This window comes from Hoplias malabaricus, chromosome 8 (genome assembly GCF_029633855.1).
Source record: "Hoplias malabaricus isolate fHopMal1 chromosome 8, fHopMal1.hap1, whole genome shotgun sequence".
Lineage (NCBI taxonomy): Eukaryota > Metazoa > Chordata > Actinopteri > Characiformes > Erythrinidae > Hoplias > Hoplias malabaricus.
In genome coordinates, this window is record NC_089807.1 from 26,157,568 (window position 1) to 26,279,463 (window position 121,896).

Below are 121,896 nucleotides of genomic sequence, written 5' to 3' on the forward strand. Positions count from 1 at the left end.
TTGACTTGTAAGTGTCCGTAGGTGTGAGGTGAGTGAGTGTGTGTGTTTGTGTGTGTGTGTGTGTGTGTGTGTATGTGTGTATGTATGTATGTATGTCTGTATGTCGCCCTGTAAAGGGCTGGCGCCCTCTCCAGGGTGTGTTCCTGCCTTGCGCCCAATGATTCCGGGTAGGCTCCGGCCCCACCAGAATATGGTATTTTATAACCATCAAACCCACAAAGGGCGAGCTTCTCATCAATGTGATCCAGCAAGAGGCAAAAAACCCTTATATATATATATATATATACACATTTTTTTTTATCTCACCCAACATGAATAATCACCATCAAGGTAATGAAGAGGAACGCTCTGGCACAAGCACAAAAGCACAAAAAACATTTTATACACTCAATCAGGACAGCTTTTAGTACTGAGGTCCAGCTAAATGGACTACCTCCAATCTAGCAAATGAATCTGAAAGGGGCCATATCCATTATAAAGAGCCACTGCTGGACCTCTATGATCTGTAAACGCCACCCACACGAGGTGGAGATGGAGGTGGTGGACAGAAACAGGTCAGATAGCATCTGTCTTCTAGGTAGGTGTGAGGTGAGTGATTTCTGTGCACTCAAGAGAGCCAGAAAGTTATTCATTAGTGAGTGCAATCGGTCACTTGGGCTGCCAAGAGAGGGAGAAGGAGAGATACACCATATCATTTATGCAATTTACTGTATAAAATCAAAGTTGTGACCCAGATATTTGCCATGTTGTAAGCAGAAACTTAACAAAGCTTGTATATGATACCCTTGCTTGCCACAAATACTCCTGAAGTTAGTCAGGTGATCAGACAAACACACCAACCATGGTTTCCTATTGACCGTGCTGCTCTGGCTTTGCTGAATGATGAAATTAGTGTGAGCTATAAACTGCAAATTTAGATGCTGATTAGAATGTAAAATTCTTCTTAAACTCCATTTGTCATTCTGTTAAATAAATCAAGTGAAAAGAATCAACTTTCTTTAATATAGCCCCCCCAGAAAATGGTGTTTTATTCTGCTGAGGTCAGACATTGTTTGGTTCTTTGTGTTCCTATTTTTCTTTAAAGGTTGAAATGGACCACTGGTTGAGAGAGGGTTAAAAATACAGCACCTTCAAATGGTAAACAAAACACCCTTAAACAGGAAGTGGGAGGCTAATATCTGTGTACCAGCTAAGAACAGCTCAGACAAAATACAAATTGTTTTAACAAAGTGCATGAGGTCACTGCATGTGCCCCCAAAAAGTGGCCTGCTCAATTGGCAAACAGCACTTTAGTACAAACATATATACTAAATATTAACCAAGAGGTTCTGACTTATATATGAACTATATATAAATATATTTATGCCTGATTTAAACAATTCAGTGTCACATATTAAAACAAATCCTGGCATTTAAAATTTTTACTATTATTATTATATATTTCTTTACATAATCGGAAGACAGCTATATAACATTGCATTCTGGATAACATTCAAATTTATATTAAACATGCAGGCATATATTTCAATTCATGTCTATATATTGAATACAAATATTCAATATATAGACATATAGACATATATAAAACAATAATTTACTCATTATATCTGACTAAATTACATTTTTAAATGTAGGTCTAAATACTGCTACTATTGATAAAATTGGAACAGAATAAAAAAAAGTAAAAACAAAGCACATCACAAACATACCACACTCAGACTCCACTCCCGCTAAAAAGAACAACTTTTAACAATTTCAAGCCTTATTAAAACCACTTAATCATCCGTTAATATCTTGGAAACTTCACAAATTGATCCTCCTACCCTAATATTAAACTCTATCAGACCTGGGAATGACATCACAGAAATATAAAATATGTCACTACACTGGGTGTAAAATAATCCTTTGTTTCTGAAAAAAAAAGAGTCATAAAGTTGAGGACAATTTTACTTGTGTGTTTAGTTTTTTCCTGCTCAAAAAAAGAACACAAAAATAAGGCTGGTTTGAAAGAGAGAGAGAGAAAAAACAGTGCTCAGAGTGTGTGTGTGTGTCTGTCTCACTTTGATGGGCATTTGTTGTAGCTGAAAAGGTTAAAGATTTTTCCTATGAAACTGAGTGGGTTGTGAGAGAACATGTTTGAGAGTCAAATTTCCCCTGGGTGTCTGTAATATCATCTAAACCATCAGTTTCAAAATGACTTAAGGATTATTTATATAAAAACAACTACAGGACATGTACATTTACCAACAAACTATCTAACACTAAGTTTGAAATTATTATTCCAAATACTCATATAGGTTCCTCCAGAAGAGTGTTATTGTGACAGAATAACTTCTGTATTTTCACATTTCAGTTGTCAATTACAAAGTTAATTTGATTAATGAAGTGGACATAATTTATTTGTGGTTGAAACAAATAATATTATCAGATGTGTTACATATGGAAATGGGTGACATCTTTGGAAACTTGTTTTTACAGTTTTTATCCAAAACAACTAAATAATTTTTGACCAAACAGAAATAGAAACTTTTTTTTGTGTTGATATGAAAATCAGACAAGAAATTACACATAAAATAAAAGTCATCTCACACACAAGCAAATCATTTTTATCTGAATTAGTCATTTGTAGGCGAGAGAAAAGTAGAGACACTGTTTGATGGCTCCGTGGTTAGGCACACTCACACAAAGAGAGAGAGAGAGAGAGAGAGAGAGAGAGAGAAGCAGGCAAAGGGCTGTGGCCAGCCTGCCGATTCCTCTCCTCTTTCCTTTCTTGCCTGCTCAGAAAAAGAGAGAGAATGTGAGTGGAGGCGAGAGGAGAAAACGCAGTAGTTTTACAACTACAATTAAGCCTTGAGTAGAAAGACAGACAAGAACGTGCTGCCATCCCCACCAGTCTAAGCTGATCTAACTGTGCCTCCTCTATCACACTGCAGCAGAGAGGAAACACACACAACCACACTCAAGTTTTTAATTCCCTTCTCTTCAGGTTTTCATATCTACTAATATTTTTCACTCTAGTTGTGTCATATAATTTTCCTTAGATTATTTATTAACATATAAAAATAGAAAGAACTTGTAAGACATTGTTCTTCTTTTTAAATTGTCTTTCTGTCTAGCCAAAAAAGAACAAAAACTTTATAGAGATCACTAATATATAACACAATTTAAATATGCCCCGGCGTTCGGCACAATATAAGCGACTTTAACGATAAGTGGAGTGAAATTGTCAGTTCTGTTTTTGACTGGCTGCTGATAAGTTACACCTACACACGAGTTGCACTGGCAATTAATATTGAAACTTTCACAGACAACAAAGATCAAACCTTCGAGTCTGCCAGCTAATCTTACTAATAAAGCAATAAAGCGTACAATTTAATCAGATAATATTTTGTTAATGACCATCACCATACTCAGCCCAGGTCAAATAGAAAAAGCCATCACAAGTACATCAAATACAAAATATGAAAATTGCATGTGGTGAATAGATCATGACTATCAATTTCTATCTGAGGCTATGGTCACAAATTATATCATTTATAAGAATGTAACTGGGTGGACTGTGAGTATTAAAATAGCTGTTTAATTTAAAGTTGGAACTGCAATGACTGAAATAGTTTTGCCTTTTTCATTGGTCAGCTGGTAACAGGCTGAGCATTAGACAATTTGAGTCACTGAAATAATCAACAAACAAAACAAAAAGAAACACACATCTAGCAAAACTAAGTGTCCATTTTGTGTGCAGGTTCTTTCTCTTTTTCTTTTTTTCATGAGTGTTTTTGTTACTGCCATTAACCTCCTACTTTTGTCTGAGAGCAAAGCAGCAAGCAGCACACACAACCACAGGTGGGAGTACTGACACACTCAGAGAGATACAAAACATATACATGCACACACATTCACAATTAGATATATGCAGACATACAATAATAGGCACAAAGGTGAATCTTGAAAGCTCTCTTGACAATTAAAATAGGCAGCATGAAATGCTTCTTGTTTTTTTGGGATTTTATAATTTATTTTGCTTTTTTTCTTTAAACCTCATCCAACACAAACATTTCTTAAAGTTGTCATAGTAAATCTTTTTTTTTCTAAAATAACATAATAAATAAATAAGGAGAATGTAATATTTTCATTATTATGTTGTTTAATTAATGATATTCATCATAAGGCAGTTCAGATTCAGTTTGCATTTAAACTGCTTAGGAAAAATACACCCACCTTGTGGGTTTAATGAGTCAACTAATGTGTGGCCAGGATGGTCCAAACACAAAGTGCAAAAAAAAGTGTGTGATAAGCCAGAAAGCTCTAAAGAAAATCTAAAAAACTGTGTGTAATTACACTCATGTTAGTTGCATTTGCAAGTTCCCTGTGGAACAAAGAGTGAGTCAGACAAAAAAGACATTTGTGGCTGATGTGTGCTGTGAGTTGTTTGAGTAGCACTGGGTAATTCCTATAATAATATTCACATCATTTTTTCAAGCCATTGATGAAGGTGTCATGATATGGTGTGTGTCTGTATTCAGTAAAAACTACATTATCAACAACAACAACATCAGCAACCAGAATATTAACCACAAAACTGCCCCAAATACAGCATTACTAATAGAAAAGGTATACAAATACAAAAATAAATATTCTCAGAACGAAGATCTAAAAACATCTATATAAATCAACCTAACCACCTTATTTTAATAAAGACAAATATATGCCAGGAATATAGTATGTTCTAATGGATAAACTGATCATTATCCGTATCAACGTAATACGATAGATCAAAAACAGAAAATGGTGTTTGTGTGTGTGTCTAAATATGCTGTCAACCTGCAGCAGAGGTTCCAAGAATGTTTGTCTTAACACAAAGACGATGAACTTACAGATAAACCAAATTACGCCCGAAAAACAAAACTGAGAAGGTTTGTGGTTTTCATGAAAAAAAGAAAAAGAAAAAAGGTCATACATATTATTCAGGGCCCTGTAATATTTTTGAAGTATTCGATATTTCAGGCTGACATTTACACATCCTATGCTTTTGGTTGGCATCTCTGCATTCAAAATCAACCCACTCTATCTCTTTCTCTCTCTCTCTCTCTCTCTCTCTCTCTTTCTCTCTCTTGTTTTTTTCTGTATCTATCTATATATCTATCTCCTTACTTACTCACAAACGTTGCTCATTCATTTCGTATTGCTCTTCCTGAAACAATCCAGAAACATCCTCCATTTTTAGAACAAATGGTGGAAAAAAGGAAGAGGCGACACCTTTCTGGGTGCGGTGTCAAAAGAAGCCCCCACAGCGGCCGGCGGAGCTCCTGCAGCTGCAGATGGAAGCGAGACAAGCAAAAGGTTAAAGGTCACACATCTTGAATAGGCCTTGCTGCTCTAATGGTCTGCCAGCCACAAAAAAGAAACAAATAGGCATTTAAAACAGAAACATCTACATAAACATATGAGTTCCATTTTGAAACGGATTTCAAGCAGAATGTCATGTAGATTTGTGGTAGACATGGGCAAGATGGCAATATGTTATTGTAATTAATAATGTCACAATATGGTTTCCTGAACATTACAAATGTACCATTTACACTTGTAGAAACTAAATGTATAGTAAAACCTTATTAAACTAAATAATACAGACCCTGTAAACTACAGTAACCAACATACACCACACATAAACAAGCATCTGATTGTAGGTCAGGCCACAATGCCATTTTTAAAAGTGTAAGCATTTGTTTAAAGCCAATAGTTTGTTTTCATAAGGGTTAAATAGGTTTCCCTACTTTTTCTTCCTGGATGACAATACATTAAGTTGAAAATTACTTATTTATTTATAGTTTAATGTGGCACTGCTTGTTTGTTCTTGTGCTCAATCCAACCTATTAGATACATCAGATAAACAAATTAGTATACATATTTGGGCAATATTTCATGATCCTTATTGTCCACAATGTGTTTTTCTGTGGATAATGTCAATATATAAGAAATACCCCTGAAGCACTGCATGTTTCATTGGTAATTGGAGTCATTTGAAGTGTATTTAGAACAAGGTTTTATAGAAATGCTAAACCAAATAAATCATCATACTCAAAATATTAGATAGATTTTTTTAATGTAGCAATAGTGAGGTTTATGATTGTACCAACTTTTAAAACCTCAGAAAAATTGTGTACCTTCATATATTATGATAAAATATTTTTGCTGTACTATCCTATAGTAAATATATTTTCAAATATTACTACATCGCCCACTATTAATTTCTGAAAAGGAATTTAAAAAGTACTGATAAGTGTAAGCAGGTAAGTGGTTGAAAAATACTGACAGTTTGACCCTAGCATTTAGTCAGTTGGTGTAAGTGTACATTACTATAACACACACTTCATTATTAACACTAGTCTCCCTTTAATGTTTGTGTACTGTTTGCAAGATAGGGAATTAAACAAATGCCTCCCCTGTCAAATCACCCACACATCACTACTGTCACAATGTACGGGTTCTAACACGCTCTTTAAACTCAAGGACATTTTTTTCATAAGAGCAGGATTGGTGTTTCCGTGTCACAACTTATATAGGGCCCCTTGCTCAATTTCCTTGTTCAAAGCAGAACAACAGTGACGGCCTCTTTTAAATACCCACTGACTCGAAGTCCTCTACTTAGCACACCACCCTCCTTTTAGCTGGAACTAAGCTTGCAGAGAAACTGACATCTTCATTCATGCCCAAGTGTTTTCACTCTCAGCAACAGCTGAAGCTGCTGGTAAATAAACACGTTGTTATTACCCAAACCTGCCTTAAAAGCCAAAAATGAAAACTTTTATTATTAAATTATTAAAGGCTTCTAAAATGTGGCTGAATAATTAAAGCTTAAATGAATTATAAAAGGCAAGGGTGTTGAAAAGGAATTACAGGTGTAGCTGCTGCTATTAAAAAGACCAATAAATCTATCAAGAATAAAGCGGTTTATAATTACACCAGAATTTCAACAAGTGCTTATTTTATTTGGTGAATCATACACCATATATTTCACTAAAGTAATCTTCTCTATACTGTCACATTTTATATATATATATATATAAATTGCTACAATTGCAGTAATATGTTTTCAAAATGTGTTGTTTCCCTAATGCAATTAATGCTGAAGGAAGTCCTTCTTCAAAGAGCACAGTGTGCCTTTGACAGTTATAATGCTCTAGGAGAGGTTCCAAATAATTAATACATTTTCTGCCATTAGCAAATTTAAAGGAATTTAAAAATAAAAACATAAAACTATCTAGAATACACTCCTCAAAAAATACTGAAAATAGTGCTACACCACATTCAAACTGTAACAAGATTAGTGTCTGTCATCAATACTCATTTTTTATTTCATCAGTGTTGATAAATATCTAAACTAAATGTAGTTATTTACAGATAGTTTTGAAAACAACTTTAAATAAAAAACAACTGAAATATTAGGAATGCTTTCTGGAAATGTGGTTTCTGTCTAGATAACATATACAATATTGTTTAAGGTTCCCTTTGATGTAATTCATATCAATACTTAAGATGCAGGGGCCTATTGGGTTTAACAATGCAAACATAAACATCAGCTAACATAGTACAGTTATTGTGCTATTTAATTATAATTATTTGTTTCTCATTACTGTTTCTTAATTATAAACTGATTTTTCTCTACTATATTGTGCTAGACTATAAGATTTTGAAGGCAACAATTTTTTAACAGTTGTTGCCTTCAGCAACATTACACTGCCCCCACACGACTCCACACACACACACACACACGCACACACACACATTCTCATGAATGCAAACGGGCAAACAAGACAACAGCTTAGAGATGGTCTACATATTCCATCACACAACTACACGCGCAAAGACACGCCTACTTGTTCCTCATGAGATTCAATGCAAGTCCATATCATGTCCCATAGTAGTCAGTTCAAATAATTGTAACACTCTCAAGGTTAAAGTTAGGATAGAGCAATTTTTTTTTATTGTCACACAACCTCAAATTCAAATACCAAGCAACTCATCCCTGGCAATTTCATTCACAGACATGAAAGTAACACTCACCGCAAGAGAGTGAAAGGCTAGTTACCATGGCAGACTGGTGCTAGTCTCTGAATCTTGCATTATGGACAGAGAGATGGAGACAGAAAAAAGAGATGGAGACAGACAAAAGGGACAAACAGAGAGTGATACAGAGAACCATGTCTGAAACAGATATTCATGTTCTTTGAGCCTCCTCATCCAGCCTGTAACCGTTTCCATTGACTAAGATCACTATCTCTTGAAACCGCAGGAAGAGGACAGTTCTAATTTAAACAAGCGAAAACAATCCAGTCATCATCAGAAAGGTCAACCTGTGCTGCAAACAAGGGCAATATTACATGAAACATCAAAGCACAAAGATCAGCAGCTAGCAAACCCTGCACATAGATGTGTTTTCTTTTCAAATATCCTCATTTCTGAACAACCGTGGAAACGTCTGAAAAATGAGAATATAGCAAAAATAGCACCGAAATGTCAGAAATTCACACACACCAAAATTCAAACTACAACATGTCACCTAAACATTGCTTGATTAAAAAATTCAATAACATATGAAAATACAAAATATTTCAGGGAGATTTGCCATAGGTCTAAATACTTTATTTTAGTCAGCATGTCAAACTACATTTATATTCATTATGTTAGCAATGTTGAGAGACTATTTTCTATATATTTTGTATTTTTATTGTGCAGAATTTATTTTAATTGATTGAAAATAGGTCTATTAATTCACAGTAATCTGAATAACCAGCAAAAATAGGCATGAAATTGACAGCTATTACCTCACTTACAGCAAACTTTTACTATGATATTATCCAAGTTGGATTTGCCTTGTAAAAGAAATGGCATGTATTTCATTGCCAGATTTGTGTGAAAACGGCTCCAGTGAAGTACTTCGATGGGAGCAGCAAGGAAGCGTGATCGTTATCACAGAGGAAACTAGCGCAAGGGTGGCTAACACCACACTATAAAAAAAGAATCTGTTTTCACTTAAAAAAGCAAGCCACCAGAGTGTCTTAATTTCTGGGATTCTTGAGGCTAAAATGGTTAGTTAACAAATACTAAAACACAGATTTCTATGTGAGAACACAGGTAATTCTAAGCTGGCATAACGACAGTTATGCTATAACAAAAGCTTTGTTTAAACTGGTTAAAGTCTCCAGAAAAGACAACCCTCCCTTCAGATTATTTGATTAATTTAATAAAGCAGATCTTCAGATGTATTTACAATATGAAAATAAAATTTCATAAAATGAAAAACTGAGGCTCCATATGTCACTCTATAACCAAATGAGGAGAAACTTTATGAATATGTGTACAAAACCTCATATTGATTTTCAGAATAAAGTGCTAAAATCTGGTAAAGATATTTGGTTAAAAGCCTATATTTCTGTAAGTAAAATACCATCTAGCATACAAAGTTCATTAGCTTTCGAAAGTGGAATTGCAATACAAAAGTAAGATAGTCATCATATTGCTCATGCAAACACATATAGTGTGATTCACTAAATTTTCACTGGGTTTCTGTGACTTAAACAGTAATTAAAAGGTACTTGTTAAAAAGGTACTTACTTTAAAAAATTACTTTCATTTTACTATTTAAATATGGCTGGTTTAAAACAGTACACATATTGTTTTCCAATGTTACTATGCTGTTTAAAAAGAAACTTTATATAAAGTAGATTAACAATAAATGTATTCAATTGTGCAATCAAAATGCTGTAAATTGTATACATGTAGTATGCACATTAACATTAAATCCGCAGTGGAGGTAAACTTAATGTAAGCTTGGTGTTCACCTGTTCAGGCAGTAAGACCAGTTAATTCCACTGAAAACATAAATGAATATATAAACCGAAAAATGTTCCCTATGTAAAACTACTGGATTTATGCAACTCTGTGTTTAATACAAAAAAATGTTTGTAGAATTTAGCCATCAGCTATAGTGTACTGTGGGTGGGTGGGTGTTGAAAAATATGCAAACTATATTGGAAGGAAATGTTTAAAATTTCAAACATTTTCTCCTTTTCAATATAGCGAGCTAAATTTGCAGGCCTTGCTTTATTATATCTAAAACAGCAAGGTAACTAGGCATATTGTGTCCAGCTCGTCTATTACAAAGTAAGACGATTTTGGTTATTAAATAAAGTGCGAGTTATATGTGTAGGAACGAACATTTAAAGCAACTTTAATCGAATATGGGCTTCAAAATAACACTTTCATCATCTTAAGTAATCTGTGCAGTTTTTTCAAATTTGGGGACTACACAAAGAAGACTCTAATTGTGGTTTAAAAAGCTACTGTTCATAATTAATACAATAAGGGGATTATTGGTCTCCATAAAAAAGACATGAAAGCCTAACATAAGATATTTATTTCTCTTTGTTTCAAAACGACGTGACTTTGTGAATAGAAAAATGCCGTCACAGAGCAAAACAATGAGGGTTCATTTCTGTAAGCGCGGTGCCGCCTACTGGACACTTGCGGTAATGCAGGGCTTAATGATGATGTGTGGGAAGAAGCTCTGTACACTGCAAACAACATCAGCTTGAACCAGGAAGCTTCAGAATGATTAAAAAACAAGGCAGACACGCCCAGAAGTCGGTTGAGAAGCAAAAAAAAAAAAAAACAATATCAAATAAAAGTATTTACTTCAATGTAATTATGACTGTAGTAGAAGGAGATTTAGAAAGCAACAATTTATAGAGGAGTAAAAACAAACATTAATGACTTACTGAAACTGTACTGGAACCTGAAATGTTTTATGTATTATTCTTTTTCCCCCCCAAGGACCCTGTTGTTCTAAAAGAAAAAAAAACATATCTAAAAGTCAGGTGTGATGCACTGTTGCTTTCATTATCAAACCAAAATTAAGTACAATAAATAAATTAAGAGCTGAAAGTGAATTGGTGGAATGAACTTGAGTAAAATTTACAGTTTTTTTTTCAGAGAATCGTTGCTAGTAAAAGCTCCATTTATCAATTCCTTTAAAATTTAACTTAAATATATGTGACTGAGTGAATATAAACTGTTCCATTCTACCTCTGGAGATGTGAATTTTCTGGATACATATGAATATATTTAAACAACCTTATCTGTCATGAAAAATGTATTTTCACTCTATGATTCAGGTAGATCTTTAAATATATGAATACCCACTGTGCTCTAAACATTTATAAATATCTACACAAGGCTCTACTTTATATATAAATTACTATCAGCTCAATACTACAATATCAAACATACTCAGCAGTTTTTAAATTCTGTTTTATTGTAGTAAAGACAAATAAATATTATGTAAAAACAAACAGTTAAAGCACTACTATCCAGTAACATTGCTCCCTTCTTTGCTGACACTATTGTATAATCCCTGATAACAATGACAGTGAGTTTAATTCCAATGATTTGAGCATTAAAATCAAATACTTACTTGAAAAATACACACCAGATTCTATCAATTTACACACACACAAAAAAAAAATCATCCAAGCACCAAACGTAATGTGTGTGTGTGTCTGTGTGTGTGTGTGTGTGTGGGGGGGGTTAGTGTAAATGCCAGGGTTCAAGGTGGATTACTGCATTTTGAACAGAAAAAACTGAAAAATAATTTAGGTTTTATTTAGTTTTACAGGTATACAAAGACAAGTCTTCAAAAAGCAAAGATAAAGACAAAACCAAAAAAAATTTGTAGTATGTTTGCGTTTTTAAAAACTGTGTCACAATTATGTGATAGTTTCATCTCTTCTTACATGTCTCCTGAGTTTAGTCAGATGTGGTCAAATCTAAAGCAACAGGTTTTTCAGAGCCAAGAGCAGGATGGCGGTAAATGCTTTTACAAATGACGAAGCATAACAATGTACCACAACAGTCTTCAAACAGGAACCAATGTCTGAAATAGATACTGATTTTTTTTTTTTTTTTTACAGATGAACAAATAAGCGGCAATGTAAATAATCTGTTTACTAGCTTAATCACTTGTCAAAGTGTTAAACTGAACAAGAGTATACAGAGTTATGAGAAAGAAAACAATGAAAGCTGCCAAGCTAATCATCCATAACATACATAAATACATACATATTATATATATATTTTATATATATATAAAGAGGTAAATTAATTGATTGTGTATTTGTTAATATGTTCTTAAACATGTTAATGTTCTTATCTGTTAATCTGTTCTTAAAAATTAAAAATTTCAAAATCAAATTCAGACATCCATATCAAAATATTAAATAGGCATCAAAACTGTCAAAAGCCAAAGAAGGCATATATCTATATTAAGAGTGCCGTTATTATCTGTACATTTATACAGACTACATAACAAACCTCAAACCCTATCGAAAATTTGAAATAAAGATTACATTTGAATACAACTTAAATAATTAAATAATAGAAAAGTATTTGATATTTATAAATAATATTTCTAATTAATAACAGAACATTATTAGGCAGTAATTTCTATAAATGATTCAATATCTGTGTTTCTAGTTATGAAGTTAATACTATGAGAAACTATAGCATTGTCTCATATATGAGCACCTAGATTTTAAATGATTAACATACAACACTGAATCCCTGAAAGAGTGGCTGGCACTCAAGTGCTCATCTCTATGCCTCTCTTATTCTGTCTGACTACTGTCTTATCTGAACAGTCCAAGCCTGGAGAAGATTGTTCCACACCAGTGGACCCCACCTATCTTGATCAGCACACATCAGCACTTTCCTTTTGTCTTATTATCTCTCACAACTGCACACCAACACAGCCACTAAGGCAATGTATTAGCAATATTGGTGTGTTCAAGTCATCACAGGCAAGACTGATACTCGTAACATTATATATTGGGCTAATCACTTTTTACACACAAAAATAATATACTTCAGTTTTTAGTATTTGCAGTTCCCAGTTGGGCTGACTCAAACCAGAACATCCCTTTGGGCCTAGACCACCCACACCCCTGCAATGCATCTGACTTATGCATCAGCAACCTTCTTTGAACCCAGTGACACTTCGAGAAAATTTGCTGATTCGTACCACTACAACATTGAGAAATCCTGCAGAAATGACTAACGACTTCACAAACAATAATTTGTTTAGTTCACTATGACGGTAAATAAAACTGAAACTTGACTTAGATGATCAAACAGGCAATTTCTCAGTCATTTTACACCACATTCAAATCAAACAACCGATACCGATCTTTTACCTATGACATTAACATGACATTTCAAAATCTTTGCCAACCTGACATCATATTTACCAGAAATTTTAACGTACAAAAACAATCAGTAAATTTTGTTTTGGCCTACTTCCACAAATTCTATTTTAAAAATCCCTACAAGAAGAATATTACATGTCAATTGATTATGAACTGTACTACTAACACACACACACACACACACACACACGCCATGATTTACAATTACAGGCTGTAGTCCAACTGTTTCTCTGCATACTTCCTTTGCCCCTTTCACCCTGTTCTTCTGTTGTCAGGAACCACACAGGACCACCACAGAGAAGATATGATTTGCAAGGTGAATCATTCTCAGTGCTGCATTGACAGACTTGATGGTGTGTTAGTGTGTGTTCTGCTGGCATGAGTGGATCAGACACAGCATGACTGCTAGAGTTTCTAAAGCCCTCAGTGTCAATGCTGGACTGAATATAGTCCACTGATATATCCAGTCAACAGTGTCTTGTGTCCACTGAAGTAGGACTAGACGACCACCAACACAAACTAACACAAAGTAAGATGAGCTAACGTCTCTGACTTTACATCTAAAAGGTGGACCAACAATGTAGATGTGTCTAACAGCATGAACAGTGAGTGGACACAGTGTTTGCAAACCCCACTTCCAGAATGGTTGGTATATTTTTGTTAAATGAAATAAACACCTTGTATAACTGATAAAACTACAAAGGCAGCTATTCAGAATTTGCTACAATAACCACACTAAAAAAACTCTAAAAAACACTGATTTCAAAACCCGCAAAAAGAAGTTGAAAATAAAAGATATAAACAATGAGTGTTGAAAGAATAAATTTTAAGGGTTTCTTTCTAAGTGTGGATCCAATGCTCCCATACACCCACCCCACCCCCTGGGTAGTCCTCTCCATACATCCTATGAAAAATGCTGCAGAGAAAAAGAGATGTCTTGATCTCTGTGTTAAAAAAATAATAATAATCCTGACTGTTATCAGTGAAAATTGCTTAATCATCTGCCATAGGTGCCTTGCATATGTGTGAAGTTAGCATTCATTTGGTGGTGTATATTTGAATTTTTAGGCATGCATGTCCTGTAAAAGTTCTGGTTTATCCCAGCAAGCCCCTTTCACACCTGCACTTTACCTGGTGGAGCTGTATTTGTGCCGGACATTACTCATTATCCTGCCAGTGCCCTAGTAAAATCTAGGTAATGTGTGAGTGAGTCCATGTGTGAATAAAGCCAGTAGAATGTTCCAGAGCATCACTGTGAATTCATACCGTGCCTCCTGCATGCATCACACAGAAACAGCCCCATGTTTAAAGCACATTTCCAGGTCTGAGAACGTTTCCAACTGTGCACTACATATGTAAAATGTCAACTCCAGAAAATGCACTGACCTGATTTCCAGACCTTTTCCAGAGTTCATATGTTAAAATTGCTCTATTGAAAATGTGTGGCACACCATGAAAAAAGAATCATGGGAAAGGAGGCGAGAGTGGAACAGTTTAAAACTTCAGCAGTTTGAATCCTCAGTTCCCAAACAAATAAGAAGTGTTATTAAAAGGAAACCTGATGTAAAACTGTGATAAATCTGTCTCTGCCCCTACAATTTTTCAGTGTTGCAGGCAATAATATTGGAAATTAAATTGTTCGTAATTTTAAAATATAATTCTTGTAAATGGCAGAATTTTACATATCTATGTATAACATTAAATCAATAATATATTACTAAAAGCCAGTTGTATATGTTTATAATTAGAAATATACACAAACATAAAATTTATTTTTAGTTTTTTCAAATATTCAGATATATTTAGATTTTGCTGAACCATAAAAGAATATAAATTGCTTATAACTGGAATCATCACTAAACCTTCAAGTTGCAGTAAAATGAGCCAGCAGAAAGAGAAGAGACTTTGCTATTAAAAATATAACATATGATTTTTCTGTTAATATAAACAGTCCTAATCAAAGTTTGTACACACTATCACCTTTTTTGGTATCACAAAGGAATGTTATTTTGTGCATAATATAGCAATATTAGTGGTCAAATATGGTTGCCAAATGACGTGTTGTCTGTGCATCACAGCGGTCAAATATGCTCAATAAATGACTTGGTACGAACATAACATGTACAATTAGCAAAGAAGTCAACTTAAATAAGGGGAGCCTATAACTGAAGTCTTAAAGTAAAAAAAAAAAGAATTCAAATATAACTCCCAAATAAAGAAGTCAGGCTGGTCTTATATATGATGAGTAAAAAATTATGCTTAACCAAACCTTCGGAATTTGGACTCTTGCCTTAATAAGTATATAAGCAATGTTTGTATTCATGTTTTGTATTAATAACAAATACCTCTGCCACTGTTCTGTGATCAGTCAAACTTCTCTATTCAAGCATCTTTAATAAAGAGCTATATAGCAGTTGTCTGAATCAAATTTGTTCAGTGTTAAATTTGACAAGTTATTAATGGAGTTTTTTATTTAATGCTGGGTCGCACAGTGCTGAGTCATTTGTGTCATGGCTGCCCACGCATGCAGCCCCACGCAGCTCTGCTGACTGCACCATCAGCTCCAGAGCCAGTGGTTTACTTAAGTGTCTCAGATGTTCCTCATTTACAGTAAATGTACCACTGTTGGGTATTTGCCTCTATGGAAGGGTATTTGAACAACACCAGTCTCTCTGACATCATCAAGTTGCATTTATACACACAAAAATGCACAGACAGCAGTGTGACTCTAGAGTGGGGGAAAACTATATGTCTTCATATATTTAATTCTGTTGTATAATAAAATGTTAGCTCTAATACACAAGCTATGATAAAATAACCATAATGTAGGCTATAATCAATCAATCAAAATCAAAATACCTAGAGAACCTCTCAATGTCCATTTGGCATTATCAAAAGTCGAGAGATGTCAGTAAACATTTTGTTTTATCCAGGGACATTAAAATAAATATTAAAAATCCTATTCAGCAAATTCACCATGAACAGGAAAACCATATCACATAATTCTCAACATATCACAAAGCTCTGCTTGGTGTTGTTCATAGCCTATCCTGAACTAAAAATAACTTGGTTGGGAAGGATCTGACTTTTTCCATAATGGATAGAGGACAAATCCAGAGCCTTAGTGGGAAAGTCAAGAGGTAAGATGGGTTTCCTGTTCCACTGCAGCACTCACACAAGTCAAACAATGCTATATTATATATATAAAGAAAATCAGAAAGTCATAACTTTGTAAGTATTATATGCAATTGTGCATACAGCACATTTGCAATGACTATAGTTTGCTATTTCTTTATCATTTTTATAAATTTGTTCTGCAAGAGAACATTTCTTCAAACTGCATTTATGAGAGTCAAAGGCTTGGTGACTTGCAATGTTTTGTCTTTCCCCATGCCAATTTTTACCTCACATTGATTACCTAGAATATATAAATTTATGTTCTTCACTTCCAAAAGCAATGACATTTAGTGACACCTCGTCATCACTTATGTGTAACAACAGATGTGTGAGACTTTCGTAATGTATTTAAGCTCCTTAACTTGAGCTTAAATACATTTTCTCTTATCACAGCCATTCGGCAGCACATACATGAAAATGATTTAAACCAAAAATGTGTAGAGCCAGAGCTTCCCATATTAAACAAATGTAGTTTATAGTCAAAACTGTGCCAAATGTCAGTGATTCAAAACAACCCATTGTACGGTACTGCACTGAAATATTTTTAAATATTTAAAAAACACTCTCAAACAAAACGCGACGATTATACAACAATATAATCCTACTACCAACTACCAAACTACCAACAGTAGTCCTAAAATACAGACTCAACAGCAAAAGCTAAACACTGACTCTGTATAGAAACAGCTTCCATTCAAACAGTATTGATTAGTCAGTGACTTACCAATCACTCTTCTTTCTCCATGAAGCCATAAACAGAGTACTGAAAAATGAACAAATGGGCCAGAAACAGAAGAAACAGAACTTGCCTCCCCCACGTTTACAGACACACACCCCTCTCAAAGACTAGAGGGATTACAGATGAGTCAAAAGAGCTAAAGTGGAAGGCTAACGGAATGGAACGCTCATGAGGCGCTGACTCACCAAACCACCGCTTCCTCTCCCCCACATGCCTCTCATAACTCCACAGATGACTGGCCAAGTTCCCACAGCAACGCATGGGAGGTCGGTATGACCAAAGAGCAAAGGGCAACATTCTGACCTGACTGAGATGTGGGTGGACATGTATATGTTTGTATGTTTGTAATAGAGAATGATTTAGTTAATGTCCACAAAAGGACTTCCTATACATGTAATGTCTATGACAGCTTAGAACCATTTTGGGCAAACTGATGGAGGAAGAAAAAAAAGGCTCATTTGTTTCTAAGGAAAGCTCATGAAGAAGCTCAAGCACTAGACATGATGCAACATCGCTTCTGAAGTGAAAGTTCGTGAGAACATGTGGTCCATGGGGAAAATAATGTACCTCCCCCGCTGTGAAAGCTAAATTGTACACTCTCTAGTCTCATTCTCTAGTCTTTGACCTCTTTGAGTCAAAAGTTTTCCTACTGAAAAGCAGTAACATTTTTAGAGGCTTTTTTTTCTCCCAAAAGGGTTTTGACTTCTATATGTGAGTCAGTGGAGTTCACTATATCCAATAGCCATCCAGGAACCACCCAACAAGAGAAAGGACAACCCTTAACACAATAGACAGGATCCTGACGAAGCCAGCAAGTAAGATCCATCGTGTGTAGACAGGATATTGTGGAGGAACACTATCCATATAATTGTCAGTAGTCAGCACAAACTTGATGGCACTTAATAATAACCTATCTACAATAAACCAACAGTCCTTTTTCACAGCAAAATTTCTAATAGCTTATTGATGTCTCTGCAGTTTTACTTCCTACTAAATCTGTACATGAGTAAGAGAACAGATGCACTATCAGAGGATTTATCTCACATAACATCTTATTTTGTGTTAAGCACCAAATGCTGCAATATGACAAGCGCTAAAAACAAGGTATATACCTAAATATTAGGCCAATTTAATGGGCCATGATATCAAATAAAACTTGCATTTAAAACCTAACTGCACAGTCACCTACTGTAACTAATGACTCATTGTGATGCAGTTTGTACCCGTTCCTCTTTCTTTCACATGTGAATAATCGTCAGAAGTGATCCCTTCTCTTAACTTTCAGTTTTACTCCTAAATCATATTGCATACAACAGGTCAACTGGGGTGAATGACTGTAAAAGATACAAGTATAAAGCCACAATAAAGTTCCTTTTGAATGCTACAAAACCTTTTACAAACCTGCAGCTGGCTTGATTTTCACTGCCACTTCCTCAGCAAAGCAGAGTGTGTCTTTTTTCAAATGTTAAGTCATTCTCATTGCTTCTGATCATATTTCATGTGCTAAAACAGTTAACAAAGGTCCCAAGAAAAACAGAACCTAGCCGACATTAACTGTATTACTCGATGGAAAACAGTAAGTGCTTATAGAACATATTGTAATATACAAAGGCAGGTCCTATTAAAACTGCTATTTTTATCATTTTTGTTTACATATTGTGGAGGCAATCTGCAATTAAATTGTGTTATTTTGACTATAAAGGTTGGTTTTTCATTGTGTTACAGGCTTTGACTGAAAGGCAATCATACAACAGTTTTAAATCTATATTGCTTGTGCAGGATGGGGTTAATAAAAGGTTAATCATATGAGCACAGTTATTTTTAAACCTGATCATGTCCCAGAAAATGCACTGATGGCTTTCAAAAAGGTGACACAAACATTTGGCTTTGAGTAACATTATCTTGGAAAGTGAACAAGTTGCAAAGCTGATTATCTGAAACACCTACAATATCTTAAGTTAAGAAATGACACACCAGGCTAGGGAATCCTACAGATTTCAATCATAAATACAGACAGGAAATGTATGAAAAGTCAGAAGGAAATAATTAATAGCTGTCTGATGATCATAAGATCTCCATGATGTGGTCTGATCAGGAAATGGTCTTCCTGCAAAGGCAGAAGATACAAAAACAATAAAGAAGATGGATACAAAATTAGGAAACGAAACTTGTGTTCTAATTATTCTACTAAAATAGTTTAAGGTGTCATTTCCAAGTACTTGTTTATTCTAAACTTACAAAGCACAATTACACACTGATGAGATAAAATATTTTAAAATATATGAATATTTGAAAATTTGCACAGTACTGTATATTTTACATGATGCAACATTTGGTTTGCACTAAATAATGCACTACCAACACAGTAGACACATTAAAATCTTTTAGTAGTTTTGTGCCTCAATTCTGCGGGCGTTAGTGGATTTGTTGACAGAGAAACAACATTTCTGCACGCATAAATCCTTTTCTGTCTGTCTGTAGCACTATCTATTTATATTAGCTTACATTTATAAAAGAGTAAATGAGAATGAGTTAAAATAGCTTTGTAATCAAAGACTAATTACTTATGCATGGCTGTGAAAAGCTGATTTGTTGCAGTCGTTCAGAAGCCACCCTTTTCAAACTACCATGCTTCATGCTCTGATTGGTAGTCAAACCACCACTCTCACTTGTCGTTTCTGATTGGCTGAAACTGAGGCACTTTGTAATGACTGTAGAAGTGGAGCGAGTGCACAGGAGACTAAGATGTGTAGGTTGTAGCACACACACCTGTACATTTTCATCTGTGTACAACTTTTTAATTTTTATTTTATCAAAGTTAAGAATCCTGTGTGTGATAATTCATTTATATAAAAGATTACAGTTGTGTGTTAAAAAAAACCTTAGAGATCTTCGTGCACACGGGCAGATATCTTCTTGTTCGCTAAAAATATCTGCACGTGCGTGCACAGAATTAAGGCACAAGTATAATGACATACTTTAAACCTATATGTAACATACTTTGGTATTTGTGACAAAGAATGCAAAAACATCCTTACAACTTAGGTAGAAGAATTTTCTTATATTTATGGTAACACACCATGAGATTTCCACACACTATCACACACACACAAAAAACTAGGGGTTATAAACACAGAAAAGCAATTCATGGATGGTGGATTACCAAAACAGTGTCAAATCTACCATTTGGAATTCTAGGGTTTAGCAGGTTTTTGCCTTAAAGTATATTACCATTAAACAAACAATAGCAAAATGGCATATTTGTATTTAACAACATCGTTGCCCGAAGACACAGACAAGAGGCATTTGAACATAAACAGAAGTAGGGAAAACAGAGCAAAGCACCAAATGCCTGGCAGCATCACTCAAAACTAAGGGTGCTTCATTGTATTTGTTTGTAAAGAACATGTTTCCTTCTTTGTGTTTCCATATTTATATCTGAAATCCATTTTATTATCGAAGAATTCTGTGATTCTGTTCATGCTCTCTGCATTGTGGAAATCAAATGGCCCTATACCATCTTCATACACATAACAAAACTACGCAGCATCACCAAAAACAGACAAAAAATACAAAACACCATTTCTTTTCCTAGATGGTGATCAAGATCCTAGAGGATTGCTCCCTCTAAGAGCCAAATGGTGGCTCTAATATTTATCTAGAGCAAAGTCCTAAAGTATACCAGGGAAGATGATGGCGCCAACAGTCACCCTGACTGTTTATGTGCCAGGGATTCTCTTGGCTGAAGGTCTTACAGGGTTTTGCCACTTTCTTCATCTCACACTGCCTGCAGAACTCTCCTGCACCAGCACTACTGGTGACATTGCCCTGCTCCACTGCCTTTGCTATCTTTGTTGTTCGTGTCATTGACAATGATACCGATGTTGCCCACAGACAACAGGGGACACTTTCCTAAAGCTCCACTCACATCTATTGCCATGTCATTATCTATCAACAGAGAGAGAGGAACACCCACTTGATCTAGGATGTTGAGAAAAGCCTGTGCTAATCCTGGAAAATCCAGCTCCAGGATAGTAATTTTGCTATCAAACACTGAAGCTTGTCTCAGTTCGAGCAGGTAGTAGCAGTGAAACATGGTGCTTTTACACTGCATGAGATGGGATCGACTTTACTTTTTCACAAGCACAGCTTTTCCACAAAATGGAGCTTGTGACATCGCAAATCCACATCTCTAACAGGAACAGCTTTGAAAACCACCGTTTACTTGTTGTGTATTCAAGTGTTGCTTTTGATTTTGGACAGAACACAGCTCAGCGCCCCAGTTCTCACAGATCACAGTTTTCCTTGTGGCACATTTTTTTTTACCGGAGGTTTTTGTTGCCAACTGAACCAAAGAGTTTGAACGTCTTCAAAGCACCACATGGTAATGTTACAAGCTGTATGTGCTGGAGCTCTGCATTACATGGTGATTAACAGATCTCTTTGGCCAATCAGCATTTTGTAAAGTTTGCACGTCACATTTAGTACCTACAAGGATTGGTTCATACCAGGCGCAAGCAGGGACTAAAAAAGTACCCAGTTCCAGTGACCAGGTTGAAGATTTGGCTAGTGGAAGAGCAAAAGAGCTGAACCAAGTCGAGTCGTGTAGGTTACATGTAGTGAAAAAGTACCAATACTGAAACTATGTAATAACAGCAGGGCAAAGGACAGAATGCCACTGATGATGCAGGTGACCCACAGACCAGCAGAGATGGAAAGGTGCTGGCTGTTGACTGCTGGACAGACAGATTCTCTCTGGTGGCAGAAAATGGTAGTGCTTCCAAACAGTACTGAAGTAACAGAAAAAACAGACCTTACTGTTTTATGCCCATAGCGAAGCCATGAGTTCCTGGCCACTATCATCATCCTCAGTTCGCCTTTAATTCCTTGCTGGTGCTCATGGAGCTCTGTCAGTGTCCTCAACTTGCTGCCATGTGCACTCACTATCTCCAGTCGACAGTTCAGCACCATATTATGCCCATTTTCCATTCCTACATCCAGCGTTGATGACAGCTTGCCATTCAATGCAGTCATCTTGCAAACATTCACTGCTGTCATTTGCCAGCTTCCGTGGTTCCGTGTCCGTGGTTGGCTGGCTCAGTCAGGGATAAGACATTAGGCGTTAGGCTTGGTACAGCCATTTGCTTTTTGATCCATTTTGCCATTGGGCTTCACTTAGAGGGTCTTGTATATATCTGCAGCCACAAACTACTTCTGACACTATTGTGGCAACTGCACTGGAACATATGCATACCATTGTATGTGTGGCCCATTGTCAATAGCAATACAGTTACAGATTAGTTTTCATTTGATAAGTGAAATAACTGATTATATCAAATTTAATATGCTCAGGCAATATTTTGAATTTGATAAATAACCATAGATTTTTTCTAGGTGAGTATGACATGTATGAAATGTAGCACACTAAACCCAATTTCAATATTCATGAAAAATATATGATATTAACTAGAGAAACAAAATTAGATGAGCCTTTCTCAAATGGGGTACTGCTGCACCCAGGGGTGCCATCTGGTTTCATCTGGGGTTCCATCAAAATATATTCTTACGGTGCTGAAAACTGATAGTTACAAAATTAACTTCTGAAATTAAATATCAGACGATAAAGACAGGATATTTAGAGGATTAAAGTCAGAATATTCTGATTAGCATACAAAAAGTCTCCATGAGAAATTTTGTGAATATTCAAACTTAGCAGTTTTATCCCCTGCTGATCTTATAATTCTATTGTTTTAAGAACTAAATGAAACAAAATGCAAAAGCTGATTATGGCTGTTGACGCCTGTGTTTTGGCTATTGGATGGAATCAAAGAGTACATTTTAGATTTGGGTGACTTTAATTTTTCATACTTTTATAGGTTTTTGTGATCTAAAATGTGGTTGAGAAATGCTGAAATACATAAGCTAGAAATTCATTCATTCATTCATTGTCTGAAACCGCTTATCAAATTCAGGGTCGCAGTAAGTCCGGAGCCTACCATGGAGTCAATGGGCGCAAGATGGGAACACACCCTGGAGGGGGCACCAGGCCTTCACAGGGCAGCACACACACTCTTTTGGGTCACCAATCCACATGTGTTCTTGGACAGTGGGAGGAAACCCACACGGACACAGTGAGAACACAACAAACTCCTCACAGACAGTCACCCGGAGCAAGACTCGAACCCACAACCTCCAGGTGCCTGGAGCTATGTGACTGCGACACTACCTGCTGCACCACCATGCTGCCTCTAAGACAGAAGTAAAGACTAAAATATTAGAAAGTGTAGGTATAACAGATCTGGTATAAGAGGAAGCAAAATCATGCATGCAGTGTTTGAGAAGAAGCATAAAATAAAATATATGCCTGCTGTGTTCTCTGGGCCTGAGCTCATTTCAGGTCAAAGACAAAGTGGAATGTGTGGGGAAAATTAGCATTGAGTTCTCCATGCAAAACTATCCATCTTGTCTGTAACAAGCAAAAGACAACATCTGTCATGGAATCAGTGACTTGCATATGTGAAAAGTTACCATTAACGTTGACATTTGGGATTGTGGCCATTGAAGTGACATATATTCTCATAATGAAAAAAATATTAATAGCAACCAAAAATTTAAAAACTCTCTCTGAGAAACACTCTCCCTGTTGGCTTCAGGCAAGAGCATAAACTTTTCCAGTGCCCTCTGATGGAGTTAAGAATTCAAACATAACTCATTTACATATAAGTTTTCAAAAGACTATTTCGGAAACACTAAATAGTATTTTTACCTTAAATTGTAGCTTCAAAATCATTGTAATATTTCACTGACCTGTAATAAAGAGAAAAAAGCTTCTGTCATGGCTACTCTGTATCACTACGCCCTCCCGTCTCGCCCTTGATTTCAGGACCGTGCAGCTGTACGTGCTGTGCAGTATTCTGATTGGTTGAACAAACCTCGCGATCTGATTGGTCCAGCTAAAACTTTCCTATTGGTCCATCAATTGGCCGTCAAAACAGGGTGAAAAGTCGCAGCTGCAAAAAAGATTCACACAAGCAGCAGAGAAGGTGAATGTGTGGATTTTTTCCACCACATTGAAAAACTCCCACTGTCACATTTGGAACGTCAAAAATGTTTGTTCTGCCACATTTTAAGCCATTTGAGAGGTACTGATTCACACATTCACAACATTTGATTTACAAATGCAAATCTTTTCTACACATTTAAAAATTATTTCTATACATTACAAATATTTTTCCACATTTGTGAAATTAAATTATTATTATTGTTGTTGTTGTTTTAAATTGGGGCAATCTAATACATTTGTGAATTTGAATTTTAGATGTATGTAGTTGCTCAAATGCAGTTACAAATTCCGTTACATCTGTGAGTATTGTTTTAAAAGCTCAAAACATTTTTGACCCTTTTTTGACTCCATAATTAACTGTAAACCTCTCATTATAGGAAAGTGTGTCAGTGTGAACAAATATACAGACTGGTTTACAGTGGAGTATCTCTGTATCTTCTACCACTAAAAAAAAACCTGTGAGAAAGAAGCCCAGGTGCTTTCTCACTGGCTGCATCTGCTCTGAAGAATTACACACACACAAACACTAATCAATATTCTCCCATTACACTCATACTCTAGGGAGTGTGAAACTCTAGAGGGATCATCCTTTGTTTCACTCTCGTAGACAAAGGCCTGCTCTGCCACAGAAAGCCTCTAAGGACCATCAATATTCATTTAATGCAGCTACAATGACACTTTTACTCATGTAGAGGTCACAAGAAAATGTTAGCCTTATAGGGCACATTGATTGGTTACTCCAGGGTTGACTGGAGCAGCTGTTGAGGATGGAATGACTAAGCAGTTTACAGGAGCTTAACAGACATCCTTTGTGTGAATATGAGTGACTGCAGAATGAAAGTACAGATCAAATAAGAAATGTAATGTGATGGAATATGTATAGAATTCTACATCAGCATTTTAAAATTGAGGGCAGCATGGTGTTGAAACAATAGTGTTGCTGTCACACAACTCCAGTTTCGTAGGGTTGTGGATTCAAACCCTCCTTATGTATGATCTTTCTAAAAACATGTTTATGGGTGGACTGGCTATTTAAAATTGTCCATATGTGTGACTGAATTGAAGGTGTGATGGTGAGATGCCCTGTGATGGGCTGGCGCCACTCCCAGGGTGTGTTCCCACCTTGCGCTCAGTGATTCCTTGTAGGCTCCGGACTCACTGCAACCCTAAACAGGATGAAGCGTTTACTGAAAATGAATTAATAAATCCATTTAAAATTACATTTCCAAGTCTTTAATGTATGAACTATGACTAAGCAGCCATAAACTTTCTAAAATTTCTTAGGATTCACCCACTCTTACTTCAACTTACTAAAAGGCAAAAGAGTGTTTATTGGCTTAGACATAATTTGAAAATAAAAATTATGAGGTCTCATGCAGATTCAACTTACAGTTTATTTCACTATGATTAACTCCTTCACTTTCAAATCAATTTTAATGTTGTCATTGATACTTAATTGTTTTAAGTTGGCCTGTTAAATACCATAAATGTAGACTCTATCCACAGTAAAGTTATTTCAAAATGTTTTTAAATAAAAAGTTTTAAAAAATGAAGTGGAAGTAAACATAGGTAACTGACAAAAAAGAAGAAAGAAAAAAAAACCACAACAACAACAACTAACAACTCCTGGAATGCTGAGTTGCATAAAGATCATGTGGTGGTAAAATTTAGTAAATGCAACTATTACTAGAGGTACCAAAGGCTTTAAGACATTGTGCTATTTTTGATCCTTCAGATCTAACATGCTAAAGCTCAAAACTCACAAATTTAAATTAAATTCAACCCACCCAATTCATGTTGCATGTGAAAAAGTATAATTTTCCTCTTAAACATACTTGACTCTAAGTAGGCTACTCAACAAACTATAAATAAGTCAACGTGTTTTTTAAGCAAACTCAAGTGAATAATGTCTTTGCACGCTAGAGAAGCATTCGACCTGTTACTGTGAACACTGCCTCCCAGTGGATATATTTTAAAAAATCATTGTGTATCAGTCTCCAATTCTAATTTGCTTGAGGTTATTGCAAATCAGGTCTATTTACATTCCGTTTGGGTTTTTTTTAAATGATTTTACTACTTGTTTAGTGGATATGTCACAGGATTTTTTGTAGACTAAACACAATGTCCATTCTGCATTCTTAAGTATGTTGATAATAACAGCCCCCTTCTCCACTGAGTTGACTCAAAATCTATATACTACACACAACCCCTGGCTGACACAGACAAAAATTAAACTATTATTGATTTCTTCAAATTATTTTTCATTCAAAAGCATAAGTGGAGGCTAAAGCATCCAGTTGTTTTAACCACCTTTGCATGCTTGAATCAGACAAAGGTACATTATCTTCAGCTGGTTGTGGTGCTACTCACCAAGTTGTTAAGTGACTAAACTACATAAAAACATGTCTGTCAAAGACGACGAAACGAGAGGATATTTCCTGTTTAGAAACCAGTCAAAAAAAAAAAAGCATTTTCCCGCATCACTTGCATCCCAAAACATTGAATCAGATCACTTTACCTGTGCAGGTATTGGTTAAAAATTGACTAGCTCTGTTCAAGGTGGGCTTGGGTAGGAATCATATGGGCTGTCCATTTTGAATAAATGCAACAGCCCAGTTCCTTACTATATTTGGGACATACATGGCATGAACACCTGACATCCTGGTACTATCACTATCACCATAGAGGGCATCCATTTTCAATGTTGAGAAGTCAACATTTGACATGTGAACAAAACTTTCTTGAGCACAGCTGGGCCCGACATAAGTGTGCTGGCTGGGACTGGAATCCACATACCTTTACAAAGAAAAGATTTTTGGTTTTACTCTGTTATGGTTTTAAAAGTGACATGCGTCATTTTAAACATTAATATAGCAGCAAACAAGTCATTTCTATTTAAAGATACAGTGTAGTAAATATGTTCTGAGTCAAAAAAGAAGTTATGCACCATCTGTGTGTGCTGTACTCTGCTCTTAGTTTTCATAATCAGTCTGGCCACATATATATGTTAGTCCCGCCCTGTGGAAATGTTAGCCCTACCCAAGAGAAAAGACAGTGATGTACGTTCTGGAGACAGCAAATATTTCTTTACTGAAAAAAAGTTATTTGTTCATGTCTGAGATGCTGATGTTCTAGGGCGACATCTTTTGGTAGGATAACTGATAAAAAAATTATGTTTTTAGCACTTTAATGGCGATTATTCAGTTCGAATTATTAGAGTAATTAATCATTATAAATTGTTTTACCAAATTATTTGGGGAGAAAAAATAACTTGCCTGATGTCCATTCATTTGCCCTTCAGGCTTAAGAACAAATGTGAAACATTTTGAACTTTTCCTTTAATCATGAACAAGTTATTACAGAACAGGTATGTGACTGTAAATATTTGTGCATAATAATAATAATAATAATAATAATAATAATACATTATAATTATATAGTGCTTTTCAAGAATTCAAAGAAACTTACAATAGTCAATGCATAGCAAACATTGATAGACATACACAACCGTGCAAATGCAGTATACAGAACATTAACAATAGTATAGAACGAGCATGAATAGTTCAAATTTGAGGAATATTGTGGCATGGGAAAAATAAAGATATATTTTGAGGTTCGGTTAAAATATAGTGTTTGAGAAAGTTGAACCAGATAAGGGGAAGAGAGTTCCAGAATCACGTAGCACATCGAGAGAAAGCACGATCATTATAGCTGTGAAGGCTGGAGTACCATATGTATGATTTTTATAAAACTCTCTCCATCCCAGAATGTCTCCAAAGTTCCTCGTATTTCACAGAGACAAAATATACGAGAGATTGAATAGAGCTGTAGCTTCTGCAATTTCCCAAACTGTCCACCAGATAGCACCAATTGTTAAGAAATACATATTCAACTCTTGTGGGGCCTTGGTCCATCAGACGTGTGAGGTGCATTTAACCACTTTAATTCGAATCTGGTAAATATAACTTGTGACTAATTACTGTAGGTGGCTTTATTGTTTAATTGTGAAGGAAACTTCACACACAAATGTCAACAAGATTTGGTGCACACATTACAGTAGTTTCAATATTTCAACTCTTGCTGCACCAGGATATATTTAGTCAGTTCAAAACCAACTGAAAAAGAACATTTTTTTTCATGAAAGTAACTTTCAGTGCAACTACTTCTGCTTCTCTGAGGCCACAAATGGCAGATTTTACTGGAAATAAGAACATACACAGATGCAAATGTCAGAATGTCTTGGATGACTGTAATTACACCAGGAATGTGTACTGCTACCCTGAACCTCATCCACACAATCTCATTCCAAAATGCAAATGTAAAGAAGGCAACAGAATTTCATAATTTCACTGAACTGCAAAGACAGTGCTGTGCAGTTTGGTTTGGCTTTAGCAGTGTTTAAACAACTAACAAAACTAGTCACTTTTCGGCTTTAAGACAACATGATTATGGGACTATTTTACTGATGTCCCATTTGATTAACTGAGGAGGTGGCACTGGAAATCACCCACTTTGTAACATATTAAATAAATGTAGTGTGCACACTGCTCAACTAAAACCACATGAATGAAGATGAAAGGAAGCACATTAAAGCTATTATATGTGCATATACAAGCAGTAAGATTTTAAAAAAATGTTTGGAATACAAAGGCAGAATGTCAATGGCTTTTAGATTTTTTACTATTATAATTTTTTTGTTCTATTATTATTTTTTTATTATTTTTATTTTTGCCTTGAAAAATAATGTACAAAAGAACAAACTGACTGAGATACTCCACAATCCCAGGAGGCCAGGGCACCTCAAAGGGCACCTGTTTGCACTTTTGATTTGACTGGCTAAACTTTCCTCTTCCCCAAATTAGAGGGCATGTTTTTATTTATTATATTATATTTATATATTATATTTAATCTCAAAAGTCACTGTGCAAAGAAAGAAATGTATCTCCCAAACAGTAACTTTACATGAAAAGGGGGAAAGCATAACACAATAGTCAATATAAAAAGATATTACTCCAAGAAATTTTGGAGCACTCCTATTGGTCCATTCATTCATGTGACGGACATATGCTGTGTTCAAATTATGTAGTAAAAATCGACAAAAATAGAGATATGCTTTTCTTTGTATATATGTCTATATTATATATATATATATATATATATATAACTTTTTTGTCAAACCTAATAGCTAATTTTAACCCAAACCTAAAGCAAAGCGTCAATATTTTTAAAAGTAAAACTGAACTAAACTACATGAAAGCCAGGTCCCTCAGGGCGTCGGTGGCTGGTTGTCATGGAAACATACGTGCGCGGGCTCGCAGCTCCTTTTTCTACCCGGATACAGAGCCACTCGCGGATGCGACGCTTCTCTTTAGGTCACGCCCCCTTTTCGCTCTGAACACACCCCCTATCGCCTCGGTGACGTAGACAAACGAAAGTAGTGACTACGTGACAGAGCGCGGTATGCACGGAGAGAGCGCCGCCGCCGCCGCAGACCTCAGCCACAGAGCGAGAAACAGTGCAGAACGGAGGACAGAGGGTCCACCAGCCCAGGCTTTTGTAGAGCGGCTAGAAAATGCGCAGTTTTAATGTGGAATAAAAGGCGAAGTCCGTCTCTATAGCTGTCTATTTAAAATAGAAGGGAAGAGGAAGTTCGAGCCACATTTCCCCTTTCTGTATCGTCGCCCAATGAGATTCAAGTGACCTGACACGGTTATTCCGTTAATTATGATACTTATGTGAGCCATTTAAAAAATGTATTAACGGCATATCTTTTGGAAAAATGTATATTTTTGGCAACTTTTAAGTGTAGCAAGTGAGTTAAAACACGAGTGTGTGTAAATGTATAGCATGAGAACTCTCCTTAGTGTAAGCACCAACTTGTGCACTTAACTGCTGTTCTGACATTGAAACAGTTTGACAATGTAAATTGACAGCTTAAGGCCGGGAAAACACCTTTTTTTACGTAATGAATGCGAGCAATAACTAAAGTACGTGCCGCACATTTTTGTGTGCTGTAGACGTTTAAAAGACGGCATAGTTAGTGTTGTGAGGACGTAGAGACTTACCTATTTCTTTCTGACCGTGTGGTTTTGCGGGAGAAAACTTCTGCGACAACTCGGAGCCACCTGAGACGGCGTTTTTGCACACACTGCACAAACGGTTCCTGCGACGTGAGGCAGCGGAGAATCTGAGCTCCTTCCTTCTTCTCGTTTGAATTTCTTTTTTTTCGCCGCTCGGTGAACTTGAGTCATTCATGTAGTCGCTCACATTGACTTTCTCTGGCGCTGTTGGTCACACCCACTGCTGCCGAGCGACAGCGGTTCAAAAAGTGCACCAAGTGCTTTGTGAATGAAGTTTCACTGGTGAGTGGTGAACGCCTCGACGACCGTTACTTGTAACTTCACTATGGCAGAAATTCCAGCTAACAGTCCAGCAGCAGGATGCTGCTCATAGAAGTCATCGCTCATGCTGATGATACAGTCCAAGCCTCACAGTGGAGTTTAAACTAGACATTAAATACATAATTGACATAAGTCCAAGGTTAAAGCACACTAAGTCCCCTCTGAGAGTCAATCAGAAAGTTTGGTGCTGGATGCACCAAAGTATGTGCTGAGACTGAAGGCGGTTCTGGGAGGTGTTGGCTTTAGGGAAGGGCGGGAGGTTGAATGCAGTTTAGTCTCATTTTTTTCTGCTGTTCTTGACAAACTTTGCCTGGATTTCTGAGCTGTAAGAAAACATGAGAAGCAGGGTGTGTATGGGAGTTCACACTTTAAGCTTGTCCACACACGCTCAAAGGCAGAAATGAGAACAGTAAAACTGAAAAAGGAAAGAAAGCAGCTGCCACTCATTCCCCATCACAAATACCATTCACAACGTGTGGATGAACTGCTGATGCAACTCATTTCCTTATTAAACCTTAAGCGTGGGAAAGGCTTATTCGCATGCTGGCTTGTTTCCACAAAAGTTGCACAACCTCATTTTTCACATTCCATGCATCTTTTGGCAGTCCTACACCATCTCCTCCTTTCCTGGATTGCTAACTATCAGTGCAATAGTCAAAAATACATTTTGATCAGGAAAACAGGAATTACTGCAGAATGACTTTTGTGAAATTTTTGAGCAAAAATGTTTCATGCCATACATCCAGCTTCCAAACATACCACTCTTGTCCTACTACATGGGCACCAGGGCCACCACAGAGCAGGTATGATTTGGGTGGTGGATCCAGCTCAGCACTGCAGTAACACTGATGTGTTGGTGCATGTTGTGCTTGTACAAGAAGATCAGACATGGCAGACTGCTGAAGTTATTAAAGCCCTCGGTGTCAAAGCTGGACTGTGTACTTCATCCTAAAATAAATAAATAATAAAAAAAAAATCCAGCCAACAGTGTCCTGTGTCCACTGATGAAGGGCTAAAAGCTGACCAACACAAACTGTGCGGCAAGAGATTAGCTACTGTCTCTGACTTTACATGTACAACGTAGACCATTGAGGTAGGTGTGTATTTATATAGTAGACACAGTGTTTAAGAAGGGACAGTGATTGTAGAAACAAGAAAGTGGTCATAATACTATGGATGATCTTAAAATGAGGCTGAAACCAAATACTGACTGGTTTTGGTACATAAAAATGGTTTTGTATTAAAGGCTCTAGATTAATCACTGTTGTAAATGGGCTGTGATGAAAAAAAAAAAAAAACCTTGTCATTAACTGGATGGCTAAAATGTTATTAACAAGGTTTATAGAAATGTTCATAGCCTTGTGCTGTGAATTTAAGCTTTCTTTTGGCATACAGTTGGTTACATGGTTGTCACAGCATGACAAGCAGCTGGGGAGAGAATCTGATGCAGGTTTACTGCTTAACTAAACTAAAGCCAGAGGAAACCAGTAATTAGACTCTCAGACACATTCCACATTTTGCACTAATAGACATGTATAGTGTCCCTGCTGCAAGCTCCAGATTAAGCAGTGGAGATCCGTTGCCACAACTGATTAACAATAAGTTTAGGTTATTGGAACTTATTCTAATACAGGTTTAAGTATACATTCTCGGATCATATGACATGTCCTGTAATTAGATGAAAAATGAACACAGCCACAGGATTCTCTTTTTTCATTTATGCAAACACAGAAGTGTTCCAACTTTAATTGAAGTGCAACAGGCTCTCTTTTGTCTCTCTTTTTCAACAGATCCTGGCTCAAACAGAACTTTCACTTCATTTCAAGAGTGATGTGAGACTGCCGCATGAAGCCCAGGAGGCTGTATTCAAAGCACAATGTGGTGAGCGCTTTTTTTAAACAGAGAAATGTGTCTATTCAAATAGTTTGGAATGTGAGCCGCTGTGTGGTGATGTGTTTCCGGCCTATGGAATGTTTTTCATTTGCACAGGAATGCTTATGCGAAGCTTGTTTTGCAGAGCAACGGGTAAATATTGGAAAAAGAAAATGCAACAGGGAAACATCACAGACTCCCTCTATAGAGAAACAACATGTAATTTAAAAAAAAAACATCCTTTCAAATAATATTTATTGGCACTATTGCCGCTGGTACAAACATAGATACAAATTATTTACATGGCTGCAGTGCAGGGGTGTTCAACTGTCTCCTGGAGGAGCTATTAAATATGCCAGAATTCATTAGCGGACACATGACAAATCTTTGTAGTCATAATCCCAATCACGACTGATGTTGAAGACTTGGGAGCACAGCCTGTTGGGTATAATATCTTTTTGGTTCAAAGGGGCAATCCAGATCCAGAGCCACCAGTATGAAGCAGAAGAGGACTCAAACGCAGCAGGGCACGCACAGGAACGCCGAGTTGACTGAACCTCAGCAGCATCTCAGGAAAAGAGGAGCTCCCTGGTGAAAAGAAAGCAACAGGGTCAACAAAAATCATTCAGAAAGACTGCACTGAAAGTTTATTGGGTGCATTTACTTTGTAGTTTGTGTGTAAGGTAGAATTTAAATTAGACTTTATGTGGGAACACAGTTACTGACTGTAGTCAACCTATATCTGCACAATTTATTCCTACCCACCCCCATCCTATAATTGATTTGAAAAACAACACTAGGTAAAATTTGCAATTTTTGTTCTAGAATGATCCCAGGAAAACACAATATCATCACACACCAATAGCTTAATGCCTACAGAAAATACTTGTAAATCAATCTGATCACAACCAGTATCTCTTTACCATCAAGCTCTGTGGTCACCATCTTCACGAAGCTAGGGATGGAGTGGTAAACCAGGAAGCAGGCAAGCATACAGGTGTCAATATCCTCGTTTGGAGGCTGACCACTTACATATGCCTGCAGAGCATGGCTGTTTTCTGTGTATGAAAGATCAAAGGTCAGAAAGCAAAGCAGAGTGTTATCACACACCAGGTGATTCATAAAAGCTGTACACTCATTCACAGCAGCTTATTATTCCAGAAATAGAGGCTTATTTGCTGAAGGCAAAGAAGTACTAACTTGTGCTAACCTAAAAATATTACCTAGGAGGTGTTGAAACAATTAAATGTTGATCAGGAAACTTTAAGACTAATGCACTATTAACTATCCAGTTATTCATTCAAATAAAAACCTGATCTTAAAGGTTTTCTTTGCAAACCGCAAAAATGCAGTACTGTACAAAAGTCACAGACTCTTCATTTATTTGATTTCCAGGACATCTAAACATAGTTCTCACAGTGAAGGGAATAATTTCAGTTTAGTAATCTCCTGTTTTCCAAATTTTTCTGTTCAACTGGCTTATAAAATAAACTCATTAACAATATCCTGAAAATTTTAAAGGAGCAATCTTTAAGATATTTACTGTACTTGGTCATAAAATGTCCAGGGTGTGTGATAATAGATTAAGGAAACAGTCAAAGCTAAAACACTGCTGCCTCTCATAGCATTGCTGAAACAGTATATTCTCTTTGAGAAGTGCCCAGTCTGGACCGGAGTTCCTGTGATCCTGCCTCTGTCCAATCATTTTACAGTCCACCGTGTGGCCAGGTCTACAAACAGTGTCTTGCTGCCATGTTATATTTTACTGAACCGAAAAAGCCCCATTGCCCTTCTAGAAATCTCCATGACCAGAGACCGAGTAAAATGAGAGGAAATATTAGCCTTGTGTTTTAAAATTGGAGGCAGTTTAGATGCAGCAACACTACAGAACAGAGCTGGCTAATTTTCTCCTAAACAGGTAACAGCAAATAATTTCTGAAAAAATACAGAAGTACAGATGCCTATGTATAGATTAAAAGGAGTAAACGCCACAGGTTGTGTATTTTAAATAAAGAAATTGAGGCATAGTGATGTTTGAAAGTTCTCAGGACTGTTTTGTGAGTTTTATACGAAGAAGGTGATTATCAACATGACTGAAAGGTGTAAATACCACTGTTTGTTTGTTTTAAAAAATATTATTCAGATTCATGTGTGTTTCTCTGTGGTGTGTGTGTATGTGTGTGTGTGTTTTTTAAGCAAATTAAGAAATATGAATTGTGTTTGAAAAGTCTTGCATATTCTCCTATTTAAGGTGGAACAGAGAAATAAAGCAGTACACAGCAAATATAAGCGTTTCTCTAGTAAGTAGATGTTTTAGTTACTACATGATGTACACTTGGCTGTGTGTTTATAATGGATAAAATGAGAAATAAAGTACTGATTCAATACGAGTTTTGTTTAGAAAACCTAGCGCTAGATTTATCTTCGCATAGCTGTTTAAGGTAGAAATGAGTATTCAATAAGAAGCTAGAGAATAATGCCAATAAGACTCTCAAACAGACTTAAGATGGAACTAAATGCTTGAATATGAAAATTATGAATAAGAATCAAAGATCTGCCTCCTAAAATTACATTTATTTTTGTAGGGAAAATAACACCAGCCTTGTCTAGTCTCAAATTTTAATGTGGCTTAGACAGTAAATTCTTGAAAATGCAGGGAAAACGGTGGGGACTCTTTCCATTTTTGCCTTTCACTTAAGTAGGTAAATTTTGAGTTACAATTGGTTTCTGTGATTTAAACTGATAAACTGGAATAACAGTTGCTTCAAAAGGTTTCAAAAGCTATAGCACCTGATGCGCTAGCTTCGGCTCTTAAGGTGGAACAGAGAATTCAAGAAGCTGACGATCAAACCAGTAAGACTAGTAAACTGACACATAAGGTGGAAATAAATGTTTGATAATGTGAATAAGTTGTGAATACTGTGAATAATAATAGAAGATCTGCCTCCTAAACGACATTTGTGATGGAAGAGAATATCGATAATTAACCAGCCTTGTCTAGTTAAAATATTTAATGTGGATTTGGACAGTAAAGGCTTGTAAATGTAGGGAAATTGCGGCTTCTTGTTCACTTTTTTTGTCTTTTTCTTGTGTAGTTAGATGTTTTTGTGAAATGATGAACACTTTTCTGTGTATGTATGTTAATTATGGCACATTCTTCTTAGCTATTATCGTCCAAAGTTCTTAAACTTGTCTCTTGCTTGTTCATTCAGTTTTCCTCAAACTGGCAACCTGCTCGGGCTTCATGTCTAGGTAAAACTCTCTCCACTGTTCTGAAACTGTAATATAGTTCAGATTTTAAATGCTTGGTATTACAGATTGCTTTTTTAAAGCTTTATTTAATGAATAGGTATTTAATTATCTGTCAAAAAACAGTAGGCCCTCTGAATTTAATTACATTTTTATGAAGAACTATTCTAAAACCATATATCTCACAGAGCAGATGTTATGAAGGCACCACAAAGCTGAAAATGTAAACATATTTTTCTACAAAATCTACCAACTACCAAAAATAAGGTTTTCTCACCAGAAAGCCAGTGGTCAAGGGCCCGGTCAGCACAGCTCTTCATGACAGGCAGGAATTCAGAGCTGAGCAGAAGGCCACGACTCTGCCTGTGTGTGTTCCGTAGCCTTTCCTGTAGCACTCTGCTTTCGCACAGCTCCAGGACAAGCTTCATCTGCCACAGACAGAAGGTTTCGCTCAACTTGCCCCGTTCCAGTGCCTTTACTGTCTGAAAGTACACAATCGTACATTGAGTTGCCTTGGCACATTTATATCTACATTCATCAATAAATAACAAGCATGGTGTGCTGCAATTATACAAACACAACAGTCAAAGAATGACTGTAGAGCTTGATAATAATGCATAACCCAAACATATCTAGTCAGCAGTGGTTCGGACCACAGATGGAAAGGTTAACACTAACTGGGCTTCACACTGCAATGTACATTAGCAAAGTAGAGAAGTGTATGTAAATAATCTGCACTAACACTTCATATTCTACAAGAAAGTCATATTAAGTAAGTAAAAGTAATATCAATAACATGTTGTTTAAGAAAAACTTCCAAAGTCATTTCTTTACGATCAGAAAAACTGTCTGTGTGGCTTTACCTTCTGCTGTGACTAGTGGTACCCTCAAAGTGTAATTTCTGTATTTTTATGTAGGGAACATAATTATATCTTATTCTACTATAATTGTAGATATTACAATAGTGTTGATTTCAGGTGCCACATTTCATCTCAAGGACTTGTATTATGTTCTTTTGCTTTACACAGTTCTATAATGAAATACTACAAATATTCACCTCGTCTTCTGTAGAAGGTAATATTGTGTAAAATACAGACCACAACATAACAGTAAAATGGATTCCCTCTTTGTAAGGGCCATGCCTTCAGGTCTGAACCATGCTTAACACACACACACGCCCCTTTAGAATATGATAAGAGGACTCATCTGACCACACTGGTTTTTCCTCATCTCCACAGATGAGTTCCTACACACAAACGTGCATTCACAGCAAACATACTGTAGTGTCTATGTTGTTGTCGATGGAATGTTCATGCTGACTAGGGCTGAACCCAAATATTAGATTATTCAGATATTCGTTTGTGGGATAGGTATTTGGTTTTTAATATCAGGATTCAGACATTCAGGGATTATTCCTATAAAAATTATTATTATTATTATACATTTTAAAATTAAAGCTACTAATAAAACATGCCCGTACCCTCATGGATTGCTGTAAGAATGTTGCTTAGCAACCCAGCATGGTTTGGTTGACTGTCAATATAGCAGTTCCATCACTGAGAATTACTTCAAGGATGAACCAAATTAAAATGTTAAGGTGCTATACTTCTCTCCAAACACTTGAAACCCAAAGAATCAATACAGTTTCAATTAAATACTGTACAATTTCCCCATTTACAGTGATAGAATGAGGACCGATTTAGGTTTTAAAAGACATTTTAAATATAATATTTTTATATATAAGTATGTTAAATCTAACTAAGGCTAAACTGTGGACAACCTGTGCAAGGAAGTGAAGTTGTCTATTTTTAAATGCTGCACAGTTTTGCAACACTAACCTGATCAATAGAGATATATGTAGGCAGCATCTCTGGGTTTTCCTGGGTCACACATTCATATAGAATTGCTGAGAATAAGGCCACAGTCTCCTGTTTCTGTGGAATGAAAACCAGGGGAACAAAGGGAAACACACACATAATAACAAAGGAAAACCACCATAATAACTTCCTGACCTCAAAAACGTTGCTGTTGTTTAAGGATGGGTGGAGAAAAAACAAACAGCATGAACTAAAATCATGTATTTGTTTTAAAAAATCCAACTGAAAAGAAGAATAATAATAATTTAAGGACGTTTATTCATGGAAACTCTGTCCGAGATTGCTTAAACCACCATTTGCACATTTGTACCTGGCAGAACTGAACTGCAAATAATCATATCCCATAAAATCAGTGGCGGATGCTGGTCTTTCAAGGAGGGGAAGCTCAATTTCGGCCTACATCATAAAATGTGTCGGTTTATTTATACGTAAATTCTACCCTCTGTTCCTTTTGAAGAAAATGATCTATGACCCTGTCGTACCAACAAGGCATCTTTCCAGGGACTTGACTAGTGTCCTCTCAATGGCCAGCAGAGCTAGGCTGCTTAAACGGCCTTGGCCCATGTAAAGTGTGTCCACCTGTGAGTGCTTTGTGGCGGTGGAGGGGCTCAGCATCACCCGCTGGACAGAAACTGCGATGAAGTCAGAAAGAGTTATAGAAGTCAGTCTCCAAACACAAGCAGCTACAAAAAACCCCACCAGAAATAGAAGCTTGATTTGTCGCTAGTCGTTTTTAACAAAGAAAATGCCGCTAAGAGGACTTAGAAAGTCTCCGGTTCCGGTCTCAGAATAGAACGAAAATTTAATGCTCGCACGGATCTTTACACCAAAGGATCGCTGATTCGCTCATTTCGCTGTCAATCAAAAAGGGATTCAGCCTCAGACAGAGCATCCAATCATCAGGTAGAAGCTGAGCGTCCGTGCCAGCCGAGGCCAGCCCACTGCCCCATAGACCCCCAGAGACGCTGAGCGTCCGATGGGCGGGACAAAGCCCAGCATTTATCCAATGACTCGTCTCGTTTCGCTGCACTTCGCTTCTTGCTATTGAACTCTGTGGACGCTCAGCGTCCACACTGTTTAAAGCACTGTGAAGTGCGGGAATGATTGAGAGGAAAGCCGCGTCTTTACCAGTGATAAGAGGCTGATTCTGAACAAAAGTTGAGCGCGTTGTAGTGCATATTTATTCAATGACATGTACACACAACAGTATATATATTTGATCACTTATTTTTTTGACATTTTAGGGGAAGCTGAGCTTCCCTTGCAGTCTTAGAGCAATCACCTCTGCATAAAATATATATGTAATTAACTCACATGTTTCATGTTCTCTGAAGTTTTGCAAAAGTACTCAGCAAAGGAAACCAAGGCAGCATCTGAGGTGAAGGTTGAGATAGCTTCAGGCTGCAGAAGAGTGGGGGTGGGGGTGGGGGAGAGAAAGGGAAAGGCCAAGAGAAGTAAACTGAGAAATGTTATTTGTGCAATGTTTTTTTTTTTTTTAAATTCAAATAACATCTCAGAGGGGCTGAGACTTTCAAAATTAATGATGGAAGGAGTTCACCACTTGGTGAAAAAAAGTGTGGGGAAATAGTACAACAATTCAATAATAAGTTATAATAAGTTTATATTTTAAAACATGAAAGAACTTTCATCCATCTACAGAACACAATGTCATTCAAATATTCAGAGAAATCTCTATATGGAAGGAAAAGGCACCCACATAAAATATTGAATGTTTGTGATCTTCTAGCACTCAATGCATGGAAATCAATGCATGGGCTCAGAAACTCTTTCAAATATGATGAAACTCAGTGCTGATAATTTTAATAGGTGGGATCTTTCATTGCTTGGTAATTGGAAAAAAATTTCATTTTTTCTGGAAGTGTCCAGTAGTAGCTAGGTTTTGGATCTTTGTAATTGCATTTATTTCTGAACTGTTAGATATCAAACTGCAATTTAGGGGCTGTAACACAATATGCCCATCCCAACATTTTTGGAGTGTTGTCAAATTCAAAATGGTAAATATTTTTCAAAGAAACACCAATCTTTCTACGTTTCAAATTTTTGTAATCTTTGTACTATTTTAAATTATGTACAGAACTTAAATGATTAGCACATCATTGCATTTTGTTTTAATTTACATTTTGCCCAGCGTTTTAAAATGAGTATTATTTTATTTTTTGAAAATGAGTATTATTCCATTTTTCCCAGAAAATATACATTTAGCTGCAGTAAATCTTTATGTCAAAAAATCTATATTTACTCATGATGCTCAAAATATGAGAATGAATGTACTTCTAGCTTGAAGCACCTCCCATGAAAGCTAATATTTGCTATCAAACTATAAATAGTGAAAAAGTTCTTGTAAAACCTGTCTGTGGGTCATGGTTTGAGTTATGATAATTATTGGCCACTCTGACAGACCTTGAATGTGGTCACTTCTGGGTTTCTTTTGTTGACAGTAGGGGCCAACAGACTTTTCCAGCCACGTGGATCATCCTTATAGGGAAGTTGTCCAGCACGGAGCTTCACATAGAGAATGCCATCTCTTAAAAGGATAGATCTGAAAGAGGGGAGGGAAGAGGGGGGGAGGAAAAAAAAAACAAGCACACTTACGACATGTGAATACATTTTAGGGGGGAAAAATATCAAAGTAGGGGTTGTTGTTCAGACTTACTGCAAATGCTGAGTTCCTTTACTAAGATCAATGTTCAGCTCCCAGTATCTTGGACCTTTCACCTTAATCTATGAGTACAATAGATGGCAATGATATGTTTAAAATAAAGTGTATATATATATATATATATATACTGACAGCAAACACAAACACAGTTCTGGCTTTCAAAGTTGTTGGCCTGAAGAATGCTGGGCCTTAGAATCTCTTTTAGATAGACCCGTACCTCGTGCAGGTAGCCTGTGTAGCATTTGCATATTTTGTTGCTCATGCTGTTACCTGTTTCAGAAGATGAAGCTCTGGGAGCATGGCAGGAGCCATCAGTTCCACGGTTGTCTCGTCATACCACTGCGTCCCCTTTTAAACAAAGGCATTTTCATAGAATCCCCACAACACAGCACAGTACTAAATATTACAAGTGTAGCTGATCAAACAGAAATGTCTGAGGCATGTCTGTAATTGCAATTAAACACATGATTCCACCATTCATTTGTCATGAGTTATCAAAAAACAGGTAGCCTACTGACTACAAGGTCAGATGTGAGAGAAACAAGAGGTGAGATCCTAAAGTTGAGCTGTCATTGTTACACAGCAGTACTCTGTAAATTTTTAGCTCAGCCCAAGCTCCAGACACGTAGCAGCCAGTCAGAGAAAAGCCACAAGCAATGCTACAGACAAGCAGAATGACTCAGTCATTCAAATCACTGTCAAGGATGTGCACAGTACTGCAGCTGACCCACCCACCAAAAAATCTCAATTCGCATATATATTTAGTGTTCTACAGTGGGAGGAAAGACACATACCTTGTAAGTGACATCAAGCATAGCGTAACACGGCTTTAGAGTGTCTACGTCCACAGGAACTAGCAGTCGAGGCTCCGCCGCAAGGACACAGAGGTGACGCAAGGCTTGGAGGTGATACCTGAGTAACACATGCCCAAATAAATGCAGCACACAAGGAGACAGGTTTAAAAAATAACTAAATAAATAGAAAATAAAACCTGTCCTGGAGAATATGGAAACTAAGCCATTGAACTCTTTTGCCAAATTAAAACTTCTGGTCGCAACAAAAGAAATAAAACAGAAATGAAAACATAAACAAAAATTTGTTAGTAGGAACATGTAAAGTTGCTGTTTGAATGACCATTGTGTTCCTAACTGCCAAGTTGATTTGCCCTAATGTCATGCTGTTTTTAGGTAGCTCAGATGCTACACAGTGCATCATGAGCTACCTAATGATAGTGTCTGAATAGGTAGGGCAGATAAGGCAGAACCTGAAAATTGATCTAGAATCATTCTTCACATCTCTAAGTGTCTCCTGTAGTTGCAGCTACAGTGTCATACTATCTGTCATTTTAAATCCTCGGGTGGAATCTGGATCCAAGGTCCGGATTTAAAAAATCACTGATTAAAGAATTTCACAAAAGTGGCCCATAGTCTACGGAGCAACAATCCTTATTCTAAGCCCATCAAAGTCCTCCTAATACAAGTACAATTATTACTCCTAAAAAACACAATTACAGACGAGCTATCCCATTAAAGTACTCTGTATAGTGTTGCATAGGGCAACTGCAGAAAAAAAAAATACTTTAAGAAAATTTTGAGTTGACGTATTGTGTGTGAGATTTTTACCTGTTATCAGTGCTATGAGCAGGGAAATGAGGATAGAGAGCACAGAGGAGGGCAGCAATGGCTGAGTTGGAGGTGCTGAGGGTGTACCTATGTGAACAAGTATGTATGACATATTATTAGCAACAAATATATTAGAAGCAAAAACTAGTCAACACTTTATTTAATGGCTACATACTTTGATACCTCATAACATATATAAGCAAAGCTGAACGCATTTTAATTTTTTTTATTTCTCACACTGTTGATAAAATATTACTTTAAAAGTGATGGAAATTTTAATGCAGAGGTCATTGGACAAAAAGTATTGGGGCACCCACACAAACTTTTTATGATTTTATGATTTATAACAGTGTCCACTTTTCTCCAAAGGCTTTCCACAAGGTTTTGGAATGTGTCTGTGGGAAATTTGGCTCACTCATCCAGAAGAGCATTTGTAATGGTCAGAAACTGATGTTGGACTGATGTTGTTCATCCTGAGAGTGTTTTACGGGGGTTGAGGTCAGGAGTCTCTGCGAGTCAGGGTCTTCCACACCAAACACACCCAACCATGCCATCATGTACCTTGCTTTATGCACTGGGACACAATTATGCTGGAATGGAAAAGGGCTTTCCCAAACTGTTCCTAGAATGTTGGAAGTATAAATTTGTCCAGTGGTAGCGTGCTTTACACCACTCCAACCAGAGCTTGCCATACTTCTTGGTAATGTATGGTGGCATGCAATTACTCAACCATGGAAACCTATGCCATGAAGCCCCCTCTGCAGTTTCTGTGCCAATGTTAATGCCAGAGGAGGTCTGCAACTCTCAGTTACTGAGGCAGACAAACATTGCTGAGTTTTATGCATGGTGTGCTTCAGCAATTGGCAATCCCACTCTGTAACTTTACATTCTCTGCCACTTCATGGCTGAGTTGCTGTGGTTACTAAACACTTCCATTTTTCAATAATACCAGACAGAGGTGATCATGAAAAATCCAGGAGGGTAGAAATTTCACAAACTGACTATTTGCAACATTGGCATATTTTTTTCAGTACCATGCAATACAACTGAATGAGATCATAAGAACTGCTCATTCTCTCACAAAAGTTTGTAAAGGCAGACTGCATGGCAAGGTACTTAACTGCATACACTTGTGTCAATGGGAGTTATCAATCCTATTACTTGCAAATAACAGTAGATGAATTATCATATTAGTTTAAGGCCTTTTGTGGAAAGACAACAGCATTCACATGATGAAACATTGTGCCATCTTCTGCTTAAACATACAAGCTGTTTATAGTCAATTAAAGTTTTATGAATGTTATTCAGTGATTATGCATGTATTCCAAATCATATGTAATCCTCAAATAAAGTGTTACTAAAAGCTATTTTGCTTCACATTGTCCATATAAAAATTACTGAAGAAAATGACATGTAAAAATAAGCAAACAAAAACAATAGATACTGAAAAAGGAAAATTTGCTGTGGTATCAAAAAAGTGGTGATATTTGACAAAAGCAGACGTATTTTGTGCTAAAACTGTCTGTGCATGGGAAATTGGTCAGCCATTGTTTAATGGCATCATTTGGGCTCTTTTAAAAGCTTCACTTAAAAATAATAGCTTTGCAGAAGAGAGTGCTTGAGACAAGAGGTACTCGTGGTGCATTCAAGCCAGTCAGTGTGATGCCCCATCCCCCATACATAAAACGCTTGTACAAGAACCTGTGGATCAGCCCACCACCTGCCCAGCACAGTAAAAGTGCAGCTACCACAAGGACAAATTTATAATGGAAAGGCCAGTGTCAGTTTCACTTAACAACACAGGTACAAATTCAAGATGCGATAGCAGCAGCTGAGTCACAGTCAAAAATCAACTGAATCTCAGAGTAAGGTTTTTTCTGTAATCTTTTTGTTAAATTATGATCAGTGTTCTCAGTAGAGTCTGTATATATAGACATATAACTGGACGAATATTACTACAGAAGGAGATGATTTCTGTCAAACTGGTTGCTGAAAGAGAGATATTATGTGGTCAGACATTGCTACATACAGTTGTGCAAAGACAGTGAGATAAAATTCTGGTTTTGACAGCTAAGTTTGCAAAGCAGGAAGTAATATCAGTGTTTGTTAAAATGACCTAGAAGTGTGACACTGCAGGCCCATTAATTCTGCCTGCAGTACAGTTAGAGCTAGAATTTACATTTTTATTTTTCAAAATATGTAAGACATGTTATCGTGACACAAACCAATCTGAGAGTTAAACTGACCAATATACATGTTCATTAATAAGTTCACATCCTTTACAAATTACACCAGTATAGCACCTCCATTCATTTAGTCAGTGTACTCATTGCAGGCGTACAAAATCAAGTGATCCATGTTTTTTCCACTTCAAAGGACACTATTCTATTTCCAAACCAGCCCACTTTGTTTCCACATATAAAAGAAAAAGCTTGTATAAACTATAAACAGTATCCCAACTGTTGCAATGAGAATGCAGATGAAAGACTCTTTCTTTAGTGGGAAAAATTAGGTTAGGTAGTTTGTATTTAATGCCATATCTGCTTATAGGCCCACATTCATGACAAGAAAAGTGGTAAGATGTTAATAATTTACTAATACAGTTTTATTTTAAATAATAATAATGGTATTTTGAGGCTACCATCTATTTAAGTTTGTCATGTGTGTTGCTTAAGTTTCATTACTGACAGGAATTTTAGGAGTGCTGATGCTTTTGTGTTGTTCTTTAGTGGGAAAAGAGATTTTGCCCAACTATCCAGAAAAAGTTTAAGGCACAACATTTTACATATTTCCTGTGCCACTGTACCACACCAATATATTTGCCAACAAATCTTTAAGAACATCTAATATTACAAAATATTTTAAGATATGGTTATTTAAAATATTTTATATATATATGTATATATATTTTTTGCTCACTTTGAAACATTACATAATAAAAGCCTAATTCATTATTTCATTCATTATACAAAAGCACATTATCAAACCCTCAGGTACGGAATTAAAATGAATATCTGTTATTTATGTCATTACATTAATTCGAATACATTATACTAAAAAGCCAATAAATCTACATTCATATTGTCAACTACCATTACAAACTTTTCTAGAATGCAAAAAAGACCTTAACTTCAGGGTTTTCTTTTCTTTGTTTAAAGACTGATGTCTGGTCCTATCCTTTTGATGCTGTAAAAAACAGCCACATAACAGATTAGCCAGACTAGAGTATATTTCAGCAGAGGGAATGAAGAACATGACAGGGACTCTTGGATCAGCCTGCTGTTCATAATATAAACTCTCTTAGCCATGATTACTGCTTTGTGCATATTCTTCATACAGGCAGTCACAGATGCTTTAAAAACAGACATTTGGTCTGGATAAAGTATGTGCAATAACTTCTGCAACTATTTTGAAGTTTTCATCTAATGTAAACATGGATAAACTTAAAATCTGATCGATCGATATATCATTATTGGTATTTGGTCAGTTTATGTTTATATGGACACATATACACACATACACTAGAATTCTATCATATCAAATACATTGTGAAAAAGCTCAGTCCCATGGGGTCATGTGTAATTTCATAACAAAAACAAATGTCTGGGGACAATTTGTTGAAACAGGTGCCAGATATCATTTTTTTGCTTTTATAGGCCCATGTTCTACTTTTATCACAGGTCCAATTATAAGTACATATTGCAGGTGTAATCCTCCAAGAATTTAAGAAACATGTAATTTACAAATTTGCTACCTTCAAGGATTGCAAATGAACCCTTCATTATTACTGATTCATAAATTATAATTAATTTCTAAGAAAAAAAAAACTCTATAATGCATATTTGAATAAAGGAATATGTAGCACTACCATTATTGCAAGCAATATGCTCTCAGCATTTCTACACAGAACTATAGATTTACTTTGAGTTTTTGGGGGGAATTTCACCTAAAGCCAGTCATTTTATGTTTGCAGTCCTTTCAAAAAGTATGTTTCCTCTGTAAGAAAACAAACCCACGTCACATATTAGGCCAGCACAACACAGTTGCCTCTGGGAGACTGATCATAATTTTGGTTGATGCTGTAACATACGTTATGCCTAACCATCAGGCAATCATTTGGTATCATTTATACTTATTAACTGCATGTGAATTATTGGAGTACATTAATAAAATTCTTTTTGTGATGACAAATTTCTATTATGGAGCAAACATTTAAAAACAGCATTATTACCATCTGGGTAATATCAATGATGTTAAAATCAATCAGTATCAATGCCAGTACTAATCCAGAATTTCAGATCAGTACGTAATTAGCTGGACTACTATATAAAATGAACAATTGGTTTACTCTGACCCTAGTCTCACATTTTCACTTAACATGGCCAAGAACCACCTACTAGACTGTTGGTTCCCACCCACGTTTAGCCAAAATTTCCTCATGGTTGTATACAGAGATTCGAGTTATGAGATTTTAACAGACTAGGTGTCCTGTAATATGTTCACTGTAGGCCACTAACCTGCCTCCTCCCAAAAAGAGCAGTCCGAGGGCCATGTGGTGGGCCATGTGGAAGCCATAGTTCATCTCACCAAAGGTCCGTTTATGCAGAAAGCGACAGAGCTGCAACACTTTCAGGTTTCCCGAGCCAGCCATCACCATGGAGGTGGCCAGCAGCACCATGCTCAGACATGTTTGCAGGTTATACTGACCTGACTGTTTGACACAAAATTAACTGATATCAGATCACACAGTAATAAGTCATTAGGTAATGATGTAAGTTTCACAACTATTTAATGTGCTTTTCTGATATATAACTCACCACTGTGGCTGTGGAAGTAGTGTTGATTAGAGACTGCATGAAGTTTCGAGCAAATTTGTACTGATAAAAAAAAAAGGGACGTATATATAAAAGATATAGGTCAGAAAAAATGTGTGTAACAAAACAATACAGAAACCACTTTAACTGAGGAGTTATTGGAAACCTCCTTGTTTCAACCTTCCTCTTACCAGGCAGTCAAAGGCATCCGAATTTGCAGATCCAGCAAATCTGAAGCCCACGGCCATGCAAGCTCCAGCTATGATGTAGTCATGAGCTTGTCTGCAAAGAAGAACATGTGGTTTGTGCAAGATTAAATTCACCTATCAAACAAGTTACTAAAAACCAACTGCAAATGTGAAAGCCAAAGGCTGTTCTCCAAATGTTTCTGCATCAAACCTTTGTTTACATATCTGATATTGATGGTATGAACTCACACCAAAGTTTCCATATTCAGATCCTCTGATACTAGAGCTTCCTCTTGGAGTCCAATGTTCTCCTGGATTATCTGAAAAAGAAAACCACAAAAAGCATGTTTTTCTATTAAATCTTTCACAGCAATCATTCAGAGACTACTCATTTTAGGGGCTTGTAGTTTACTATATCATTTGAAAACAGCCGTCCTCTGAATGTCTTCCAAAATTTCCTGGAATTAAATCTTCTACATTGTTAACATTTTTTTCCTTCTCCTATAAAGCCATTACTCTAAGACTCCTCTTATTCAAACTCATTATATTTGTTATTTATGAGTGTTATAAAATATGTAATGTATGTTTACATGGATTATTGAAGGTAGAGCTAAAGGGCCATAAATATATTTGCAGTATGCACATTACAGTATGAAAGTCATCAATTGGTGTGGGGGTGTGGGGAATATTGCCAATAAAATGCCTACTACCTTAGAGTCCTTATCATTAGCTTAGTGATTATATATGTCACTGACAGAAAAACACAAATAGGTCAATATATATTGTTGATATATATTCAAAATAAATATTACTTGACAAACAACTATCCATTTTGAGTCTAAGGACTCATGACTGACCTAAATTAGCATGTAAATAAAAACTTAGATGTGGTGGGTGGCGTTGGCCTGAATCTGCGTCAGTGCCTTCAGAGCATGAAGATGTTCAGCGATTTAGAGGAATGAACCATCATGTTTACTGACCATTTAAGAATAACAATATATTTTAAAATACTTCTAGAGCAGACCTGTAATACAAGTGATGAAGCCCTTGTACACTGCAGGCATAAAGCTATACAGCTTGTGACACTTGGTGCCAAAGCGCTTTAGGTATACTAGTGTTAGTTGAGTTAAACCAATTTCTAATAAAATGAACTAGCATAACTTTCACAGTGAAATTACAAAAAATGCACTGCAAAATATTTCTGAGGACACTGAACATAGCATAGCATGGGGAAGGTGTAAAAGGTGAAAAGGTTAAGTGTAACAAAGTGAGAGTAATACTGAGTAGCTTGAAGATTGAAAAAGTGTATGTGCATGCAAATGTTAGTGAACCATGTTTTGCACCTGAGGCACATTGCTGGTCACCCATTCCTCATTAGGCAAGATCTCGTCCCACATGATGATGCATCTGGCCAGAGTCTGGAGACAGAACAGACAGACACACACAATCTCAGACACACACACATTTAGTCGTCAGCATTTGAGTGCTTTTGCTATTAGGTCATTTTATCCCTCTAGCTTTCTGTCTATGCTTCTAGTTCAAACTGGTGCTGATTTGTAGAAGGTGGCTGTTTACAAGATACACATGCCTGATTCCCACTAGAACTTTAAAGGAAGGAATGTGTGGTGAAGTACAGCTAAACTGAGAACTTTACAAGCTGGAATTTCTGAGCCACTTTCATAACAAAAAAGAAAAAAAAAAAACTCAGGCAGCTGAAATCTAATTTTGTGCCCTATTCACTTTTAGCAGGACAGGTTTTCTGCAATATGAATATCAAAAAGACATGTCAGAAAGTAACCGTGAAAAAATGTTTAAGATACAAATACCATTTGCCTTGCAGTATGAGCAAAGTCATTTATTTGAACAATACTAAAATCAATAAGTAACCTTCCTAGCATGTAGGCGCAACAACAGATTATTCATTGCTAAATGTTATATTGTAGCCATAATTATTCTAAACATTTACTAATTTTATATGTATTTTTTGTAAACCTCTAAGCAGACTTCCAGAATGTTAGGGGGCTAGGTCAACAAACTGTAGGCATAGCTATATGTGCACATTCCTTTACGTAATTGTATTTCCATGGTTCTTTTATACACTCAAAAATAAAGGTGCAACAAAAGTTTCTTTGAACAATACCATAGAAGAACCACTTTTGGTTAGATAAACAATCATATTTGCAAATATGTTTAAATGAGTAAAGACCCTTAAGATTCAGTGATGGATTTTTAAACCTATAAAAGGTTCTTCAAACTCACACACCACTTAAACAAACAGGGTTCTTTATGGAAACAAACGTGATTCTTCTATGGCATTGCCCAAAACTCCCTTTGTAGCACCTTTAAGAGCGTACTCTATGAATGAAAACACAATCAACAAATGAATAAACCTAATGCATATCATAAAATTTAAAATTCTGAACAAGAGTGAACGGTTATGCAAGGTAGTTCTTTTTTAACAAAATTTAAATTGTTTAATCCTCATATTCATAAGATACATTCTACCTTAAAAGGAAAGTTTTTAGTTTAACTTGTGTGTAAGTCTTTATTCACTGTTTGCGTTATCACAGAAACTTATTTGTAACTCCAGATGATTAGCTTTGTAACACTTTCTGTCTCTGTTTACTTTCATGCAGTGAGCCATCTCCCAAATTTGGAGGCATTTCCACCTTACGTAATACAAAAAATCAAAAATAATTAAATACTTTAAAACTATGGAGCAGGAAGAGAATAATACCCTCATCTTGGTTCATGCTCTTCAAAGTTTGAAGTTCTCTCAGTTGTCTAAAAAACTCAAATGTCATTGCCGTGAGCAGAGAGAGAGAGAGAGAAAGCCTAGCATACTAGACAGGTACACTTTGTTTTATTTATTTATTTATTTTAGCCATTTACAGACACCAGGGTTTGTAAATCATTAGACAGGTTTCAAGCTAGAAAATGGTGAGGAAAAAATCTAAATTTTATTTAAAATTTATTTATTTAAAAAGTGTTTTTAAGATCATGAAAGTGACCTTTAAATGGTACTTAGAGACCAGAAGTAATGTTCTGTAGTTTTTATGATGAAATACATTTTTGAATAAAAAATTTGAAAAATAGAAACTCATATTTGCCATGCTACTGAAGCTACAGAGTGTGGACATGGTAACAAGGACTTTCCTTCTTTTGCTACATTGTAATAAGTGGGAAGTTGTGTTTTAATTGGTATCGGACCTTTAGTGGTATTGCTTGATTCTTCACATGAACAAGTTTCCTATTTTCAGGGAGTAATATAAATCAGCCACAAATATATAATGTATACTGGGGACATTTATTAATTTTTTTTTACACTGCTTGTGCACATACATTAGGGAATCTGTAATGCCTCACACAGAAACTTTGAAATAGGACAAAACGGTCACTGTCATAATCACTGGACTGTGCAACTCAGATGACATGGGGATTCAATCAGCAGTTCAAATACATCTGATAGCAGGAGGATAGTCATTAGAATTGTAAAGAATACTTGCCTGAGTATCTCACTACTCTGGACACAGGAGTGCAAATATGGTTAAAACTGACCCAACAAGAACTTATACTTGCTTGTTCTTTGCTGCTGCTCACATGTGGTTATTGAGCAGTAGCTCCTTGTGTTTTGTGCCACAAAAACTTAAACCACTTAAATGCACTTAAACCAGCTGTTATGAACAGGGCTGTTAAGACAGGGTGGTGATTGTGGAGCTTGGTTTTTGTGGTATTTTAACCAAAGCATGTAATTTCATTAAGACTCCTGTTCATATGTAGAAAAGGAGGATTATATGCCACATTTAACTATAGTAAAATAACAACTCTTAACAGCAGAGCCTTCATCTATTCATCACGTCCACATCCATTCATTCCTTCCTATTTTCTCCATCTTACCCTCAGCAGCAGGAACTCGGGTTTTATGAAGTCCAGTAGGAACATGGTGTCTGGGGCTTTCAACCAATCAGCTATTGATCTACAGAGAAACAGGTAAACAAAATAGTGTCAGACTTAGAAACACTAGAAAACAGGTGATGACAGAGAGGGGAAAGGAAAAAACAAAGAAATCAAGTATGATAAAAGAAAATAGTTAGAAAGAAATAATAAAAGAAAGAAAAGAAGGTAATTGGAACTTGCCTGTTGTTGGTTTTGAGATAGATCATGGCTAGAGCCAAGGTAGCTCCAGGACAGGTCACATCTACATTGATTGTGTCACCCTCCTATGATGAATAAAGTTTATTAGTATATCTGAATTCTAAACTGCAATATCTGGAACATGGTGACATTGACAGTCACATCAAAGTTTGGTTTATTTGTTCTGCTGTGTTACTGCACCTTGATCTGATAGCTGGGGGACTTGTGTTTCTCTCTGTTAATGCCGGCATGTGTGCGGCGATGTCCTCCCACCATGTACTGATAGAGCTGCTCTGGCACGTTCAGGTCAGTCATTCCAATCAGATTACTGCCATGCTACAGAGTACAGACATACTTACATACTTGCACACAGTAAATACTCAGGGTATTTTTCAGCATGATAATTGAAAATAAGTAATTAAGTAAATAAACAAATTAATTTATTCATATTTGCTTATAAAAACTGGCAACATACATACACGCACTACATACATGCACTAAAATATCTGCATTTTATTTATTTCATTTAGCAGTTATAACCATACAATTATAAATGATGTATAATGCTCATCTAGGACGATTTACTCCCAAATTTTGCATATTACAAATATTTATGATTTGGCATAAAAAATATTTGAGTTTTTTGTATCTTTTATTTTAAACTATCACCTTTCTACTACCCCAAGGTAGAAAAAATTAAAGAGAATAATGGTTTTAATGCTAATTAAATTATAATATTATATAAAATTTATATAAATTATATTTATATAAATATTTAAATAATGTATATATTAAATTCTGAATTGAACATTTCACACAATCTGTAAGGCATTCTAACCAACTTGGCTAATTTTAGAAACCCACACCTCCATTTGATACAAAGTTGAACCACAGGAAAATGTAAAATCCTGTTGTTATTCAAATACAGATCTTAAGTATCCTCATAAAAGCATTTTTAACACAGCCATTATTAACAAAACACAGTACATTTTTGTGAGCACTGCTTCTAAATAACACAAAACCTAAAAACATAGGTATAGTTTTGTGGAACCTAAAAGAAATAATAATCACTGTGGAGAGCAGTATAGTGATCTGGGCAAAACAAATGTGTACAACATTGGCTTAAACCACTGGAAAGTTGCTGTTCAAGTAGTTAAATACATTTAACTAGCTTTGTGAATACCTTCAATAACATGCAGGAAGGAGGAGATCAGGTGACCTTGAGCGATGCTGTTGATAAGCCAATGTTGTAGGTAACTCCAAGGAAACATTCTGAACATTCTGTATATTATCTAGCAACACTGCCACACACACACACTCACTCACCCCAAGACAAACCATGCCAAGGGCCAGGCCAGCTGCTAGTGAATAAGACTCTCTGTCTGTGCAGTACTCCATTTCCGGACCAGGAGGACGACCTGCAAGAACACACACCTGATCAATAAGAAAATATTTTAACAGAAAATACAATTTAAAAAGGCAGTACCATTAGTCATTTAATTTAGTGCTGTGGTTGAACAATAAATGGATATATATATATATATATATATATATACACATATATATATATATATATATATTTTTTTTTAATAGTGTTTATTATATTATTATAGTGTTTTTTTTCTTTCACATAAAGTGATATTTGATGCATTTTTTGTCAGACATACTTTATCTCAAATGATTAGAATATTTCATAAGATCAAATAGAAGAGAATGTAAGAACATAGAAATGTCCAACTTCTGTCAAAAGTATGTACATTTACACATTTATACAATACTTGGTTGGGGCTGCTTTATCACCAAATGCTGCATCAGTGTGGCATGGCATTCTGCAATCGGCTTGTGGCAGTGATGAGGTTTTAGTGAAGCTTAGCTTGCTTTCATTGTGACCTTCAACTCTTCTGTATCATTGGGTTGGATGTTTCTCATCTTCCTCTTGACAATACTCATTCCACTCTTTGTACAGCTCTTCCAAGTTCTTGGAGTTAAACCTATTGCACCTCACACATACAATTTTCTACAAAATTTCCCCCATCCAAGAAACTTTCCATTAAGAACCTAGATGTAGTGCAGTGGTTGGCAAGCTGAAGCATATATTGTGAGCATGTAAGGTTAGTTTGTCACAGGGTTGGTATATATGGAAAGATTATCAGGTGAATAAGAGTGTGTTTATTCCACAGTAAAAGCCTAAGAGATTAAGGCGCTGCAGAGTGGTGGTAGTACCGATACCACCAAAGATAATACCATATACCACAGTACTTAGAATGTGGACGGTAAAGTGAGGGCGGTATATATGACGTGTGTGTCTTTAAGAACATGGCCAAACATTTGTAAATTTAAGTGAGCCACAGGGAGGGGGCATTGTGGGAACTCATTGACTGGAGATGTGACAGTCTTAAAATGGGTGGAGAAAAACAAGCCCAATAGTTTATTTTATAGCATTAACAAAACCATTTGAGGATACAGTAGATGAAGCTTTTCCAAGGAAGACATTGAAGTTCACAGACTTGGTAGCTAAGGTGAGAGAATGCAGGTGGCATGTTAGGCTGGTAGAAAAATGTATTCGGGACTTGTAACCAAATCATCAAATCTAAGCTTGTGTAGTGAGGGTAGCTTTAGAGGCCAAAAACTAAGGGTAACTGAAAGAGTTACCAGAAGTACCTGAAAGATCAAGTCAGAGGTTGTGGATAAGGAGAGCACAGACGTATTGGGGAAATACAATATAATTATTGAATGGCTGAGGTGTGTTGTGTTTGGTGCATGAAGGAGTGTGCAAGTGAGTGGGGTGTTGGGTGGTGTTATTGTGTACACAATTTAAATGAAATGGTGGCCCTGAGCACACATTAACTGTGCCAGTGGGGCTTGGTGCAGCCTTAGTCACCAGGGAGGCCAGTGTGTATCTACATTAGAGTATGATAGGGCTGTAAAGCTGGCCAGACCTCACATTTGGGCCTTCTGGAGCACTCTGAACACCCAGTGACCTTCCAGGGCTTACACTCTTATGGAGGGTGTCAATGATCACCTTGCCCATCTTTGTGGTTGTGTGTGCTGAAGCGGGAGTCGGAAGAGAGAGAGAGAGAGAGAGATAGAGAGAGAGAGAGAGAGAGAGAGAGAGAGAGAGAGACACACACACACACACACACACACACACACACACTAGTACAGCACATGCAGCCACAGTCATTGGAGAGGTGATTATTGAAAGAGAGATTCATAGTATGAAGCCATAAGCCATAAGTATTATAAGCCATAATGATTAAATGTAAAAGAAAACAAAAGGTTTGAAATATGTCACTTGGTTACTGGTAATGAAAATATATAGGTTAGCTTTATTTGAGCTAAAATGTTTTTAATGTGTCTGTATAACAGCATTAGATTCAGTCAGTCAGGTAAACAAATTACTATTTTTTTCTGTACACAGATCATCATTAAAGCAAAGGTCGTCAAATGCTCTGTCCTACTGTCAGGTAAAGGCATCAGAACGACTTTTTGTATTCTTTGTAGTTATATTTCAGTTGACTGATAATTGATTTATGGCACACGTTTATTCCACCAGCCAAAATCAAAAGTTTTGCCTCAGTTTGTTGAAAAGGATCTCTTCAAGAAGTATACAGAGGCCTTTAGAGTTGAACAGTAACTTTGGTTTCCACAGCTGGAAAATCTATGCTAATATATTTTTGTTTATTCCCACAGTTAAAGTTCAATATAAATATAAAATGAGCATTTCCAGTGCTTTATTTGTGGGATTTTCATGAGCTTGCTCCATAACACCTCACGCAAACACAAAACATTTACACACCATGCCAGGAAACACATCAAATGTTCAGTAACCAACAAGCTGACTCTTAAGACATTGAACTGACCAATCTCAGCAAGCAACACTTCAGCATTGTGCCGATGGCCAGTGCCCTGGTAGACAAGACCGATGGCAACAACAGCGGCCACTTGTACACTGTGCGGGACATCCAGTTCGGTGGAGGTTGGGGGCAGCAATGCAGGAATGTGAATACTCAGCAAACGTGTGATGGACATGTCCATTGTGCCTAGCTTGGCAGCAGACACACCCAGCAAGAGTCCGATACTTGTCATCTCGTGGCCCTGAGGAGAAAGGGGGCAGGAAAAAATGATGAGGAATAAAGTCATCGAAGTCTGGTTTTAACTTTGGAAAACCCAAACACTGTTAGGCTAAAGACACATGTACAGCAGCTATTTAAAGATGCACAGTAATTCTGTACCATGGTATGCAAATTTATTCTGTAAAACTGTCACCAGACACCACAAAAATGCAAATAGTCAGCTTTGCAGTTTTGACTTACATTCGTAAGTCAGGGCTTATGGGCCTGAAATAAAGCTACATTTCACTCCAGTGCTTTTTTCAGCTTCAATACAACAGACCCAGGTCGTCACTACATCAAGCCCCTCGTGTAGAACCATGTGATACAGTTTGAGAATAGCATGGAGAATCTCTGCTATTTGTATCAGATATAGACATTTACAAAGCAAACTTCCCTATTAGTTCACAAGACAACAACAATAAGAACAACAGCATATTCTTTATTCATTCATTCATTTTTCATGTGTATGAAAGCAGGATGTGTGTAAGGCAGGATGTTTTCCACTGGTTTCTCGTAATTGAGTACTAGTAGTGTCTAGAAAGCCATGGCCACCAATCTCAATGTGGTGAAGGGGCAGTGTAAATACTCAGTATATAGATGGAGTTATAGATTATACATATGCACTGCGACCACTGAAAGTAGCGATAGAGCATGGCCTACTGGAAATGAGAGAACAGAGAGCGCGTTATGGTGCTATGCAGTGTCATAATGAAACTCTGTTTTACGTTTGCCTTTCATGTGAGAAAAACAACAGGATGAGAGCAAAGCTCGAAAAAGAAAGTCCGATTAAGAAAAAAAAGTATATACTGGATACTGAGACTAAAGGAAGAGTGAGCTAAATTCAAATCATAAAGTGAAACTTCAACATATGCTTGTGCTAAATCTAACATGGCTGACAATGAAAGGAAGCATGAGAAGACTTTTAGCATGTCATCAGGATTTAACAATCCCTTTAACAACTTGTTCCTTCATACCTCATATTTAAAGCAGTGCTTGATAAGTGTATGCACCTTTAGGGGGAGTCTCACATATTTGACAGTGAAACGGTCCAAATATTCAACTTTTAACTTCAAACCGCTGTTACCAATAAACTCCACATATCCAATAAAGATGTTCATTATAGATAAACTGCAGTGAGTCACTGATTCTGAATGATTCATTCCACGGTTTACTCAGAAATTTGTTCTCTTAAATCTTATCATTCACGAAAATAACAATGGCTTTCTGCCATCCAAGTCAGTTTATGGCTAATGCCTCTTCATTATCCTGTTGCACTGATCTGAGGTCATCCTTTGTGAAAGGTGAGTTGACCATACACATGGCTGTGTTCGCAATATGGATAAACATAATGACCATGTGAGTCAACATAAGCAGTAATATCAACAAACTGCAGTAACCAAATTATTTTTGATTAGAACTCTCAATTTCCTGATGATTTTCTGCATTATTTATCTAAATTATTATTTTTTAATTATTTATATAAAATTAAAAAAAACAATACAAATATAAAATTATATCAGCTTTAGGTCATCAGAAATGTTAGCTTCAAGGGTTCAACCTGAAATGTTTTATTCAGCTCCTGATCGATAAGCCAACATGACAAAATTAAACTCACATACATGCATGCATGTATAAATCACTAAATGACACTAATGTTCTGTGTCATGTGCTATTGTATTGCACCATAAAACTGCTATCCTTAACCAGTCCTAGGGGCTCCAAAAGATCACATGCTTTTCTATTTTTTAATGGACACTTACCTTAGTGAGGTAGTCATGAATGTTAAGTGTGGCCAGTTTTGTGAGGTGACCATTAAGGCCCAGAGCCATGAGGAAACCTGCATATTCGTTGGCTAGCTCAGCACTCTTGGGCTTATTGTAAGCAATCCAAGCTGATTCCACCTGAGAGGCTGGGGCAATCTTCAGGCCGGCTGCCACTCCATTGTGGAAGCTAGGCCAGCTGGTCATGTTGGGTGGTACGTCAATGTTGCCACTATTTAGGTCCACCATAGTGTTCCTGGGAGGTGCTCTGCCTACAAAAAAAAAACAAAAAAAAAAAAACAATGCATGTCACTTCAGCACATAACATGGTCCTACTGTAGAGGGCTCTGCTTCCCCAGGATTTAGACGCCCGAGGCAGATATTTCTTTCCTGATCATCTTCATTTTGAAAAGCAAAAATTCTGGCTCTTCCACACCATTGGGAAGGGCTTGATGACCCCGAAATAAAAGAGTAGAAAACCCATCTTGAAGGACTGCTCTCCAGTTGTGTGTTTCAGTTGAACCAAATGCAGAGGAAGAGGGTTATTATCTGCGAACATCAATGAGCTAAGCCTACATCTGATTATGTAAGATTCAAACTCAGAACGAGAAAACGTAAGCACGTAAAGCACACTCCATATACATAGTCATAAAAACAGGTCGGTTCAAGGCAGCGATGTGGCCAGTTCTGCTTTTAGAGGGCTTTAGCGCAGTACATTAGTTCAGACTTTTCAAAATGGAACACCTCTGATATAAATTGGCAGCTGATTATACAACAGAGCAAATCTGCAGAGCAGGGACTTACTTAAGTCTTTAAATCCAGGCTTCATATCTAGTATCTGATCCTGTATTTTACAATCAATGGACCAGAAAAATTGACTGTCTCACCAACTATTAGTAAGTCTAGACCTGAATATTCAGCAACTCTGGTATTTGTTCAATAAGGATGTATGTATTCTGTTATTTTGTGATTCAGATATCCAACCACCTCCACGGAGCTCTGGAGATCATGTGCATAAACAATGTGCATACACAACCCCCCTCCCAAAATTGAATATACTAATATTAGTCCAATTCAAAGCTCCAAAGCCCTAAAAATGTTATTTGGGACAACCCTAAAAACAAGATTACAATTTGAATCCTTCAGCACTAATAAATGCCCTGGACCTGTAAGGACTTACCAGTCAGATTAAGTTTGGGCACAGGCAGAGGCTCAGTTGGTACAGGGTGGTAAGAAAACAGTGTGAAGAGGCCTCGACCTACAGGTAAGGCCATTGTTCGCTGACACAGCTGCAGCAGCCTGACAAACACAAGAGATCTTTGGAACTGTACTCTAGAGCAACAAAAACTTACTTGTAGATGTACCATAAATGGCAACAAAAATGAAAACTCCAATTTAACATAACTATATTTGTTAAATTTAGAAAATCAGCAAAACATGTAATCTGACCAGAGATGCTTAAAATTCTGAATATGAATGCAAAAATGTGACTACTCAATTTCTAAAATTATAATTCACCTATAATTATAATCTTTCACCAATCACTGTCATTTAGAGAATGATTCAGCAATATGTGAATCACTCTAAAAAGTAGGGTTTGCTCACTTGTTCTCCTTCTCCTCTATGTACTCATGGTCGCTGACCTCAGGCAGGTGAGGCACATTGACCCGGACGGGTCTGGAGCTCTGAAGCAGACGCCGCACCTCCTGCACACGCAGGTCCTGACTCCAAATCAGCCCTGTTACCTCTGGATGAAGATCCGCCATTCCGTCCTCCTCTTCTTCTGCCTCGCTTGTTACCGGAGGCTCAAGAGGTACATTTAACCCCACCATCTCACACAAGAAAATAAACAAAAAAGGGAATAAATGAAACAGAGCTTAAACAAATGTGTGTTTAAATTAGGACCTGGCTTTGTAGTATGCTGATAATAAAAAATTAATGCAACATATGCAAACACTACTATTAATAATACTGTGATATAATACGGGGCCCTGGACTGAATAGTTCTTTGAAGGGCTAGTCCAAATACCACACTTTTTGTTACTATTTGTAGAGTAGGAAATGATTAGCATATCACTCACTTAACACTGACTACATGTTGCATTATAATAAATATCCTTGGGCTTCCAAGAGGCCCAGCGGTCTAATAGCTGGCCCTATCAGCAGGGAAATCACAGGCTTGATCCCTGTCAATGTAAAAACAGGCAGTGGCTGACATGTTTCAGAGGAAGCATGTGCTTGTCTTCACCCTCTTAACATTGGCAATGTGTGTGATATAGTAAGTTTAGCTACAATCTTACAGGATGGAATTGGAGATGATTAATGACTGGGTGAAAACTCTGCAAAACCCGGGGCAATTAAATATTCTTTTAAAAAATGCTTACCGGCTTTCCTTTGGCCAGCGAAACTTTGTGAGCCTGTTTGGTTAAGTCCTGTCGTCCAATTAGGGCACAAACGTCTTCAGACCAATCAGAAGAGGGGTGTTCTCTACACTGGCTGATTGCATCTCTGATTGGCAAAGCAACACCAAAAGGCACTGATTCCAGGTCCTTAAGCCTAAAGCCTGAACATAAAATCAAATTTCAGTACAAATGTACACAATGTATTCAATTCATGTTCACATTATTTAAGTCAGGGAAGACTTTTAGTCTCATTGTCTTCCATTCAATAATTACAACGAAAATGGTAATATACCAAATCAATCTCATGTAGCGATTTGATCACATCGCGATATATCACAGATAACCTTGTGCCACTAAGTCTCTATGTGCAAAACTTCTTGAATAATGAATGCATAATGCCGGTGGAAATTATAAGATTTTAAAAAAATATTTAAGTAAACATTTGTTTTAAAGTCCGATCATTCTCGCTAACCTTTTATTATTGGATTTTTCATTAGATTTTACAGCAAATTGTAACTTGTATAACTAGACTGACAAATCACTGGATCGTGTTGAACCTATAAAATTGCTGACAATATTCTAACAAACACATAAAACAAAAGCCAATACTCATTTAAGCACATTCATGCACCTTTGAGTACACACATATGACTGTTATAAAATGAATCTGACAGAAATTCACAATATGAGTTGTGCTGGTGACTAATGAACTACAAGTGCGAGCCAAACCTGCAGATGTCAGCCACAATACTAGGTTCTCTGAAAGGCAGCCTGATGGAGCACTGGCTTTTACACTGCTCTGCCTGTGGGAGGGAGATACACACATACACACACACACATGTATAGAAGTCACATGCTTTCTAAAGCCCATTTCAAACATTATGGTCAATTATAGGTTGTTAAGTACCACTGTGCACAGGACTGCACAAGCCAACAACTGTTAATACAGAAACACCAAGCATTACCTCTTAAGAGTAGGTTCACTGAAACTTTTCTTTTGTCCTGGAAAAAACATAAATACAATGAAATATAGTGCACATTCATGCAAGCAAAATGTTTTCATAAACACAGCTGATTTTTCAAAATTTAAATTGCATATGCCTATACATTGAGCTCTCACTTCAGTTTCTCACTCTGAAAACTATGAAGTTGGTGTCAATATGTTTTATGTTATAAGTTATATCCCAATACTAAATATTTACTTTGTAAATATTAACTTTCTCTTCACAGTAATGAATACTGGCTTAGTCAGTTTATCTAGAACATTTCTTGGAGCACTAAAAAGATTTAAAAAAAAAAAATACAGAATAAGTAAGTCAAACTGTAACAAATTGTAAGCCACAAAAAGGAGCTAAGTAAAATGCATAGCTACAAGATGTTGCTCCTTATCTCTTTTAATACTGAATTCATTTATTTTAATGTGATGCTACAGCTTTGCTTGTGATTTATATATATCTTCAAGAATCACATTATATTTTTGTTACAGTTTCAACAAAAATGTAATCACACTAATTAGTGTTCAAGTACTCCTTAGAAAATAGATAAATATAGATCTATGTCAAATTCAGAGATTACATTTTTTACTTTATCTTTGAATAGTGACGTAAATGCAGATACAAAACTACATCAAAGTTTACAGACAGACAATGAGAACCCTCCCCTCACTTTCCAGTGTTTTTCACATACACACAGTAGTAGAGCATCAGTTTGGTGACAGCTCACCTGCAGAGAGCCGAGACAAGTACTTAGACATATTAACAGAAATGGCATTTTCATCTCCCACTACATACAGCGCATAGCTCTGTCAGAGGAATAGAAAGAGAGAGAGAGGGATGGAGAAAAAGAATGAATGTAGTACAAATGACTTGTCATTAACAATGGGACAGCACCCATGCGGTTTCGGTTTTCTGTTGTAATGACAGTAAAATCAGTCTGCTTGAATTAGCAAGAAATAGCATGTTCACACTGATTCTAACCAAGACTGGAGTCATCAACCACATTACTGTATAAATCAACCACAGAATGAAGGCAATAACATGCTTTTCAAAGGTAAGGTTCAGTCAGAGAAGGGATTTCTCCTTCCACTTGCCACTTTGAGTAAATTAGGAAAGATATAAAACAAATCTTCATTTCTTTCATTTGAGAGTTAAATATATTGTTCAAGTCCTTTTTTATTATATAGTTTCTAGTAAAAAATCCTACATACGTTTTATTACATTCTCAGCACCTGGAAATACACCTGAAAAAAACTAAATATAATTGTTCCTCAGTAATAAGTGCGTCTCTCCTTATCTTTTATTACAGCTCACATTCTTGGTGAGAGACTTGCTTTCAGTTCCTTAGAGAAATCTGTGAAGATATTTTCCCAAGCATCCACAGTTCTGTCTTAAAAGTTGGTTTCATTTTCTATTCTCACATTCACAGTAATCCAAAACACATTCAGTGATGCTGAGGTCGGGACTCTAATCAGTTCATTGTTCTGAGAACACCGGGAGCTTGCTTGTTTGATTTGCAAATATTTTTCTGTTCTGTCAACATCCTTTTCACAGAACAGGTTACACACCATTTCAGACTTCCCCTATACTTATGCACATAGGTTACATTTTATCTGATATATTCAGAAATATCTCCTAAACCAACTTGTATTTAATGGCAAATTTGACTGGAAATTATACATTATATGAACACAAAATGATATATGTTATAAATACAGGAATAGATTCATAGGTAATTCATTTAAGAGGAACAGGGTGACAGAGACAGAAGGCAAAGGACTAGCCACTAATTTATGGATGGACCAGACAGAGGGTTAATTGGAGTCTGTAATGTTCTGACTGAGAGAGGTACTGGGGTAAATACAGCCTGTAATTGCATGACGGCATGTCAGCAGCTCGGTGGGCTTGTGCGTCATTTCCCTTGGCTGGACGAGAGGAGACGCTGCCCAGCCGAATCCCACAAACACCCCCACCCTCTCCCTGGTGATTCAGCCCTCCATTTCTGTGAATTAATTAATTTGGGGCAACTCTCACAACACATACACACTTTCTTTTTCAATGTCTTTCACTTGTTCAGTCACACACACAGACGCACAAAATGCCTTTGGTGGTCCAGGGAGGAAGCAGCGGTGATAAAATGTCATTACGATTAGCTAGGAGAACTGTGTCATCTTAACCACTTGACATTTCCAAAGAATGTGCGCATCCGGGTTTAGGGGCATGGGGGGATAAAGTGCTATCAAAGCAATGACTGTCACTGGAACACGGAATATTTTTATGTGCATGTTTTTATGTGTATGTGCTCACAATAAAAGGTTGCACTATATCTATGAAGTGGCGCCCCCTAATGGGCATTTCTGGATGAATCTAGAATGCAGGCCTGGTTCAAATTAATGCATAAATGCAAAACAATGTATTATTTCTGCAACAATGTAAACATTTCTAAGGGTTTGGCAACTTACCAGCACAAGCAATTTGGTCCTCTCACATATGGCAGGCAGGTAAGGAAAGGCAGGCACATCCTGTCCTCTCAGGCAGCTGCTGAGCCAACCAAACACACAGGGCACCTCACTGTTGAGGTATGCCGGCCAGTTCATCAACTCCATCTGAGCTTAACATGCACAAGCACAAACACATATCATTCAAACAGTAAGAACAGAAAAACTGCTCAAACCCGTAAGACTAGGGCCCAACAGGTTTATCATGCAAAATTTATCATACAAATTTTTGCAATGTATAAAATAACAAAAACATTTAAAATGCGCAAAAACCTGATTTAGCAACAGGAACCTAACACAAAAAAATGACTGGAAATTAAAAGGGAAAAAAGGAAAATGCTGTCCTTTTCTGCACTGTACTGTATATGAAGAGAACTGATGAAAAATAAGAGCAATATGGGCTAATTAACAGAAAACACAAAATCACAGATTATCTTAGGAAACACTATTCTGGAAGTATTATTTTTTACATAAACACTTTAATTTGATGGATAATATAAAAACGAAACATACTGAATATTTATGACAATTTTATGACAAAAGTCAAAATGGGGTCAGAGATTCATAGCAGTATACCAAAGATATCCTAAACAGGCTGTTGGATAATATGTTAAATTAATAGAGATGCCTTCAGCCTCTAATGAGAGGGTCCTAACCCATTGATCAGTCACTTACCCTGATCGATCATGCAGGCTTCCTTGAAGGTTTTGATGAATGAGGGGTAATCGCGCCAGTATAGATCCATGTACTCCTCTAGCTGCAGGTCCCTGATGAGAACAGGAAAAGAGAGATGAAAGAGGAGAGAGAAAAACCATTAAGAAAGAAAGAATTTTCCGATCTGACTGTTCGTCTGGTTCAGATGGTCAATCTTTCCAAGCAGGGCAAGCAGGTTTTTGAAGGTTGAGTGCATATGGTAAATTTAAAAAATATATTGAATTTACTGTTTTATTGAAAGTGTTTGATGCAGCATGTAAAATCTCCAAGTTTTAAAACATCCCTTTCACTGCTTACAAAAAACACTGGACTGAAAAGGGTTTTCAAAAACAACATAGCACAGCTCATCAGAACCAAAGGCATGGTAACAAAATCAATCTTTATTTCTAAAGGCCACAAATGATAAAGGGTATGTTGTTTTTAGTATTGAAGAAAATACATTACATATGCAGAATAAAACGAGGTTGGAACACTTGTAGAGACTACTTCCGGTTTAACAGGTCAACGACCTAACAAATCCACATCATCATATGAACAATCATTGTGACCCTTTAACACCTTAATTACACCCCTTTCAAGCTGAGTGTCTAAATCCTCACTGCAGCACAGTTCTTGGGACAAAAGCACACAACAGGGAAATAAACCTATGCCTCCATCCCACACGCAGACACAATTTCCCTGAAGAGCAATCAAACCCCCTCAGCTTTTCTGTTCCTCATCAACAAAATAGCAAATAAGCTCTTGACATTTTCTCAAACAATATGGTTAGATTTTCCAACTGACTATCAAATCTAAAAAGAACATTTTACTCTCCTGTCATGATTACTCGATTAAAATGTACCTTCAATTGGTAATGATTATTTGGCAATTTGCCTTATGAACATGGATATTTTTAATTTATCTTACTAGTGCAATTTTTGTAACACAGTATTTTTCAAAAGTTTTTGGATAAAATACATTACTTTGATATGGATGCGTTTTTTGTGTTAGTTTATATCTAAGTTGTTGCAGGGCCTTTTTAAAAACACCACAACTGAAAAATAATCAGTATTACTTGATAATTAATACAATGAATATGACTGTGCGAGTTATTTTACACGCCATTTTCTAGGTAGTGTCACAGTAAGCAGTGCAGTTAAACAGTGAAGCACATACATTATTTTTGTACTCTGGCAGCAGTGACAGCACTAAAACTGGAAAAGCAGGAGCAAAGTGAGAGGCTTCCACACCAAGAAAAGAACGTCATATAGATAAACAGTCAACAATACTGATTTATACCACTGCAAAATTTGGAGAGCTGAGCTTGCATTGCTGCCTCATACCTTGTACTTGGATATTACCAACTACTTTGTTTACGCTGGGTGCACGATTCATTAATATTTCGCCGGAGGTCCTGTGATTACACAGTCTTAAAAGCAAAGGTAAGTTGGATGGAATCAAGGAAACCTGTGCTTAGTACATCATCTTTCACTTACATTCAAATTTTCTCCCATTAGAACACAACATCACAAATAAACTGTATTACAAACTGAGGATGTAATAATAATGATGATAATGAAGTCACCCGGGCCTAACACAGTCCTAGAGCAGAGCCCAAATAAATATCACAAAAGACTATATCATGTCATATAGTAGTAACATTTCAAAATTTCAATACTAAAATTAAAAAAAATTCCCTATTTTTAAAAGGATTTAAAATACACAGAATACCAGGAAAATGGTGGCGAAGAATTTGTCGTCTGTTTTGCATCATCTGTCAATGACTGATTAAGGAGATACCTGGCAAGCTGCTGAAGAAGTCCCACAAGGGCACGGGCTCCACTGCGCTGAAGCTCATCAAGTTTCATGTCCTCATACAGCAGGTGCAGAACATAGAATAGTGCAGGAATGTGAGGAAAGAGCAGAGCAGAGGGCTCCACACCAGCTGCTGTGCTACTATCTTCCATACCAACAGGAGGCATTGCTGGCTCCAGACCTGGAATGCCCGCCACTGGGTGCGCTAAAACCTGGCAGTGATAGTCTGAAGAACAAAGGTACGCCCAGTCCTAGGGAGGTCAAGAATGGGTTTTATGAAGATTCATAAAATGAGATAAAACAGTTTTTCATTTTTTTTATTAATTATTATTATTATTATTGCATTGCTTTAAAAAAAATAATAAAATAAATATAATTTATATATACGTTTATGAGTCACCAGTCTGAACACAACATCCCTAACCTCAAGACTCCCATGTGCACTCCTGACCCTGTTCCACACAACAGCCCACAGGCTCCACATTATTTTAACGAAGACCGGCAGCATTACTCATTTACGGACCCTTGAGAGACAACATATAAGGCAAGTGATGCCCTACAATTCCTCTAATTGGAGGTTATTTCAAGCATGTGTTTGTAGAGAAAAAAGTAAAAAGATATCATTATGTCAGCCTGCTTCAAACCATATGTTAATGTGCTGTTACTTATTTGGTGCAGCTCAGTATATTGAGTTTATTTTAACAGGTGTGAACACTGCACTCACACTTAGCTGGTCTAAAACAAATCAAACAACTGAGCTGTGAGGACAATTGTTCGAGTGTCTCAATCCACGTTGAAGTAAAGCTTGGTTCAGGGATGAGTTTCTTTAAAACCTACAAATAGACTAGGAGGATGTGAGAAAATACAAATTTGCCAGTGTTTCCTGAAAGCCTTCTTAAGCCGAAAATTTACAAGTGATTTTAAATACATTTTTGTTGAGCCTTCCCTTAACCCACATGAGAAAAAAAAAAGCATCATCAGTTGAAATTTAAAGCATGAATTTTATTCAGTTTGCACCATTATATTAGTAACATCATTTAAATAATAATAACAATAATAATAACAATTTCATTAAAAGTGGGATATGGGATGGAATAAAACTGAGTTGTTTATGAATACTCTCGTTCTTTTATTAAGTAAAAACATTTTTTTTGGTTTGTTTTTACATTAAATTAGATGCCTCTGGCATTGTAGCACATAAAGATATGGTTTGAATAACAAAAAGGGCCAGCTCAGATGTTATTCACAAGCAAGTTTATACAGTTAATTTATCAAGTTTAGTTGAGAGAAACATATAAATTACCGAACATTATTAAGATCAAATAAAAAAAGTGCTTTTGGGAAACAAGCCCTAATTTTTGGGGAATATTCATTTTAACAAAGGTCTGCACAAAATGATCACAAAAAAGAATCTCCTAAAATCAAATTGATTAACCATATTTTTATTTTAGGTTAGGCATTATTAGCATAATTTCAGTGTGGCAAGAATGAAATGTGGCACCTGTGAAGTGTCAAAATGTTTATATTTAAATAAATAAATAAATAATGTAGGTGCTAATGTGTTGCTGTAAGAGGTAGGTTTGTGGAATTCACTAATTTAATGCCAACCATCATACAAATGTGTTACTACTACTAATACATTGATCCAGGCTTCATTTAGAACCAGACCAAAACCTGTGATTTTTGCTTGTCCACAGTTCAAGTACAAGTTGAGTGGTCACACCTCCAAAACAATCCACAGCTGAAACGTCATGATGGTGACAGGCAAACAGAAAGCTTACCTCATCAGAGCCAGTGTCTGCAGGGCGTGCTTTCTTTGGGGCTATTACTGGAGAAAGGGGCACTTCAAAATGGAGCTGCGGAGGAAGGGGCTTGTGGGTCAACAACAAGAGTTAATGATCCCTAAGTACCTGATTTAAACATATGTGATGTGCAGTGGTTTGTACTCTTGGCTAGTGTTACAACATTATGAAAAAATTTAAAAAACATTTTTTTTAATTTAAAAAACAAAGTCAAGTCTGATTTTATCACTTGATAGTTACTCACATTTCTTGTCCAAGACAGTCGCTCAGTGTTGTAGCCCATTAATGTCATGAAGCAGGTGAGAAACAGATTCCACTCCTGGTGCATGCTGGGACCTCCAGGAGCATTATAGATATTATACCACTTGACCAGCATTTTCATGGCAATATCTTTGGGCAGAATAAAGCGAATGGCCTGGAGGCACCGCTTCACTAAAGATGGGAAGACAATGCAGAGAATGGGCATTGGTAATTTTGACAAGCTAGCCATAATTATCAATACTTTCATTCATTTCTGAGGTTATTGTAAAATAATAGCAAATTCACACTATCATTTTCATTTTAAAGTCATTAAAACTATGCAAGGAATTAAGGAGTGCATATGGAATTATGTAGTAAAGCTTCTTCTAAGTAATCAATTTTTGCTTTGATGTCAGCTTTGCACACTCTCAGCGTTCTCTCAATCAGCTTCATAAGGTCGTCACCTGGAATGGTTTTCAGTGAACAGCTGTGGCCTTGTCAAGAGTTAATTTGTAGAAATGCTCGCCTCTTAATGTGTTTGAGACCATGACTTGGGCTGTGCAGAGGTAGGGCTGGTACACAGTTCTATAGAGTGAAAAGCCCTATTCCACCAATGACTGATGAGAAGATGTGTCCAAACTTTTGACTGGTACTGCATATACAACTTCAGTCTAAATAAAGATAAGGGGGTGTTGGCAAATGAAAGGAACTGGTTTAAGTAGAGAAGCTTCTAGACTTGTTTCCAACTAAAGGATTCAGTGGATTGAAAAGAAAGCAGCTGAGATGAAGGTAGAATGAACATAAGAATAAGACCATGTTGGATCAGGGTACATTAAGTAGGTGGGAAAGCAGGGGGCATGGTAAAGAAAATGGATGAGTTTAATACGGAGTATTTCTGCCAATAAGGGATTTATAGGAGCTGTTTGCCAATGCGTTGGCCTATGTGACTGATTGAAGCCTAGCAGCAGGAGATGAGCAGCATGGTAGAGAGGCCATTGTGCATAACGCTGCTGGCACTAGTGCAAAAAGGATTAATTAAAACAGCAGGAAGTGCACAAGATTTTCCTCTGGTCAAATATTGAGGGACACAGTCTATACTGACTAGCATACAGAGAGTGTACTATGAAGTTTAAAGAAAGATACACATGCACACAGGAAATCACAAATTCATGCAGGAAATAGTGTACTTCTTTTAAAAAAAATAAAAATTAAAAAATAAAAAAAACACCAAAGAATATAATTACAGGCCTATCTGAACAGAAATAAAAATCAGCAGTACATTAAACATTCAGACATGGTGACCACAACTCATGTTATCTATGAACAAAATGCAATTACGCTTCTAATGAATCTGCCAGTACCTTAATTGGCAAACAAGCTGCAAAAGGTCAAAACAAAGCTAGCTAAAATGTCACCTTATTAGACGTAGGAAAACCCTGCTTTTCAATTCAACACCTTAATAATAGAAGAGCAGAAGGGCTGAAATTTACTGTAAGTTTAGAGAGAAGTAAATGAAGATCGGGTCACAACAAAAAGCCAATTAATGAAAGCGTTCAAATACGTCACAAGATCCTACAACGCATCCTACAGCTATAATTGGCAATAGGACATGATCCAGGTAAGCTGACAGCAGATGTTATATTCAGAGCTATTTATAGAGTTATCTGTTAAGAATCTGTTAATAAAAAGCAAAAAAAAAAAAAAAAAAAAAAAAAAAAAAAAACAGAAAAAAGTGGAATTAATTTATGACTGCAGTCACTTTAAAGTAAAGTAATCTCCAATAGCTCTTGGGGGAAGATGAAAAAGACTGGGTCACTCCAAATCATAATTTAACAATTTAAAATTCATAATATGTTTAAAGATTTGTTTTAAAATAAAGAATTTCATTTAAATAGGAGCACACTGCAGGTGTGGAAGCTCACAAATTATAAATATTTAATGAGTCAACCGGAGATGTTGTAATGTGGCATGTCTTGTGGCTAGGCTAGTTAGTGTGTGTGTGTTCAGACCGAGTTCTGACGTAGCCACTTCAGGAACTGTGATCCTCCGCAATGAGCCACTGCTCAGTTCCTGAAACATACAAATCCAAAGGAGGGAACATTACAAACTTTTGCCAAACTGGTCAACAGAAAAATCTATAAGATAAACCTAACATTGATATAAGGATCCCAAAGCTACCACAACTCTATTAAAAAAATACTTTCAACATCATATGAACTGAAATAAGTTTAGTCCATTCTAGATTGCTTTGACAGGTTTGAAATGAAAAGACCTGTGGCAGAAAAACATGCCTTAGCCGTCTTGATAAATGAAGCCCTGCAGACAGGCAGGCTGCACGCTGGAGCAGAGACCTTATTGAACCTAGTCAACAACGTGACAGGTCCTGGCTGCTCTGGTATGAAAGCACTCCCCCCCTTTGCAAAGACCACATTTTATGATCCCCCACCCCAGTTTATCAGGTGCAGTAAAATAGATATTGTGCACAGAGATGTGCATTGGTTTGTCAGATCATTTTTCCAGATCTTAAACTAAGAGAAATTTTAGTCAGATGGATGGTTTTCAAGTTGAAGTCAATTTGTAATTCCTAAGGGCTAAATATATTTATATGAATCAAACATTCTCAAGGTCTATACACAGGGCTTGGGGCTGCATTTAGGACTGGGCATTAGAGTCACCCATCCCAGCCACACTGAACTCACTGAAGCACGTATGATATGTCATCACAAACAGACATAATGCATTTCAGTCCACATTCTGGAATTTGGTTGCACAGTCTAAATGGTATTAAATCCAGAGACTGAGACAGGTGGTGCATGCTAGCAATACACGTCACATGTATACTTGTTGATCTAATGCATGACACTATAATGAGATCAGTCAAATTAGAAATGTTTCATATAATGACTTTTGACTCATATTTTTGTACTACAGCAGGAAAAAATAAGTTTGTGCAATATCCTTACAGTTCACTTTTTCAACGAAACAAATTTCACATCAAAAAGCTAATTAGTCTGTGCACTTAACATTGATACATTATACAAAACAAATATTTAAAGAAAAAGTGTCTCAATTTTGTTGTTTTTCATAAAATTACACCAAAGTGAACCTTACAGTTACAAATCTCAAATAAACAAAAACCACACTTACAGAAATTAAACATACTATTTATAAGTTGTTTATTCAGAAATGCTGCAGCAAATACCCAAGTATTTCACTGCTTTTGGAATATCAATTTTCAGTATTTGAAACGTTTAGAAAATACCACCTTAACAGTGTATGAAACATTTTATTAAGAATAAGGCAATAAATCAATCAAACTCCTTCCGAACACAATGTAAGTTTTGTCTTTAATTTTGGGAAGTCAAAATTTCATTGCAAAAGTGGCAGTTTGCTATCTAGAGTGCCAAAAGTCTGCTGTGTGTTAGATCAATACTGGCATACCAGTATATACTATATAATCACACAGAAAAACATTTATATTTTGGTATGAAATGGTGGTCACTACTAAAAAAGTTAAATCAGATATCAGATCAAGCATAAGTATCAGTAAATGCTCACTGACCAGAGTGACCCGGTTGCTGACAGGGTCTCGTAGAGCTTGGATATGTGGTGTGGCCTGTTGGAAGGGCGAGTCATCCAGCCAGGATGATTCATGATGTTGCACCGAGCTTCGCACCTCTGATACTGGGGATGGCATGTCTGGCTGATGACCAGAGAGAAAACACAAGTGTCAGAGATTAGACACTTTAAACATAAAAGCAGTTACAAAAACTAAGAACTGTCAGACAGTGCTTAATAAATTCAATGACATAATACCGGTCAGAGAGTATAATTAGTGGTCTGGGAAAGGCAGAGGATTCAATCAAGTGGAGCTATCCTTCATGTTAAGTGAAAGCAACAAAATCAATTTGCCCTCAAGCTGTTTTCTTGTAAGCACCCACTGAGTGCTTCTTTTTGCATTTAATTGCAGAATTCTTTTTTTTTTTAATCTAATGATCCTTGACTCATAATCATGAGTAATCATTAAATATTCCTGACCATGTTTAAGACTATATCAAAAGGTTAACATTTCAAAAATAAATTTAAATGAAAAGGAAATGAATTATTACATGGATTCTCAGGCACATAAATTATCAATAACATTAACAGCAGAGAATTAAATGTGACTATATTAATACCAAATTCTTAAGATGTATCCCTCTTATTGTACCTCCTCAAGTCTGCTCATATGCTGGACTGTTGCTTTGGCAGGAGTGCTCACATTCTCCAGTGGGGAGTTCAATGTAGGCAGGTGATTGGGCAAACTGAAGTTTGGCGACAGAAGGCCATGGACAAACACTTTGCTCACCTAAGGAGGAAATAATAGTCACTGTGCCTAGTCTCTAGGTAGCCATGATTTAAGATCTACAGGGCAGAATCAGCTGAAAAATATATAATGCTAGTTCTTGTTTCTATGATTATTTAAGCATTAATTGTGACATTACTAAATCATCTTTACAATAAGTGTATTTTAACAGTACTTAAGACATTAGAAATTATTACTATTTTTATTTTGAAAGATGACTTATCGTTTGTTAATAAAATTGTGAGCCAGTTTTGTGTACACATATATATTCAGGTGCCTTATAATATCAATGTAGAGATTGTTATTTGGATTTTAAACCATTTAAAAGTGAACATCCATGATTCCGGGGTAATGCAGTTCCCTCTGGTTGGTTTACTTTCAGAACGTATACGTCCTTTAAGGTGGAATGGTGTGTTTGAGGAAAAAAAGAACCGTCTGTACATGGCTTAAGTTTAACTTGCCTGTAAGATTTTATTCACCATTTGATTTACCACAGAATCTCCTTTGTTACTGGAGTTGTTTAGCTTTGTAGCATGCAGTTAGCAGTCTCCTGAATTTAGAGTGGGCATCTACATATATAACATGAAACAGCGAAAAAAAATAAATTAATAAAATAAAATAAATAAAAAATTATAGAGCAGGAATAAAGCAATATTCTGACCTCTTTTCGTGTTTTTCGATTTTAGGAGGGCTCTTTAATGTTTTTCTGCCATGAGCAGAGAGAGGGGAAGCCTAGCATATCTGACTGAGCCACTTCAGTTTTATTTACTCGTTTACTCACACTGGGACTTTGTAAAAATATTAGATCAGTTTCCAGCAAGCAAATAGACTGTAGAGCATTAAATGGTGAGGAAACCTCTTACGAAATTTCTAAAAAGTGTTTTTTGATTACAATTGTTAATATTGCCTTTAAAACCTTTAAAATTCCAGTTCCTCCTCCTACAGGGCAGATATATGTTTTAATGTTTCTTATGCTTTCTTGGTTGATAATTCATGCTTGACAAAGCCCTAGAAACATGCACAGAATATCTTCTTCTAGGTAATTTTCAGACTGTGCTTGATGAATGGATATTTCTTGAAGTGTACCACCAGACTGTGTCTCTCTGTTGAAAAAATAGGCATCTTAATTTACTGACAATATAAATGTCAGAGTCGCATATATACATCTCCTTTGTCTTGATAGCCTATCAACATTAAAATGAAAAAATATCTGTTAAAGTAAAAACATGCAGGTTTATGTACAAATGGACACTAGATATTACATGCATGCACTACCCAAATGCATGGACTAGGATGGTGCATATTAGTGTTCCTTGCTATTTCTATTGAAAGTGATGATCTTTCCCTGCAGCTAAAGAGAGTGTCTGCTACTGCTGTGCAGCCTCTATATAAAAGCCTTCACAATTATTTTTTAGATTTCACTGTGAAAGCAGGGAATGTGTCATCAGAATTTCTGGAAACAACTGAAGGTGTCATGCTGAGGTCTATTTTGGTCTTTTTTTTTTTTTTTTTTAATTTTGTTTCTAATCTTCATCTATGTGCTGTTGCCAATTCAGTTCTGCTGTGCCGATTAAAGCTATTCAGAAACGTGAAGTTGCTTTAAAATTTAAGAACGCTCTTAGATCTTCTACATGGTAAATGCTGATCTGCTGTTTATTTATTTATTTATTTATTTATTTATTTTTTGTCCAGTGCAAGAAAGAAGTACTGGAGAGTTATGATTTACATGCAAACTGTATTTAAAGCATGTTTTTTTTTTTCCATCAGGATATTTTAGCTTGATGATAAAATTCTACGAATATACAGAAATATACAGAACCTATTAGAAACACTGTGAAAGTAAGCATATTTTCATACAAAATGTTTATTTTTCCTCTTTTGATATGAAAATGTTCACTAAACTCTTGATTATAACATTATACAGGCATGCTATCTGCACTGTAAAAATAAAAATCTATATATAATTGTAGTCTTTTGATGAGGAAAAGACTATTTTCACTCTCAATCTTCCAGACATTTCTGATTCTCTTTAATCTGTTGGTTTTGTTTATGAGTCATTTAAAATAAGTAAGCCTGGCTCTGTCTGATTTTGTACTCCACTATGTTGTGTAATTGTCATATATATATATATATATATATATATAAATGTCATACTGTGTCACAACCACTTTTTGTTTAAGAGAGTGGTCCTATTTTATTAACATTTGGTGAATAAAAACCCTAGGCTGGTCTGTGAATTCTTCCTGTAAAAGAAGGTGTACAAGAGAAATGATCAGGCATGTTGGAGTTAAAATGTACAAGTAGAACACCTGGTGATTTTCATGAAGAACATGTTGGTGGTTATAGTGTAAACATACGGTTTTCCTTAAAGTCCAAGTTAACGTTTCCTTAAAATAAAATCGGTTTCACAAAACGTTTCCTTAAGGTTTCCCTAAAATGTCTGTATTTAAGTTCTATTTCAGGCTTCCTGGCCGCCAGAAGGTGGTTTAACCTTGTAGATATTCCCATGGGCACACATACTGGACCTAGTTAAAACACCAACAAAGTCACATAACCCAGCCCCTAAAAGGGCCACCACACATGTATGAACGTCCTTTTTTTCCTCTCGCGCTCTGGACCGTTCACAGCTCACTGAGTTGCTGTTTATTTCCTGCCCTCACAATCTGTTCTCTACTACACCTCCTTCAGCTTTAACTTCAACCGGCCAACGTTTGTGCTCGGGCTAGTGAGTATTGCGGTTACCCCACACGCCTGGGTTCCTTGAGCATTGTGCACTTTTCCTGCACTTGTCTCAGTTTCCAGCGCTGTTGGGATCACGTCGGATGTGTAATCCCTACTGCTCCTCCACCAGCCTCTTCTGCTTCGTGATCACACTGTTGCCTTTGGTAATACAGCGCACTTGGGCTGCACTGTCTGTACACCAGGCCACCCCCTTCTCTACTATAACTGCAGCGCTATGGATGCCTCCTCGAGTTGCATGCTGCGTTCCTGGTGCTGCAGCACTTTCTGTCAGATCTCTGTGGATGTTCTTGTTCGTTCAGACAACGTGACAGTGGTTTACAATATCAACCACCAGGGCAGGACTCATTCCCTGTCTGCCCTGCATCTGACACACAGCATTCTCACTTTGGCACTTTGGAGGCTGGCGTCACTGCGGGCAATTCATCTGTCCGGGACTCTCAACCTGGTGGCAGATTTTTTTGTCAACACAGAGGCTCGAACCGGAAGAGTGGAAGCTGCATCCAGAGGTGGGCATCTGGGATCGCTATGCTGTGGCAAAGGTGGACCTCTTTGCCAGCATTACCACCACTCACTGCCTGCAGTGGTTTTCTTGCACACACAAACAAGGAGTGATAGGGACAGATGCCCTGGTGCATTATTGGCCATGCTGCCTTCTGTATGCTTTTCCTGTAATTCCTCTCCTTTTGAACGTTCTACTCTGGATCCGCCAGTGTGGACACAGGGTTCTGCTAATTGCTCCACAGTGGCCTGGCAGACAGTGGTTTGCTTTGCTTCACTCTCTCCTGATCGGCGATCCTCCGGGGGGACTTTCTCACGCAGATGGTGGGGCAGGTCTGGCACTACCACCTGGAACATCTTCAGCTTTGGGTGTGGCCGCTGGGTCCCCAGATGTTTTAGCGAGTTTTCATTCTTATGTGAGACACACCATGGAGTTTAGAGGGACCCAGAGCACCATCCATATGCCTTTTGTACAGAAATGGCTGGAAGTTGTTGTCTGAATGGTGCAATATTTTGGTGGTGTCTCCTGCCTCTTGTGGCCTTTCTGTGGTGCTTAATTTCCTCCTGCATCTGTTGGATGCAGAGAGATCTCGATCTACACTGAAAGTCTACATTGCTGCCATCTCTGCTCACCATGTGGGGGTAAATGGGTCATCTGTGTGTGCCCATAGACTGATCTGCAGTTTTCTTAAAAGGTGCTCATCACATCAGAACTTTCAGGGCTCCTCGCAGGCCACAGTGGGATTGGCACTGTGTGCTGGATTTTCTATGCAGGCCCCCATTTGAGCCACTTTGTCAAGGGGGTGTTAAGTGGTTTTCTCTTAAAACTGCCTTTTTATTGACAAATTTCTATTAGTGCTATCTGTTTGGGCTGATGACCCGACTTTTCTGGTGTGACTCTGTGGGCAAATCCTGTTTCCTGCCTATAATAGTGATGCCTTTTTTGTTACGAATGTATCTGTGAATGTGAAATAGAACTGTAAATGGTTCTATGAATGCTGGGTGAGCGCCAAAGTCATTTGTCCCTAGGTCAGCTTGTGATTGCGCAGGTGTTGTCAGAGGGCGTTCATATATGTGCAGTGGGCCTTCTAGGGGCTGGGTCACAGGTGACTTTGTTGGTATCTTTACTCGGTCCAGTAGGCATGCCAATGGGAATGTCCACAAGATTAAACGGCCCTCTGGCAGTCATCAGGCTTTCATAAAACCACAGTTACATTCATGACTAGGGTTTCTTTTCCTTATCTTTGTCTTATCCCTTAAGAAATCCCTTAATGTTTGTTAAACCGTTGCACAACACTGCGTAGTAACCAAATTAATGAAAATAACTTAAGGTTAACTTCTGATACTGTCTTAACGGCAACGTGGCCGAGTTTATGGCAATAACCTATAACTATAAATGCTTAATGATGAACAGTTGATTTTAAATTATAGATTTGATTGGCAGTCAATCCATGATTTGTTTAATCGTCTTTCTGCAGCTGTGCTCTTCCTGCTGCAATGCAGTTAATGATTGCTCTCCGAATGTATGTTACAGGATCCTTCCAATGAGTAATAGGCAAGGTATTTCATGTCAATATGCCAACAGTGTGCTGCATCATTCACAGAGTTTCAAATGCCTTCGCCGCTCTGCTTTTATTGTATTCCTCCAGAAGCATTATCTTTTTGTCCCCTGACCAATTTGGTTTTGTTTTCTTTTCTTCCATTTTATTCTGAAAAATTTGAGCTGGTACAAGTGGCGATAACGGGTATCACAGCAAGTGCATGTAAACAACGGTTTCCAAGGAATTAATAGAATTTTACTCCCATAAAAATTTTGCTCTATTCCTGCTCCATAGGTGGGTAATATGGATTTATATTTGTCTCCAATTCTGGAGACAGCAAACTGCATTACCAAACATGCTACAAAACTAAACATGTCTAGTCACAAATTAGTTTCTGTGGTAATTCAAACTGTGAATAAATATATAGAGACAAGTCAAATTTCATCCACATACAAACAAGTCCTCCCCCGTACTCCCCCAAACACACTGTTCCACCTTAAAAGACACAGAGTTTAGAACTACGTTTCCCCATAATCGCAGGCATGCACTTTAAATGTGATAAAGAATTGAAGACATAACATAAAAAATGAAAAAAAAATATGCAACTCACCCGTGTGACTCCAGTATACAAAACCAGGCTGCCATTGGTCTCCAATACAAGCAAAGCATTGATATCCTTAAAAAAAATGACTGACAATCAACTGAATTGTTTCAGAAGACCATATTTAGCTCAAATTTGCTACCATGGGTCCTCACCTCCAAAGGTGCAGCATCTTTGGCAGGAATAGTGGTTACTGATGTAAATATCAACTGGTTACTTTCATTGCCTTCAATAAATTTCACACATCTGTGACAGCCAAAGAATTCAGAAGATAACTTATTACAAAGATATAAGTAATCACTATAACTTCCATTTGAAATTATCAATATCTCAGTTAAAATAACAGCATTTGGAATAACAGGGAAAATACTAGAAACACTCAAGTAACAGAACATGGGAATATGCCCACCTGAGTTGTTGGTGGGATTCAACCAAGAAACAGATGTATCTACATTCACACAGGTCAGAGGTGATGAACACTTTGGAGGCCTGGCAGCTCTTTTCCCTGAAAAGATAAACACACACACATATATACATTATATATATATCCTGTATCTGATCAGTCCCATTGTATATATAGTTATTATTATTATTAATTTTAGGTATAACAAGGGGACATGAATTTAAAAAGGGAACTCCTAACCTGTATGTGGTAGTGGTCTCTGACCACAGCTGTTCAATGCAGAGGTCAGGAAGTATGGGCTCCATCTCAGGCAGCAGGGCTGTATCGTTTAGGGTGCTGTTTGGTGAAGCCAACAAGCTGTGCCCTCGAGACGAAGGGGAATGGAAGGACACATTAAAACGCTGAGCTCCAGTAAAAGAAGGAGCTGCAATGCCAGGAGAGTGGGCTCGGCTAGTAAAGGAAAATAAGTATATTAGTTTCTGCTTTCCTGACTACTTAATTACAGAATAGATGCCTTAATGCTTATAGACAGTACAAATTAAGCTGCTTAAAATTTAAAACAAAAGGGACATAAAGCAGATTATATAGGTGTAAAAACCCTTATATATCTTGGTGCTTGGGTCTAAATGTGGAAACTTAACAGCAGCAATTGATTACAGTAATGTTTAGCCAATAAACAGTCCGGCTATGTTCTAACAATGTGTCAAGTCAAAGTCAAAGTGAACTTTGTCAATTAGACAACACAGCAGTGCACAGCTAAACGAGATTCCGTTTCTCTAAACTCCAATGTGCTAGGCAAAATAAGGCAATACATAATTTAAATAGACATACTCACAATCAACTATAGACCATACAATTACACAGAATAAGGCACTATATCTATGAAATTAAATAATAGCAGCAAGGAATGGCAGTGTGTATAAATAAATAGGTATACGCATATAATGTAATATACATATGAAACAGAAAAATATTGCACATGAATAGTGAACATCAGGTAAATAAATGAATGCAAGTTGTGCTGTATAAAATATGAACATATTGCACATAAGATACTGCACGTCTGCATTATTATAGTATACATAGTGTACATGGATTTATATCAAGATAAGGGTGTTATAATATGAGTTATTTATTTTAATTGTCAGGGTGTATTGTGTGAGCTTTTACAGTTCAAAAGTTTGATGGCCTGAGGGATGAAGCTCTTGCAGAGTCTGGCAGTCTTACACTGGATGCTGCGATAACGCTTCCCAGAGGGGCAAAAGCTTGAATAGTCCGTGTATTTCAATATTCTGCTATAAGGGTAATTTACTTGTGAAAAAAAGGGGTGTATGTCCCCTTTAAAAATGACTGGAGGACCTCAGTCCTCTGGGGTCTTAATGAAATGTCTGTGACATGTTTTAGTCAAAATACCACAAGGATCAAACCCCACCGAACTTTTATCACACTGTCTAAACAGCCTTGTTCAGCTCACTTTATTGTCAAGTGCAAAGAGCCCAGGAATGAGAAGTGAGAGCAGTAAAGCCATGCAAGATAGGACAGAAAATATAAAAAGACTTTATGCATCAAACATGAATCTATTTCTATTGTTCACACCTTCTGCTAACATAAGTGTAACTATAAACACCTGAAAAAGGAACCTACAACTGCTCCTCGGGCACTGAGGATGGCTGACCCCCGCTCTGGGTGTGTTCTCACAACCCCTAGTGCACTAGTGTGCGTATGTGTGTGTTCACTGTCACAGATGTGTTAAATGCGGAAGACACGTACACTGTCAGCAACTGACAAAATAAACTATTTTTAAAGTTTGTTATTATTGTAAACAAAGACATGTATATGAAGCACCAAAGCTTCTCCAGACCTTCCAATGACAATAGTATGTATTTTGGGATTTCCTGTTTTTGAAATGTCAGAAAAACATTTGTGACAATGGCTATATGGCTAATGGCAGTCCGGCTAAACTAGGCTTGCCTAGTTTCTCTTTGCTCTTGTTCACAACATCATTTCATCTGATGATGAAGTGTTTCATAAAGAAATGTAAACGAATGAAACCCTTGTGATGTCAGAGATTTACACCCTTTTTCATCAAAGTTTGACAAGCGCAGAGCCAGCCTGACCTGAGGGCAGCCATGTTGGAGATGTTGGGTGAGTGGGCACGAGAGTGCAGGCTGGGGGAAGGAGGAACACGGTTCTGATTGTGCAAGGCATGGCAATGGAGCGGTGAGCCGGGAGAGTCCAGCCGGGACACATTTCTTAGATGGGCACCAAGGAAGCTGTGAGCAGCTGCAGTTGTAGGGCCATCATGCCCAGGAAACTTCAGCACTGTAGACTGCTCCTGCAAGAAACCATACAAAACTTAAAATATGAGAAAATATGAGAAGGAACCAACTTTCAGTGGAACAGAGACTCAAACAGTGAATCCATCTTCCTGTAGTGAACACTGAACAGTAATGATTAAAATAAAAAAAAAAAGAGCAATAATGATAAACTATGCTTTTCCCTGACATTCCAATAGTAATTTTTCAGACATCTTAGAACACCTAGAAAGAATAAATATGACAACATAAATGATTTTCATCATTTATCATCTGGTGTTGCAATATTGTTGGCGAGCTTTTACCTCTGGTGTGACTTGGCGCAGAGCCCATACAGTATGAGTGCACTGCAGTGCATCATAGGTCATGATGATGGAAGGTTCCTCACAGGTGAAAACCACTCGAAGTGCACTGTCTGATACATACTGCAAACGCACCGTCTCAAATAGTCCTGCAAGACAAAGGAGCTCATAACTGTGCTGCCTAAAAAGCAGTACACAGTGTACAGTCAAACCTGTAATGCTTACAGTGGCAGTACATAATATTGTTTTCCTTAATTATAAGCAGTAGTATTCCTGAGAGGAGATGGGACAAAATATTACAATAAATTATATCAAAATGCTGATGTGACCACCTGTGCAAATTCCATTATAAGAATTATAAAAACAATAGGCTCTGGACCCCCCGCGACCCTAAATTGGATAAGCGGTTACAGATAATGAATGAATGAATGAATAAATGGTATTACAAGTGCAACTGAATACAGGCGCAGAGACAGTCGAATGGCAAATTTCTCATTCATCCGTTGTCAAACAAAGAAACAGAATATTACAGAAAAGAGCTTGCAAACCAGAAGAAAGTGCAACAGAGGCTTGTTAAAGCACTGGATTTGATTTACTGGAGTTGAAAGGTTTCAAAAGGTGTGGTTGACAAGGCTTTAATCGTGCTAAACAAGAAAGATATTTTATATCTTATGGCTAGCTACTAAAACAGACAGCCAGGTTATAACTGCGGTGGATTTTGTTACCTGCATTTCAGCATAGTACAATAAATTTTTATTAAATGTGTTGCAAATTAGCCAGTTAGCTTGCTAACATTTTTTTCCATTGTATAAAACATACCCAATCACTATCCTTACAGTTTCAGGACTATCCTTTAGGAGGTCCTCAAACATCTGGACAGCATCTTGTTCCAATTGCGCATATGCATTGCTTGACATGCATTGCTGATAATATAGCAATATAAATAGCAAACAATATAAATATCTACAGTCTAAGTGGCCACCTATCTGCACTTATAGGTTAACTTGTACCTGTTGCTCAATGAATGTGACTATTCCCATATCAGCCCACCTCAAAGAAAGCCTTGAAAGTCCATTTTCCATATTACCATCTCTGTTCCACCCTATGTGCACAATGAGGGTCAATAATATAATAGTTTCTGACAAAAAATAGTGCAATAAATGTCAGACAATAAAACCATTTATATATTAATGTATCCCTGCCTAACATTTAGTGCAGTCTCTGGGTGTATCATTTTTAGTTAACTATAACATGGAATATATTGGGAGCAGGACACTATTCGGGACCCAGCTATACCTTTCTCCAAGTTTTGACTGAGCTCTCTGTGAATACTCCATCCTCTCTGACTACTCATCATATTCATCCACTCTGAAAGGAGTTTTAAACATAGTTTTTCACAGGTTTAGTGCACTTCCAAATATCACCAGGGAGGTCCCCAAAATCCCAAAACATATGGTCTGTCACTTTTAGTAGACCTACTTGAATTAACAGTTGCTTCTGCCACATTTATAGGCATAAATCCACAAATAATTAAACTGACTTTCCAAGTATGTACTTGTTTACAAGAGATGATTGTAATTGTAGTTTCGAATAAAAAGAAAAGTTATAATAATACATATTCTGTACATTTTTTATCTGGACATCTGAAAGAATTTGTTGACTGCAGAAAACTGTTTTTTGTTCCACAATGGACTTCAGTGTATATTTATGTATTTTAGGCAAATCTACCCTGCTGGCTGCACGGATCTGCCTTATGATCTCAAAAAGTGCTTAGTCTTCAGTAACTGCACCATCTTCAAATTGAAGAATGACTTCTTTCACTCTATAACAAAATGACATATTCACTGTATTATGGCTGCAAGCAATTAGTTCTGTCTAGTTTCTCCGCCACAGTTCAAATTTGTCAGCACTCCGTAGTTCTACAATTACAGACTGTAGTCCATCAGTTGCACTGCTTATGTTTGCCTGTTTTTACCCTGTTCGTCAATGGTCAAAACCCCACATTACCCCCTTTTAGCAGGTATGTTTGTGTGGTGGTTATTTCTCTGTGATGCAGCGACACTGACATGGTGGGGGTGTTTTACTAAGTGTTGTGCTAGTATGAGGGGCTCATTCTTCACATGCTATGAAGACACAGAGTGTTTGGGTTTGACTGGCTTGTAGTCCAGATCTTTCTTCTATTGAAAATGTATGATGCACGATGAAGAGGAGACCACAAACTTTTTAAGTAGCTTAAGTTTTGTAGAATGGGCAAAAATTTCACTTGTATATATAAAATTCATTAAAATGTTCATTAAAAACATTTTTTTGTCCCTTTGTCTAAAGTGGATGTGGGGTTTGTACTTATGTCTAATGCAAAAAGGCAACATAAAAATGATCACTTATGATAGATCTTCGGGGAAAAGTAATGGTTAAATGCCTAATCCGCAGATGAAACCATTAAAAGGAAAAAGAGATAGCGCCAGACCTGTGGATTTGCAGACAACAGGTGCTATTTCATCCAGTGGGTGGAGCATGCTGAAGAGGGTTGGTAGAGGCTCCCTGACAAAAAAATAAATAAATACATATATATACATACATACATACATATATATATATATATATATATATATATATACATATATATATATATACACATATATATATATACACATATATATATATATATATATATATATATATATATATATATATATATATATATAAAATCACACCTTAAAGCCCCTGCGAACCCATTTTGAAATTGTGTTATAATCAATTGAGGCTCATTCTGTACCGTTTTGTGTTCTGTTTGCTCTGTTTATGTTTTTCACTCCCTCCCCATAGCTGGATAGCTAGTCTGTCTACTAATGGTTCCTAAGCTTTAGCTCACCAGTCTCTTCGACCCAGAGAGGAGGCATGGCTATGGTAGCCTTATGATTGGTCAGGGTAATAGTGACATAAGCATTACCCACATATAAGACTGCCCATTCTACATAGAGTACAGCAGTACTGGTCATATGAGGAGAGATTTATCATAATTCTGTTTTGTGTTATTTATTTAAACTTTGCTGAACATTTCACAGAATCCCAAGTTTAGAATTATACAAAAACACAAAATTTCAAAATGGGTTCCCAGGGGCTTTAACTCACTATTGGCATTTTTCCACTGCATGGTACCTACACTTATGACTACCCGCTTTTTGGTACCTGGTAAGTTCTCCACTACATCTTACCCCATAAATGTAATTGGTGACATCGCAAAACACTGTAATATGAAACAATGGCTTTGGAAACCACAACAACATAAGGCGGTAACATTAAGGTTTGTTTATAATATGAATTCACTTGTTGCTGTTGTTCAGAAAATTGAATATAGTTCTTTCATCTCTTGCAACACTGCTCAGTGATTATTTTTTTGATCAGCCACCAATCCAACAAATGTTTGAACCTCTTCAAAAGAACATAGCATAATTTTATGAGCTGCCATTTTGACTTGGATTTTTATATTAAGAAAATAAAGAAAGAAAGAAAATAAAACTTCAGCTTGGAGATTTTACATATGTCTACATGAGCTAGAAGCCTTCATTTTGTTGCATAGAGTTTACAAGTCTCTCTGGCCAATCAGCACTCAGCAAGGTTTACATATCACATTTGAGCCCATACTAAAATTTTATCTACCAGGTCCTGGAATAGCAAAACTTTAGAGTACAGTCAAGTACAACAGTGTAGGTAACATGCAGTGGAAAAGCACCAACAATTGAAATGCACATACATGCAAGATGTCATAAGGCTGAATTCAAGTCTTTTTTGAATTGAAGGGAAAAAGTATTTTTTTGTTTTTCTATTGTGAAACAGAAGGCATTATTACTGGAACATTATGAGGAGCCCCACTGTTTTAATCAAGCCACTGCCACAACTTTACATTTCATGCTCTCTTAATCCAGCATTTCTGTATGGGAAGGATAGTATAAAGCTTTAGTCTGCAGTGATCACATGTAGTGGCAGAAGTGAAACAAAGCATGTTTATAATACAAATATCAGTGGGCAACACAATTTTTCAAAAAGTGATGCCCCAACACCAAAAATTAACTCTTATAAATAATCTCTTTCTTGTAACTAAATCACTGCTATTTTACTATTGTTTTGCACTGTTGGTTAATTTTGTATCTATGATATTTCTGACAGAACCTGCAGGTAGCAAAACATAACATTATTTAAGGGCACAATAGAAGGTAACAGAGAGAAAAATACAGAATACCTTGTGGGACTCATGGGTGCATCAGATGTTACGTGTTTGCGTTCAAAAAGCAAGCCAAACTTGGTTGGCCAGAGAGTAGAGACCTAAAGGGCAGAAAGAATGGTAAACGGTAGTTAATTAAGACAGCTTTCATGTTCCTGGATGTGGAACTGCAATTCATTTTTATTTCTGCTGAGTCCTATACTATATTTTAAAACATGATTGCCCATGACTTCCTGAATTTTTTCATGTCCTTGTGAGCTGTAGATGGTCAAAGACCTAAACATTTTGCAGTGTTGTGCTGAGAAACATTGTCTTTGAACTGCCTGACATCAAGTTTGGCACCAAGTGGTGAAATACAGCCTATTTGTTTAGCTTGTAAAGACTAAGCCTTTTGCAGACGCTCCTTTTATACTTGATGACCTTAACCTGTTACCAGTTAAATTGCTAATGGTGGAACCTTCCAGAACTGTGTTACTTGTATACGATTTACAGTTTTTTAAAAGAAAAAAAAATTTTAAATATAAGTAAATGTGAGACATTTTTTTTATTGCAAATGTCCCAAATTTTCTAGAAATTATTTGTGTTTAATATGCTTTTCTATGGACTTTTCTCAAGCTACATATATTCAGCAAAAGGTCTGCATAAACTACATATTTTAAATAAAACTTTAGTGCATGTGTGACTGCCTGTGTATATAAATATGTGTGATCAGAGTTTTTTTATCAAGTGAAACTTAAAGGAACACTAGTATTTTTACTTTAAAATTACAGTTTCTAAATGATTGTGATGTCTCTCCTGTAATAAGTAAAATAGAGCCTCTGTGATTGCTACACTGGGTTCTTTGCTGGTTTACTGGACTAAGCAACTTCTGAATCATGAGGCAGATGACTCTTGTGGAAAATGCATAACACTTTATGGCTCAAATCTCACAGGTGTTTGGTTACCTAGTTACAAGAAGAATCTAGCTTGGTATTCCTGATACGGATATTATATGGCAGCGAGAAAGGAGGAGGATAAGACAGAAAAAAAAGAGAGCATTACCACAGTTAATACTGGACTGAATTTACACAGTACAGTGAGCTGAAACAGACACGAGGACACAAGTAGGAGTATTTTTTGGCCTTTTTTTTTTTTTTCATGTGTTAGTGATACATTTTGTTGACGAAAGTGTTAGAATTAGTTTTTAAAGAGTTACTGAGCAGCGAGCCAGGGTTTGAGGCTGCTAATATTAGCGGGATTAGCTCACTTTTTCTCTTTACACATCAATTTTGGTAATAAGAGCTTTTCTCCAGTTGCTATGTGGATTAAATGACTAGAGTTACACTTTGTGTGGAACCCCAGCTTTAATGAGAACAGTGTTATAATCAGGTTTTTGAGAGTTACTGATGAACAAGGGCGAGTGGCAGTGTCTACTAACTTTAGCAGGTGTTACCTTGTTGAAATGTGTTACTTTGCCGCTCTGCGCATGCTCAGATCCAAAATTCTTAATGTTTTTATGTTTTTCATGTTAAATCTGTTATTCTCCAGTGCACTATACAATTTTATACTGTTATTCTTTTATTGAATGTTCCAAAACTGTACACAGTGAATTAAATGTATAAAAAGAATATATATATATATATATATATATATATATAAAATTTATCACCATAATCATATAATTTCTTTAATAAGGGGCTCTGGATTGTGCATATCTTCTGCTTATAGTTCTGTTAAACAACTGTACGTATAAAAGTACACTATGTAAGAACATTTCAGGAAGGTAGCACAACTCGTCAGAACACTGGATTAGCTCACTTTTTAACATTAGACATTAATTCTGGTAATAAGCGCTTTTTTGTCAGTTGCTGTGGTTAAAACGTCTATAGTACAACCAAAGTTACACTTTATGGTTGTAATAACATAGATTAAAATGAATACAGTGTGTATTATGAGTGATATGGGTTTTATCATGTAGTCAACATTATTTTATTCGATTACACATATTCTCCGGGCTCATCAAAAGCTGAAGCCTCGAGAGCTTTTGACTTATGTAAACATCACTCAGATACAATTCTTACATTGTATTCCTTTAATATTAGATACGTATTCAGTGCTGTGAAACAATTTTTACCATTTCCCATTTTTATTGCAAATGTTTCACACTTCAATGTTTCATATAATCAAATTAATTTTAATATATCAAAATAACAAAACAAAAGATAAAAAAATAGCATAACAAAAAAAGAGATTTCATTTATTGAACAATGATCTGCAGCACAAAAGCAAACCAGCTTTGAATTTCTCAAAAGGAGGAGTGGAGAAAAAAAAGGTTTTAGAGTGTCTGACAAGTCACAATCCAGACTTGAGATGCTGTGACAAGGTCTAAGGAAAGTTAATGCTTAAAAACCTTGTAATGTAGCTGAATTTGAAAAAGTCTGAGAAGAAGAAAGGGCCAAAAGTCCTACACAGTGTTGTAAAATTGTAAGTATTTAATTGCAGTTGTTACAGGCCAGGGTGGCACAACAATATATTATGTTTAGGGTAAATTACATTTTTCACACAAGTGATATGGGTTTTAAATCATTTTATCTTCAGTTAATGGGCTAATAATTTAAAAGCTGCTTTTAATGTTTACTCATTGTCTTTATATCATTTTAAAATGTATTTAATTGTCTGAAACACAATAAATAAGCAAAATTTGAAGAAATTGAGAAAGGGGCAAGTACTTCTTCACTGCAATCTATAGGTTATGAGAGAAAAAGGATTTAAATTTAGAAAGCAGGTTAACAAACACCAAAAGAGGGAAAATTAAACCCTCAAACATCACATCAGTGCTCATGCAAATCACAATAGCATTTGCCAAGTCTGTCAAATGTGTTGTCTAAGTGTAGGTGCTTGTCTGCATGCAAACCCTTTTGTGCTGTCACTGTGCCAAATTTGTCATTATTACTAGTGCAAGAATGGATCAGACAAGCGCTAGCCAACAACACTAACAGAGTCAATCAAGATGATTATGCTTTTCAAATCCCACACAGGACCAACTAATGGTATGCAAAAGAGGAACAGCTAAAAGCATGCTCTGTGATATTATGAGGAAAAAATTGTCTTAATTAAAAAATGTATAAGATTTATTTTTAAAATAACAAAAATAAAGAATATATAAGGATGTTCCAGCGTGTATTTTCCAGAGTTGCCCTTTCACACATGTAGCATACAGCTGAAGATATTCCCTGTCAGACACATTCTCACTACAGGAGATGTCCCACATGGTTTATATAATGGTGAATTCTGAGGAAAATTACATTCTTCATTAACACTGGCTCAGTTTGACATTTCCAGACTTTGTACTAGGGGACTGGCAGGATATAGTCTAAGTTATATCTGGAAAAAAATTATTTGGATTTATAGGTTCACAAACACCTTCTCTGGGTAATGCCCAGCAAAGTTCTGAGTTACCTTGCATATCTTAATGCGGCAAATGTAACTAAATTATTGAAAAATCAGTTATAACTATAATTATTATGTATCCAATAATAATTTCTAGAGTGTCATCAAATTACTATATGTTAGACACCATCAGAAACCAATAATTGGATATTGGGATAAAAATGATAAATAATATACTCTACTAACTTATTAATTCAATCTGTCTCAAGATTTGCTTACCACCTCTAAAAAAATAGCCATTTTGTATGATGTCTCTGGGTTAAAATTGTGTTTTTTTGTGCGACTTATTTTAAATGTTTCTGTCCAATATAGTACTTCAGCAATGTATTACAAAACATACAAAAAAACAAAACAAAAGACAAATGACAACAATGAACAATCTGTGTATGTACATTTTTGTTTTAATTTGATAAATTTAGAGAATGAGAAAGGGCTGCATCTTAATCTGCATGTCACTGATTTATGAAAAAATAAATAGCTCATGGAAATTAGCACTAAGCATTTGGGGGAAAAAATGGAAGAGAATACATTTTTTTCAACACAATTTTCATGTGTGTATGAAGGATGCTTAATGATTAATAGTAGGATGTCTACTATTATGGGAAAATGCTGTTCTCTCTGATGTGTTTATGTTCAGAAGCTCAGTATATTTTAGAGTGGAATGGTATGTTTGATGGAAAATGACCACTGTTGTTTGTACATGGCTGAAGTTTAACTAGTCGGTACATTTTTTACTATTTGAATTACCACAGAAATTCATTTGTAACGAGTTGTTTAGTTCTGTAGCACTTTCGGTAATGCAGTTAGTTGTCTCCCAAATTTGGAGACATTTATCTTTAAGAAAACGCAAAAATATTACCCACCTATGGTGCAGGAACAGAGTAATATCCTTATCTCAGTTAATGCTTTTTCAGTGTTTGGAGTTTAGCAAACCGAACCAAGACTTTTTTTTTTTTAACCCATTTACAGACACCTGGGCTTGGTAAACAGGTTATATCTGTTAGAACAGATTGGACAGCTAAAAAAAACAATGAGGAAATATTCTCAACATTTTATAAAGTGCTGGGTTTTTTTTAACTCATTAGCGTCACCTTTAAAATGTGGATCATCTGAATATTAAACTCATTTTGTTAGCTCCCATGTCCTTCTCTTTTGAGAGCCCATGTTTGCAAGAGACCCCCAGCAAAGTTTATGCGTACATTCTGACAATGAAACACCCCTGTCATTTAAAAATCTTTTTTTTTGTAAAAAAAAAAAAAAAATTTTTTACATTCTATCAAGTCTTTAATTTATACAATATTTTTAGAATGTTTTTTTGAAAAAGAAAACAGATCATTTTGTAATATTCCATTTTAAAAAATTGCTTGGGAGGTACACAGACCTTTACCTCTAGACAAGTGTGGTATGTGAAGCAATGTTCTTATGCACATGCAGTTCTGTTTAGGAGTGTGATGTCTTCAGATTAACACTGGATATACATTACTTTAAAAAGAAAACAACGTTTGGTCAGAAAATCAGGTTTGGGCCACTTTCTACATCGTACTATACCTGAAACGGCAGAGGAGAGATGAAGTCCTTGCCACTCATGGTGTGGACATTCACACACATGCTCTGGACTATGCAGACACTCTGTTCAACTATGTCCTTTTCTGAATTTCAAAGACAGGAAGCATTAAATGTATGGACACATAAAATCACCATAACAATATACAAGAAAAAAAAAAAAAAAGAATGCTTACCATTTTTACAAGATTGAGGAACAGTGAAATTACACCACAACGCCTAAAGGAGAACACAAGAAGACAATGTTCTCTTAAAACCTCATTACCTTAAACATACCTTAATCAAACAAAATATTAAAATAACTTCCTTGTTCCTGTACTCATTGTTTATCAGCTTCATTGCCCATTAAGTAGCACTTTGTAGTTACTCACTGTTAATATTGTTCATCAATGGTTAAAACACCCACAGGACCCACACAGAGCCATTACTAATTGCATGGTTCGTTCTCTGCAATGCAGTGACAGTGACATGATGGTGGTGTGTTGCATTTGTATGAAAGGATCTTATACACAGAAGTGCTGCTGGAATATATAATCACCTCAATGTGACAGCTAGAGTCAGGATAGATATCCAGAGCATCTGGATCTGGACAGTATCTGTTGGGCAGTGTCCTTTGACAGCTGGTGAAGGACTGTGTGTGTGTGTGTGTGTGTGTGTGTTTACACTGCTATCTGAGTGCATGTACTGAGCGTCGCCCATTTTAAATTAGATTTCATCACAGACAAATTTAATACCAGAGACTGTTCTCTGCAGAAACTGTGAAAAACTTCCACATGTAACTGTAACATCCGCTAAAATTCCAACATTGAGCAGATAATAAAAAAATATATATATATATTGGCAAGTAATATAGCGATATATCTTGCATCACTACTTTTGGACGTTTAAAATTGCGCACAACCACTCCATTGGCCCAAGCCTGCACACATGTACTATTCCAACCACAACTTCACAGATGTGTATAAGATATGTAATAGATACGCAGCCCCAGTACAGCTCTTCATCACTTCAACGTAATACCTGTAGAACCCATATGACTACAAAGCAGAGCCCATATAACTACAATGTAGAGCCCATTTGACTACCCCTAAACAGAGAGCAGGCTTCTCACTGGTTGTCACTTTTATTAAGTCAATCAACAGCCAGTGTTAGCTGTCGATCATTAAGTGCTGCAGCCAATGAAATCACAGCGCCTACAACATGGGTTAGTTTTGCGGCAGCGCTGAGAGCAGGTCACTGCTGAAACACTGGGAATTTACACTGTGAGCAATCCTTTTAGATAGAATTGGTTTTAGTTCCATGTACTGGAGAAACTACATTTCCTTCTCCCTCAACACATTTGTGGTGACAATAAATCTGACTGAATTTTACTAAAGTAATTCTTTATACATAAAAATCACAATAGATTAATAATTCTCACATTCCTTCATTCGAATTCAGAAAGATGGCAACTGTAGATGGGAGTGCAAGACATATGAGCAAGAGATGCTGCATAAAGCTATTATCCAATTTGGGGAGAAACTCAAAAGCCATTATCCATGGGAGAAATCTGTGGTGTTTCATTCAGGGCGGATCGTGTAGTGTGGGTACTTTGAGGACCAACAACTATCAAGCACTGAAAAATGTCTTTATGTGTTGGGTGTCTCACACTTTCAACATCGATTGGGATTTTTAAAATCCTTTAGTATAAGCCAGGCTTTAGCAAACAACAGATGGAACCAACAAAGTGCACTTATATGGTAAGTGGAGTTGGAAAACAGACAATGAGTGAAGAAACAAGGTCATTTTAATTATCTTTTGTATGATTTTCAGGTCCCCAACAGCAGGCATTAGCTGTGATATATTATTTACCGTAAGCTCTTCTGGATATAGTCTTATCACTAATATAGCCCCAAATCTGATCAACTCCATGTTCAATAAAGAGATGTTATGATAAGCTACCAAGTGCCTTAACTGGCAAAGACCATGCTGTATTGAAGAGAGTTTGTGAGTTCAAATCACAGGTTTGAATCTCAAGGATTTCAAGAGCCAAAGAATGCATAACTGCATTTCGATATTGGGCAGCATGTTAAAAAACTTTAAAGAATTTTAAATATAATTGGAGTACGGTCTCTATTAAGCAGGCACTGACATAGGAAGTTTATGCTGCTGTCAGCTTTGGAATAAAATGAGGTTATTTTACCATAGTCTGACACCTAAATGTTTTGCTCTTCCAGAAAATTTTATTTTTTTAATTTGAAATATTGGTCAAGTCTAAACAAATCCTACAATTGATTTCTCAACTTACCATCTGTGAATCACTTATTACCATTAAAAGGCAAAACTGTGATAGGCAATACCTGCTGAACTAGGCTGTCCACTGTGAAAGCTTTGTACACATAGGAAGCTTGACCCTTGCTCCCACGACTCCAGATAACCATGTGTCCAGCCACGTACAGCTCCTCTTCATAATCTGCGTCATCGGTCGTGAGAGTAGAACCCTTCTTAAGCTGCCAAGATTCCTGTTCAACAAAAAACATGACAAAAAAAAAAGGTGAGTAGACTTATGGTACAATCTTAACAAGATTTTAAATTCATTCTTCAAATTTAGGAATGGACTTCCAAAAAGTTGTAAAACATTTTCAAGATTACACTAGGATTAAGAATTTCATGTAGGTTAGTCTAGCATTGCCAGTCTCTAGGGAGAGTCTGGTGCCTTTCTCTACTTAACGTAGCCAAGAACCACCTATTACTACCAATCACAGGTGTCAACCAGAGGAGGATGGGCTCCCCCTTATGTTTTGATGCCTTCCAAGGTTTGTTTCTTGTGCTCTGAGGGAGATTTTACTTGCAACTGTCTTCCTTCGCTTGCTCATGTACATTGTGTTTGCAGGAGGGCTGTGCCATATAGTTATAATTTAAAAAAATAATAAAAACAATAAATATTGTGATAATAGTGATATTCTAATGTGTTTACGTAATGATGTCATTATAGCAGTTAACCATAATATGGCATATGTTCATTACATGAGTTAGTTAGGCTCAGTGAATTACGGTGGAAAGTAGCTCTGTGGAGGAGGAATTTGCTTCAAAAAAGCAGAGTGATTTCAGTCGTGTGGTGTTGTTACAAAATATCAGATGTACAATAAACCATGTTAATATGTAAGAAATCAAAGAAGCGTATAACAACAGTTCTCTTTCACCACCCACAAACAGAGGCACCAGGTTGAGGACGAGAAAACTCAAAACTGCCGTTAGAATAGTTCAGGGGTTCTCAAATGTATCTATCATTCCCAATCCCCAGCTCAGACAAAAGAGAATTTCCATGCCCCACCTGTCCCATATTGACCCCAAAAAAATGGTAATAAAATACACATGCAAGTTTACAATTTTCAAATTTATTTAAGTAACATTAACTTCTATCTCTAAATCAATAGCTTAACATTATAACACCAGATACAACATTAACATCAATGTTCAGACATACAAAAATACATAAAATTGGCCTACTAATTAAACTGTACTTCAATTTCTCACTTTTCAATCTGTGCAAAAATGAGCAAAAGCAGGTGCAAGGACGTAGGAGTGAGTTTGATACTGGTGGGGGATATATTTTCGGAGTCAAAGCCAACCCAATACCCAAAATATTAGATAGCTATAAGCTGATTCCTATGTAGATAAAGCAGTAAAATACTGCATTTATAATGATGTGGAACATCATTTGATTAACGTTAGAGAGTGAGGCTGTCCCCCAAACAACACACTATGGAACTTTACATACTACACTACAGAAACACTGCTAAAGGTGGTAGGTATGTGTGTATTTTTTTCCATACAATTCCATGCAGCAGTGTGCAATCTGGGACAAGGCCAGAGACTAACATTAACTTGCTGCATGTTTAGAGCGCTTTCTCACAACCTGAACACAGCTAATATTAACGTTGACTAACTCTTAGATCCTCTTCTGTTTTCCTAACAGTTATATACAAGCCGCTTTCATAACTGTAATTAGCAGTCATTGTTATCTGTTGTGCTCGTTACTGACCTCAAGCCTAGAGCTGGTAAAAACTAACTTTATAAACCAGACTATGATGGTGAAGCTGAAGCCAGTGAAGCTGATGATTGGAGCATTATATTTGAACAGGTGCCTTAACGAACGCTGAAAGAAGCCCAACCTTATCTGACTCGCTGCCAAAACATGTTAACAGTGGCGCATTTTCAAAATAAATGTTTGCGAATAAAAGCATAATTTGGTTACAGGCAAGCTACGTTTTTCTGGGGTCCCATATAATGCTCTTTTATTAGGTTTAAGGGCTATAAATGAATCCATTGTATGGGTGCTTTTGACTGAGTAAGTTTTATAGGCAAAAGAGGGAGGCATTAATAAAAACAGGCTCATTAATAAAGAACTGCTCTTTTCTTTAGATTTAGAATACCTACACACCCCACACTTTGAGAAACGCTGGAATAGTTCAACAGTCTGTAAGAAATTACAGCATGGACCCAAATGTGACTGGCTTAACTTGCTGCAATCAACAATATTAATATCATAATAAATGTTCCAAACCAGTGTGTCTTCCTAGAGATAGGTTGACCATTTGGCATATTTAGTATATAAACAGGCAAAGCAGGAAGAGCCACAACAGCTCTCACTGTGGGACCAGAAGACCTAATCAATATCAAAGGAAGTTTATTACTGAGTAATCAACAACCACAGACAAAGTGAACTAGTCTAGACATGAAGGTGATAGAACTCAGTACACATTAAGTTCCTCACAGATGACAGGGTTCCATGTGTACTGTGTTCCTTAGGAGGAGCTGAGATGGAAGGCGGTATTGTCAAACTATATAAGCTGTGTTTTTCTATTACTCAATGTTCAATCTAGCTCCGCTGAACCCATGGTACATCTTTGTATCTTGCAACTGCTTACTGTAATAAAGGTTTTCCATTTTTCATCAATTTTTGAGATACATCCCATTTTTTCCTACAAGTCAATGTGCTCTAATTAGCTCAGCAGAGCAACTATTCTGTATTTAGTTTTGCTATTTACTGTGAAGCTTTAATGTTACTTTTTTTTATAAATGTTTATGTTAGCTGTTTTTATGCACACTAAATATTCTATACATCATTGGTTGTGTGGTAAATTTATATGCTACATTATATTTCTTATGAAATCAGAATCTTGGTAAGTTACTGTTGTTTACAGAATAAGCAAGTGTTTAAAGAATTTGTCACTTCTCAACGTTTGAAACGGTTACATTTCAAGTAAAATAAAACCTTTAATTAAAAAATCGATTTAATATTATTAATATATATGAAATAGGTATCACTTCATGTAATAAATATTATTATAGGGCGGTGTTGCAACAGGTAGTGCCACTGTCACACAGCTCCAGGGTGCTGGGTTGTGGGGTGGAACACCAAGCCAGGTTACTGTCTGTGAGGAGTTTGTTGCTCCAGTTTCCTCCCACGATCTAAAAACACAAGTCAGCAGGTGGATTGACCACTTAATTGTCCATAGACGTGAGTGAATGTGTGAGTGTGTCACCCTGTGAAGGACTGGTGCACCCTCCAGACCTTACACTCAGTGATTCTGGATAGGCTCCGGACCCACCAAAGCCTTGAACTCTATAAGCAGTTACAGACAATGAATGAATGAATTAATGACTATTAATATAATATTTGTTTTGTTGCAATAGTGTGTTCTTGAAATTAATAAAAGTATTTTTCAGTGTTTTGTCATATCGGCAAGAATATCGTTATCGCCAAAATACCCTTAGATATTGTAATATTATTTTAGGGCCATATCGCCCACCCCTACTTTGCAGAATCCAAGTTCACTGTATATGAGCCTGGAATGGTTTTTATATTTGTCATTCATATTTCTATTTTTCTATTTCTGCTGGTCCCCCTGAGACCTGATGATCTCCCTATCTTCAGACAAGATGAGGAAATCTTATCTGAAGAAGTATTGGGTCTTTTAAGGCAGAGAAACACTTTCTCTTTTCCAGATTAACCAATATATACCAACAAATTATACCAAAACTACTGAATTATCAAGAAAAACTATGAAACTCTCCTTTTTAATATACTTCCAGAGAGGCCGGCTACCTTCTGGCATTCTTGCAGGCTGACCTCCTGAAGGGAGCCCACGAGTCCGGCGGCTCCATCTGAAGACCAGAGCTCAGAGGCAGGCTGCAGCTGGCGAAGCTGGAGGTTCACGGCGTTCGGGTGATTCTTGCAGTGCTCACGACCGAACGGGACAAACGACTGCAGTTCCCCGGCGGCTATCATTGTGGCTCTCTCTTCAAACACGTTCGACATGAGTTCCCAATATCAGCATTATTTCTGGAAGACACATTGAGAAACAGTAAAGTGTCAGCGAGTGGCTTATAATGTGCAATTTGCCATTATTTGTCATCGTACAACATACAATGAAATGCGTCTTCCGCACTTAACCCATCAGCGGCAGTGAACACACATACTAGTACACTAGGGGCTGCGAACATACACCCAGAACAGTGGGCCACCATCCCCAGCACCCAGGGAGCTGTTGTGGGTTCGGTGCCTTGCTAAATGCCACCTCAGCCATGGATTGAGGGAGGAGAACAGTGCTGTTCCTTTACCCCCACCACCCTCAATTTTCTTGCCGGTCGTATGAATCAAACCAATGACCTTTCAGTCCTAAGCCCTCTTTTCTAACAATCAGGCTACAGCTGCTCATAGACGTTTGTACATAGCTGTTAAAAAGAAATTGCACAGCATTATACTAACCATAAGTTGTCAGGTAAAAAAAGAACAAAGTGTTTACAAAATCTTTTACATGTCAAACATGTGCAGACATTAAGAATATCAACCAGACATCCAGTGTGTGCTTCAAGACACACACTGGGGACACAATTGTTCACTTGTGAACACAGTTTGCATAATCTCCCAGAAAAACCTTAAATGAAATAGGCCATGCTGGAGCAGTTGTGCATGAGCTTAATTGTACCATGCTCAAGGCCCAGTACTTGCTAGAATTGTGTAAAATCTGTAGTGTTGGGGTGTGGAGCTATTAATCTGTTTTCTGGAATGATGAAGTACTATCCATTACATTTGGAGTGGTGCTTGTGATCCAGAAATATGTTAAACATCCAATACCTGACCTCACTTACACTAAAACTAACCCTAACCATTAACTAGTGATGCAGAGAGCTCCCACTAGCCTCCAGCCTACAATGTACTTGTTGCTTTAAGAAGTGAGTAGTTACTGCAGCAAAAGGGAGAACACTACCTAGCAATACGCCTCATTTCAGAAGCAGTGTTGAATGAGATCGTGTTCATAAAACGTTATAATCACAGTGTAGTTTGTTCCCATTCACAATTTACACCTGAACTTCTTAGTATAACATATGCGGGACCTGAAATGCACCAGTGGTAGCTTTTGCAGAGAAATTTGCTGGCACCGAATTGAACGTTAGCTTAAATGAAACACGAAAGATAGGGAGTATAACTAGTTTAAGCGCTGACTTGCTCAGGGGTATATAAATGTTAACGCAGGTCTGTCTGAGGTCACAGGTTTAGCATTAGCTCTAAAGCCGCTCTCATTCACTGACCTGGTAATAACGAATATTCCGGCTCTTATCTCGGAGTCCTTTCTTCTCCTCCCGTTGTATTTTCCCCTGCTGAAATGCACTAACACTGAAGTGCTGCATAAAAACATCTAAACGCAGCTTTGAATCGTTAGAAACAGGTCAACACTCATTTTTCAAATGAACGCGGACATCTTGCTTTCCCGTGAACCTCGTCCTGCGAGCGCAGCCAGTGAGGAGAGAGCGCGCGAATCGGTTTCCGCTCCACTGATCTAAACACCATCAGAACAGTCCGTCAGAGCCCACCCTTTGATACAAATACTTTACATATCACGGGTATTGCACTGACACTCTCCACTCCGTACTGTCAACTTATTTTTCTTTTTCTTTTGGCCATACTTTTAAAATATACAGAATTATACCTTACCTGAATTACCCTTACTGTACCCAAAAATAACAGAAAAAAGCCACAACCCACATACGTAGTTGTGAGAAGTTGACCTAATATATTCATATGAAGCACTTACTAATTGACAAGTCTTAAACAGTGTAAAATAGCAATCTTACTTATTTTAAAATAAGAATTTGTATATATATATATATATATATATATATATATATATATATATATATATATATATATATATATATATATATATATTACCCTATATATAATGTACTTGCTTTAGGCAGCAGCTCCTTGTGGCTTTGCTTAATTTGTACTTCTTCAGAGACATATGCTGCTATGAGGCAATTACTCCAGAACCCCATGGTTAAAGCTTAGGCCCCCTAAACATTAACCTCTAGTGACGGGCCTGACCATGAGTCTTTACTAGGGCGCAAGGAGGATGAAATCCGGGTAAGGTCTAGGACGAATGTTGTGATTATCTCCCTCTCCCTCCAGTTGCGGGAGAGCCTCGGTGTTTCAGTCTGTCTCAACCAAATCGTCTGTCTTAATATTCTATTTCAATATTCTATCTCAAAAATACGGAATAAAGTGTGTCATGTGTTGTTCAATATGGAACTTGTTTTAGTGTCAAAATATGGGTTCTGTATTGTACAAGATTATTTGCAAATCTACAGCAGAGCCATTCTTGACCCCTTAACTAAAGGCCTATCTTCCTGACCCATGAACCATGTAAACTATTTGCCATTGCACAGATTCACAGAACACAGCCCAGAAAGAAACCAGAGAGACTCCAAGCTAGCTTTGTATATTATTTTGTAGAAACCAGTAAGTCTAAGCTATTCTTTGAAAATATTCCACTGAAAAAAAATTCCACCCCCTAACTTCAGCCCTCCTTATAAAGCTACCCCCCCCAAAACACTTGCGCACATGCTGCCTGACTACAGCTGGACAAATCCACAAGAGGGGAGTACAACTTGTACTTTTCTGTCAGTTGTTTTAGTATAACATTTTTACCGAATTAGTACATCATTGTGCAATTATGTTGTATTTTTTTAAAATTCTGTGGTGGGCAATAAAAATTATGTTCCTTCTCCTTTTTTTAATTAAAAGCTGTAACTGAAACGGTTCCCTATTGAGGAATGGGGAAAGCATTTTTGGGAGCACACACATCATTATCAGAATGTTATGAGGATTTTAAAAAATACAACAAGAAATGCTCCTGAAATAAAATAATTTCTCCATCCTTATTGTTACTGTTATTTGATGACATCTAATGGTGCTTTTCCACTGCATGGGTCCAGCTCTGCTCATCTCTAACAGGAATCGCAGGTGGGAAATTTAGGCGCTATTTACTCATTGTGTATGTTTTTTTTTTTTGTTTTATTTTTGTTTTTTTTTAACTAAATGCAACTCTGTACCCCAGTTCTCATGGATCACTTTTCCTTGTTGCACGTTTGGCTTTTGCTAGGAGTTTTCATCAGACATCGGCCCAAGGAGCATATAAACCTCTTCAAAACACATCGTGGTAAAGTTACAAGCTGCCGTTGTCAGTTCTGTAACTGCAATCATATAGTATGCATGTAAGATATATTTAAGTTAGAACATTGTTTACATTGTAAGACTGAAAATATGTAAGTTTGAATATTATACATTATTTTATGGTAAACTTCTAATCACTTATATTTTGAAGTTGTGTGCAAGCTCAGTTCTTGTATGAGCTTGTAATGGCTGCCTGAAATCTAACAGTGAGCATGGATTTTCATGTGCTCCAGTTAAGGTGTCAAGAATAAAGACCCTAATTTGATTGTTCATACAGAAAGAAAGTGTTGAGGACTAAAGACAATTACCTTCTTCATAGCACACAGTCAATGAGGTATTTGTTTGTTTGTTTTACTTGTGTAAACATATTTCACATGCATGATGTTATTTTATGCTGACATTGTAAGATGCAACAGATTAAAAACCATTACAATGCATTCACAAAGCAAAAAGCTGACCTTGAAGGACCAACAGATGAGTGAAAACATGCACTGTACATGCACATAAGGAAGCAAGAAGACACACAATTGTAATGTGCCACGTTTACAAGATAATGTCGTAAAGAACCTGGACAGTAATAAGTAAGGAATGGTTTAAAATCTACTATTTATATACTTTAAGTGCTCTGTAGTTTTCTGTATTTAGTGTATTCTGAAAGACAGTAGCCAAAGTTGAGCTGTTTTACTTTTTTAATCTTTAAGCTGTTTACATTAAAGTGACATTTACATTTACATTATAGTTTATGTTCATGTTTCGTTTATTACAAAAATTTTCATTTTACAAAATGAGTTAACTCAAAGCATTGATTTGACATTGAGAGAGCTGGAAAAATGAGCCTTTAATTAAGTTTGGGGATAGTCGAATGGTTTCTGATCAACTTGAAGAAGGCAAAGCCAGTAGAGCTGAAGAGGAAGTTCAGCAGCCAAGATGAAGTCAAAGAATCAGAATGGTTTGACTTTGTTTATGGCAAGTAGCGAACACAAGTTAAAGCTTCTAGACAACCCCTATGTAGTGGAGTGAGTGATAATTAATTATTATTTGATTAATAATTAATTATTTGATACATTGTATTAAGCTCCAGGTTTGGGAGCCAATAAGTAATATGTAGTGTCTTTACCTGTCCAATTTTAGCTTGGACAAGTAGGTCATCATGTTAGATGACTTTACATATTATATAGTAGAATTAGCTAGAATTAATTATCATTAATGAAATATGCTCATTGACCCGCCGTGGGTTCTTGGCTCAAAAATGAATCTGATTTAAAGTAATAATTCCGTACAAGAAAGATGCACACACAAACAAATAACCAAGGACAGGTTTTATCAGACAACTGGTTTATTAAATGTAATATGAAATAATAAATATTGATTATACATTCATATAATGAAATGGATTACAGTGATACATGAGGGAACAGGGATACATTAATATATGAGGGAATTTCTCTATGATAATTACCCTAAATTCTAAAAAGGCTATAGTTTATCCCAGCAAAGCATTCAGCACCAATCTCCTGAGCTATGAAAGAAATAAAACCATGTGACCTTACATATCCCTGGAGATGGGCTGGAGATAGCTGGGATTATGTCACTGCTGCGTGGTGCTTTCTGGTGCAGGGCCTTCTGGAGCATTGTAGACACAGGCCTAGTAGCATTGCAGCAGAGGCCGTTCCTCTTCTTCCATTTGGCGCGAGACATGGTTTTAGATACGGCAACCACTCCGTTGGAGCAGGTAGCATTCTGAAGGTCTCTGTGGGGATTCTCCATCATCGCTGATCTGCCTCCTGGTGAGAGATACATTCATGCAGGTCCCATTCTCCTGGGCCTTTGCTCAGAAGATCATTCTGTAGGAGCACGTGGCCTTCTTCTTCTTTGCTGATCCTGAAGCTCTTGTCACCACTTTGAGGGTCAGAGGTCTGAGGTCTCCTTCAAGCTTTGGGTGTGCCATTGAGCTTTGCTGGATTTAAACTATAGCTTTTCTTAAACTATATTTTTTCTACTAGAAATAAAAATAAAACTTCAGGTTGGAATTTCTGTGCTCTCTTAGCTGAGCTTCCAAGCTGGAAGCAGATTCACCATTCTCCTTAATTCCATCCCTCCTCTTTCCTTCTCTCTCTACATTTCCTTTTCCTGCTCTGGGTTTGTTCTGTCTAGACCCTGCTTGAGGAACCCAAGGCTGTTTAAGAGAGAGCCATAAGAGAGTCTGTATTCTCTCTGGAAGAGAGCAGAGTCTGTTAGATACTGAGAAGAGCTTAGGAGCTTTGAGGAGTTCTGAAGAGTCCTCCTTTAAAGTTCTCTCTCCAGTTCTCTCTGAACCAAGAGCTCACGAGAGACGGAGCTCTCCCTTAACTGAGAATTCTCCTTGAACTCTAAGTCTAACTCAGCTGACTCTAACTGACTATTCAAATTCTGCGCCACTGGTTTTAACCAGATTTTAGGAAACTCGCCTTGAATGCCTGATTGGTCCTCAGGGATTGATGATTGGAGCATCTCTTGCTCCTGATTGGATGTTTCCTGTACCCAATTTATGACACTTGAGGCTTTAAACACTTGACACTTATTATGACACAAAAACTTAAGGAAGGTTCCTGTTAAATGGATATCCAAGAATTCTGAATCTTGCAATACTTTTGCAATATAAAAGATTATATGTTAACACAAAGTAATATCATTCAGACAAAACCATGTTTTACATCATTCTTAACCAAATGACACACAGAGCATGTGGCTAACTTGGTTCGTACATAAGTTCATAGAAAAAGGTGATTTTAAACACATGTAAATTAATTCCACCCATTTTGATTGTCTAAATGGAATTAATTTCACAGTTTTACCCATATGCCACATATGCAACTGTTTTAAACCAATGGGAATTAAAGTTTAATTCTGTGGTTTGAAATTAAGCAGTTTAACAAAGGGCATAAGCTGATCGTTGGAGTGTCTCGGCCATCACTAAAGATTCTTCTCTTGACCCTATGAGACATTGGGTCATAAACCGTCCATGTAGTGTGGTTTACGATCTTTCTCTGCTCGGTTATCTCAAATTCCAATCTGGGCTGTGTGAAAAGGCAAGGTCTCTGAATTTTGCCATATATATTTTTAGTATTAAAGTCAAATTTCTTTCACAGTGAACTTGAAGAAAGAAAGCTTCAAATAAAACAGTAACAAAGAAATGACTAGTGTCTGCCTGTGCTTCTAGGGAATTATAAGTCTGATAAAAATAATAGTGAAAACTGCTGTAACTTGTAAAAATGTACCTGGTTCCTGGGACCAGGTACCAGATTTGGCCAGTGGAAAAGCAAAAGAGCCGTAAGTGTGGGAAAGCCTCCGTTATAGAAGGAAATATTTTTAATGTGTTTTTGTTTTTTGTCTGCTTAGCAACGTGTGTAATTTATCTTTGTTCTTCTGTTTCTCTCATGGTCACCCCCTCCCAGTTTTAGACTAAGATATTAACTAGACTAACATCTTGACCAATGTTTACAGTATAATTGTCAGTGCTTTAGTGGGCAACAGAAAACCAACTGCCTGCCTTAACACTTTCTGTGAAAACAATCACATCATGTATTATCAGCTTTTATTTATTTTTCGCATTTTATCCCAAATCCTTACGTGCAATAACTGCCTCTATGATCCAGTGATATGACCAGAACTTTGATGCCTTAATATCTTCTGCTCTGCCAAACCTTCATGTCAGTCTGATGCTTGTACTGTTTGTTTTCAGAAATGTACTTCCTCTTGAACTGGTGAACTGCATACTGAATTAGGTTTAACTTTATAAGAATGTTTTGCCTGGTACTGCTTCCACCATGCTTCACAGAAAAAATGGTGCAGTAAGATCATTTATGGTTCCCTTTTTTTTTCAACAGTTTCTCCACCCATTTTTGTTTTGGTTACTTCAAAACCTTCAAAAGCTGTACCTTCCAGCCTGACCTTTCTGTCCCTAATGACTGCTTTGCATTACATCGCATATTATAATCTAGGTACTGTTTTTTGTACATAGTAAATAATGACACATTTGCATTTTATTGATGATCTTTTAATTATTTTTCTTCTCAGTAATGTCATCAATCTACTTAGCTGCTTTGGTCTTCTTGCACCCGCACTATTTTTCAATTTTTACGTTTTTTTTCCTCAACACTTCAGTTCAATACTTGGTATGGTCTGACTGAGGGCTATAATGCTGTGTATCTCTATATTACACAACATGACAATAACATTTTGGCAGGATGGCCTATTTAAATGTACCTAAAATAAATAGGCAAAAAAGTCCATGAATGAAAACCCTTTTTATTGTGTACAGCCTTAACAAAGGTTAATAATCAATTCCCTTTCATTGTTAAGATACCCAATAACCCTTCAAATTATGTTTGAAGTCACAATGCCATTTGTGTGACACAGTGATGAATGTGTTTCCCTTACACTCAGCCCGAGAATAGAGATGGGTGTGTGGACATCCGTATGAAATCCAGCTGCATTCTCCAACTCCAGTGTGCTCTCTGAAGACTTTTTTTTCCCCTTCACCAACAGTTTTGCCCCTCCCCAGATAGATAAGAGCTGCAAGAATATGTCTCCATCACACTCATTTTATTCAATTATTTTTCAATAAAGCTCCCCCCCTCACATATGGCCACCGTCACCTCTGAGTCGTGTCTCAGTCTTTCAAGCTGCGATGTATTATTGGATCCAAGCGTTTGTATCCCGCACACTGCATCAAGAGAAAGCAACATAACTGGAACCATACACTGCAAGACAGACAGAGCTTAGAGGCAAAGAAATATAAGCTTGATCTACAATTATAAATTCATTCTGGCCAAACGTTCATGGACACATGCTCATGAAATATTTGATAGAAAAATTAAGGTGATTATTAAGTAGTTTGCCATCCTTTGCTGCAGTAACAGCCTCTATACTTCAAAGAGGTTGAAACATTTGTGTCAGGACTGGATGGAATTCAGCCACAAACGCATTCGGTTACTGATGTAGTCATACTCAACCCAAATGTGTTGAATGGTGTTCCATCACATCAGGGGGCCAAGTTTCACTACTCCAAAGCCTAGTGCTGGAGGGCTTTATACACCTCTAGCTGATGGTAGGCTTTGAGCATGGTGACTGGGTGTATAATTAAATATCTTTGTCCACTACATGTGCAACTTAAAGTAACTGAATTTACTGTTATGAGGGGGAGTCCAAAAATATTTGGACATAATGTATACCATCGCATCCATTACAATTCAAGAAGATGAGAAAAATCTGTTTAATAGAAAATCACTATATATTATGTTTACAGTTAAAACCTTAATAATTGTCATTTAAATTCATACATACTTTCTAAATGATTTAAAATATTTATTGCAATTAACTACATTAGTATAATTTTGTAAAATGTGACCCTAAAGAATTAGGCTCACACACATAAAAAAAGCAATCAGAAAATGTACCAAGGTCATTAACCTTGCAGTGTTAGATTCATACTGATAAAAACAGCCCTTTAACAGTGAAATATTTGCCTATTCTTGTTTGATACAGGATTTTAGTTGCTCAACACTCCATGGTCACAGTCTGATGCTTCATTTCATGATGTGCCATAGCAGACAGATCTGGACAGCATAAATCTCCCTAAAATCCAATGATACACCTCCACATCAAGGGTACCCTCACACATACAGTATGTAAGTCACACCTACTGTGGGCACTGACTCACCCTTCATGACATGAGAGATGTTGGCATTTTCACTGTTCGCTCTTTGGATGGTCCCTTTCATCTTTGACAAAGAGAATTCAATATCCACTTAAGGAATGTGCATTTCTTGATGCTGCAGCAGAATGTGTTTCCAAATATACTCCCAAGCCCAAGCAGCTATGTTTATCAAAGTAGCATGCAATGTTCTCATGCAATGCTATCTCAGGGCTTGAAGGAGTCATACGTATAACCATGGAGTCCGACCTTGCATGGACTCAAGATTTCCTAAGTCTTTTCACAGTATTATGTATAGTCGATTGTTAGAGACCTCATTTCTTTGCAGTCTTGCATTTAGTAATGTTCTTGTTAATGTTTGTCAATTCTCTTTTTAAGGGCGGCACGGCGGCACTACATGTAGTTTCGCTGTCACACAGCTCTAGGGTCCTTGGGTTGTGGGTTCAAGCCCCACTCTGGGTTTGTGAGGAGTTGGATGCTTCCTCCCACAGTCCAAGCACACCATGGATTGGCCATGTTAAATTTGCCATAGGTGTGAATGCCTTAGACCCAGTGATTCCAGGTGGACTCTGGACCAACCCCGACCATTAACAGGATAAGCAATGAATGAATTTAGTTTGGCACAAAGTGTCAGGCCATGACACTATATTTGCTTGCAAGAACTGAGGCTTTAGTGGATTTATATTTATAGTTTTTATTTATATCATTTATATGTTCAGTTAAATCATTTATATGTTTTATATTCATCTTCTATAATTTTTTTATATTTACAAAACAATGTTAGTTACTGAAAATGCTGGAAATCTTCAAGAGACTCAGAAGAATGAACAAATCACAGATTCTTGTTTTTATGTAATTTTACTATCAACATTTCTGGAAAAGTGTAGCAACTATAGTCCAAATATAATATAATTATTGCTGTCTGTAACTGATTTCAGTTGAGGGTCGTGGTGGTTCGCAGCCTACCCAGAATCAATGAGCACAAGGCTGGAACACAACCTGGACGGGGCAACAGTCAATCACAAGTCATCACTTGCTCACACATTCATTCACACCTGTGAGAATTTTGTAGGCAGGTTGGTTATACAAATCATTTGTTTTTGGCTTGTGGGAGAAAGACAGTGTTCAGAGGCAGGTTCACCCCACAACCTAAGGACCCTGGAGCTGTGTGAGAGCAACACTACCTGTTGTGCCATCATGCAGCCCTTATTATAATGGTGGCTTGGTGGTTAATATATTCACCCTTTCAGTTCTGGGATCTTGGGTTCAAGTCTCATCTGCGGTGGAGCGTCCATGTTCTCACATTGTCTGCGAGGGTTTCCTCCGGGGTCTCAAGTTTCCTCCCACAGTCCAAACATATGGAGGGTAGGTGAAATAAATACTCAAAAACACACACTCAAAACAAACAAACAAAAAAATATTCTTTGTGTGAGTAAATTAATGTGTATGTGAATAATGTCTGTGTGTATGCCCAGTTACGGATTGGCACACTATGCTGGGGGAATCCCCTAGTGTTTGATGCAGTCCTCCAGACATTTTGGCTGCTGCTTCTGACCAGTGTGTTGTGTGTGTGTGTGTGTGTGTGTGTGTGTGTGTGTGTGTATGTTGACTGAGTGTTAAACGGAATGGCATTCTGTGCAGTGTTTATTGTAAAGCATCCTTGGGTGTCTGAAAAAGTGCTTATCTAAGTGTACCTGTAAGTAAGTAAGTAACTATATAAGATATACACAAGATTATAAATTGCATCCAATGTATTACATAAAGATCTACACTGAATCTCATATATAAATACAGAAGACGTGAACACCATCTGTAATTTATGTAGCAAAAAACAGGCATCAACTGGTGTGTGTCCTTTCCATATTTGGCCTTTTAAATTAGAGATAGATATGATTTTGTGCATTGTTTGCAACATTAGAAATAAAATTTCACAAAAAACATTTTCCATCTCTTTAGAGCAAAGGTAAAGTTTATTTTTAAAGGACAGGAGGATGACATACATTATATGCATAGACCTTACCTTGTTAGCATTGAAAGAAATGCAGTTCAAAACTGTGTGTATGGACCACACGGAGAAGAAAAAGACCCGTAATGTGATTGGTCGAGCTGAGTGGAGGTCCCAGGAGCATTGCTCCATAGACCTTGGCTTTGATTAGATCCCTAATGATGCTCTGAAAGCATTATTGGACCTAATATCCTGCGTGTGGCCAGAGATACAGATGCGAGTTTACAGCATTAGCTGGAGATGCTCTGAAGGGTTTGCCTAATTGATCAGTCGCAGGGCTATTGGGTGATACCAGAGTCATGATTTCCATTAGGATTTCGAGCAGTGGTTTTACATGGTCTCATTCCCATGAGTCTTAAACTCATCACAGATCACATACTCTAATAAGAGTAAATCGTATTAAAGTAATGGGTGCAGCATAGTTTAATTAGACAGTGGAGTGTAGAGGTACTAAATCTATTGTAGTCTTAATTTTCATACCTACTCACCCACTAATCATTTTATTAGATTTAATTACATAGGTATACCAATATTTACCTCTTATAAGAACACTAGGTAATATTTTAACCTTATAAATTACACTCTGGAATGGTAGGGGGACCCCAGGGGCAAAAAAAAAAATCATACGTAGTTTTTATTAAATATACAACATTGTATGTTAAATCCTTTTACTGACATGCATGTCCAGGTTATTTATTTTATAGTAACTACATCTGAATGGAACCAAAGTCTAACCATATATCTTTTCGCTTATTCTCTGAGGTACTGTTTGCTCCCTGTTTTTGAACCTTGCTTGCTTTTTGATTGCTCTCTGTCCTGTCATGACACAAGGTTTGTAGCAACAAGCGTAGTCACAAATCAGGCAGAGTCCAAAAACCTGAGGATATAAACAATAACAGAGGGACGAGGCAAAAGACAAATGGTAAGGACAAACAAGAGGTAGGCAACAAGATATCAGGATGAACACGTTTCAAGATAATGCTTGGACGAACCATGGCAATACTCGGCAAGGGACTATGCAGGGCATGGGGTATATATAGGCATACAAACAGGTGTGCATCATTAGAATTCTGGTGAGTGAGACCAGTGTAGAGTCATGTGACTGTCTGGTGCATTCTGGGATATGGAGTCTTGAGATGCAGGCGTGACATTAATATTACCCACCTATGGAGCAAGAATAGAGCAATATCCTCATCTCAGTTCATGCTTTTAAACATTTAGAGGTATCTCTGTTGTTTAAAATACTCCAGATGCACTTTCCCTCCTGTGAGCAGAGAGAGAGAAAATCTAGCATACTGGACCAAGACACATTGTTTTTTTACATATTTACTGACACTAGGTTTAGGTGTAAACACATTAGACCAGTTTTGAGCATGCAAACTGATGTCAGGTTGGCAAATGGTGAGGAAACAAAGTGTTTTTTGAATAAAATAGTGAATTTCGCCTGTAAGGTAGTAATCTTACTTTTACAGCACAGTCTGGAAATCAAGGGGGAGTGAGTGGTGGTTTCCACTTTTAACTTTTCCAAAAGTTACATAGTGCAGTTTCTGCAGTGCTGAGCAGTCAATAGCAAGACAGAAGCTCTATTCTCATTATTACACATCAGTGAAGCATCAAAATTATTCTGAAACCTTGATTTTAGGGTACAAATATGACCTAGGGGCGGCACGGTGGCGCAGCAGGTAGTGTCGCAGTCACACTGCTCCAGGGACCTGAGGTTGTGGGTTCGATTCCCGCTCCGGGTGACTGTCAGTGAGGAGTTGGTGTGTTCTCCCCATATCCACGTGGGTTTGCTCCAGGTGCTCCAGTTTCCTCCCATGGTCCAAAAAAACACACATTGGTAGGACACAACTTAAATGTGTCCGTAGGTGTGAGTGTGTGTGTTGCCTTGTGAAGGACTGGCGCCCCCTCCAGGGTGTATTCCTGCCTTGCGCCCAATGATTCCAGGTAGGCTCTGGACCCACCGTGACCCTTAACTGGATAAGCGGTTACAGATAAGAAATGAATATGACCTAGTGTTCCTTTAAATGGAACATATATGATTGTGGGGACCTGCTGTTCTTGTTCAGATGCACATCTTTTAAGGTGGAATGGTACATTTGAGGAAAAAAAAACAGCTGTTGTCTGTTCATAGCTGTGTGCAAAACGACTAGCATATGGTGAGGAAAGGTCCTCTGAATTTTATGAAAAGTGTTTGTTTTTGTCTTTTTTAATCGTGAATGTCACCAGGATTTTATGTTTGAAAAATAGGAAGGATGTCCATAGTAATTAAATATAATACATACACCAAAACAATGCTCTAGACTACAGAAAATAAGATGATCCAAAAAGTTTCTCATTCTCTCTGTGTCATGACTTCAGCGAAAGTTTAAAAACGCTGAACAATCTCCGGAAGACAGTTTGATGCTGCAACTCTATTCAGACTTACATGATATATTTTAACAGTCAGGGCTTCTACAGAGCTGCCTTTAGCTGGATATTGTTTTGTGTGGTGGACCGATCTCAATGACTCTGACATACCAAAAATCTCATGATATCATCACACAAACTATTATGTTGTGTCATTGTCACTACTATAGTATAAATGGCTTGGCCTAAAGTGGTGGTCCTGTGATCAGACTTTGACCAATGATGGACGAGATACAGGGTTCCTGCAACTTGCATCAACAGATGGACTTTAATTAGTAATTGTACGTATATGCCCTGAACAGGTATTTCTAAGATGGTGAATGATGACTGTAGGCAATTATGTCAAAATATGAGTCATAATATGATGCTTTTTGAGTTTTTTGAGTGAGCTCAGCAGTGGTAGAAAGTATCAACATTTTTTTATATTCATTCATTTATGCATTTTCTATTCTTCATACCATTCTTTGTATAACAGTTAAAAGTTCAGCTATACTTTTGCATGCTTCTTCTCCTAACTCCTAATCATGCTTGAACTAGTGAGCTACTCCTGATAGAAACATTTGTGCTATTCAAGATTTATATAACATTCATATAAAGCCTTAGGAGTGACTATGTTGCCTCAGATTTTAGTGTTGGGACAAATGGATTATCAGCTGTACAGTCACCAAACTGAAAGGCTCTTGTGTTTGGCTGGTGTTGATTTAATGCGGCCAGTGCTACTCTTTAACTCCTCCATTAATCACTCTGTACAGAATATCCAGACTGAGGTAAAGAGCACATGAAATCATCTGATGTGCGGTTAAGGTCACTAAATGTTCTTTCTGCAGAGAACTGCATAAAAACTGACTCATCATGGAGGCGTGTCTTCCTCCACCCAAGCTCCTCATTCAGCGCAAATCTGTCTCTATCAATTGGTCATCAAATGCTTCTCCAGAGTCCAGGTGCTCCATAATGCACAGCACAACAGCATCTGGAAACTGGATGTGCCATGCAATAAAATGCTAAAGATCCAAGGGTATTTTTGGCATCGTCTCCTTAGCTATAGTAACAGTACACAAGTTGAGCACCTTGCTTGGGTGCACATTTAAAAAAGAATATTTTGTTCTATAACAATACTCTTCCTGCCCTCAAATACATCCGTAAAACATTTTCCAACTGTTGCATTAAGAATATCCATAAATGTTCTCAGTATCATCTGTGGCCCTGACATTATGCATTAGTTCATATTTAACCATATTTAAAACTTACAGGAGCATTATTTTGAAATTGTAAACATATATTTTTTACATTTATATTAACATTATATCAAAAATATTTTCATTAAAATATTATTCAGATTTTAAAAAGTAACAGCCCATTATCCAACGTTGTAGGAACATTCTCTGCTAGCTGCATCAAACCTTAAAATGTACTGTTAAATTTAATATTATTGTATGTCAGTTACATTTTTAAGCCAATAGCTTATAGCATTAATCTATAGCTACAGTATGGCAGAAATTGGATTAGTGTGAATCTCAGGTGAATTGGTCTCAGTCTATGAAGTGTATTCCTGACGCTTAATGTGATTTTAGTGCTCTAGAATGACAGTAAAATGACTGTGAAATTCTGTTAATGAAGTGCTCTAATTAAAGGATGATTTAAAATGTCAACATTAAGACTTATCATTCTTTATTCCTTTTCTTTTAATGGTGAGCACATTAACTACTAAAACACTTAATAGGATATTTGGATGTTGCTACTATGTAATTTTACACATGATTTAAAAATAAAAGATGTGAACGTTGGAAAATGTATTGGGAAATACATTTTGGCACATAAATGTAGGGTGTATTTCTTTAACCTTAAGGCCAGGCCCTTGCTCTGTCAATTTCTTTATACACTTTACTTATCCCTATCTTTCCTGTCACTTTCCTGTTGTTTTGTTTATGTAAACAAGATGGTGTCTCCCTCATCCATCATCTGCTTTGTGCTAACAGAAGGTGAATACAGTTGACAGGTGCACTCACTCACTGAATGTCTCTGTGTGTGTGAGTCAGGCACATCACTGCCTATAACACAAAGCCATCTCATATGCTTTACTGCTGGAATGTGAGCCATACCCGATCACGTCTTCATGGGCTTATGTCAGAGGTATTTCAGTATCATTCTAAGTCTGTGTTTAGCCTGTTGAAGTTTCAGTATTGGTCATTTAGACCATCAGTCACCCACCTAGTCCTGGAGATATATTTTCCAGCTTTCTCCAGTCAATCTGTAGGGATTGGGAGCTTTTCTTAGCTATTGTAGCTTTAACTGGATCTCTATATTCTAAAAATAAAGGTCTCAATAAGAGTCTAAAGAGCTTTCAGGAAAAGTTTGTGATTAAATATTTTACACTCTAGACTCTGGTGCATTGGTGCCGTTATTACATATGACAGTCATTTCAGTTCTTTTTCCATTATTCATTAATGATTCAGCATTAGCCCACTGTATTGTGCACTTTAAAATGAATATGTTTGTAGATACAATTTTTAACTAGTGATTTCAGCTACATAAAATGCAACATTCACGATTGTAAAATTCATTAGAATTTTATCACCATTTGTTAGCTCTTAGGTTTGTATGCTCAAAAATGGTCTAATGTGTTTACGAAGCCCCAGTGTCTGTTACTGGCTAAAAACAAAGTGTCTCAGTCTGGTCTGCTAGAATCTCTCTCTCTCTCTCTCCCTGTCTCTCTCTCTCTCTCTCTCTCCCTCCCTCACACACACACACACACTGATTTAAAACCATGTCTCAGACATCAGAAGCAATTATGAACATTTTATGTTATAGCTTTCTGTTCCTTTTTAGATAAATATATATATGTTTCTCTGTATACATTCTTATCTCCATTTCACCTTGCTCTTTTATGGTCAGGATACCTACAGGACTACTAAAGAATAGGTCTTATCTAGGTGGTGGATCATGCTCAGTGCTGCAGTTTCACGAATGTGGTGGTGTTTTAATGTGAGTTGTGTTGATAGGAGTGGATCAGACAAGGTGTAGATACAAGGTAGGTTTTCCTAATCTAGTGAATCTTCTGTGTATAATCTCTGCATTAATAAATGCATTAACCAACAGAACAGGCCCTAGAACAGAAGCTGCACATACAATCCCAATGCCAAGTGTGAGCTAGAGGTGTATAAAGTCTAGAATACTGTGTCCAGTGGAACTGCATGTTCTGTTGTAATGATCATAAAATCAATACCTTGCTTGAGTTGGAGAGACATTTTGGATCCAGATGACCTGATCAAGTGCCATCAGATCCTCACAGCTATGTGCAAAGCCTTCCCAGAAGATAAGAGCCTGTTACATTAGCAAAAATAATCAAATGCCTAGAAAATGCCCTTCATTTCAGAAGACATTTTAGATGAGCTTATATCTACAAAGATATGGTTATCAGTGGCGATTGCTCTAAGACTGCTCAGCTTCCCCTAAAATGTAAAAAAATAAGTGATCAAATATATACTGTTGTGTGTACATGTCATTGAATAAATATGCACTACAACGCACTTAACTTTTGTTCAGAATCAGCTTCTTATCACTGGTAAAGACGCGGCTTTCCTCTCAATCATTCCCGCAGTTTCACAGTGCTTTAAACTGTGAGGACGCTGAGCATCCACAGAGTTCAATAGCGAAGCAGCGAAGTGCAACGAAACGAGACGTGTCATTTGATAAATGCTGGGCTTTGTCCCGCCCATCGGACGCTCAGCGTCTCTGGGGGTCTATGGGGCAGTGGGCTGGCCTCGGTTGGCCCGGACGCTCAGCTTCTGTATGATGATTGGATGATCTGTCTGAGGCTGAATCCCTTTTTGATTGACAGCAAAATGAGTGAATCAGCGATCCTTTGGTGTAAAGATCCGTGGGAGCACAGGCGGACACACTTCACATGGGCCAAGGCCGTTTAAGCAGCCTAGCTCTGCTGGCCATTGAGAGGACACTAGTCAAGTCCCTAGAAAAGACGCCTTGTTGGTACGACAGGGTCAAAGATCATTTTCTTAAAAAGGAACGAAGGGTAGAATTTACGTATAAATAAACCGACACATTTTATGATGTAGGCCGAAATTGAGCTTCCCCTCCTTGAAAGACCAGCATCCGCCACTGATGGTTATATACTGTAGCATTACGTATAAACACTGTCCAAAGGAAAAAATATACCTCAATTTTGTCAATTTTTAATTTACTACATCTTTGAACCCAGCAGGTGTCCTTGATATATTGCGAAAATTTCATGATGAATGTACCAATAGAAATGCTCCAAAATTACTTGGAATATGGAGATATTTCCATCTTATGTAAACTGAAACATCAAAAATAAGTCAATATTACCCACCTATGGAGCAAGAGTAGAGCAATATCCTCATCTTGGTTCAGGATTTTCAACGTTGGGAGGTCTGTTCATTGTCTCTCTGTGGTCAAAACATCTTCAGATGCCTTTTCTCTGCCATGAGCAGAAAGAGAACATAAAATCATAACATAAAAGACAGAGACACTGTTTTTTTAGCCTTTTCTGACACTGGGGCTTCACATTAGACAAGTTTTGAAAATGTGAAAATGCAAAGAGACATGAGAGCTAGCAAACGGTGAGGAAACATCGTCTGAATTGTATAAAAATGTTTGTTTTTTTTAGAATTACAATTGTGAATTTCACCTTTAACTGGATGTCTCTTGGTGAATCTGCCTCATGGAAACAGCTGGATAAGTATGAAGTGTATAGTGTTCTAGTGGAGGTCTTAGTCTAGTTTAATAGATTGATTGTGAATAAATCAAGGAATTATATGATGCAATTTCTTTTCCTTTTTTTCAGTTATGTGATGGACATGGGGTCTGTTTAGTAAAGTTTGAGTTTGTTAATGAGGCTCTGGGATGTTTCTGGGTTGGCTTGCTAACACCAGACTGCTGGGTGTGTTACAGCCTCATCCCAGTCTTGACTCAATCACAATGCTAATAGAATCACTGTCAGCATTAAATACATTAGGGTTTGTACCATAGGGAAACATGTTTATTCCACTGTTATGATGATTTGAAGCAGAGTTTATGTGTCTGCCATGCAGAAAGGCCTCAGATTCCCCTGAGACTATTCCTTTGATTTGCAACATATGTTAAAATCTCAACTCATCTTGTTGCATGACTAATGTCATATAAAAATCTTCATCATTTGAAAATGCCAGCTGCCCTTGACATTTTGTGAATTGTGTGAAGAATGGAAGGGTAGAAATAGCCTAAAATACTTTATTACAATTTTGATACACTATATGGACAAACGTATTGAAAGACCTACATATTAATTCTACAGATTTTATAATATCCTATTCTAAATGCATAGGCATTAATATGGAATCTGACCTCTCTCTGCCACTATAACGACTTCCATATTGCCCAAAAAGCTTTCTACAAGATTTTGGAAGTTGTCATTAGGAATCTTTGCCCCTTTATCCTGAAGAGCATCTGTGAGGTCAGATGTTATTGTTGGACGAGATCACCTGCTTCACAATCTCCCTTCAATTGAACCTCAAAGATATTTAATGAAGTTGAGGTCAGGCCTCCGTGTGAGGTCTTGCACACCAAACTCACCCAAACAAGCCTTTATGGACCTTGCTTTGTGCACAGGTGCACAGTCATGCTAGAAGAGGAACTGCTCCCAACAAAATTTTCCCAAAAACATGGAGGCATACAATTGTCCAACATGTCTTAGTATGCTGAAGCGCTAAAAGTTTCCTTCAATGGGGCATAGGCCAACCCCTGAAAAAACAACCCCATAGCATTAATCCTCCTCCAATTTTACAGTTGACACAATATAGTCAGGCATTCACCAATCCCAGTCTCGTCCATCAAACTGCTATTTAGGGAAGGGTGATTTGTCACTCCACAAAGTAAGTTCAACTGCTACAGAGCCCAGTGACAGTGTGTTACACCACCCAAATTGACGCTTGGCACTGTTGTTGGTGATGAAATGCTGGCATACAGCTGCTCATCTACTACAGGTGGTGCATTTGCCACACATTTCCCAGGATTTTGGGTTAAATCCCCACCTCAGGTTTCTGTTTTAGTGTTTGGTGTGTTTTCTTGTTTCTGCTTGGGTTGACTCCAGTTCCAAAAACGCATACTGATACAGGATTGTCTGTGCCTATTAGTCCATAGATGTGAGTGTGTGAATGACTAGGTGAGTGTGGGATGCCTAGGGGACTAATGTGTGCCTTCTTTACCCCATTGAGTCTTGGTAGGCTCCAGACCCACCCAAACCCTGAAGAGGATGAAGCATTAACAAAACAAGAATGAATGAATGAAATCAATACACTAAACTACTTCATACTTGCTATATATTCATTCATTCATTCATTCATCTTCTTTTCCGCTTTTCCATTTCAGGGTCGCGGTGTGTTATATATTCATTTCTGTGATTTAATTTTGCAATTAATTTTGCAATGTTTAATTTTATTAATAATGTAATGTGTATTACATTTTTTATTTTTACATCTCTGCAGTTGTCTTAAAGTTTTAGGATTGTAAACAAAGCTTTCCCCCCTATTTCCCCCCTAATTTCGCATCTGAAGTACTTATATTTTTCTTACAGAAAATTACTAAGTTATGTAGTAAACAGATCAAAATAAATATCAGCTCTCAATTCACAATAAAACATAACAATATATTGCACATTAAGATAACAAACTGTCATTGTTCCCAGGTTGAATTTCAGATGTTGGTTTTATTTTCTGTTTCTCACAGTTCAGTAATGCCAAACTCATTCAGTGATATTAAGGTCTGGACTCTGGGTTATTCTGTTCATTGTTCTGAAAGCACCAGCAGCTTATTTGTGACTTACTTTCTTGTCTGTTTCTTTTTGTCAGTAACAGATTCTTGACAGCTCCACATCCTTTCAGACCCACAACATTAAGCTGTCTTCTCTCAGGAAGGATGAATAGATCTGAAGCAAAAGGGGACAATGGTTTTCTCCTGTCTCTCACAATTGAAAGCCTTAAGAACTGTATATCTGTTATGGAGTCTTGTTGGTCTACCAGGTCTTTCACCGTTATCAGAAACTGTTTAATTGTAAATTGAATAAAGATGGTTTCTTAGCACATCATAGTGTATAAACTCTCCAAAGGAATGTGTCTACACCAGTTTACACACACAAACTAAATGATAATGCCTGAATTCGAACAGAGTAAGATGCAGAAAGTAGAAGTAGAAGATACTTATCACTACTCAAGATACAACATAAATAGAAGATGAAAACCTCGCTGGTGTAAATGATTCATAAAACATCAGCGTGTTAAAGTTCATTTGAGCGCGCGGCTGAAAATTGAACGCGCGCAGAGAACCTGTCCCAGTGGGACTCTCCTCGTGACGTACCAGCCAGATCAAATCTGATTGTGTTTGCATTCGCTGAGAAATATCCAGAGATATAAAACGAGGCGAGGAGAGGGGGCAGTCAGAGGAGACGTCAGTTCTGGAAAAGAGCCCAGGAGCAACTTCACAAGCTTTTCTATCCGCTTCCACAGGCTTCAGAACCACGACCAGCACTCCAATCCACACAGAAACCTCAGCACATGTAAGAGCTCTTTTTATTACACATGTAAAATACTGTTTTGATGAACATTCGTCATTGGTAGTTTCTTCTCACTTTTGCTTAATTTATGGCTTCAGCAATCAAAGATTTTTTTCCATTTAAACTACAAACAATTTCTAAAATTTTGCTTATATTCTTTGCCTATTTTTTTATTATTATTGACGTGTGAGTTTAATTTTACTATTCTTTTTTTGCCTTTTTTGTAGTTTTTAATGTTTGGTCACATTTGTTAGAATCAGCTTGAGTTCACATTGCATCCAGATATCCTACACAGCAAATTCTCCAGTGTTAAATCCGTGTAGACACAATTCTAACTAAATTAACTTACATTGAAAGGTTAAGAGTGTTTTCTTCCCTTTTCGGTAAGGTTTACCTTTATTGGAGATACGAGGTTTTGTTCTGTCTGGGACAAATCTTCTTCCTGCTCACAGACTCTGGGCTGCGTCCAAAACCGCACGCTCTCAGACAGAACTATTACCACGTACCATTTACCGTCGCTGTGGTGGACCCGCAAAGGTACTTTGTGGAAGAAGACAGCAACAGATCCTTGTTTAACTGTAGATTTATAAATTGCTTTTATTTAATACATCGTCTATTCCATTAAACGACCGTTTCTTTTATGTATGGTGAAATGTTACAAAGTTCACCTACACTTCTGTATATGTTTACAAAAGACCACAACTCCCAATAGAGCTTCATTCGCTGATGTATTTTGGGCAGTGTACCGCTGTGTGGCTGTGGGTGCAGCTGCTGCATTGTGTAAAGTGTATGCAGAGTAAAAAGATATAGTGATTTTTCTGTGTTTTTAAGGTTTAAAGCGATGTTACAGAAGAACGGCTCTCAGCTTCTTCTCCTCATCGCGCTCTGCAGCGTCTTCTACTCGCGGGCTTTAAGTTTACCTTACTCCTCCATGAGGTAGGCTGAAAATCTCCCCAAACACAACACACACTGCATAGTGATATATAGCCAATTCCTGAATGAGCACCGTGCTTATAGTGGTCCATTATAAACACTCCAAGAGTTTGCCCTGTTCAACACTGAGATGCTTATTGTCGTCACTCAGAACAATTTCGTTGTCTTTTTAACACTTCTGTTTAATTTCTCACCTCGTCTTTTGTTGTTTGTTTTCTGTTGTCGACGTCGTTACCCCACTAAACTCAAAATGGACGTCGCCAGAAGCCTAATCAAATTAAGTCTCTATAGTTTTTTCTCGCTTTAGTGAAAGAAAACTAGAAATAGAAAATAGTTTTTGGTTGTTTGTTTGCTGTTTATTGTCGTAGTCTAAGGATTTTTTCTCGTAGTTGTTTATTGTTGTGTATGCTCGTTTTCCCTCAACTCTTTTCCAACTTAACATTATCAAGCAAGGTTTAGATGTGAGCCATGCGTCAGTTTTGCGCAGCACTAATCAGTCGAAATATGTTTTTGATTTTCTATGTGGAAAGATGTAGCCTACACTTCCTTCACGAGGATACACTTCTGATCATTGGGCTAGACACGGAAAATATTACATATTACATTTTCTTCATATGTTTATGTTTTTCATTAAATTAAGTAATCTACATCCAGAGATATCATTTGAGTAATCATTTGCCAGTCTTTAAACAGTTTCTTGAAACATTTAAGGTTCCATGAAGAACCTTCATTTAAAATGTGTCGCCAAAGGTTACCAGTGGAGCCTTCGTTTTTAGAGTGACATGCAACAAAAACTGGTTCAAAAGACGATTTTGCCTGCCAACTCTGCCATGTAAACAATGTTTATATTTGGTTCAAATGAAATTCAAAAACTGTTAAATGGTTTGATCCAAAATCTTCTAAATTTGGACCAAATTAGACTTCAAATTTCAAAGTCTGGGTTAATAAAAGCTGTTATGCATCGATCAGATTTGATATGTTCTCTAGTGTTTGGTGAGCAAATGTTTTGCCAATTTTTGTATTTGTTATATACTTATCAAGTTAAGAGATTTTGTGAAGTAAAATTTGCACACAAAACCTACCACATTTGTGTTCATTTCCAGTTAAAGATATGTAGCTACTCATTTTCACTCAAACTTTCTTTTCCCATAGTATTGTTGAAACAATATTGCAGCAGGTATATGATACTGCAGTAGTCTAATCAGCTGAGACCCACAATATATATGTGTTTGTGTTTGTGTATATCCGTTGTGGTGTGTTCAGGGCGGTGAGACACGCAGACGGTCTGTTCACCAGTGGCTACAGTAAACTGCTGGGTCAGCTCTCAGCGCGCCGTTACCTTGAGTCTCTCATTGGGAAGAGAGTCAGGTATGAATCCAGCTCAGGTTCTCAGTTCTGGAGATTTTGAGCTTGTACGATTTTATGCTACGCTGATTTCCGATTTTGAGTCTTTTCAGGGATGCTTTGACGTAAAGAAGCAGATTAGAAAATGTCTCAGAATGAAAAAGCTGTTTTTCCCCTCTGAAACCATCATTTCCTCTGCTCTGTGGAACTTCCAACCCCCTGCCATGAGGAGAACCTAGAGCAGAAAACAGAGAACCAGCAGCAACACGGCACTAATTAAACTGAGGAGATTAGAATGGATGAGAAATGTGAGAGAATGTTATAGAAACCGATCTGGTGATGTGCTGAAAACCTGGAGTCTTTCCTCAGCAAACATATCACAGAAAACCCTCAAAAGAGAGCTATCTCTAAAAAAGGGGACCAATAACGCACCTTTGCTCCTCAGAACATAGGCATTAAAATAAGTAAAGGGAACCAACCATAGTTTGATAATGTGCAGTATATTATCAGTACATATTTCTGTATTATTGGTTAATTACAAATGAATAACCTTTAATTTTAATTAAAGATCACACTTTATCAGATTTGCTCCTTGGTTTTAAAGAAAAGCAGGAGTTGCAAAGCATGACAGAACAAAAATTTGTTAAAGCATAGCACTGTTATTTAAGCTAAAGTGAGTGTATATTATGTTAATATGTGTATCTCCACCCTTTTAATTCCAGTGATGATCTGATGGAAGATCAGGTGCCAGTGAAGCGTCACTCAGATGCAATATTCACAGACAACTATAGCCGCTTCCGCAAGCAAATGGCAGTGAAGAAGTACCTCAACTCCGTCTTAACAGGAAAAAGAAGGTTGGCAGGATAAATAACCTCAAACACTGGTTTACATATCGTTACTGTCCAAAGAAAAATGTGTATCTCTGCTTTTGTCAATTTTTAGTTTATAACATCATTTAAACACAGCAGCTGTCCTTCACACTGTGTGAAAATCTCATAATGAATGGACCAATATAAATGCTCCAAAATTACTTTAAATATTTTTACTTTTATTTCCATTGAAAGTAAAGAAGGTTATCTTTTTCATGTAAAGATACACATTTTTCTTTAGATAAGATTTAAAAAGCTAGCTTCAACATTTTTCATGTCAGCATTTAATGTGTCAATGTTCACACATTTCCCAGAAAGCACAGGGAAAAAATACTTGTTTTATTAAAGTCCACTTAAAAACGTAGAAGGCATTTTCTCTCTCCTGAAATATCCTCAGCATTTTGGAGTTATAAGATTTTATTCAGGCTGACAGTGTGCTGAATACCTAGATTATTACTCTATTATTATATTCAACCATGTTTACATGCTTGCTGAGTAATATGCATTCGGTTTTCTCTTTATATGATCACTACCTTTATGTTTTCTATACATTTTCAGTCTAGAAGACACTCCCAGTGAGCAGGAGGAATCCACCGGAGGAGAGACCACCTACCGGGAGAGCTATGATGGCATCACCGTTGATGAACTTCTAAATCATATACCATTGGTGAGTCACAAATTTTGAAAAATGAGAAATACATCCTTACAAATAAACAGCCTTGAATGATCCTTTGATTACATGTATGGTACTAGGAAAGGTATATACATGCTCTAGAACCAATTGCTCATGTTTTGGAACCATTTCCAGCACAAGGATTAAGCCTAGTCCTAGACTATGCAGCATTTTGTATGGAGATTTTTCCAATGAAAAGAAAAACAGTGACCAAGCCTAATCCCTGAATGGGAAATCAGCCCAATGTTTCATTTGCAAAAATTAACAGAAAGCATTAAATGAAAGGCCCTTTAGGGAACTGAAAGTGGTTCCTATATGGCCTAAGAACCGTTTTTTATTTTATTTATTTATTTATTTATTGGCATCTGTTTATTTAATTTGAAGAGTGTGCATGTAAAAAAAGAAAAATCATTTATTATTGTGTAGAGTGCCGTATTTGGCTATTACCTGCACTTATTTAAGTTTGTGTATTATATACCAGTAAATCCTTTCAGTTAGATAATAGGAACCACTGCACACTCACTTTTTCTCTCTTTCACACTTCCCCCCTCAGTGTTAGGCTGTGTAACTTATCACTGCTCATTAATTACTTATGCATGTTCAATTCTTTCTCTCTCTCTTCTCTCCCTCCCCCTTTGCTTTCTCACATTTTCTCTCAATTAGCCGCTCTGAGGATGGCCACCTGATAAGAACCCACAGTTACCAGTGACTGTCATAGACATTCCATATACAGAGTAAAGGAAAACAGCATTTAACTCTAAAACAAAGTGTCTCAACATAATATCAAAATACATAACATGTGGTTACCTATAAAGTAAATGTTTACATTGTATATAATAAGAACATTTTGATGAGAGATTTTTGGCCTGGAGGTATACATGTATAATGAGTTGTGGCTCTGAATTAGGCACATACCTTAGGCATGTTCTCTGTAAGTGATAGCTCAATAAATGCATTTAAATAAGTTGTTGGCTGGAATAGTGTAAACAGAGAACACAACGTTTGGACCTGAAGACCACAAGTGGAGCATCAACCAGATCTCAATGATGTTAACATTAGCTTCAAGCAATGAGTGAAAATGTAATATGCTCTGATGTCCATGCATTTTGTAAATCAGAATAATTTTATAAGAATCTGTCGATGTTGCTTCTCTGTTGTTTCTCAGTGAAAACAGGAACTTTAGGGTGCTTGGGTGGGACAGGGGCATTGGGAAATCTTTATTTTTGCCATTCAAAAGTATAATAAAAGTTTGAAGAGCTATTCAACTCTTGACTGCACTCAATGTCAGTGGCGCATCAGTCATTGTAACTGCTCAAGAACTGTTACTTTAAACCATCATGCCACCAAGACAGAGCTCTCTTTGAAATAACTAAGGGCTTGCGTTCTTGATATCTTTTAATCTGGAAAAATAAATGAAAGAACAAAAGACATGTAGACTGTAGGTAGAGTGAATCAAAGCACAGAAAATCAAGTCATTTAGACGGGCAGGTCTAGGATTCAAGCCCCTTGACCGTCAGGAAAATTAGGGACTCTGCCAAACCTTACT

General features: G+C 37.0%; 2 protein-coding genes across 3 annotated transcripts; one reads left to right on the forward strand and one right to left on the reverse strand.

Moving 5' to 3' along the window:
• Positions 1-32,519: 32,519 nt before the first annotated feature.
• On the reverse strand, positions 32,520-97,430 carry anapc1 (anaphase promoting complex subunit 1). Of its 2 annotated transcripts, none has more exons than XM_066678406.1 (48): positions 96,935-97,430; positions 95,472-95,684; positions 91,696-91,857; positions 89,533-89,575; positions 89,342-89,442; positions 84,383-84,465; positions 82,610-82,683; positions 80,146-80,291; positions 79,643-79,860; positions 77,766-77,975; positions 77,532-77,627; positions 77,278-77,368; positions 77,132-77,197; positions 71,606-71,743; positions 70,958-71,098; positions 69,405-69,465; positions 67,400-67,587; positions 67,135-67,209; positions 65,339-65,604; positions 63,521-63,612; positions 62,810-62,958; positions 61,075-61,153; positions 60,318-60,354; positions 60,082-60,155; positions 59,335-59,513; positions 58,556-58,782; positions 58,131-58,249; positions 56,951-57,222; positions 54,939-55,173; positions 52,402-52,493; positions 51,277-51,411; positions 51,079-51,161; positions 50,839-50,917; positions 48,285-48,359; positions 47,191-47,261; positions 46,945-47,035; positions 46,757-46,816; positions 46,457-46,650; positions 41,940-42,026; positions 41,112-41,229; positions 40,588-40,665; positions 40,312-40,379; positions 40,059-40,197; positions 38,952-39,038; positions 37,599-37,694; positions 36,038-36,242; positions 33,435-33,569; positions 32,520-33,099 (listed from the first exon to the last, which is right to left on the reverse strand). In XM_066678406.1, exons 2-48 carry the CDS (start codon positions 95,658-95,660, stop codon positions 32,975-32,977), a joined length of 5,829 nt encoding a protein of 1,942 aa, XP_066534503.1. In that variant the 5' UTR covers positions 95,661-95,684; positions 96,935-97,430; the 3' UTR covers positions 32,520-32,974. The 2 variants fall into 2 exon arrangements, with proteins under 2 accessions (XP_066534503.1, XP_066534502.1); XM_066678405.1 differs by having other exon boundaries at positions 95,448-95,684.
• An 18,974-nt stretch (positions 97,431-116,404) lies between these two features.
• vip (vasoactive intestinal peptide) lies at positions 116,405-121,529 on the forward strand. The gene is made up of 6 exons (XM_066679722.1): positions 116,405-116,534; positions 117,363-117,467; positions 118,728-118,832; positions 119,531-119,662; positions 120,236-120,344; positions 121,014-121,529. Coding segments are annotated over exons 1-6 (462 nt in total). The 5' UTR covers positions 116,405-116,532; the 3' UTR covers positions 121,023-121,529.
• The last annotated feature ends 367 nt before the right edge of the window (positions 121,530-121,896 follow it).

Coding starts and splice junctions, on each gene's coding strand:
- vip (XM_066679722.1), top strand. Junction 118,833..119,530: donor CTCATTGGGAAGAGAGTCAG/GTATGAATCCAG, acceptor TTTTAATTCCAG/TGATGATCTGATGGAAGATC. Junction 119,663..120,235: donor GTCTTAACAGGAAAAAGAAG/GTTGGCAGGATA, acceptor ATACATTTTCAG/TCTAGAAGACACTCCCAGTG.
- anapc1 (XM_066678405.1), bottom strand. CDS start 95,660: ATGTCGAACGTGTTTGAAGAGAGAGCCACAATGATAGCCGCCGGGGAA. Junction 77,628..77,765: donor GAGACCACTACCACATACAG/GTTAGGAGTTCC, acceptor TTATCTTTTCAG/GGAAAAGAGCTGCCAGGCCT. Junction 65,605..67,134: donor CAGACACTGGCTCTGATGAG/GTAAGCTTTCTG, acceptor TGACCTCCCTAG/GACTGGGCGTACCTTTGTTC.